The sequence below is a fragment of the Corvus hawaiiensis genome, chromosome 3, assembly GCF_020740725.1.
Source record: "Corvus hawaiiensis isolate bCorHaw1 chromosome 3, bCorHaw1.pri.cur, whole genome shotgun sequence".
NCBI classification, from domain to species: Eukaryota; Metazoa; Chordata; class Aves; order Passeriformes; family Corvidae; genus Corvus; species Corvus hawaiiensis.
The window spans coordinates 10,027,611-10,155,044 of record NC_063215.1 but is presented as its reverse complement, the minus strand read 5'-3'; the positions used below and the strand labels follow the sequence as shown (position 1 = coordinate 10,155,044).

The window sequence follows — 127,434 nt, the reverse complement described above, 5'->3', positions numbered from 1 at the left end:
AATAATAATACTAATAATAATGATGCTGTTAAAAGCCCTCCCTTCCCGTTCCACTGTGGGAAAAGCCCGGGGGCATTCGGCCGTCTCCCCCCGGCGCTGCTCCGGAGAGAGGAGCGGGAGCGCTCTCCGGTGGCCCCGCACCCGGGGCAGCCCTCCCAGCTCCTGGTCACCTCCAGCGGAGGCTTCTCCCCCAGAAAATATGTGTTTAGGGAAGTGAGGTGTCTTCCCTCCTGCCCGCGGGTCCCCGGGGCCGGCCCCACAGCCTCTGCCCGTGCCTCAGCGCACACGTTTTTTCTGCCGCGCGGAACAGGATTTCTGGCCGTGTAAAACGCTGCGAGAGGTTTGCGGCAAAAAATGCTGTTTTGAAAGAAGCGCCCTCCTGCAACTCGCCCCTTTTTTCTGGAGTTAAAAGCGACTTCAGTACTGCTGCGGCTTGGTCTTCGCACGTCCCACCGAGGATGGCAAAAATGAGGCAACAACCATCCCGCAAAAACACACCGCGGGACGAATTGTATCACTGCCACAGGGTCAGGGCTAGAGTTCCTGTTCCAGTCCATTCATTCGCCTTGGTTTATTTTCTCTGTCTGTGCCAGCCCATGTTGAAATGTTTGCTATAAACAATGCAGCTGAATGTGCGTGCAAATATTATTAAAAAAAAAAAAAAAGAGGGAGTTTTTAGGAATTTTTACAGCTGCTGGGAACTGTAGCTGTGCAGCATGGCCATGGGGCAGCTGGATGGATGAGGGATGTGGTTTAGGCTGCAGCCATTGGGCCCTGCTGCCCTGGGGCTGCTTGGGGGAGGGGTAACCAAAAAAGAGCCATAACTGGTGTTTCTTGGCTGCTCTGGAGGCTCTTGGTGGGTGTTGGTCAATCTGCCAGAGCCAGGATCCCTTCCCACAGCTGTGGCCCAAAGGCTTTATAGACCTAATTGGATATTCAATGTGGCTAAAACTGTTGAGATTTTATCACGTCTTTAATTAGCTTGCTTTCTTTCCCTCTCTCTTAAATTACTCATGCAGCTCCTACCACCCCGCCTTTCCCTCAGATGAGCCATGGCCACCATGTTCTTCTCCCTGCCATGTCTTGAACCTCATGCAACCAGAACATTGGAGATGAGACTTGGCGCTGGGCCTGCAGAGGTGCTTGGTGCTGGGCCTGCAAAGCACGAGGCTGAAAACATCACCCAGAATTGGTGGGCAGGTGGCGACATCCAGCTGCATGGTCATCACTGGGAATCAGGAAATGTATGCTGGGCACGGTCAGTCTTCTCAGCAGAATTTGGAGGAGCAGGAGTCTGCTTGGCCAAGGCTACATCTGGCGGACCCTGGCAGCATAGAGGAGAGAGGGAATCCTTCCACAAAGCTGCTCCTGGGAGCAGTGCTGGGGTGCTGCTGGTGTTGAGTGGCGCATGGGTTTCATGCCAACGCGGGCGTGTGTGCATGTTCGATCAAATAGCACTGTGGTGCTTCTTGTTGGATTGGCCAGAAAACGTTTAGAGCTGGATTGGGATGTTCTGGTTGGGATCTGTGAATGGGGTAAGGGAAGAACAATGCTGCGTTTGGAAGCCAAGTATTTTCAGTGACATTCCCGTGCCCTCCGCTTGATCATTGAAGCATGTTAAGTATTGTGGTTTCAGTCAAAAGAGCTCCATGCTGAAAAGCCAGATGAGACTTGTATGGAGAGGAGTTTCTTGGCAGCCTGGAGCTCAGGGGATCATAGGAGCTGGTTGCCTCTGCCCAGTACTGTGGAGCAGTGGGGATTTCCCAGAATTGGATCAAGGGCTTCCAGCAGTGTAGCCCAATTGAACTCAGTCTCCCTGGGGAAAAGGAGCTGGTTTGAACTGTGTGCTGCCATGGGAAGAGGGGAAACAGAGCTGCAGGAGGAATCCAGCCCACTGCTTCCGCCACCACCAGAGGCGAGTGGGGGAGAGGGATGTCAACAGTTGCTTTTGGGCAACCACCAGTCTTCTGCACTGGGTTCTGGACCAGAAGCCATTGTCCTCTACACCTGATGAATGTGAGCATCACGCAGCAGCAGGAGCTGCCTGCCTGGCTTTCCAGGTGTCAGACCTGCCCACAGGAGCGTGTGAGGATGTGCCACCATCACTGAGTGTCCTCCCCTTGCAGCTGCCCACCAGCAGCAGTGCAGCCTGCAGAGCAGATGACCGATGACTCCTGAAGCCTGGTGCCATGTGTCCTTAAATGGTTTATTAATGGACTGTGACCAGGTGGGGTAGGGTTAGAAAAAACTGATTCTGCTCGGAGTTCCTTAACAAGGGCTGGATTGTACCTGCGGCATCAAGCTGGACAGACTCACACATCACATCTCAATGTCTTAATCAGCTGACAAACTTTTTAAAGTATGTTACAGCCTGACATCCTGGGATGGAGAACAGAAGTGTATTTCCTAACACACAGTGGGAGGTTAGAGTATGTGCAAATATTGTGATTTCTCTAAGAGTCCAGGCTGCCTGCCTAGTGGGGTTGACACTCACTGCTCACATGTGCTATTGGTGTTTTGCTTCAGGTAGTTGACTTCCCTGCTAATGATTGCCATTTTCTCCATTGTTGCTTTTGTGATGGAGAAAAAAGTCTGGTTTTCCCCCTGTGTGGTACCTCAGTTGACTAAAGGGAATTTGTAAGAACAGGAAACCCATAGCTTTCATGTGCTTCACTTCTCAGGTACAATGTGTAGGCAAGGCTTTGGGTGAAACCCTGAATTTGTGTGGTGATTGCTGAACAGGACAGAGAGGAAAGAGGGTGCCTCTGGACACATGGAGCAGTTACAGGATGTTAAACATATCTAGTTAAATGCATTCAGATTCAGTCTGCCCTAGAAACTTCTTGGAGTGAGGTAGGAGATGCACCCACAACAAGGGATTGTATCTGGGAGGGCCTTGAAGTACTGTCACTGACAGTCCCTTTGACGTCAGGGTTTTTCCCATGGATGGTGCCTCAGAATGATGAGCTGGCAACAAGAAGCTTTGATCAGTGGGCTAAAACCTGGAGATGGAAGAGGAAGGATTGTCCTGACAGGAGGAGGTTAGGACAGTGTGTCTGGTGGCCTGTTTGGAGACTGCGTAGACCAGGAAGATTTGCAAAGTTTCATTTGCTCCTAGCCTGAATCTTTTCTTCTTCTTCCCCTTTCAAGTTCCTCAGGCCAGTGCCTCTATTATCCATGGCTCACACCACATCCTTCTCTTTCTAACTCCATGCAGTAACAAAGGAGCAATCTGCCCACTCATTAAACCAATTTGAGCATTAAGAACAAGTCTGCAGAGGAAGCAGGCTGGACCTTCAGCCTCGGATTACCAAGAGCTTGTCTGCCAGCAAGCAACATTTGTCATCCAGTCATTGTGCTACCCATCTTCTGGGTCCCCAGGCACAGGGCTCCCCTATTCACAAGGCCACTTCTCTTTTTTCCGGCTGGTGGCACCAAATACACTTAACTCTTCCCAACTCCTTGCATGCCTTGGCAAATCCTGTGCAGTTTGGTTTGGATATCCTTTCCCACTGATGTAGAAATAATTGATTCTGACCCTTTCACATGCAGCTGTGACTTGCAGCAGGATCACCTGAACACACCCAGTTTGCTTGCACAGTGATATCTGATTTTGCTTGTTCTGTCCAGCTGCCTTTGCAGTGAGTCAGACATCTCTGAGCAACTCCATCTGCCTCCTGGCTTTCACTCCCAGGAAGTGGAGACCTAAGGAGACTCCCCTGTGGCCCACCCTAAGGTGTGGAGTGTGAAGTTAGCCCGAGGTGATGTCTGCTCTCATCTCCTTTCTTCTCCCCAGTGTAATGCTCGGATGGAAAGGATGACCTTGCTTATTTGGACAGGAATGAGCCTTTCTTGCTAAAAGTCTGAGGTTGGATTTTTTTCAGTTTAAACAATGCAAAGTGTAATGGTCCAAGTGTCAGGGTAGCTGCAGTGTTGGCTTTATAGTTACCAACTGAATCCACTTGGCTGCCTCCCCCAAGAGTTTGGTGACCTTTTTCTTTCTCCTCTATCCCCTTTCCCTGCTAATGAGAACTTCTGTGTGGACACTGAAAACTATATCTAAATGTGTCTGTGCCACTAACCAAATAATTCTTGACCTAATTAAGCAGAGCTTCCTTTGGCAAAAGCCCAACTGGCAGTGGCATGCCACTTTTGGGATAGTTTTCATAAACAGCTGTAATAAAAGCAGCTGCATTGCTTTGATGCTCTGTGTGAGGGCCTGGTAGAATCCTGCATGCTCATTACAGAGAGCCTCAGAGCTGGATTTCAGGGGCTGGTGCATGAAAATCTACGGAGAGGTTTCCCATTTGCCTGAAGTTACATGGGTGCTGCCCACAAGAAAAGACTGACTTGCTCTCTCTTAACGAGGCCTTTTCCTGTAATACTGGCTGCTGCTTTCACTGTTCAACAATTTTGGCCCACCACTTTCAGAGCTTGTGGGCTGGGCAGGTACTCCTGAAAGCACTCACCTGAACAACCACTTTTTTGTTGTTCTTTCTCTTGCCCAGGGAGACGCTCTGCTGCCTTTCTGTGATGCACTTACCCCTGTGGTCAGCTCAGGGCAGCTCATTCACTGTGACTCATGCTGGCTTGCAGTTCGTGATCCCTCGACCTCCATGACCCTAAACAATCTGAGCACAGAATGGGGTTTACCCTGGCATGAAAATGAGCATGGAGAGAAGGGTATCACGACTCCCAGGAACATATGGGCAGGCGGCTGCTGGGAGCTTTGGAGAAAAAGCAAGCAGTGCAGGGAGGACAGAGCCACCCTGTTTCCACAGCACCCCTGGCTTGGTAGCTGCTGACTTTCCCCCTGGCAGCTGCCCAGCTTCTCCAGGGGAGATGTCCCTGTGGTCTCCCTAGGCACAGGAGCTTTCTTCAGTGCATTCAGTGGGGAAATGCTGAGAAGAAGTTTCGCACATTGGATGTCTGAGTTGCAAACTCTCTGACCACGAGAGAAGCTGGACCCTGCGCAGCTGCCTGCTACCCTGCAAAATAGGAACTGTGATACTTAGTGCCTTTATATACCTCAGTAAGTGCTATGATAATAAAATGTGTATTTTTAATCCTACAGCTGCCTCTGGCAGTGTCACAGAGACCCATTATTTGCCTGGGAGAGATGGAGACTCACGGTCAAATTAGGTATATTCTCTTGTCAAAGGACTCCTGTATATTCTCTGTATTCCATTATTGTCCTGATTTGTGATATGGGCTTACGTTCTGTCTTATGATAGGTTATACTTGAACAACTTGCACAAAACTTTAATAAAGGTTTTCCTTGTGGAATGTGGTCCCTGTTCCTCTCTGACCATACCCGATATACAACGTACTCCTGAAGTTAGTTATCAGTTTTTGCACAAACTAGAGCTGTACTGCTGGTAAAAAAATTCCAGATGAAGGAGAAAATGAAAGAGTTTTAAGCAAAATACAGAAATATTCACTCCACATGAAACCTGTTAACTACTAGTTTCAAGACTGTCACTTTTAAACAGCCGAGTGTCTTGGGTTAGGTGTTTCTGCTACATGGAGAATTTGAGTAAGCACTTCTAACGCCAGGAATTCTGCCAAAGCAGGTTTAATACTCCTACGTATGCAAAAAAGCTGTGGTCTTGGGAGAAACAGATGCTGCAGCAGAGCAGTTGTGAGAGCAGGGCTAGGCTGCATCACAGATTTCAGTTCCATTTCGGTAACAGCTGCTTAGAAAAGATATTTGGAACATTGTAAAAAATGCTGTTGGTTTTTTATGTATTCGTCAAGCTGATGTGATCTGGACCCCAGACTCGCTGAGGGTCTTTGAGGAATGATGGCTCTGGGGCCAGCCACAGGTTTTACCATTTCCTCCTGCTACCAATAGTGACTATGCTGTGAAATTGATACGATGTAACATACAGGTTTTCTTCCTGATTAACCAAATGGATGCATCTTGCTGCAATTATCATCCTTCATTTAGCATTTCAAGGCCACTTACCCCTTTCCGCAGGCACTGACTGTCTGAGGGCTGAGTGCAGTCGCTCCTGGCCGTACCCTCCAGGCAGTGCCAGTGCCTCCCAGCCCTGCCTGTCAGAGCGCTGATTCACTCACCGATCCCACCCATCCTGTCTCACCCCTCACCCTGGCCCTTCTCATGCATTCATGAGGAGAATGCCTTTCCCCGGGTCCTGGGAGTGGGGTTGGGGTAGCCCCTACCCCGGGTAGGTTGGTGCTTGTGTGCTGCAGGGATGGACCTGGTGCAAGGCTGAAGCAGAGACCAAGCTGTGCTCGAATGTCTACCTGTCAGCACCTTCCTGGTGGTGAAGCACCTCCATGGGAGCATCTGCCCGGGTGGGAGGCAGGCATAGGGCCAGGGAGGAGGGCAGGGGCACAATGGGGCACATACATGGGTGAGGAGCTGGAGGAAAGGAGGGGAGCAAGGGCTGTAACCCTGGTTGGGCAGTAGGGCGATTCCTGCAGTGCTGACCTACATGTCTGTGGCGAAGAGAAAGCTGTGGGTTTACCACGGGTTTAAGCTCAGCGTGGCATGTGTGCCTGCCCCACTCTGACAGCACTGACTTTGGCAGGGTGAACACAGATATTTTAATTACTTCATATTTTATGCTCTTTTGTTTCCTTTTTTTTTAGTTTGATTTCTTTTTAGGTGACTGTGAAATTAGCTATACTTCATAGGGAGGCCTGGAATGAAGGTTTTGCAAAGCATAAAGTGTCTTTTTACTATTATTACTATGTTATGTACTTTTTAAAGACACCATTTGGTTTTCAAGGTGCTCCTTCTGCCTTCCCCCTCCCCTTCTCCCATTATTTGTAATCCAAAAGGTCCTTATGGTTGTTTACTACACTGTGGTTACAGTAGCTTTGTGTGTGTGTGTGGATGTAGAGGCTTTGTTTGTCCACCTCTCATCCCATTACATTCTTCAGTATAAAGTTGTTCTCACTCCCACCCCAGCAAACCCTTTGGGCCTAATCTTGCCTTCTCTTCCCTCCCTCCCTCCCCTTTTAACCACTGATTTATAAAATGTTGGTTATTGGTTTCTGGTACATGCTAGGTGAAGAGACCCACTGTGTATATTAGGGTGTCCAGTGCCATCTAAGATGTTCTGCTGGAACAGAAGGTTTGGCTGAGGCAAGCTCCTAGGGAATTGTTCCCCTGCCCTGCCCAGGTGTCTTGGATGCTCAAGGATCCCTCCAATGGCACCAGATGCCTCAGTATGCAACAGGATTTGTTCCCAGCATATGAGTCTACATGAAGTGTCCACACCTAAACAGAGGTGGTTTTAAACCGGGGTGGTGTGTCCCCCATAGCTTCGCTGGTGGGGTGTACCTGTGTGGCCCTTGTGGGGGTATCCCTTCTCCAAGGGGCCAGTGGGGGCCATGCAACACTTCACAGAAATGTGGGGTGGGTCACCTTGAACACCCTCATCAGACCTCTGGACTTTTGGTTCCCTGCATGTGGCAGGGGTGGCACATGGGGTAGGGCTGCACGACAGACCCTTTTCCAGCAGAATGTGAACTTGTATGACTCCCAAACTGGGATGAATAATCAAACTCTTAGTTCTCATGAGACACATGATGTTTCAAGGAAACAGGAGACATCATGTGAATTTTGGAGTACTTAAAATGGTGAGATTTTATACAGAAAGGCTTTTCAAGAGCCAAATGGCCCAGTTGAAAGAGATCAGTGTATAGCTTGGACCTCTGATAGGGGTGAACTCTGCTCCATTCATCCCATCCCTCCATGCAGGGGGTTGGAATTGACTCTGTGATTTGCATTGAGTTTTCCCATCCTCAGCTCCTCAGCCCAGCTTCAGCCCTCTATAATTCTTGCTTATTGAGCAAGTGCTCTGATTGTTGTACCAGCCTCTGGATCCAGTTCACACACAGATGTGGAGCAAGGAAAGCATCTAGGCAGACCCTCCAGACCCGAGCCCAGGCAACTGGGCTGAATACTTCTCCAAGATCCCAGCCTGTATGAACAGATGGCCTCCCAAAATCTCTCCTCCTGAACTGATGCTGTGGGGGGAGAAATGGAAATACTTTCTGATGCTGCATTTCAGATGTCTTAGAGAAAGGGAGATAAGGATTATACTGGGGAGGAAAGAGAGATCTTCATTCCCACCAGGGAACCTCTAAGTTTTGATCCTTCAGTTTAGACAAGGAATAGGGTCCCTATATTTGGGAGAAGAGAATATAGCTATGAATATAGCTGCGAAATGTGCTGTCATCCTCTCCCTTGCTGGCCAGGCTGGCTAGTGCTTTCTGCCACTACCTGTGTGTGTTCCCTTGCCATAACACTTCCCTTCTTACAGTTTCCATTAGCCCTCAGTAAGCAGTTGTATGTCTTTGGGGATCTTACTTTACTTTGGGACCTGACACCTGCAACTGTTCTGCTTCCCTGACACTGAGGAAAGCTCTTTGACAGGAGCAGACAGTGGCCTTGCAGCCTGAGAAGGCACAGCCAACGTCACCTGTAAGGAGAGGGACCTCAGCAGGCTTGGCCAATTCCTCACCAGTCCCCACCAGTGACATTCCTCTGCAGCAGTCAGGCACTGGGGCAGCTCTGTGCTGCTGTGGGTACGATCTGCAGGCAGTACCTGGAGCGAGTGTTTGTGAAACCGAAGCGTGTGAACCTGCCCTGTGATCAGCAGACAAGCAGGCTGCCTTCCCCGCCGCCTCCCCTGCCTGAGCACTGCTGTGCTGGGGAAGGGCTGCCTCCCTCCCCGAGGCTGGGCTGGGAAGAGATCCAGCAGCCAGGCTGAGGAAGGGCTGTGGTGCTGTGCGGCTGCCAGGAAATCTGAACCCTCCAGGCAGGTCTGAAGCTCGAACGAAGCTCGTTAGGGCTCAGCTATGTAAGGGGTTTCTCCCCGTCCGATTGTCTCGTACACCACCTGGGTCACTTGCAATGTGCCCCAGCTCTTGTTTGCAGATCTAGGGAGTTTAGGGTTGGGTAGCAAGCAGAGGAGGAAGAAACAGTGTGTGCCCTGAGTACTGATGCTGGTGAGAGGGTGAACGTTTTATTCCAGCGTTTGTTCTTACTAATAAAAGGAAGAGGGTCTTTAGAATAGGTCTTCCTGCATTTTTATAAAGCCTCTGGAAAGTTTCCAGTCTGATAATGATGGGGGAATGCTGCTCCCAAGATACATTTTGCATTAAGTGAGTCTGGGAGAATAGAAGTGGAGACAAGGATCTCAGGCACAGAACCTACCCACTCCCACCTGCGTGCTTTAGGAGTCATGCTCCATCTTGTGCTCTTTGTGACGCAATGAATGGTTCAAGCTGTGCTAAAAGCTCAGCCCAAATTCAGGAGTAGAAAGTGAACCCGCCCAGCTCCTTGTGGTTAGGAAAATGCCTGTGAAGTGAGGGAGGTAGGTTCAAAACCCTGAGGCTGGTAAAGGAAACTAATTCAAGCATCTCGTTTGCTGGGCAAGCTCCCTAACCACATAGCGAGCCTGCAGAGGGAGCAGGCTCTGTCCAACAGAGAAAACGCTCCTGCACCACCTCACTGAGGAGCACCAACAGTTCTGTTAAATCCCTAAGCTTGGTCTTCCCTACCACTACCTGCCTGGATGCAGGGTGGTCACTCCCCCACACCACAGCCTCTGTGTTCTGCCACCTAATGTGTGATGTTGGGATCTGGTTCATTCTCCTGACTAAAGCAGTCACCTCCTTTCCTGCACCAGCTTGGGAAAGCCCATGTCCTGTACCCGCTCTGGAGGGCTGTCAACACTGGACGGACGTCCTTCCCTCCTTTCAACATGCGACTCTTTCTGTGACAAGTGCTGGTTTTTAACCCCTTCTGATGACGGAGCTGGGGAGGCCTGGGCTGCTCTGCTGCACAGGAGAGCTAACACCCCAGGCTCACTCTGCAGCATCTCACAGATTGTCTCTTCCTGGGTGGCAGGATCTACACTTGCCAAGTTCTCCCATACCTCCAACACCAGGAACCAAGCACAGCCCCAAGAGGGATACATCCCTAACAGGAACCAAGCTTCCTCATTCCCAAGCCACGAGGTGCTTGAATCAGCATCCTTTGGGCACAGATAGTGCTTGTGTATCTGAAACTCTTTGGGCAGAGTAAAGCACTGCCTGTAGCTCATCACAACATCAGTGCTGCCCACAGACTATTGAGACTTCAGGTGGTACCAGCAGCTTGGTACAATGTGAGCCACCACGTTAGCAAATCAACAGCCACTGCTGCCCTGCCGTGGGCTGCGACAGCTCAGATCAGCCAGCTCATGTGCTCCCCTTTCCTTACTCAACAGAGAACTGTGTCACCACGAGGGCAGGATCTGCTGCTCTCAGGACACGCGGTGCCCAGCCACCGCTCCACACAGAATTTCGCACCAGAGCGCTGCGGCTGCCCTGACTGCAGGGGCAAAGTACTGCTCTGTAGTTTACCCTGGGTTTCCCCCCAGGCGCATGACTTACATTTAATCTGCACTTTTAATGACCAGTCACTAGATCTTAAAATGCTTTTGCAATCATTGTCTCAGCTTTACTTCCCCAAATGACATAGTGGAAGTTGTCACCCCAATGTTAAGCCGTTTTCCGAGTTACTGGAATGCTGAGCATCATTCTCATGGAGCCCAACCCCACTGCTGTGTTACTACACATGAGCCATGAGCATCTCTTCAAATGCCTGTTCCTTACAGCAGAGGGAACAGTGCTAAATCGGTTTCTGAATTTCCATCAGCACTTTCAAACATCTAGGCATTATGACCCCAGAACCTCAATTTTCTCCACGTTCTGATGGAAAAGTCAGGGATGGAGGGATGGGCATTATGACTGTTCTGTCCACAGGTGCCCCCTTAGGTATTTCCCACCAGGCTTGCTTCCTGTGCCGGAAGTCCACTCCACACCTTCAGCTAAAAATGGTCTTTTGAAAAAACTGGGCAGTAACAGAAATGAGTGTGGATCCAGGGATGACACAGAGCTAACAATTTCTTGTCTCATTTGAAAGCTAACCCTCTCAAATGCTCCGGAACTCATCCTGGATCCAGGGATGTATGAAGAAACTGTCACAAGGCTGTAGCCTTAACTAGACATCAGTAAAACCTTTTTATAAAACAGGAAGGTTTAGCTGCTCAGAGCCACCCTCTGGAAATTTAATGATCTAATCCAGGGTTCTTCAGTAATTGCCCAATTCCCATCAGATCAAATGAGTGAGCACCTTCCCAAAGCTGAGCTTCACAGATACAGGTAAGTCAGATAACTGAGAATATGGCTGGTTTCCTACAGGAAAAACGCAAGACCAGATATATTTCACACAGTGTTATTCACACATTTTCATTTTGATTTTTACAGTATATACATGTGAACATTACATTATTCAATACGAGCCACCTGGAGTCAAACCTAAACAAACTGGTCCGTAAACAATCTATATCAAAAAGCAATACTTGAGCAAAAAGTCTAGTGGTTCTACCCAAACCCTAAAATAGTTGAAAGGAAATCCAGTGATTTTCATGTTCCTGGATAGAATTTGTGCACAAATGATCTCAGGAGAGCAAGTGGAAGATTATACTCAAGATATTGAAAGCACCAAAGATGACAGTTACAGGACTGCTTAAATTCAACCATGGCATGAGTGCTGCAGGGACAAAGTACTGGGACATTATCAGATTCTGCCTGGACATCCCCGAAAGCCTGACGTACTGTCTTACGTGTTGAAGGAATGTCGGCTCTGTGGATTATAACACACGGCACAGGTACACAGGGTAAAGATAGTCACTGAGGAGAATTGATGTGTCCAAGGAAGTGGCTCAGAAGTCATCCTTTGGGCGACTATGGGAAAGCTCTGGCTCCAATGACAGGGTTGGTACCTCTGCAGAGGAATTTTGTGAACTGCCATGCAAAAACTACTTGGCAATTAGAATTGTGCTTACTCAAAATAACAAGGCCTACTACCTCACTTCATGCAGGCACTGGAAGTAGGCCAGAAGAAACTTTCCCATTTGCCTATTAATGAGTTATCACTACCATTAGAAACGCAGCACCTCAGATGTCTGCTTTAGTAACAGTTATGTAACCCTGGTATCAACAGTAACATGACAGAATTCCTCACACAAGTTTATACCACTACTATTTTCTTTCTCATGATCACACCCCTACCAAAACAGCCTTTTATTTGATCAATGCTCAAGACGTTGTTTCCAAACTATCATGTTGATCAAAACTTTAGGTTAAGCCATCCAAATGAACATTTTACACAAAATACTTACTTCAACAACATACAAAGCACTTTCTTTATCTTTCAGAAACTGAATATACAAAGTAAGCTTTTTCCAAAATATTTCCATAGGCAAAGGATTAAAAAGGATTTTAATTATACACATATGGTCACAATTCTGCCTTAAAAAGATCATTGGGAAATGTACATAAGGCCGCTTGTATATGTACATCATCTTTATGTTACTGTTACAATGTCATATGTCCAGAGAAAAAAATCGACAGTTATCATACATATTTGCTTTACGCTGGGAGAAGGCTATTCAAAAATACAGTACTCTTCTGTACAAAAAAATCATGCCACATTTATTAAGATGGAAGAAGCATTGGTTTCTGTGATAACCAAATATTTCAGTCCACTTCTTACTATGCTTATTTATCCTGATTTAAAATTTGAACAGATTGATTTCCCAAAGTGTCCATATGAACAGAATCAACAGCTATGTTATAAACAAAACATAATGTTTCTCACAATAGATAAAAAGAAAGCCGGTTCATATTTTTGAAACCATATAAAGATAGAATTTTAAAAAAATCACTCTTGATTTGCTGAAATAAATTTACATTATACAACACTATATGCCAGGGGGAAAGAAGGGAATGGGGATATGAATATACACTAAAATGCAAATTTTTGTCCCAAAAAGGAGTAAAACAAATTACATTTACAGCATGAAGGTTTACAAATGTACATCTGTACAACCAAGGTAAGCATCACTACTAAATTAGCAAGGCTTTGTAATAAACATCGAAACGAGAGATTTGTTTTCAAACTGTAAACTTACACCTATTAACTACACGTATACAATGCATATATTTATAGGAAGCAAAAAGCTATCTGAATAGTTAATCAACCATGCTTAAATGTTGAGCTATCAAGTTTACTTTTCAGTGGCCCCTTCTCTTTATCATTACCTATTTTTCGCATCTACAGTGAGAAAGCAAAATAAATGCTCAACACTTTCAAATCCTTACAATTCTATATGCAAAATAAAAAAATACAAATCTCTACTCTTCCTGCGTTGTAAAACTGACTGTAAAGTTAATACAGGCTTTACTCCTTTTCCAACAGAGTACTTTGCTGAATGGAAGTACCACCATCATTTTAATCCCTCTACCTTGTACAACAATTACATATATAAGTATATACAGCACTTTATTTTTAATACATTGCTAGAGAAAACCTTAGGGCATGATTTAAAAAAACCTGTATCCACAGCAAGTGCCAAAACCTAGTATTTTAAAGTTTCCATTGTTTTGTTCTTCCCTACGTGAATTTGCTGTGCCCTTTTTGTTATTTGGATAGGATGTTGTGAACCACCAAAATACAACTTAACTTTTCAACATGTTAAATAATGTTTATGCAGCTGATCAATTTTAATCTGGTATAAAAGACTTCACACAAAGGGGAAAAATAAGGATTAATTCTATATACAACTCTATAAACCTGTTGTGCTATGATGCTGGGTAGACCTACCAGATTGCAAGCCAGTGTATTAAAAGAATACTGTACTTTTTCCCTTTAAAAACTATTTCAGTGACTTTACAAGGTAAAAATTTACAAAATATGTGACAGCTATTTTGATACAATTACATCATATACAGGCATTCTGTGCTTTGCCAGCCATCCAATCTGATAGGTCTCCGGATCAGGGCTGGAGATATTTTTTCTTTGTTTTCTAACAATTCACTCCCCAAAAATATACACAAGAATAAAAATTTTACAAATGGATGAACAAAGTCAATAAATAGATTTAAAAAAATCAGAACATTTAGAGTTAAGTTGTAGGTTTTGATAATTCACAATTTAATTTTTCTTCCATTTCTCTTTGTCTTTTACAGCATCCCATTTGGTGGTCCACCAATTGGCCCCAGATCAGCACTGTTCTTCAGGTAATACTTTTCCAGCTTGGCCAGAATGTGTTTGCCATAGGTGTATTTACGCAGAGTCGTGATGTGGGGTCGAATCTGTAATAAGAAACGTTTGGTTTTGTTAACATCCACAACACTTTCAAGTAGAAGTAACTACACTTTGAAAGAATTATGCAAAAAGATGCCAGAAGACAGAAGTATTTCAAAGTTTGGAAGTTTCTGGAAATATGCAAAACTGGTGATTTTGGCTCATCAAATAACTGATGTTCCTGCTGCAGGAAAAGGGAGGTAGTACTTTTGTGGGAGAGCCCTGTTGGTGACTGGGGGAAGCAGAGCTCCTGCAGGAATATCCTGGGCCCTGTGTTAAATAGCCTTGGGCCATTATGGCAACAACACTTTTCTCCATGTCTGGATATTCTTAAGTAGAAATGTGCTTCTATGCTAGGAAGCGTAGGAATCTCTTTAGGGGGAACTGCAGAATGGATTTATACCCACAACCAGAAAATAAAAAGAGAAACCTGTGTTTCTTCTGTTATATTAACAGTGATGACAGATACATTTTTCTGTTGAAAGTGTTTTCACATAAAAGCTGGCACAAAGACAGGAGATGAAATCCAACTTTTGAAACTTTCCTTTTTTAGCTCAGTGCTCAGAGATCTGAACGTTTTCTGCTTTGCCAAGCTCCACTGAATGCCACGGTTATACATCAAGTTCTAGATTACAGAAGCAGTGAGTCTTATACCTGCAGGGAAAGGTGCTCTGGCAGAAAAGCTTGCACAGATGGTATTTTTGCACCACCACAGCATGCACACACATACCTTGTGCATTATGATCTTCCTCTGGGCGGGCTCGGCCATGTCGATCATCTTCTGCACGACGTAGTTGGCGTACTGGTCCTTCATCATGGTGTATAAGGCACTGTGAGGGCCGTCGTTCTGGCAGCACACCTCGTCGATCAGCAGGGCGCGCTCAGCACGGGACGCGTGGGTCACGCATTTTTCTACCACGTTGCTGAAAAATAAGGCAAGTCCATGATGGGACTGGAGGTGTAACATTCTTTCAGGTAACCATTTTAAACCTATCTGGAAGTTTATCAGTTCTTCAGGGTTCTTAACGCCAGTAAAAAGTGTATTGCAAATGCATCAATTCCTCATTTCCAAATCTCCAGTCCGATGACTGAGGAAGTTACAAGATTATATATCCCTATTATTTCACCCATGTGAAAAGGTTATTTTCTGATACTTATTATTTTGTAGGAGAGACCTTTTCCACTGGACCTACATAGGTATACTGGACTTAAGGCTGCAGATGTGTTCTAGCACATCTATTTTGGTTGTGGGCCCTTTGAAAACACAACAGAGAAAGCCAAATATGTAGATTCCTGCTTTTTGAATAAATGCACTTTCCAGGAGCATGCCGACATCAGAGATTCCATCAAATATTCTTTTGTAGAGCAAGTCCCTAACCTTCCAGAAACTGGAAAGGCCATCAGCAAAATGATCCTGGTCCTAAATTTGTGCTTTAGAAATTAAACAATTAGAGGATTATGAAGAGTTCTATTCAGGAAAAGAAAAATAAAATCCAGATAAACTAGTTTGCTAGCAATTTTTAAAACAAATGCCCCCATAATGTCACAAGGGATTTCTACTTCATTTTGGTGACAAGGCTAGTCTCACTTAATCACCCAGAATGAATTCTGAGGTCTATTTTTCCTTAGCAAAAGGCACATAATCCTTTCAGCAAAAATATTTCAGCAAAAAGCATGGAAGAATAAGTTTTGGGTTCTAAATTCAGCATAGTTCAGGCCTCCTACAGCAGACTTTCAGACTAAGGCAGAAAATCCTTGTTAGACTGAACCACCACTTTTTAAAGCGAGCCTTGTTATACTTGCAAACTGCTAGACTGGATTGAGAGTCAGCAAGTCCCAACTTATCATCATCAGCACATCACCCAAGTTCCAGCAGAGCTTTTCACCTGGCTCTGGGCATCCTCACATGAAAGCTTGAAACCTGTTCCCTGCGCTTGCACGAAGTGAACAAAAGCCATATCCCATAAAGCCACAGAACCTCCTTTGTTTTGTTACATAACATTTGCCTCTTCCCTTCCCCAAACCTAGTATAAAAATATCACTACCATTCATCTCTATAAAAGTACGAAATTTCAGGATGAAAGATACACAATAGAAAAAAAAAAAAAATTGCATCCCTTTTGTAACACATGAAATAAATCCAATACATTTACAAGGTTAATGAATCTTTAACATATGAAAGTTGTCCAGTACCTGGCAAATTTGTGCTGACTCAGAGCTAGAACTTTTCCTCTTATTTCTGAAACAATTTTGCTTTTGTCTTCAGGACGACCATGCTCCAATACATGTTGAATAACGTAATTTCCATACTGATCCTGAAAATAAGATGACTTCAATTTTTTTTTGTGTTCATATCAAGTAATAAATACAGACAGCTTTTGTACATGAGCATTAAGTATGAAATTACTAATTGCATGAATATAAGGAAAATACAATAATGTCAACATTACAGTAGCAAAGTGATGCAAAACATACTTCATCAAGAATTACTTAATGGGCCACAAATTTTACATGAAAAATGTAAATAATCTGTAAATCCAGTGTTTTGCTAGAGTATCTTTTACGCTCTTAAAGAAAGAAGTCCTTAAATTTAAGATCATACTTTTTTAACAGCTGTAACATTCCCCTGAACACCAAGCTACAGTCAAAAGTGTAAGAAAAAGGCTTTTTATATCTTCTTTGCCTCCCAACTTCCAAATTCATTTTCATTAAAACTATGGAAGGAAAGAAAAACAAAAAATCAATGTCTACAAAACTAAAAAGAGGCAAACGCATTTAAACTAGGATACAGGAGTAAATTATGATAACAACAAAAAACTCTACAGTGCATTACAAACGAGTGTACGCGCACTAACCTGCACTAGCTGCTCTGTGTGTTGATGCAGTTCTTCTAAGATTGGCAAAGTCTGCTCAGCAGTGCAGTGCTCCAGAATACGCTGAATTACTCTACAACCATATGGATGAGTTGAAAGTACAAATACCTTGAAAATAGGATTGCAAACTGAAGTTAAACCAACCAAAGCTCACATCTATTGCAATTACTGTGTTCAAACTGGAAGTGAACATACCAACTACTATTAAAAAAGTTTTGTCTGCCAAGACCAGAATTCCATTTCCAGCAAAAGTCAGGAAAAGATGAAAAAGCAGGTTTTTGTGTGTCAAGGACTCCAGAAACCATGTAACTAAGAACCCAACTGTTCATTACAATGTTTCTAGCCTACACAGCTGCAAAGGAAAGCCTGGAAGCACGACCCTTAGTTAAGTGCTGTTCAACTTTCAGGCTTTCCTTTTTACTTAATTTTCAAATTTTAAGACTTTGACACTTATAAAAAGGAATTTGATAATGGTGGCTGATTTTCACCAATTTCATGTTCCAGCATACACAACAGGCTCCCAGTTACAAAGTTTGCAAATAACTACTCAAAACGTACAGCCAAATCTTGCTTATTCCTTCTGCTTGCTTCTCTAGAAGCTAGGTTTGTGGTTTGGGGATTAATTCCAAGAATTTCAGTGTTGGTCAGGACTGAACACAGAATCTTGTATGATTAGGCATCAATTCAAATGATGCAGGCAGGAGAAAATGGTAAGTAGTATCACATAAGTGTATCATTTTTCATTTGCCATTTCATATTAGCTAATATTTTCTATATATAATTACTTGGCGTTCAGGATGGATGTTCAGTAAATAAACACACTCACACTTTAGTCAAGGAGCTCTATTTACAGTTTAAAAAATGCATCTCATGTACCTCATACACACTTTTTGGTGTAAAAAGACACAACCGTAGAAACCTTGGTATGCAATTTAGTACTATGTACAACTATAATTCTGGTATTGCTGTTGTGTAAAATGAGAAAGATATTGTAGATTTTATGAGAAAATGCACTTGGCCATCCATTAAAGTAAAATTTAGTTATATAGCCAAGTTAGTAAGATTTTTACAATTCTTCTCAAGACTATAAAAGTACACGCTTGTCTCAGAGGATTAAAATGTTATTTAGCTGCAGCATATTCACTAGCCTGCAGCACAATATCAATCTTATAGTAATAACTTTTTTTGGAAACAAAACAAAAACCCCGATCTGAAGTAAACAAATATGACACCCCCTTCACTCCACACTAGCCCATATGCAGGGAACAGATTAGTGTATTTCATCACTGCAGTTCCTTAAGGACTGACATTCATTGGGAAACACTGAAAGACACACGTGTAACACAAGCAACAGGAGAGGAAAATGTCATTTTTAACAAAAAATATATGCTAGAGAGCACATACTTTATTACTATATGAAAAATGGCCCTGTCAAGAGTTGTGAAGGAAATGTGAAATGGTGTTATTACAAAACAGAAACACAAAGCCTGGGCACACGAGGTCCTTTGTATGTATTTATATGACACCCACTGTGTGTATTTATAATACATCCAAACAAGTCTTTCTAGAGCCTCCTCTCCCAACAAATTAATCTTTTTACAGCATGTTAACTGTCTCTCCAACAGCTTTTCCATGTCATCATCCCCTTTTTCATTCTACTTAAAATAACAAAGTGCCAAACACTATCTTGTACATGCAAATGATGGACAAAGACCTGCAAATCTTCTTCTGTGAAATCTAAGCATCCTGCAAAGAGGAAATGAACCATTGACACTACCTGTCCTTTGAATGCATCAATGATGAACTGGAGTGACTGGGGCTGAACACACTCAATGCATTTTTGTACAACATGGTTTCCGTTTTGATCTTTCACGCATTTCAGAACATGGCCATCCAGCTCTTTCACCATTTCATTCTGGAAAAACAAAGATTATCCTTGTCTTTACGATGATATTTCCCCCCACTTAAACAAGGAGAAAGTTAATTTCATCCTGACTCCAATCTTCATATTCACTGGTGTTAACTGTGAACCTCAGTATTTTCATTTAAACAACTATTTTAGCCCATAGGATATTTCATGATGAAGGGAATAATCAACAATTTAATCAAGTAAAAAGATAGATACAATAAAAATAAAAAAAATAAAATCAAATCATTGCTCTAACTTACAATTACCTGCTGGTCAGGTGAGATTGACTCGAGTGCTTTCTGGATAACACGACAGCCATACATCTGGAGGGCCAATGGCAGAACATGACCTCGGATGCGTGTTGCCAGGGCTAACTTTTGATCCAGACTTCCAAACTAAAAGAAAATAAATATGCTGTTAACAAATGAAGACATATTGCAGCATGCTGGAATTTACATGTCAGAGTAAGTATTTTCAAGATGTACGTGATCGTAATATTTGAATCATTTTTCACTTCGTTTTTTTGGTGGGTATAATTAGCAGAAGCTTTTCTTTTCTAAATGCAACATTTTGTAATATTCCATATCCAGTCACATACCTGCTATAAATGCATGACCTTGAAAGACAACAGAAGAAATCTATGTAGTTTTCATTTGTCTGTCTGTAGGAATATTTAAGTGCAATGAGCCACTTCTTAAAATAAATTATACCAGGCACATGGATCACAGGTCATTATTAGGTATGAGTCCAAATCAGACTTTTCCTGCTATCTCGAAACTTGTACCGTCAGTGTATCTCACATCTTGTAAGAGAGGACACTGAAGTGACCACTGGGACAATCAGCTGCAGGCACAGCAATACTCCTGCAGCACTGCTGAGAACTGTCAAACTTCACACCTGTAGTCAGCTCTGAAGAAAGCGCGACCAACATCACCTGCCTACTTAAACATTGAACCGAGGTCCCCTTCTACAGGTAAGGCCATGCACGCTTTTTTCTGGACAGCTGTTCTGCAGAATTAAGATGAAAACACTCAACTGACAATGATTAACTGAGTATTCATCCAACTTAACATTATGGAAAAAACAGCAAATAATGACCCTTGAGCAAAATCAAGATCTTCCATATCATCATATGTCAGTGACACTTTTCAGAAGATATTTTGATTGGTTAACAAAAAAAAGTAAAAAAGTGAGCACATTGTTTCATAGATTACTCACTAAAAATGACATTCTTGTTTACAGCAAGTATCTTATTCCTTACTGGACATTTTCCAGCTTCACCTTCTCTCCGCCACTCTTTGATGTGGCCCTTGATTTAAAGTACACTATACTAGATACCCTTTCTACATATAACTTTTCCCAGGACACAGGTATTACTTTTTTCTTCTCTCTGCAAGCCAAATCTTGTAATTTTTTGATAAAGCCTTTTTTTTACCACATATTTTTTAACAGAAAACAAATCTGTTTTAAATACTAGTTGTAGCAATATTGGCTGTATGTTATGATAGATACCCCTTACTCAAAATTCTTCTGCCTCAATATATTTTATGGGAGTTTCCTCATACAGTGCACTGGATAAAGTTCACACAGCTGTTTGAGTGCAAGGGTGTTTTCCAGACCCATTCTGTACCATGATCCAGTAACCAATAAAAAGCATCTTTCAAATATTTAAGTCCCCTGTCATCTCCTGAAAGTCTCTCTAAGTTCTGCTAAAAGGCTTGTGAAGCCTCAATGTGCAGCCTGTGCATTCACCAGTGTTCACCAATACATGCACCACCAGTGTAAGAAGAAACTGTGTCCATTATGACAAAAAGCACTGGATACAGAACAGAAAACATGTATGCAGAGTTACACACTTGGGCTCTGTGGAAGTCATGTAGAATTCTGCTATGGTGTTAAGAAAAAGACCAGTTAAATTTAATCAGATTTACAGCACTTCATTTGCATGTCCATCCATAGACTTAGTGCTATGCTTACCTCAAAGAACTTCTGTATTACATAGTTTCCAAACACATCAGTCATCAATTGATAGGCTGCTTGCAGGATCTCATTAAATACCATCTGGCGCTCAGCTGGAGTAGCTCGCTCCAGCTTCTGCTGTATAAATCTAAGGGCAAAAAAAGGTACATTATGCTTTGCATCAACAACAGGAAAACCTCTCAAACACTGTTTCAATGAGACACCTCAACACTCTAAAGAAAGCATTTATAAAATCTATTAAAATGAAAGTAGTGCCTTTGCATATAAAAGGATACATTTTTGTAAAATTGACTTAAAAACTTTCATTTGAAAAGCATTAAAGATGAAAAGAATAACAGTAACTAAGTACCTGATGATGTACTGACAAAAAATAGTTTTACATTCCAGATGTCACATATTTTGTTTTCTTAATCAACGCCTTTTTTTGATACCTAAATACTAGAGTTTAAAAGTCTAATTATGAGGCTATTTCTACACTGAGAACTTCTACAGGCAGCTAAATTAGTACTACTTTTACAATGAAATTTTCTAGAGAAGGTCAGTGTGTGCTCCAATTAATGGCATGCTTTGAATTAAGATGACAAGCACCTCATTCAAATGTTTGATGTTAATAAAGCAATATCAAAGCAGTGAAGTATTATTAACTAGTCTTATAAGAATTACCTAGAACCATGCTGGTCTTGGGAAAATTCAACAATATGTCCAAGAAGGTCCCTTAGCTGAAGATTAGGGAAACGATTGTTTCTGAAATCCTCTAGCAATCGGCTGCGTCCAGAAGGCATAATGTCAGACCTACTGTAGCGGAGGCGCGAAGGAGGGAAGAGCTGGCTGGTGGAGCTAAAGAGGCTGGAGGTGCTCGCCGCACTGCGATACTTGGCTTCGGCTCCGGGGGCTGCAGAAATATAGCGACCACTACCATTTGTCAGTCCTCCTACAAGGAAGCAGCTCTGTCAGCAACGGCCGTGAGGAAAACGAGCAACAGCAAAACAGCAAGTGCACTAAAACTACGGATACACCCTGGAGCCAAAGAAAACAACAGTGTTGTCTTGCTATTTACATTTACCTCATTATGGTTGCAGGAGTTAGATAGCTTTATCTTGCAATAAATAAAACCATTCTCCTCCTCATTTTTATTTTATGTGAGGGCACCAGGAAAAGAAATGTCATTAGAAGAATATATCAAGGCAGGTAAAGTGAGCACCCACTCAGCCTTACAGAAACTTTAGAACTGAGTGGGCCTTAAGCTTAGTGGGCAGATTTCCACTTCATGAGTCATACTGGCTTATACCCTTGTTAGTAGTCTTGAAGTTAGCCAATTGTGTCAAAATAGACCATGAAATCTGAACTACCCTTCAGTCCCTACTGAGATACCTTTCCAACTTACAGCGTGTTAAGGGCATTTTTGGGGAGGCACGTGTGGTGCCTCTTGTCATGCTGTACCTGTCCTGCAGGTTATTTGATGACTTCAGCATCCCGAGCTTTCAATCTGGTACCTCTTCTAAGCACTAAATACGTCAAATTTCAAACCAGGTAACAAAAATACTCTACTTAATTCTCAAACAACCACAGATATATAAAATTGAAGCTCCTTTCAGAAACATGAAGTCCTTTCCTCACTGCACAAACACTCATCACTCTCACTAACACTTCATCCTTCCTTACTTTTTAAGAACTGAATTGCCTTCCTATGTCAAGGGCCTACTCCTTTTCACTAGTGATTCCACCTACAGCTCTTGTCACCCCCCAGTCCTATGCATTTCTCCTCACACCCGGCACTCTGATCAGTTTGTGTCACTCTGAACTCCTCCAGCAGGCCTCTCCCCTCCACTTTACAACAGGCAGCAATTATCATAAAAAGCATCCAAAGCATCTTTCCCAACTGCTGTATTTTTTTAGAGGGATACCCTTACTATACTATACTATACTATTCGAAGACAATTCCCACACAAAAACCTCAAATCTACTACTAAAACCAAACTAAGCAAAGAAAAAACCAAACATTCCCTAAAAGTATTGACTATGAATTGGAAAAGGAAAGCATTTTGTTTCCCTGTCTAGAAAGTGACATTGTAATTAAAGCCCTTTCAAAATCAACAGAATAAATACCTACATTTGAATTTAAAACAAATTGCAGTATGTGCTGTTTGAATGGTGCTCTATTACAAACTTAATTAAAAAAAAAAAGGCAAAAAAAGAAGAAAAAAAAAGAAAAAAAGAAAAAGAAAAAAGGTGACTGTGCCCCAGCCAAGCCTTCTCTTGGTTCCAAGTATTTATAAGGCCAGGCAACAACACTGTTACAGTGGACTGGCAATGTATTAATGGTAAAGTTATCGTTCTCAAAAGGTCAAATTCCAGTACCAGAACCTGAGATGTTAGTGCTCTGCAAGACACATCAAGCATCACATTGATTGCACTGTATGGTATTATGCCCTAAAATAGAAATAATTAATATTTATTTTATAATTAGTCTTCAAAATTCGGTGACAAGCATCAATAAATACTTTATGCCCCACAATATCTTTTAAAAACCACTAGGTTTTCTTTTAAATTAAAGCCTCTTAATTCTTTACAGACAGGAAAATCAAGTTTTTGTAACTATCAGTTTTAGTTTCCATTGACAAACACTATTTTCAGAAAAGAACTGGCAGCAACATGGTACTAACAAACAAAAGAATAAAAACCCCCCAACATTCTGCAGGTGAAGCAGTATGCAGAGTGATGCTCTGCTGTAATTTCTCCTCTAGGAATGGCCTTCTAAAGAACAAAAAAAGTTATGCAGCTGAAATGATGGCATTTCTCATCTGGACTATGTAAACATATGAGTGCAATCCTGGCTTCCCTGTATCAGCTGTGCAGTAACACTATTTAATATCACGAGAGGGCACCAGAGCCCATCTGAAAGGAAGTTATAGGCTACTCTCCTGTTGCAGCATCTCTATTGCTCCACTGATCGCATGCTCAATTCTGTGCCAGAAACTAACAGGGCAGTTTTGATCATATGCTCACAGTCAACATACACAGTCACAGAATTGCACATGTGAATCAGGAATTGTTTCAGCTTGGTTTTTTTTAACTGAGCCTTCATCTCTATAAATTAAATGCAACAATTTATCCAGAAACTAAAATAGAAATTAAGAAACATGGTAGCTTTTAACAAAAATGCTATATATGTGTAATATACATTTCCTGCTTAGAATTATCAAGCCTTTTTTCAGTCTAATTTGGGAACCATCACTTTTTAAGACTTGTAAGACAACTATGCTGCAACTGGGAGGCTCCTATCTAGCCTGTGAAACTATTTCAGACAGTCACGTTAAGCAGGACAGTAACACAGGAAGGCTGTATTAAGAAAGCACATCCATTGTGCCTGTGATCTCAGAAGCACACAGAAAGCAGAACCTTGTAAAACACTGGACACTATTATAAAAAAGAGTCATTTAATAAGTAATTAGCTTTTATTCTCATTTAATCTTTAATTACAGAAATGTTACGGCTCAGTGGCAACCCTGAGATTTGAAAAATAGTAAAACTCCCAAAATATAAGCATATTGTCTTAGGTACTTATTACATGCAGACATAATTGTGAGTACAATGGCCTATTTTCTACTCCAAACTAGGAAAGTAACAGCCTAGGTCTTGTAAGTTATTTGGGGAACATACCCTACTGAATAAGGCACTGAAAAATTAAAACACTTATTAGACATTAGTATAGCCACATAGTTCCAAACTCTTGGGGAAAGAAGTGTGCATTTCATTCTTCAAATATCAATTAGCTATCACTTCTGATCTCATAAAACAAAGATCTCCAAAGCACTCAGTAGTATGAAGTTGTTCTACAATTTAATTGAACCTAAATCCCTGTGACTAATCCACAGGGAGGAAAAGGCATAGAGATATAAAGGGGATATAGATAATCTAAAACAAAGCCTAAGTTTCAAGGACACAAAGCATGTTAAATTACTGACTCCTTAACATAGGTAGCATATTATTATATGCTACAGAGAACATGAAAAAACATTAAAAACTAGATCTAGGCATATTTATTTTGACAGCATTAGTCTGTATTTATCAAAGCATCTTTTTGATTACTTTTAATAAAGACAGAAAATGTATCTACTGCATAGTAACTTATTTACATGTGTCAGCAGTATTTTCTAGTAAAACACTCGTGTATATAAATGTTTTGAACTTAATTTCTACAGAGTATTTTTTCATCTGTAAAAAAGGAGCTTCATCTCACCCTCAGATAAAAGTTTCATCTTCATATGGAAAATAGAATTATACATATCTATGTATATTTTAGGAATCATTGCAAGTGTTTATTATACCTAGTTTACTGAAGCCCTACAGAGGAGGGACACAGCAGAGGCAATGCAAAGCTCCCCATACTGCCTTGCCAAGGCGCCTTCCTTTTTACTCTTACCCAGAATGACCATCTCTGAAGGTAAAACATCAATCTGAACTGCTAACAAGCTTGGCTCACAACACACAGAAAATAATTACCTCCGAAAGCCCAGATTTTAGAAATCCTACCCTACACCAAAACTCCACTCTTAAAATGCTGCAATGTACCATCAAACAGGGTAAGGATTACCAATCTAAAAGGATTTTTTATGACAATGGAAAAACACTTCCTCCTGCAGTTCCTTGTACTTGGGAGTGAAAGGGTAGTTCAAATTCATGACCTTACTGCTCCAACTGATTACAGTAAAGAAGCAGTTACAGACAACTGACAAATCCCTTCAAATACAGGAAAACTGACACTAGCACAAAGTCATTAGCACATTGCTATTTTAGGATGTTGGAAAAAAGGTGGTGAGAAGAGATAAAAACAGTAAAATATCACAAATTTCTTGTAAAAGGGAAATCGTTCTTTTAAGCTACAAATTGCAGCAGTGTCTGACAAAGGGGTTATAAAACCATGCACCCTTTCCCAGTGTTGTGCTGTAGATTCTGGTGGCTGAAACAGGAGCAACCGAGTTTGATGCCCATTTTAAAACAGGAGTTAAACTTAGCTGAACCTGTTGATACAAGCAGGCAGGACAAGTTTGGAAGGTGGAGGGAGAGCTGCATTTGACAGGCATTATCAAAATACCAATGGAAACTGCATGCAGACATGAACTTACAATGTTCTACTCTGAAAAGTGACTGCATGATAAACATACCCTTCTTAAAATACACTCCCTGTTGATATCAGGTATAACTTCTCATTTGGTGAGAAAGCTTTTATTTTTCATTTTTATTTTTTGTATCTGAGAACAAAACATGCTTCCAAGAGCAGCTGATGAACACACCAGAATAAATATAACAAGACTGACAATTGCAGAAATGGTCTTAAACTCTGAGATGGTGCACTTTGAATGTAACTGTGCAAAAATAAAGCACAGGGCAGAAAGGCTAAAAAACCACTGCATTTTTCTGCATTTTTTGTAAAAGCAAATATCCAGAAGATCTCACTTTCCCAATTTCAGGCTGATTTTGTAATGTAGCAAAACGTTTATCAGTAATCAAGGTCCACTTCACTTGGAAGACAAAGAGGACACAATGGAAGCCAACAAGCTTGTGTCAATTTTCAGAGTACAACTGTATATTCTGGCAGTTACACACTGATCTAGTACATGATTTTAACAAGCTATTAGGCTTAGTTCACACTGCCAAACAGTTCAAAATGGGTCAAAGTCAGTATTTAACAATTTCTGCTGATAGAGGCAATCCTCTATACTGATCACAGTCTATTTTCTTGTAACTGAAAAAAAAAAATCTTTTAACATTTATCAAACATGAAACAAACAAAACTTTGAATGTTTTAAATTTTAGATAATGCCTTCCAAAATTTGATTTAAGAATAGTTTTCAGCAATATGAAAACTATGGTGAGAGTACTTTGAAAAGAAAGAAAGAAAAAGATTTCCATGATAACCCCATTGTCAGATGTTCAGAACTTTCTCAAAAGCCTCCATTTGGGCTGAAACTTTCCATGCTTGGTCTCAGCCCAAAGGTGAACTTTGTAGACCTGAAAAAGGAAAAAAGGTAAGTAAAAAAAATAAAACGTGCTGAAACATCCCCTTGCCCAGTTTTACTTCGGGTATTCAGCACTTAACCTTGAAGGGGATACTGTACTGCAAATGTAATATAATTTAATTATTTAACCTTGTTATACAAATCACTCACACATTTCTCACTTAAGGTGTATGCTGGTAGGCATTTTAATTTTTTTTTTTCCTGTTTTATTTGCACTAAGAGAAGTATAGGAGATTAGGCTGCCTATTGCAAGCATGGGACTGTGCACTGAATAGTTACTGGAGCAACAGGCAACTCAATCTTGAATTACATCCAGTTTCACTGCATGACTTTAGCATCCAAATTAAGTGACTGCAAATATTTGCAGCAGGAAAGAAAAATTTTATTAGGTAACCTCAGGTTAGAGGCATTATCCTCTAAATACACTGTATACTGTGGTGGGGGTTCTTTAGATTTTTTATTTTATTTTAATTTTTTATTTAAAGAAAGGTTGAGCTCCCATGTCATCTAACTAGCCAAAAAAATTTAAGAAATTATTTTCAACATTCCTTAAAAAATACATCTGATAACAGAGAGCCACCACTGACAATGCCTTTGCTACTTCTTTGACAAATGCCTTTTTTTTGTTTTTCCCTTCCACCAGCCTGGTGATAAACTACTGCCTTCCTGGCAAAGTATCTGGGCCATGAGGTTGACTGATTCAAAAATCACCTTTCAGTACGTTTTGCATTGTGAGCACTGCTCACTTTTCTACTTTATCATTAATGAAAGTCACTTCACTGTTGAACACATCACCTAAAATGTCCTTAAAGTGGTAACACAGTGGAGGAGAAACAAAAATAATGCACCTTCGCTTGTCATACTGTGGAAATGTAATAGATAAAGGACCAATAATTCTTACTGGGCGCTCTACTGGGCTTCTGCAAGGGAAGAAAAATCAGTTGTTGGCCCGATACTGCCAAAAGCTGAGTGCCCTCCACTGTCAAATCAATGAGCATCTGAACATGCTCTTCACCTTTCAGGAATAGTCCCTCTTCATTACAAAACTGTTTAACAGCAAAGGTAATGTGACATCTCTTATGCAACATATATTTTACACACAGAAATACATACACACATACAAACAAAAAGTGTTTTTTTGGTTTTTTGTTTTTGTTTTTTTTTTACCTAAATGCAAACTGGATGAGGATCCATGTGATGAAAGTGATGGCGGTGGCGTAAGTGAATGTCCTGGCGTTTGGCTTGGCAGAGGCATGCCTATTGGACTTGGAGAGGAGGAAAATCCCAGACTATTGTAAAATGGCTGCCCTATGGGTGCTAGGCTGCTACTAGATCTTTTGTACAAGTCAGAGCTAGTAGATAGAGAATCTCTCCTTGTGGCACTACTACTTGCAGAACTGCCAACTGAAGAAGAAATAAAAAGACCCTAATTACACAGTGTCAACTGAATAAAACCTATCCCCAACTACAGCTGGGCAACAACAGATGTGATCACAATAATTACAGCAATCGTTATGACAAAGACAATTACTGTGATAACCACACATGCTTTCAAGTAAATCTAAGTGGGTATAAACATACCACTGGCAAGTAATTTCACCAATGTCTTTCAACATTTCACACTAGACTTCTCACAGTAATATTGCAGTACTCTTTTAAATGCCTGGCTTCAGGCTTTGGGACAAATATGGAATTTACAAGATTAGATTACACTGTCACTTTAAAGAATATATGATTCTAAAAATATCTCCACTAAATTATTTGATAAATTTTTTTCCACCAAAAATTATTAGTCAGACAGTGACACTCATTTCAGGAAAAGTCTAGAGGCAATTAGTTGTTGTTTAAGGGTTCACAAAATAATTTATATTGCTGTTCAGCTGTTTCTGAACTTCCTCGCTTGTGAATCCCTCACCTGTAGGAAAAAAATGACTACTTAAAATTCCCTATGAGAATTATGGCTCTCAAAGAAGTGAGAAATGTTTTGAAAAGATATTATAAAGAGGAAATAGGCCAAGAAGAAGATGAGAAGCAGAGCAGAGATAGGAAAATTAGACGAGAAATTAAAAACGTCAGTTTACTGCTATCAGTGTTTCTGAAAGTCAAATTAGACTAGAGGCTTTGGATAACAGTGTATTAGTGAAGGACTGGTTATCCTGCACAGCATCGTTCAGCAAGGCGATGAGTGGTCTAGGACAAATTAGGAGAACAATTAAAAGTTTTTAGAAATGTTAAATTCTGGTATCTGCTGCATACTAGTGAAATATTAAACTAGAATGCCTGTTTTAAACACTGGAACATTATTATACTCATGAACCAAACCAAGATTATGGATATTTTAATAACAAGTATCTTTATTAAGCTGAATTTGAAAAATTGATTATTACTATTGACTACTTCAACTTAAAAAGGAAAGGTCAGAATTTGTACTTCCATAACCTTTATCCTTTTCAAGTACCTTCCTATGAAAGCTGGCAGCATGGCCCAATATAAAGATCACCTAGAACTTCCCATTTTAAGACACTAATTTGTTTTCTCGTTAACAACTTGGCTAATATTTTTCATGGCAGGAACTTGCTTGGACAAAATTTTTAATAGAACTTCTGTCTAAACACTGCCATTTCAGAAATACTGGCAAAGAAAGGTGCTTTATCCTTACCAAAACAATCTAGCTACCTCTTTGAGAAGTTAATGCTTTCACGTACTCAGACTAAATATGCCAGCAAAAGGAGACCTTCATTTCACTTTTGGATTGAACTAAAAATCTTTGCAAAATCACAGTTCATCCAAGTTCAGCACAGATCTGCTACAGACTCACAGCTGAAAACTTAAGCTCCTGACCATACACAGCACATCTGAGATGGCTGATTAAGGTTATGCCTGCAACTGAACTTCAGTGTGCTATGTCAAAAAAGACTCTGAAACTGCTGTCCAAGATTCCACCTTGTGTTGGAAAGGCCCGCGAGGCAATGTGGAAAGGAAGTTTTCTATTTCCAGTGCAGGGGAGACAAAAGCCAAACACAAGTAGTAGACTAGGGAAGGGGGAAAGAGAAAGGAAATCAGGAGGTAGAGAGAAAGGTCAGACAAAGGAGCCAAGAAAGACACTGCAAGAGAAACTGGCAAGCACTTTCAGTGGGACTGAGGATGAGAAGAAAGCAGATCTGAAGAAAAGTTAGGCTGTAGAAGGTGTATGTGACTGTGGGGCAAAAAGGCTGGAATAAGTAAGCTGATGATGGGAACATCACACAGTACAAGTAGAAACAGAAACATACTTAGGAGAGGGAGGGAAGCAGGAGATAAATGTTGCCTGGAAACTGGGAAGGAAGACATACAAGAGGAGAAGCCAGAAGGAAAAGACACTGGACTAACTAGGCAAGGAGATTGAGAATAAGAAACCAGAAGAGCAAATTAAGGCAACAGTTGAAAGAAATCTCAAGCTTTGAGACCAGCTCTACAGGCTCTGGCTCAGTGAACTATATAAACGTTAATACAATGCTACACGATGGATTGTTTTTTCCATCTTTCAGGGTTTCTTACTCAGCTAAATTACTGCAGCTTAACAAGTTACCATGAACCAGCTGAACTGCATTTTCACACACAAGCCAAGCTCACAAACCCCAGAAGATAATTTGTGTTAGCTTACTCCTCTTTCCCCCACTTTAAGATAATCCAATTCCCTTACAGTTGTTACAAGCCAGAAAGAAGGCATCTGGAAAGCTGCCATAGTTGATCTAATTCTTGGCTACCTGTTAAGCTGCAGTAACTTATCACCATGTACCTAAACCTTTAAAATGGAGTATGAATAACTTTATTATAAAAGAACAGAGACTGTAAGTACATACAGTCATTTATATGGTATGTTCGCTGCTTTCAGTTGTTACTTTTTTCAGGCATTCAAGCTAGAACATGCTCACCTTTGCATTTTTGCAGCTATTTTTGTTCCCTGCAAAAACTGAAAATATAAGGGCAAAATGTGTCCTGCCATCTATCAGTCTTCATGGCTATATTTTAACTGAAATTCAACCTTTTCAACATACTGACGGGAGTTACAAAGAAGCTGAAGCCTTGGCACATAAAAAATTAAACTTGTTTTCAATTTGCCTCGATATGCATGAATACCATTTGTTTAAGTGCTTATCTGTGTAATTCAATTCATATATACATAGAGGTCAGAACTCTAAAAAAATAAATAAATAACCAGGAGGAATTTTTTAAGTGGCTATTAGGGCAAGTACAATTCATACTTAGCAGAAGGGCACTTTCAATATACTTTTATTCTAATAATACTAAAAATAGTTCAGGTTTAGATAGCACCTTTCACCAGCACTTCTCAAACTGCAAAAGCATAGGGGTTCCTGCTTCCCTGTGCAAACCACCATGCTAATTAAATCACCCTGGATACTGCTGCAAGACTTCAGCATGTGCTCTCTGTGCTGAGGGCTTTGGACAAAGCTCTGGAACTGACCTTTGCTACAAGAAAAAGGCTTAATCTCCTGTGCCAGAAAAAGCTATGCTGATTTTTCTTAAGCAGATATGCAACTAAAATTTGTGTTCTATGGAGGTTCTTCAGATAATGCAGGATAAAAACTTTTATGACTTAAATCTATTCTATCTAGAGACCTTAAATAGTTCCACTGTATTAAATATATGTCTTTATTATCACTATCTACCAGTGTAACGAAATTGTACCTAGAGTGAAACACAGCTGCTAAGGATACACTGACACCCTACAAGTAGCTCAGGACAAGTTATATTACATAAGACACACTTAGCACATTTTGTAAATAATATTTACTTGCTGTGGCATTAAGGAAAATTAAGAAAACCTACACTACTGAGTAGTCTCAATTTTAATTTTTTTTTTTAATTAAACATGGGATGTTTTGAGTCTCCTCTTTAAAATCAAATATTGGACAGGATCTGTGCAAAATCCTGATTTTGGACTTCCTAGCATTAGTTTTGTTAAAGTAAACAATTTTTCCGATTATTTTATGAAAAACAACACTGAGAAAAACTCTGTGTTGGTATGCAGTATATTTGATGTCACTAGTCACACTTAGTTACCAAATAACAACTACCGTGTCTGAACACTGAAGGGTGTGTTTTTCCTTCTGTTTTTTCTCCCAAATATATTAAGCCATCTTGTAATAATTTTTTTAAAAAATTACTTTCCTTAGGGCTAATTTTCCTAAGTTTTGAAAAGAATACTGTTAGAGTACATACAATTCCCCCAATTTCTACCCATCTGCAAGATACACAAGATTAAACATGCTCCACTGATTTCATTAAAATACTATTAGTAATAAGATGCAATTCAGTGCTGTAAACGTAGAGATTAATAGTAAATGGAAATATTCTTCAAAAAGAATATTTCTCTTGCCTTACTAAAACTGAATCTGAAATACAAGAAAACCTATGTTGCATGTTTAAAAACTATGTGAATAGTTTTTATATATGTGAATATATGAATATATATGTGAATATGAAATTTCTGCTTTAGAGCAGAAACATGAAAAAATATTTTAAATATAAACAAGTCAATAATATTTAGGAGCATCTGTTGAAATAATTAAAGGCCCCAAACATGCACAGACCTATTTAGGCTTAACTATATCTAAGAATAAACATGCTAGAGTTAACAAGGACTATTCTTGGGTATTAAGACTTTTTGTTTTGTAAATCCTTTAAAAATGTTACAGAAACAAGCACTTCAATATTAGATCAAATTTAGAAAGTCATATGCTATTTAATTTGTTTGAAAAAAAATTAGGAATTTTTCTGATATGATAATTACAACAAAAGAATGCATATCTTCAATATCATCAACTGTTATTTTAACCACAGAATGAAGACTTCCTTGAAAACAAAAGCAGCTTACTGAAAAACAGTAACAAACTTCTGGGGCAGAGTACAGTGATCAGTATGGAAAATTTGGAGATACCTGTGACTACAGGATATTGTTCAAAAATGCATCTTGTACACAGAACCCAAGTGAATATTAAAAACCTTTTTTATTCCCCTAAAATTTGTTTAAAACTTCAATAACCTATTTTTCCATTCTTTTTAGAAATGTATGTGTATATACGATGCCTGATACAGATACATTTTTTTGCTTAACACAAAAGTCTCACAGAATGTCCTCACTATATTAACAACCTACCTGATGAGCCAAATCCACCAAGTGCAGAGCCGATAGCTGCTCCTAAAGAGCTGCTACTTCCAAAGCCAAGAGATGTGCTTCCTGGTTGGCCAGGACCATGTGAAAAAAGGGAACTGCTCTGGGAGTTATTGGTCAAAGAGTTACTGCCATAAAATGAATTGGATTGTAGGCTACTATTTGTTTGCTGTTGCTGTTGTTGTGGCTGGGCACCAAGTGGCCGAAAAAGACCGTTCGTGGCTCCCGCGAGATTGTTTGCTGTTCCTCCAGCTGAAGCAGCTGCAGCTGTAAAACACATGTTTTCAATCATAATTACTCTCTCAAACATTTCTGACTGAAAATGGATTATTCAGAACTAAATTGTATTTTCTTGAAGCCCTCTTAAAACAAGCAGAAATTCACATATTAAAGAACAAAGAGACTTAATAGTATTACATAATCTTAATTACTCAAGGAAAAAAGGTGAAGACAGCACATGTTTTAGGCTAATCAAAGCTCCAGGACTGTTAATGTAATTGAGGGAGTTTTCAGTGTAAACATATAAGACATTACTGTTTACTGAACTTCTTATATCCAAAGTTGCAGTAGCAGAGTTGCAGCTACGAGTCATTCAAAGACATCTTCAGCTACTGTCAGTAACAAGTTCTGACTAAAGAAAGAAGCTGATAGATTAACTTAAAATCTAATTTTCTGAACAAATTAAGTTAATTAATCCAGGGTTAATATTCTGGATTTTAATTTAACATGCAATAAATGGTTCAGTAATACTAGATCTTACAACTGGTAAAAAAGAAGAAGAAACTAGAGACTTTTGATATAACTAATTCTCCTCTTTTGCTTTCCATTCTATACACAGCTTTTTCCTTGTCACACTCTTCAGGAGAAAATACTTTCATGAGAAAAGCATAGCAAGGCTCTAGAGCAATCCATCTTCTGCCAGGCCGAAGCAATGAAATGATGCTTCCTAGAGGACACCATTTAGGGGACTGATGAGAAATGCATGTTATAATGCATGGGGAGAGGAAGGAGAAAATGTTCCTATCTGACAAGTAACATTTGCAGAAACATGCTTGTGTATGTATGGGAAGAGGACTGTAAATTCCAATTAAATATTGAAAACCCATCTCTGAGAAACAGCATTCTCAGAGAACAGGAGGAGAGTGAATAATAAAGCAAGCATGCACAGTATATCCTTCAAAACTAGAAAACTTCACAGATGCATAGAAAACAGTAATATCAAATACTAATCAACATTACTGTTAAGGCTCAGTAGAGAAGTGAAAGAAACCTCTGTGCAGGGCAAAATATTTACCTGCTTGTGCTGCTGCAGAACTGATTAGAACAGGAGTTGAGGCAACCAATCTGACTGGTGCGCCAAGGCCAGTTCTCGCTCCAGGGCCTACTACTAAGGCACCAGTCTGATCATAATAGGCAGTGGGAGCCAGCACTTGGTAGCCTACACAACACAGGAGACAAGGATTAGTAGTACAGATAGTCTCATACAGTCAGCATTTCCTCTCTCCTTGAAATACTCTTAACCACAAACTACAAACCAGCATTTCTGCCACACTGTCTTTGAACATCAACTGGACGACAAAGAAAAAGCAGTAAACATCATAAAACACTGGAACAAAATCAGATGTAGAAAAGCTTCAAGAGATTTTTTACAACTAAAATAACTACTAAAATTAGTTGTCTTAAGTTGAACTTACGGTCAAGGTTAAAGTTTCTAATACCATAGGAGAAGGTACAGGTACAATCCAACTGACTGTATTAGGATCATTAACAAATCAATTTCTTTCAGCAGTTTAAAATACTTTACATTTCTCTTGTACTCATTTGTACATGGAAAAGCTATTGAAATGTGCACAATTAAAGAGCTGAGCTAAACGCAAGTCTGGCAATTCCATACATTACCTAGCCACACTTAAAAGACCATCTGCAAAAACACATTAGGAAATGAATGCTGTGTGTGCAGAAATACCTTGGAGCAGTCAGTTACACAGGAATAAAAGACTGTAATCCAAGCATAACATTTCATTCCGTTGACATTGAAGAATCGGAATTGATGAAGAAAAGGAGGAGGAGTTGAAAAAGGAGAAAAGCAAGCAGTAGGAAGGAGTACAGGATACAATATATGAATGAAGAAAAGCAAGAGAGACAAAAGAAAGCCAAGCAAAAAACCTTTATTTAGGACAAGAGCAAGAGAGTTAATTTTAAAGCTCTTGACATTTAATAGTGAAGTAGATGAATTGGAGTAAGAATCCCTAAAATCTGGAAGACAAGCTACAATAATCTAAGAAAGGGTGCTGACATTTAAAATGCAACAGTTTCTAATTGTTAGGTCGACATTCTTATAAAGCAATAAACCAAAACTCAACGGAATTTCAATATTCCTCCCATGTTCAAATATATACTAGCACTATCAAGAAAAAAGTCAAGATTGCAAAAGTCGTGCGTCTGGTTTTGTACATGCAAGAACAAAGATTCTGCATTCCATTTTAAGTAAGCTGTTCACATCAGTTGCCTTGTACACTCAGAACTAGGTCTAGCAGAGCTCTTTCTGAAATACATAATGACCTAAACATACCTCATTTCAGGTAAGTACCACAATCACCAGCCTTCTAAGTCATATTTTCTCCTCCTCAATTTCTAAAACATCTCTGTAATCTCTTCTGCCTAGACATGCTCCAAAAAAAGGAGCTGGAAACATCTGCCTTCTGGCCTGGTGCTTACAGTGCTCTGCAGGAAAGCTGGATACACAGGTCCAAATTCTCACACATTAAGAAAATCTGAAGATATGAAGAAGACTCAGGTAGTACTGAACAGGAGAGGAGCAATGAAAATCCTGATCTTTAGGTTCAATTCACAGTTCTGGAGGTGAATGCATTATACTGGCTACGAAAAATTGTCATTGCTATCATTCTATACCTGTTTGTTCTCACTGCTCACTAGTTGCTTTGCATTTCAGGCACATCTACCTCCTCTTTCCCACCAACAGTGCAAGAAGACAGTTGTCCTCCACATTGTTTGTTTGAAAATTTGGCTAGTTAAAGCCAACCAAAACAGGTTCTTACATCTGAACTGGTTAAAAAACCTTTGCTAGAGGTGCCGTTGCCTCTTCCACCTACAAAAATCTGCCCTGCTGCTCTACCGCTTCACCACCAAGAAAGGTTTCCCAAGGTAGGGGAAGGTGAGAAACTGTTGTCTGTTTTACCGTAGTTCTGTAGAGAACACAAAATATTAGTGACAGAATAGGAAAACTCTTTATAAAGACGTGTTCCTGCACACATCAGCAATGTTTAATTACTAGTACCTATATAATCTCTGCCTTTACTCACAGCAGGTTCAACTGATAATACCATGTTGGTTCTGCTCTTTCTGCTGTATCATAAAACCACTTTTTCAGAACTCAGAATTGGCTAATACTTATCAGTATTTACTCTGTCCACCTACCCTCTTCAAATGCACAAACCCATGGATAATGCTGTAACTGTGTAAGTATAACTGTATAAAAAACCCACTGCTTTTATGTTTACACCCTTCCGCTCATCTGAAACTAATATACAGCTTTTTATATGACTTCAGACCCACGACATAAAGAAGCTTATTTTCCAATACAAAATACTTGGAAGGGGGGCAGGGGAGATAACTTACACTTTGCATAAATTAAAGTTCCTGAAATTAATACTAATGCAGTTTAATACATTAATACTAGATTTTCTAAAATAATTTACTTGTATGACTGGTAAATGAAAAAATGGAAGCAACCTGCCCATGCTCTTTACACTACAAGATGCCCAAGCCCTCCTGATACTTCCCTGATATTATCTGAACCTGTAATCCACCCACAGACAGTACATTTAAAATACGTAATGACAAGCTAGGTCAATAGCATCCAGATATTGTCTGTCACAGAAGGTTAAAGTATGAGAACTGATGGGTTCATCTCTGTTTCCAGTCTCTGAAACACATTCGGAACCAAAATAGGCCTCAGCTTTCTACTTAATTCTACTACAACAAAGCAACATAGGACTATTTGTGAAACTGCTAAAACCTTGCTAAGCGCATCTGCAGCCTCAAAGGTATAACATTTTTTGCTTTGATGTCAAAAATAAAATTTCAGGGAGACCATCTCAGATCAGATTAAATAACTGAAAAACAGCTCTCACAGCAAAACTTAGATCTTCTCCTTTCCCTTCCTTTGCACTATTCCAAAAACTGTGCCTCATCCCAGAAAAGTGAACACAAAGCTGGAAGCTTCCCCCGCCTTCTCTCTTATCAAAGATAAGGTGGTGACTTGGCAGATCTCTCTAATTCCCTCTCCTCCAGTTTCAGTTTTTATTACCTTTTTCACATCATCTTCTCTCCCTGTAGCTGTGCAATTTCCCCTCCAAATTAACAATTATCAAAGCTCACTTCAGTGCCTTCACATTCAAGTTCACTGTGGTGTTCCCATGCAGTCAGAAAACTAAAACATACTGTTTCCTAATCAGTTCCTAATCACACCTTTTATTTTAGAGTTCAATTGCTCTATCTACATTTACTGTCTCTGTATCAGCAGGGAATGTGAAAGCAAACAATCTAGTTTATCAATGTGGTGTTTTGCTGAAATGATTTCTAAATAGCTCCAGAAACTGGACTCTGAAAAGCTTTCTGATTCTTATCACACAAACCTTGAATATACGTAAATAACAAGAGGAAATCTGTTCTCTTGGCTTATGCAGCTCATCCTTAGTGTTGCCCTTATCCACCCAGTAATGCAACTTCCCTCAGTGATGACATCTAAATGTATGTCAGTTTGTCACTTCTCTCTACACAATGTAAGTTAGCAGATGTTACACTTCTTACTGCCAACACTATTATCTGCCCTTTTAAAAATGCCATCCTCTCCCCTCCCCAGCTCTCCTTCTCTAAAACCTGAACCCCTATAAGCTTTTGCTTGTTCTGATGAAGACATGCACAGCCTTATCTCTGCACATACTCTCACAAATCAAATACAGAACTTACTATCCAGCCAGTAAAATATTTATACTTTCTATAACCACTGTAACTTTGCCTATACTGTAACTCCCTGTATACCTGCCATAATGAAATTTTGACTTCTGTTTCATACTACCCACTGCAATGTCACACTTCAAATTCCTGTCGGTAATAAAACCAAAAAAAGCTATGCCAGTGGATAGAAATTGATGATTTTAATGCTTTATACATGGGGATTTTTTTCCAGACTACTCATTTTACATGCTCACCTTCAAGCCAGATGAACCATGACAGCTTTACTGTGTCAGCTCCATAAAACTAAATTGTATCTGACCTAGTCAGTGCAGTCAATGGCATCTCTGGAGGGATTTGGCTGACCAGCTGTTACAGACATCTCTTTCAGGGTAAGCTGAGCAGCTCTGCAGCCTCTGTACAGCAACTGCACAAGGGAGATCTCCACTGAGCACAGTGACTCCTTAGACAGCTGAGGTCACAAGTACATTCCTGACTTTGGATGATTCAGCCAAGTCCACATGTTGCCTGTGATGAGGACTGGTTTTACTCTTAAGCAGTTTATTAATACTCAATGTATACTGATTGTACTATGAAATTGGGAATACCCTCTGACTCTCTCTTACACATATATTCAAGCAGAAACACTCTGTTTTTAAAGAATCTTTATTACTGAATGACTTGCTCAATTAGGACAGGAACAATTTTAAATGGAATTGCATAACTCCAATACAAAACGGATTTCACATTTAATGCTTTTAAAAAAGATCCTGAAGTTTTACCTTTTATCAGCCTTCCAGTACCCAGAGGGGCCTACAGGAAGGCTGGAGACTTTTTACAACAGCATGAAGTGATAGAACAAGGGGGAATGGCTTTCAACTGAAAGAGTGTACCTTTGCATTGGATATGAGGAACAAATTCTTTACTATGAGGGCGGTGGGGAACAGGTTGCCCAGAGAGGTTGTTGACACCTCACCCCTGGAGGTGTTCAAGACCAGGGTGGATGAGGCTCTGAGAAACCTGGTCTAGTGGAAGGCTCCCCATCCATGGCAAGGGGTTGGAATGAGATGATCTTTACGGCCCCTTCCAACCCAAACCATTCTATCACTCTATGATTTTCTGAAAGGAGACTTAACAGCAACATTATGTGAAAAGTAACCTAGATTTCAGACACTTTCTGCACGTAGAATGAGAAAAGTATCTTAAGTGATACAGGAACACACCTTCCTAAATAATTACTAAAAAGCACTTGAAATATCAAATTTGAAAAAAAAAATCAGATAATTTGGATAACATGAATTTCATCCAACACGAAGGCTGTGACAAGGAGAAAGCAGCTCAAATAATTTAAGGACAGCAGCATGGACAAGCTTAACAATATACTCTCACTTACTAGCTCACAGTGAAGCCAAAGTACAACTGTTCTCTCTGTAAAGAATATTCAAAAGCTTGAAACTCAATTTGGACCTTCACTTTCTTGTAAAACATCTCAGTGCACTGAAACACTTCTTAATCTTGCTTATGACATTGCATGTGTTGCTCAGGGGTTACTATCTGGGATTCACTGAATCACATTTTGGTATCTAGATATTATTCACTCATCTTGACTCAATTTTAGAGTAAGGTAATAGAAAAAGGTATCTCTGGAGCAAAACTCACTTTATCCTAAATCACGAAACTAAAACAGAGGCAGACAAATCAAGAGTAAAAGTTCCTATTTCTCTTTGCTTGCTATAAATGCAAGCACCTCTCTCAAATACAGACACCAAACCCAGTAACAAGATTCTCACATAAAAAGGCTTGTATCTGTATTCATTTCCTCATCCTATATCCTTCTTACCCTAAAAAGAGGAATCACCAGCACTGCCTATGACTCACTACGAACCCATCTGATGATGACTGAAAAAATAAATGTCTTTGTTTATATTTTGAGCTCTATTCCCTGTAACAGTGTGGTTGGTAAGGCTGAAATCAGTTGCACACAATTCCTATTATAGAACAGTCCGAAATATATTCACAAGAATAAAGTTCTAATCTGGCCATCCAGGCTTGCAGCATCAGATGGGATAAGGCAGCAACCTACAATGGAAACTGAATAAAAAGGCTCCTACCCTCACAGAAGACCTTTTGGAGCTTGTGGAAGAGGAAAAAAGGTCTTCAAGTACCTTCTTCAAAGGACAGGCTCTTGCACTACTGCGATTAACTATTTGACCACTCAGTATTACTTTCAATCATCCACCTGGAGTGGGGGCCTTTTTATGGGTTCTAAGAGCTACTCCTGAGTTAAGATACCACTCCAGATCCAAAGTAAAAACTAAAAAGTAATTATAAACAAACATACACCCTACCCCCTCTCAAAAAAAAAAAAAGTTACAGCTAAGCCTTTGAGGCTTGTGCAAAGATGCTTCTAATATCTCTCACATGCCTCATTGTTTGCAGGCCTTATCCACTGCTTTGGTGAAGTGCAGAGGTACCACTTGGCAGGTGCTAGGACAGCACTTTGCTGATTCCTCATTTTAGGGGAAAGATGCTAAAAGCTGAAGATAACTACTACATGAGAAGAAATAGAAATTGCACTTCTAGAAGAAAATAGATGAGAAAAACACAACAGCCACTCAGTTCTGCAGCTGGAATATAAAATGTGCTCATGGGAGGCCAAGTGCACAGTGCAGCCCCAGAGCAGGCAGCAAACCACTCTTGACTTCTCCAGGCTACAGGACATCTCAGAGTGGTGCCATCCAAGTAGAGAACCTTGGTTCTTGGTACACGTCAAAGGAATGCATCAACATTATCTAACTTAACTATGTAAAAACCTTAGCTTTCATACTGAAGAATAGCCAAGTACACTGAAATTGCTCTTGCTCAGGTAACTGTACCAAACACTTAGAATTGATGCTGAACTTCAAGCTAACCACTCCCCAACACATGAACCATTCCTTAGGAAGTCAGAAGCCAAGAACACTAAAAGGATCTGAGGCTACACCCTTTGGAGTGTTCCCAAGTGTTTTGTGATCTTTAGATAAGATCAAGCAATAACTTTCTTTTAAATTTCTTAATTTTGAATTTTGAATTTTAGATATTATTATTATGTCCCAAATAAAAGTTCTAGCAAAACTTAATACCTCCTGTTGCAGAGGAACCAGAGAACACATGACTTTTTAAGACAGCATATAGTTGCTTCATTATATATGAAATTATCTTGCAAAAATCTAAGATATTCCTTGTGCACACATTTGTAACAGCAAACACAAAGAAAATGCTTCAAATAACAAATGCTAGAGGAGTTTCTTGTCCTCTAAAAATACTGTGCCAGTATTTTAAACCAACTGAAAACCATAAAACTGTAAAATTCAATTCATAAGTATAACAGGACTTTGTTAATATGTTACCTAGTAACACCAGTATCACAGAATCACAGAGTGAACTAGGTTGGAAAAGACCTTTAAGATCATCTAGTCCAACCTATGACCTAACACCTCCTCATCAACTAAACCATGGCACTGACTGCTATGTCCAGTCTTTTTTTAAAGACATCCAGGGACGGTGACTCCACCACCTCCCTGGGCAGACGATTCCAGCGCACAATCACTCTTTCAATGAAGAATTTTTTTCTAACGTCTAACCTTGGTACAGCTTATGACTGTGTCCTCTTGTTCTGTCAGTTGTTGCCTGGGAAAAGAGACCAACCCCCACCTGACTACAATCACCTTTCAGGAAGTTGTAGAGAGTGATAAGGTCACCCCTGAGTCTCCTTTTTTCCAGGCTAAACACCCCCAGCTCCCTCAGCTGTTCCTCATAAGGCTTGTGTTCCAAGCCCTTCACCAGCCTTGTTGCCCTTCTCTGGACATGTTCAAGCATCTCAATCTCCTTCCTGAACTGAGGGGCCCAGACCTGGACACAGTACTCACACTGGTGGGTACAGCCTCACCAGTGCCGAGTACAGGGGAAGAATGACTTCCCTGGTCCTGCTGGCCACACTATTCCTGATACAGGCCAGGATGCCATTGGCCTTTTTGGCCACCTGGGCACACTGCTGGCTCATTTTCAGTCAGCTGTCAACCAGTACCCCCAGGTCCCTTTCCACCTGGGCACTGTCCAGCCACTCTGTCTCCAGCCTGTAGCACTGTGGGGGGTTATTGTGGCCAAAATGCAGGACTTGGCACTTGGAACTCGTTAAACTTCATCTTATTGGACTCTGCCCATCTATCCAACCATTCCAGGTCTCTCTGAAGAGCCCTCCTACCTTCCAACAGAGCGACACACGCTTCCAGCTTAGTGCCATCTGCAAATTTACTGATGGTGGACTCAATCCCCTCATCCAGGTCATCAATGAAGGTATTAAACAGGACTGGCCCCAGCACAGATTCCTGAGGGACACCACTACTGACTGGCCGCCAACTGGATGCAGCACCGTTCACCAGCACTGTCTGGGCCTGGCCATCCAGCCAGTTCTTAACCCAGCAAAGAGTGCACCTGTCCAAGCTGTGGGCTGACAGCCTTTCCAGGAGTTTACTGTGGACAGTATTAAAGGCCTTGCTGAAGTCCAAATAGCCAACACCCACAGCCTTTCCCGCATTCGCCAGGTGGGTCACCTGGTTATAAAAGGAGATGAGGTTGGTCAAGCAAGGACCTACCCCTCCTAAACTCGTGCTGGCTGGGTCTGATACCCTGGCGATCCTGTAGGTGCCATGTGACGGCACTCAAGATGATCTGTTCCATAACGTTGCCAGGTACCGCAGTCAGGCTGACTGGCCTGGAGTTTCCTGGATCCTACTTCTGGCCCTTCTTGTGGATGGGCATCACATTGGCCAGCTTCCAGTCATCTGGGACCTCCCCAGTGAGCCAGGACTGATGATAATGACGGAGAGCAGCTTCACACGCTCATCTGCCAGCTCCCTCATCACCCTGGGATGGATCCCTTCTGATACCATAAATTTAGGAGCATCTAAGTGGCTCAGCAGGTCTTTGACTGCTTATCTGAGGCAGAATGACTGGAGAAGAGCGGTGTGTTGGTTTAACACAGCCTGGTTTTTGGTGGGGGTGGGAGAAAAGCTGCTCGAAACTTCTACGTCTGGCACAGAGCCAATCACTGTAGGCTCTGACAATGGGCAGGTTACTAGCCCAATTAGACAAGTATGTAACACCTCTGTGATGACATATTTAAGAAAGGAAAAACTGCGGGAAGCTCTCTCTTCTCTTCTCCCGAGGGATGGTGAGGCAGCTGCCATGACCTATCCCCGTGGGGGCCGCCGGGGCCCATCCCAGCGGGGGCTGCCAGGGGCCATACAGCCGGGGCCGTCCTGAGGCTGGGACTGCCCACGTGGTGCTGGTGAAGACCATGCAGTCGGGGCCAGCTGTGCAGTGCCAGCAGGGACCACGTGGCCAGCAGCGAGAGACATGGTGAGCAATTCCCCGATGTGGGGCCCAGAGGAGATCAAGCTCTCAACTGCAACTTACAGACACCAACTTTCTTCCAAGTCAGAGGAAAAGGAAAAGTGAGGATACGTGAGAAAAACCAACATGGCGGCACCAAGGTCAGTGAAAAAAAGAAGGAGGAAGTGCTCCAAACACCGGAGCTGAGATTCTCCTGCAAGCTGTGGTGAGGACTCTAATACAACAAACTGTTTCCCTATAATTCATGAGGTGCGTGGGGGGGTGCAGAGACCCACACGCAGCCCGTGAAGAAGAGTACTCATGCTGGAGCATGTGGATGCTGAAAAGCTGTAATCTAGTGAGGAACTCAAACACACAGATGACCCTTGCTTTTAAGAGATAGAAGAAGAAAGCCTTCACTTCCAAACTAGAACAGCTCATCCTTAAAAGACTAAACACCATGAACTAAAATGACCCACACTAGGCAGTTGTGGGAAGACTGCTTGGCCCATGGGAGGGACTCACATTGCAGCAGGTTCAGGCAGGACTGCTGCTTGTGGAAGTTAAAACCATGCTAGAAAAGTTTGCAGAGAACTATCTCCCGTGGGAAGGATCCCATGGTACAGCAGAAGAAACTCTTTTCCTTAAGCATACTGAAGAAAGATTTTTAAGAAGCGAAATACTGACCAAAACCTCATGTTTTGTTTCCTTGCGCAGTCGGTGGAAAGAGGGAGGGACTGGGAAAGAAAGGTGTTCTGAAGGTTTGCTTTGGTTGTCATTACCCTTTTTACTTTTAATTCTGTTAATAATAAATGCTCTTCATACTGCTTAAGTTTTGAACCTGTTTTGCCTTGAAGTTTTCAATTCCCCCTCCTCTGTTCAGCTATAGCAGAGGAAAATAAGTAGATGGTGTTTTTTTGTGAGTGCCTGGCATTAAGACAGCGTCAAACCACAACAGCAGGTGACTGGCCTGTTGGAATGAAAAATATCGGAAATACGTATTGGTTTAGTGCTGTTATACTGTCTCTCTTTCAGTTGTCAGAACTCTGAAGGCTGGTCCTTGGGTACTCCCTCCCACAGAATGTGCTTGAAAGTTGGCGTCGTCACATTGGAAAAAGAAATACTGTGTTCATGCAAGAATTTCAGTGTCTGTTTGCATTAATGCTGGGGAGGGGGTGTAAGTTCGTAGACCCTTCTGCAGCACTGAAACTCTTGAGGGACATGTTTAGAACTGCTAAACAACCACAGCAAGACGTGAGTGAATTTACACACAAACTACTGGACTGGCTGGAGGATGCATTCCAGTTCACCGTGAATGCCATGAACCTTGGGGACTAATTCGAAAACCCAATGGTGCAGTTCTTCTACAGGACTTTCCTGACTGAGAGTGTCCATGAGGGCAACATTTTTTCCAAGATTGAGACCTGTTGGGGTTTTAGGAGTTCTCCTTTTGTTTTTTGGGTTTTTTTCTTCTTTTTCCTCTTCAGGAATTTTCCCCTATATGTGTAGCTATGAGACAGTAACGACTGGATACTTAAGGGAGACAGAAGATACAGCCACAGCTCAGGGGAGGGGTCCAGCTGGCCACTCTCTTTTACCTGGGGTTTTCTCATGTAGGGCAGAGATGCCTCGAAATTTGGACTGGGAAAAGGGGGTTGGGTGAAGTCCCTAGCCCTCTTGTTCTCTTGGCATTCAAAGGGGAGAGAGGCTGCGGTCTCTGTGCGGAAAATTCATCACCACTGCAGGGTTCTGCCTCCTGCTGCCTTTCTGCCACCATGAGTGGAGCTCTGCTCGGGGGAGCGGTCGTTGCACTGGGACCTTATTAACACCCTACCTCACTAAAAGAGGGACTTTTCACCATCTGCTGGGGTGCCTCAAGGGAAAAATCCCGGGACCCTGAGCCCACTTTGCCCTGCTGGGAGCCAGGGCGTGGCTGCCCTGCTCCTGCTGTTCCTTTGCCACTGCTCTGAGCCTTTGCTACACTGTAGCTCCACACCCCCTGCCTACCAAGACCTCCCGAGGTTCCCGCTGCAGCTGTGGAGTTTGCTGTATCTCCTACACTTTCCTGCTGTTCCAGCTTGCTGCTTCCAAGATTGGCTGAGATACCCGGACTGGCTCCCCAGGGGGTTTGCGAAGCTTTTCTTCCATCCCTTCCCGGGATCCCAGGCCACCAGTGCCGCGTGCTCCCCGAGCTCGCTCCGGAGCGCCCCCTGCAGCCGCGGGGGAACCATCGCACCTGCCCTGCTCACCGGGAGCCGCCAGCGCCCCTGCCGGCTGCGAGCGGAACTGCACCCGAGGGGAAAGGGCCTGACAGCCGAGAAGGCTGGGACTGGGTTTGTGGTTCTGTTTGCTGTTACTGCCATAGTTATTGTTGTTTGTTTGACTTGTTTTATATATATACACACATATATATATGTAAAAAACTGTTATTCCTATTTCTCATATCTTTGCCTAAAAGTCTCCTTAATTCCAAAATTATAATTTGGAGGAAAGGGGGTTACATTTTCCATTCCAAAGGAGGCTTCTGACTTCCTTAGCAGACACCTGTCTTTCAAACGAAGACAGACCTTTGCTCAGTATCCCCTTCAGGTAAATGGTTACCAGAACTTGAATGAGTGCTTAGAAGGAGCCATGGTGGAGGGAGAGATGGATGAAGCAACAGAATCTCTCAGTCAGTGAAATACGGACACAAGCACTGGTTTACAAAACTCCCACCAGTTTTGATCTTTGAACTCTCCCGATTTAAGTTCAGTCAGTCACTAGGACAGCCAGAGAAAATTCACACCAAGCTAGAGTTTCCCCAGACTATATATATGGACAGGTACCGCTACTGCAATAAAGATCTTATTCAGACGAAAAGAGAGGAAATTAAGAGATTGAAGGAGAAAATGGTGACTCTGCAACAGGAACTGGAAAGGTACATGGAATATGGCTCTGGCCCAGCCTGCTTTCCAGTGCCTGACATGCTGCAGTACATGCTCGAGTTCATTGCTACAAAACCAGCTGTGGCTGTTTCCTCTGCTCAGAGCTCTCAACACTCCTGCACTCCCAAGCCAAGCCTCATGTTTTGGACGTGCTTTCACAGCCAAACGGCATACAAGAAAGGACCGATACTAGGATTGAAGATGAAGCATTCTTTGTGGCAAATTCTTCGCAGCAGCAAAACTCCAGTATGGAGGTCCAGCCTCCTGTTTCACCAGCAGAACTGTCTGAACGTCCAGCTCCTCACGTGGTCTCCGACGAAGAGCTGAACCTGGTTCAGATGTGTCTGCAGTGATGGAGAAATGAGATTGAACAAGACATGCAAGATCTGAAGGGAGTCTATTGCCAGAATCAACCTGTCCATCGAACAAATGTACTGTGACCCTCTCCTCCAACAGGTTCCCTATCGCTTGCACGCAGTCCCGGTCCATGAAGGGCAAGCAAATGCCAGGCACTACTGGGCCTTCATATATGACCAGCCTCGGAAAAAGATGGCTCAAGTACAAATACAATATTGTTACCTTCAGTGAGTCTTGTAATCCACTCATAACATACATACCTGGCATGCCTGTAGCAAGACCCTGACCAAAAGCCAAAGCTGGATTTGCTGCTGCAGCTGCTGCAAGTGACTCTGCCTGCTGCCCTTGCTGCCCCTGGTTGGGAGTGAGCGGGCGCTGAGTTGCTCCAGCTCGCAGGACCTGCAAAAGGCCGACACAACACCCCTTCCTTAAAAGGTAAGGAAGCCAATCTATTATGTGCTAACAAAGGTCTAGAACAGTTGCTTTGAGTATTTGATGCCTCATAGCCCCGATTTTCATTTCGGGAATACTACACCTTGCTGGTTTCAAGGATATACACATACAAAGAATAAAAGGTATATACTATTTTGCTGACAAATGTGACCATAAAGTACCTGCCCTGCTCTGGACAGCAGGACTCCTTTGTTCCATCAATGGTAATGAGTATAAAGAAAGGAAGAAAATCTGTAAGAGTGATACATTTTACAACCTACATTATTTATTAACTGAACACCTGACCTTCCTTGATAAACACATTTGCTTACATTACTTCCAGGCAGTTGAATTATGTAAATCTGAGTGTTTCAGCACTTGTAGTAACTTGCCTAAATAACTAACACTCCACTGCCAACAGTGCTGTAAATAATGCACCCACTAAGTTTTAAACATTCACATAACACTCCATCACCATGCAACAGAGGCATATTTTACTATGTTCTGAGAACGAATCTCCGGGAATCTGATTGAAAAGCAATCTAAATTCTTGCAACTACTCTATTTCTCTTGGTTAAAATCAACTTTATCAGGTCCAAAATAAGGAAGAAATACAATTCACAATATACTCCCACACAGAATTGCGTATGTAATCTGCATAAATCGGATATTAATTTTATAGAGAAAACAAAAAGACACTGCAGAGACGATATACATTCAGTTACCAATGCAGGTCACTGATAAAAACAATCAGTAGGAAGAAATATCCACCTGAATATAAAAACAGTGATGAAACCTCTGGACTTACATGGTAACTCAGACCTTTTGTATTACATTTCTAAGAATGGCATTGAAACTAACCATATTGCTGGTAAAAGATTTGAAATATTTACATTAATTCAAGTGTAAAGTTATTGTAAAATTTGGTGTTTTCCTTTGTCAAAATTGCCATTTACTTATACTGAAAGATCATAAAATAGTTTAAAAATGCATCCAGAGTAACAATAGAAAATTATCATTTTTTTAAAATTACTTAAAGAAATGGAAATTTCAACAAGTTCTTGTAACAATTGCTCACTCTTGCTTTACCAAAGCAAAAATACCATATGGCACATGGTGATGCGGCAATACAATTAATGTCACAGAAAAATAAACTGGGCAATCCTTCCTCCCTATGAAGCAACAAAACTACTGATAATAGCTTTATTTCCTTACTTTTTTCCCTAATTTTTGAAGAGATAAAAATGTGTAACATTCAATTTTCCAGCTAATTTATAAAAACACAATCAATTTCTTCCCAAGCTTAAAAGAAACAGTATCCTCCTAAAATTACCAATTATCTTTCCATTCCCATATGTCAGTTTTCTAGATTAAACTTTACAATAATTTAGTACACAGGAAGCATTACCTACACACACACACAACAGCAGAGCAACCTGAATGAAAGGAACCATTTTTAATGCTTATTGCTTTAAGAAACGAGACTGTAAAATAACTTTAACATGGTGTAAGACAGTGTCAATCACTAAGAAAATTGAGAGTTTTTAATATTCATTTATTATATGATAAAATGCAACATCTGAATGACGTAAAATTTTCTAGCAGCTGACCCTTACACACTGAAATGTTAAGGTAAGGCACCTCTGCTTTTCATGCTGTACGTACCGGCTGCTGTCCCTGCTGTGCCTGGGAAGCTGCTTGCTGATTTGCTGTGGTATTTGCTGCTGCAGCTTGCTGCTGGAATAAATTGGCTGGATACACTCCCCACGGAACACCATAATACTGAGGAGGAACCACAGCAGGACCTAAAACCAGAAAGCATGATTATTCCATCTAGTGCAGCTGCTTAAAATACTGTTTGCAGCATCCCTCATTGATCCATCTTCTCAGTGTCAGAAGAGAAATCAGTTAAAAAGAAAGAATTCCCATACTAGCTAAAATGAAACATGAATACATACGGGTTAATTTTAAAAATTCACACCAAGTCATATCTCCTCTATGAAAAAATGAGTACCCTTGTGAGACTCGGATGACAAAGAAAAACCATAAAGCATTCAGAGTCTGTGTACCAAAGAACACTCAAAATCAGTTTTCATGGCTGGAAGAAAAGATAATTTCAGAACATCACAGAATGAACAAAATTTATCCTCCTGATAGTGATGTACTGAGACTTCGATCATCTGTGATTCCTCCTTTCTGTATGATGCCCTTGCTTAATAAACACAACTATTGCCTTTGCCTCCCTGCACATACATGACGCCCTTCAAAGTGGGTGCACTTAGCTCTTCCAGTCTATTGATGAAGAACCTGTAGAAGAATAATCTCTCTGTATCATGGCATTGCACCTCTAACACATTAGGTGCATGTCTTTTAGTTTTTTCTACTGCCTTCCCTGTGAAACCAAGAGGTGGAAACAAAAGGGGTTTTTTTAAATGTTATGCTCAAGTCTGAGCACTAGCTGGGACTTGAATACTCAGTCATGTTTTTTCACAGTGATATCTAAGAGCTTTTTAAAGAGTTTTTACTGGGCTTGGAGTTTCTCTGTTGGCTGGGCCTTTTAGCATGCTGGAGACCATCTTTATTCTCATGCCCACTGGGAATGAGAAAACCTGGAATTAGAAAATTAATGCACTGAATAAAAAACATACAAGGAAAGGTTAGCTGTCTCATCTTTCGAAAATAATACATACTATCAATGTCAGGTGCACCTTTTCAAGGATAAACACTTTTAGAACAGAAAAAAAGCTCTAATTTTTGTATATGAAAGTCCAGTAGCAACAGAAACTCAGAATCCATATATAACAAACTGAAATTCTTTCTATTTTAGTAAAAACTTTCAAAATGGCAATATTCATTTTCCCGCAAGTCTCTCCTTACTAGAACTACATTTGCAGAGAATAAACAGGACAGATTTAACTTTTTTTCTCTTTTCATTCAGTTGAATTATCAAGACAGACACTTTCTAGTGTCCAGTTACCTGCTAGGGTAGCTGCTGCAGCTAATCCAGCTGCGGTGTACGGGTCAGTCCCTGGAGGAGCAGCGCTGATAATATATGGGTTTGGCACAAAAGCAGCTGGGGCCAAGCCTGCGGAGAATACGCCTGCTGCAGTAACAAACAGAGTTTCATTACAGCCAACATTCTTAGCAAGCACCATCATATTCACACCACCCAAATCACATAGCCTATCTGTTAAAATCAGAACTGCTTGTACTTTGGAAGCTTTTAACAGTAGGTGCATAATTACAGAAACAAACACTTCTATGTCTTCTCACCAGTTCTTTCTTAGTAATCCCAAGGCCTAACAGCTTTGTTTTGTTGGATCTACAGACTCCAAGGAGATTTATCTCATATGTGTCTATCCACCCTTATACAGAAGGGATTATTCAAAGTGGAATTTAACTTGCCCAACTCCTAACTATCTGAAAGTTACACTAATCTTGCAACAACATCTGCAGCAGACAAGTCATCCAGTGTCTGAAGTGAATCAGCCAGATGAAATGAACCACCTGCTAGAGACAAAAGCCTCTCTTCACTGACAATTAAGAAAAAATTCAACCAGCTAGTTTAAGTCTGATACCTAGCTTTTAAAAAGCCACTTATGAGATACTAATTTTACTTCCAAGAATCCTAATTTGATAGAGGAATTGTAATGGAAAGAGCCAACTGCAGAAACTCAGGCAAACAAAGCATCGCTATCCAGAGTTTCCCCCATCAGTCGGGTTCACTTACTTTATCCAACACTGAGTCAGCAACTGCTGCAGCAAGCAATGCACATCAAACTATATCCCTCCTTCCAAATATTTCTTGATAAATTTCTATTAATATGCACATCAGAAGAGTCTGCATTTTAAAGAGGAAAAATTCAGCTGACTACTCAGTCAGCACTTCACACGAAGTAGAGGCTTCTCTGCAGTTTAGAAGTCAAAGACAGGACCTGTGGACTCACACAAACAGCTCTCAGCCTGTACTCATCAGCTACGTAACAGTGATGAGCTCCCACTTTTCAGTCCCAGCTACGGGTTGCTGATCCCTGTCTGAGCGGCCCTGATGACCTACCTAAACAAGCTGGTGGGAAAACTTATTAGCAGGAGAGCACGGACACAAGCCACTGGAGATGCTTCCGACTTCTGCCTGCCCTTCTGATCCTGAGAACCCTTTTTTTCTCACAGAAGAAAGAGATTAGTGCACACATGTCAATAGCCCAGTGGAACTGGAGAGGGTGGAAATCTTTAAACCCTATCTCCCTTCCTTAAACAAGGAATTGCTTCCATGTGTGTTCCAACCTCCCTCCCCTAAACACCGATAGCTTCCCCACAGCGGAAGATAAAATTGTTGTCACGAAATAAAGCCTCCTTGTTGAGTTGCAGCACACGAGGAACTTTATTCATTTAACTAACTCATTGAACTAAACGGACTGAAAAAATGCCTGCTAAAGAATTAGCTCTATCACAAAGGTACCTGCAAGAAGAAAGAGCTGCTTAAATGGTGCCATTAACAAGGAAAAATTAAAACTTAATCAACACAACAGTATGATTTCAAAATTCTACTCTACAGTGGTTTTTAACTGGATTACTAAAAATACTAAACTGCAATAGAATCTTAGAATTGCATATTGGTTTTTAGTATATAAAGCTAGTGTTTCTATTACTGCTTATAGCAGTAAACATTTTTAACTTTTACTCCCATCAAAATTCAACTACTATGCTACAGAAACAAATATAAGTTTTATTTCTTTGTATAAAAGAAATAAAACTGCTCAAAGGGGAAAATTTACAACAGAAAACCTCCTCTAAGGACAGTACAGTCATAGGCAGCCTTTCTGAGCAGTTTTCATGAGAACCACTACAACGGGCCAAGTGATCAGTACCTATCTGAGTGAGAAGACTGTGGGTAAATGGATAGGATTCTATCAAAGCAACACACCCCCTTTTGCCAGGGACACTTGCTGTACTGTACAGAAACCTCACCTATGTGCGGCTGCTGAGCTGCAGCCAGCGCATATTGCTGCTGCTGGGCTGCTGTCAACTGCTGAACAGTCAGAGCATTAGTCCTCTGGAAAAGCTGTTGGAAAAAAAACCCAAAAACAAAGGCATTTCAGTTTTCAAAAGTCAGGGCTATAATATACTTGGATTTGTTTACCAAAAAAAAAAAAAAAATTTCAAACTAAGCTTCTGTAATAGCAAGTTACTAAACTAGAAAATTATGCAACAATATTCTTCTAGATTAATTATACAGTTATTTGCCCTTGACTAAGTCACAGACAAAATAATATTCAATGCACTGTATGTTGAAATGACTGATTATCAAAAGGATAATCAACAACTTAAAGGATCAGTTTGCCACAGTCCATTACTAACCTGCTGCTGAGAATTGTAGTCAAAAAGTCCTACAGTAGCTCCTGAAGAGTCCATTTGTACCTGATTGCCAGGATAGTCAAACTGTAGAGAATCAAGACCAACTTGTTCCATGGCATCTAGATTCTGATTTTCTGGATTTGAAAATTCTTCTACCAAAGGCTTGTGGGCTGTAGGATTGGGAAGTGGACCTAACCCTTCTGTGGTGCTGGGATTGGGGCCCAGGCGTTCAGCTACTTCTGTTGGAGAGGCTTGTCGACTTCCAGGGGTACGACTGTTGAAAACAAATTTAACATACACTCTTCAGTCTTAAATAAAGCTGTCCATGGACAGAGTACAGCATTTCTACTTTAAAAGCAGCTCTGAACTCAAGCGACTTTACAAAGGGAAGTGACAGACTCATTTTAACATTTTCAACCAGCATGCATTGATGGCTCAAGGAAAAGGATGCATTTAACTCTAAAGCTTTTTTTTTTTTAATGTTTAAGACTGACTATGCAGCTCTTCAAATCACTTGTGAGAAAAACAAACTCATCTGTGAGGCTGTTTTGAGTCAAACGGAGTGAATTGTGGTCACCTGTGAATTCTGAGATGTCTATTGTATTTTGGGAGTGATGTGAAACGTACTGAAGAGAAATTAAAAAAAAAAAAAAGAAATGGCTAAGGACATTTCATGCCAAAGAACAAAAAGACACAGCAAAATTTCAACTGGAAAGGACAAACATACAATATAGTAACCATTTTTCACATCTGAAAAGCAAACAATATATTTTTACCTTGAGTAAAATGAACTAATAACCACCTCGTTTAGCACGTGAGTAAAACATTTAATTTCCTACACAACTCATTTAATAGACTATACTACAGTGATGATTGGTGGGGAAAAAAGTGTTTCTAATATAATCCTGAATAGAATATACAATATCATAGAGACATTATTACATATAAAAGCTGAATTGCTCTCTCATCTGACTGGTAGTATTAACCATATTCCCACTGAATACAGGGGACTTTTTGTGCACCTATAAACACCTACATGCGAACACATGAAGTCAGATATCAACAGTGTCACATCCTAAAGAGATTCCCAACACTGTATTTGGTTAGATTTAGGTTACCTTAATTTGGTGTGGTACCCCACCTTCTGTGGGAGGCCATACTGTTTAGGCTATCGAGTTTTACTGGCAAAAATGTAAGTTAATTACTAAGAAAGAGTTGTGTGAGAAAATCTACAATCCTCTAACATTATTGTGTTGGCAGAACTTTATGATTATATATTGTTTATCAGGAAATGTAAAACTTCTAATTAAGTTTGCTTTACTTGTGAAAACTGGGCTCAAATACCAAAGGAAGAACCTTATGTTTATTCCAGCAGTACAGTGCCAGACCAGTTCACTGTAATTCTACGTCAGAGACACAGACTCAGTACTACCTGTTCTCCTTCCTCTTCGGGGCTCCAAAGCCAAAGTATCTGTTCCTCACTGAAGCACACGACTAATGCAAAGAAATCTACTAGTACTTACGTAATGGCTGATACCAACACTTAGGTCTGTACACCTAGAAATCAGCCTTTTAGGGAGTTTATTGCAGCAACACTGTATGATTTATTACTCTGGACAAAATATTTCAAAGAAAGTAGGAGTTTTTTGACTAGAGGTTTTTTTAATGTAACAAGCAACCTCATGACAATTGTCTGTAACATACTGGCTTACCATCTAAGCATCCTAGCAAGCAAATATGTCTTGCTCCAAAACTTGAGTTTAAAGCCAGTTAATATTTCCTATTTTTCCCAAGTTAAATACAGCATCAACAAAGTGAAGAACAAAAGGAAAAAAGGCAGTTATTTCAGTACATACTTTAGTTTAAAAACGCTACAAGTACAATAAAAATACAAGGAGGAGGACAGGATGAAGTTTGTTTGTTAATACTTATGATTAACTAATACAGGTTGCTCCTTATATTGGTGCTGTTCTGTTGCTATAGTTAAAGTTGTGTCAATACTTCAATTATAAACCTCTGTTTGGAGGGATCTATACCACCACTTTATATGGCCCATTTCATTTAGAAGGCCTTATTTTTTTTTTTGAGAGGTTTACTGGCTTTGGATGCTTTTTTGCATTTGTGTATTTTTTAGTAACTTCTCTCTTTAAATAATACAGAAGGTACTTTACAAACACCTATTTCAAAATTGAAATAGATACTGGTGAAGAAAAGCAGGACACAAGTTATTCTGTACTTTTGATGTGTAACATTGAAGGGAACTCAGTTTATTGTGTGTATTGCAGCAATCATCTGAAAGGAGCCAATGAGAGCTCTCTGGTATGCTTGGTATTACATTATTTTCAATGATACCTCTTGAAAAACAGACTTGAAGAATCCCTCCTTACCCTCAGGTAAATACATTTTTTAAAGGGTAGGAAACACTTGCGTATGGGATTCAAACATGCATTTTAATATACTTGTTCAGTAATGAACTAAGGAAACCACAACTATCTGGTCATGTTTATCACATTAATACAAATTTATGAGCAGCACTCTAGTTCTCTATGTTTTTAATTCTTCTATATGACATTTACAAATGCATCACAGTTATTCAAAAAAGAAAGATTAGCCCTTAAAAAATACCCAATTTAAAATGCAGTTTAGTATTAAAAAAAAAAAAAAAACCAGATTGGCTGTGCTGTCATGTTAGAGTTCACTGTTCAAAAGCTTGAGCTTGGTCCAGTCTTTTTATCCCTACGACACACAACCAAACCACAACACCATTCCATAGGTGACATTTAACTATATGAACAGGAAAATACATTGTTCCACCTTAGTCAAAGATATGGTTTCTATAAAGACTTATGGGGAAATGATTAGTTGTGTTAGGCTGTGGCATCCACTAGCAAAATCCGAAGGAAAAGTTAAAATTCTGTAGGACTTATTCTCTACAAGAACACTCAGATGCAAAAGTTAGAGTATTAAAAAGAAGCGGAGAGAGAAAGAAATTTAGTGTGACATAAAAAGGGTTAAAGTTTTCATCCCTCTTTAATTCACAACATTCAGAAGGCACCCGTTTACTTTTAATAATTAGTATGTTCAGATGAATTTGTCTCATGAGAAGTGACACACACAATAATGACATCCTAAGAAACATGTGGCACGGTGGGAAAGGGAGGACTTGAGGGGGGAAGAATCAGTCTGCTGCTGGGTAATGTTTAAAGCTGACACACAAACCAGAATTGTAATAATGCCCTTAAGAGACATGCTCGTCTTCTTGAGAAACAGTTAAAAGCTTACTTAAAATCTTTGCAATCGGCATCCATTCCATTTGGCAAACCTCTGCCATTTATTTTAGTAACATCCTCATCATCTCCTTGTTTAAGATCTCTGTTTTTGTCCTCCTCAAATGGAGAAGCCTTGCCTTTCTGATCTCCTTTCTCAGGTCCATCTGTTTCAGCATCTCTAGTGCCCTGAGGAAAAAGAATCTGTTTGATTCTGAATATTGAACAGAACACAATAGGAGCACCACAAGGTGACCTAATTCTACACTACAGTGCACATAAACAATACAAACGGTTTGTTGTCAATGAAATTGCATTTGGTGGGTAACTTGGTCATCAAGTTTCAACCACATGCAATTAATAACTGCCAAAATGTGAAAAGGAATGCCAAGATTTATAATGGAAGAGCTAACTCAACCTTAACTATAGCGGTGCTGTTAAAGCAGTAACACTTTGAGTTAGACAGAAGTTTATTTTATACAGTTAAAACATCCACTTACAAAACAAACCCGCATGAAAACATAGAACAGGAAGATCTAGAATAAATCTCATCACACATTTTAAATTAAGCCATTTGCAGTCTTTTTCCTACCTTTAAATAAAGTTTTTAGGAAAGCACTTTAAGACACCTATATATAGTTACGATTCCCAAACCACTTCCCTCTTCCACCCCCTTGAACCAAGGAAGACAGATAGAAACTAGACACTTCCTTCTAAAAAAAAAGTGTTAAAAAAGAAAAACAGACAAAGAGAATAGAAAATATAACCATGTTACCACGACCACAGGAGGTAACTAGACAAGCTTAACACACTGCATTACTTACAAAAGCTCCTTTCCTAAACCGGGAATCCAATTTATCAGCTGGAGAGGAACTTAACACATATTCTACCATGCTCACTCCAAGGCCACCACTTTCTGATCGCGGAGACAATACAGCATTTACTTCACTGTTTCCATGAAAACCCTGTCCAGGCTTTCTCTGAACCATAATAGGTTGGGACATAGAATGGTCTGTTAAAAACAAATAAGTAAATAAAACTATTGTATTTTATTAAATACAACTTGTAATGTTTTTGCATTTCATTACAACAGCAATATGAAGACAAAAAATTAAATTAAATAAAAAAATCCAAATCACAGTCTCAAAAAGTGTTATTGAAACGCAATCAGCATGCAGGATACATTTTCACAACTAAAAGGAAAATAAAATTTAATACACAGTTACATTTTGGATAATAATTTGCTTTGAAATAACACTGAGTAATTACGACTGATTTTTCACTACATATAAAACAGTCACTTACGAGGAGTTCCCCATGCAGTCTCTCTCCACTCATCACCAAGGAATATCCCTTTCTGTCCATCTTTTGCTGAATCATCAGGTTCCCAAAACTTTTTGGCAGGTAAAAGCTGTTAAGAAGAGAAGATGGTTTTATTTCAATATGCTTGTAAATGGGAAAAACCAGCAATACTATTAAGAGGATGATCAAGTAATTAGCCTTAGATCATGGAATCATAGAATGATTTGGGTTGAAAGGGATCTTATCATCTAATTCCAAGTCTCCTGCCATGGGCAGGATTGCCACTTTTTGAGCAGGTTCCTCAGGGCCCCATCCAACCTGGTTTTGAACACTTCCACGGATGGGACAGCCACAGCTTTTCTGTACAACCTGTTCCAGTGCCCCACCACCCCATACAGTAAAGAATTTCTTCCTTATATCTAATCAAAAATCTCTCCTCTTTTAATTTAAAACCACTCCCCCTCATTCTACCACTATCTGCCCTTTTAAAAATTTGCTCTGCCTCTTTTTTTGTAAGTTCCTTTCAAGTATTGTAAGGCTGCAATGAGCTTTCCTGGGAGCCTTCTCTTCTCCAAGCTGAACCACCCCAGCTCTCTCAGCCTGCCTCCATAGCAGCAGCAGAGGTGTTCCAGCCCTCTGACCTTTGTGGCCTCCTCTGGACCCACTCTAACAAGTCCATGTCTCTCCTGTGCTGAGGACTGATATAAAAGTCAGCTTTCACTAAAGCAATACATATTGCTGAGGAAATCCTAACACTTGAAATCTACTTCCCATTACTGAAGCTAATGCTGTAAAAAAGGAATTCCTAAAATGACCCCAACAGGATTGAGATTCTGAAGTTACAAGGAAGAAATAGAGAATATAGAAGCAGTTGTGAAAAAAAGCAAATCAAATTAATCCCTGTGTTAAATCAAGACAATCCTCTCAGAAGCTTTAACTAACAGTGACTTCTTTCTAAAGACTCAGAAGCTTGGCTGTTAACTAATACTGTGATAATCAGAAAGAGCAGCAGTTCATTGTGACGTTCTCTTCACTTGGAAATGCATCATGTTCCAAATTTTAGAAAGTGACTAATACACATGGTACCAAGTCAGCTCCTTTAGACCACAGGGCTGTTAAGAATCTGTGACATTCATATGTGAAGTTCCACATACCAGCACTGTCATTTAGATGTATGGGTTTTTTCATTCCTTGTAAAACAGAAAGTGTCATGTTAGATCAGGATCATTTCTTGTACTGTCTTCAAGGACAGAAGGACTTAGCGTGACATGACAGAAGCACCACACAAACAAGAATATCTCAAATATTAGCATCCTTTTCGCTTTGATTTTACTACTTTATTCCTCTACCTTTTCCCATCAGTAACAGTACAACTGCCAAACTCTACATGTCATATTTTCTCTACATGTAATTAAAAAACTGTATTCTCAGACTACATATTAGGTACTTTACAAGGTACATCAACAGAGACAAAAATGAAAGCAACTTGCAAAAATTACAGGGAACAAGAAAGCTGCACAATCCATCACATTCACCAGATTCTGTACAATGTAATGCTGTATTTAGAATTTTAAATTTTGTGAAATTAGAAAAAAACCAAATGTAATCTTATGAAACTGTTTGCAACACAGAAGTACGTTCTGGAAATTTGCTTCTCCTGCAACTTAAGTGACTAAAAAAAAACCCTTCTGAACTTCACAGCTGCTTAGTATGAGTCTTGATGAAATTAACAGAGTTAGGATATAATATAGATATTTCTTAGTGTAACACTGAAAGCACTTGTGAAAACAGCTTCAAGAAGAGGTGGATAAGATTGCCACTTGCAGGCCCCAGTATTAACACTGCAACAGAGGTGACAAGCACTACTCTGGACTAACTTAAGGATTGATGTTTTTCTGTGCTGTCCAGAGCTCTTACCAGAAATGAAGGGGTTTGACTAGTTAACCTCAAATCCCTGGACTCCTTACAGAAATTCACTGACACAGAAGGATTCGGGTAGGACGATGATAAACTGCTAAAGCTCAACAAAACTACAAGAGAGTGTTACACTTACTAGAGGTGCTATACTGTCGTGATCTGCCCTGACAGAGATGCCCACTCTCAAATGCATTATAGAATCACCATCAGATGTCAACCAAACATACTTTGTGAGCAGCAAGATACTAAGTTTACCCCAAATTTAAGGGATGAAATTAGCCATCAGATGAAAGAGAAATAGATTAATGGAATCTTATTACTGCTTTTCAACTAAAAGCAGATGATTACAAGATCCAGATCTGCCTGTGTGATCTACACATTGTTTTTAGCTTTATATTTGTAACAGGTTTGCAATACTACTTAATTTTCATTTTGTAGGAGAGTAGTAGAACAGAAAGCAAGCATTTAATGTTACCTACGCAACCTTGGTTTTGGGAATCACATTTTATTTTAAATGCAGTCTAAGCCAATTTCAAGTATGTGTCCAGCTGAGAGCTTTGAAACACATAAGAGAAGGTATCACCACCTAACACAACCTTGTCAGAATAAAACAGATCTAGTATTATCTTGGATGCCATAAAATAAGAATTACCTGAAGTATGCTTACCCTTGAATTAGTAATTTCTACTATCAGACAGACAGGTATGTTAAGACAACTCAGTGTAAGAACAATAAACAAATTTAGATCAGAACATACTGAAATACTGGTTTTGATATCAGCACTCATTCATAGGATTTGGATCAGAGGGAAAACACAGAAAGAAGCAATAATCTTCACTGCAAAAGTACAGGTTGTTTCAGGGGGGATTTTGCTGCTGTTGAGAGGATTTTTTTAGGGTTGGTTTTTTTTTTTTTCTTTTTGAGGTTTGCCTTTTTTTTTTAACTACTTACTCCCAAATTCCAAACAGATAAATTCAACTGCTTTCAGTCTTCATGTACTTTGGTACACAAAGAATATAAAGTATCTTTACCACAAAACATAATACATCATCCATACTGAGAGGCTAAATTTAAACTACTAAAGATTAAACAGATTTACAGAATTGATTTTCATTAAAATTTCTACACAACAAAGAAGTCTCTCAAATATTTAAATAAATGCAATCTTACAAAGTTAACAATACTGCAACTCCCTGAGAGCCACTGATTTAGATTTATTGACAGATGGATATGACATACACTGCGCTCTTTTTAAATGGATGCTTTAGCTATTGGATTGTCAAATAAGCAGCCTTAGCAGTTGTCAATTATTTTAATTGTGGAATTAAAACAAAAGAAGTACTTTTCAAAAAAACCAAGTGTATTCCTCTTCGACAAGAGGAAAATGTCTTGATTAGTTCTACTGAAAAAGACTTAATCTAGAAGTTATCACAAATGAATACAGGCATTTAAAATCATTGTGCTTTACTCTTTGATAGCATGTGTTTTCCTCAACATTTTATGCATTTAGTGCAATAAAACACAAATTTTATGAAGATATATCAAATTCTAAGTAAAAATAATGGAGAAGGTTGTTTCTATTTCTTTCTAAACTCTCCCAAAAGTACAGTAAATATGTCTTTTTCAGTATCAGCACTGATCCCTGTTAGGTGTCTCCCAGCTGAACAATGCCCTTTACCACACACAAATAATAACAACCAGTTAGGCTAAAGCTGCCTCTTAACCAGCTCTCTGATATGAAACTGCACAGTCTCCATTACTGTCTCTTGCATTAAGGATTTTCAATATTTTTTAAAATTTATTTTTAAGATCAGAAGCTATTCCTACAGAGCTGAATGAACACCTCAGCTGAATTTCTCTGAATGAAGTTTTGACAATAGAAATGAATACTTTGGTCCTAAAATGAACTGTGTGTGCTTCCACCCTGTAAGTTAAACCAACAGACATTATCAAAAGATGATTTATTTTTCTGTTCTGTTTGGCAGTGAGTTTTGTGTGTGCCTGTAGTGGGTCACACTAAAGGTCCTGAAGCCCACTCTGCTTGCCCTGATAGAGCAAACAGATGCCTAGAGAGAAACAGCACCATGTGTTCTTATTTCTTCAGAATACTAACATGATCTTACAGGTCACCATAGATTTTGAGAGCTGAAGCCAGAAGCATCATCTGTGTATAACCAATCTAACATTTTAACCAAGCTAAAATTTTAAGAGACATTCAGAAAAGATGTCTGCAAAACAGACTTCACAGCCTCCTAATGCCAAGTATTGATACCCAGTTGTGCAAAAAAGTATCAATGAGGATTAGAATTATAAAAAAGAAATTAATTTCAGTTCAGAGAAAAATCTTGGCAAACAGAGAAAATGAGGAGGAACATAACTTTCCAATAGCTAGAAACAGTTCAGTTGACATGACCTTTCATACGTTTCAAAGCATATGGAAGATAGCATGTAGAAGCCTACAACTACCAATTCTAGTTTACTTTATAAGGACATTTCCTTTAGTATTTTACAAGGTTATAATCAAAAAACAAGATTAAAACAGCCACGGAATCTATCCCAGAGCTACTTTATTGTTGTGCAATACCTTAAGAAAATTACTGAGTAAGTCAACCTAGCTACGTGAGCCTGTATTACCTTAAGATACCTGGAAGACACCATTGAAATGGAAGACAGAACAACCTGGTTAAGTGCAGGATCACAATATAGTATCAGTTTCTGATGCTGTAGTACTGTATCGAAACTCTGACTCTTTATGTGTGTTTTTTTTAAACATCTTAACAGATCCACTGAATGTCATGAAAACAAACCAACAGAATCCTAATCATGCAGAAATACATCCCTCCATCTGAGATAACCTAAAATGAAGATTCGCATGAACAGTCATATATACTGTAATTTAATTCCCAGGCATTTGTGCCATCCTGCACTTTCGCTGCTTTCAATCTTTTTAGGGTACTTTGTGGGTGTCAAAAGACCAACCACCACCACGAATTTTACCCATCCACTTTACCACACTGCTGGTACTATCAAAGATACTTCACTAACACTTTTACTTCTCAAAAGCAGTTTTAAGAACTGGGAGGGGAGCAGTGTGGCTAGTCAGGTGTCTAAAGAACAGGGTTTCATCTACTATTGATTTTTCAAATGGGAGATGGTTCAAAGTCAGCACTGGATGATGCAAAAATTGCTGAAAAGCCAAGTGATTGCTTAAATGCTTCATTAAAATAAAAAAAATCAAGTAGGAATGGCCATGTGTCAGCTCAGAAACATTCAGCAACTAGAACACAGCACTTATTTTTCATCATTAAGTTATGGTTTCACAAAGACTTCTATCATCATTTTAAGAAAGTTGGGCTGCAATGTTGTCACTTGTTCAATTATCAACTGAATTAGGTAAATATCCAGCAAGACAAAAGGATCTGTATTTGAAATCTTAGTTCAACACGAAAATTTCTTTACCATGTCCTGTCAGGGCAAATAACCCTAACACTTGTCAATTACTTTCTAAACAGTTCAGGCAACTGCTTTTGAAGGAGCCAAGTGATCCTCCATGTTCTTAAATTCCTTCCTCCAACCCCAAAGTACACTGACTTAAAAAAACCCAAACAAATCAAATCAGTCAAAAGAAATAGTCCTTCTTCCCTCCAGCTAAGAATTACGTAACAGCACTCTTCAGTCTGGTTAAAATCTTTTAAGGAGTAATTACCAGTGAAAAAGTAGTAAATTATCACACACTTCTGCTGGGTATGCCAGTTTACTTTTTCTGGAGCCAAACCTTTTTTTCAAATCCCAGTCTCCTTGGCTTCTCTGGAGCAGAAAGAAATTGTTCCACTAGCTTAGATAGAGTGAGACTGAAAACATGCCTCCTTTCATAGAACGGTACACTCTTACAAAATACTACCCTTTCACTTCCCTAAAACTACCCATCCTCTAACAAGAATGGCACAGACACAGCAGAACCAGTCAACAACCATCCCAAAGTTCTTTTAGAGTACGTCGTTTCTCTTCACCTTACAGAGAAATAATCAACTTGTTCTTAAGAGAAGCTCTTTGCTTCATGCTGTATTATCTAGACTTCTTAAACTGTATCAGTATTTCCAAACCACCAACTGGATTTTCAGCACGCAATAATTACCTCTCCCATTCCCCGAGATTCTAGGGCAAGAGCTTGAAACTCATGATTCATCTCATCCACAGATCGAACCTGTAGAGGGAAAACCAAAAGAAAAATCCATTAGTCAAATATCATTTCAAAATTAAGAGTTTTCAATACTCCAGAAGATTTCTGAGTATTTAAAGCACACACAAAATATGCTTCCCAATTTAGTCTGAACATGAGTCTAGACTTCATGAACAGATACAGTTAGCAGCCAATTTAATGTACCCTGCTAATATAATAACATACAAGAAATTCCAAGACACTTTAACAGTTTAATCTCCACATATCTGTACAGATATTGCTCACTACAGAAACGGTGGCCAACATTAGAATGTGAAAAAAAAAGTGAAATTAAATATTTGGGCATATAAAATCCTTTAGAAAGGGGAGGAGCTGTTGCACACTGTGTTACTCAGTACACCTGGCAGCAAACAAAGAAAACCTCACAAGGCAGGCCACAAAATCTACTAGTAAAAGTGTTGCTTTCTACATCTAGTAACTGACTGCATTATCACAACTCCTCCTGTTTTCTTCCAGGAAATAGCATTTTTCTTTCTCTGCAGGTTGTTCTTTTTTCTGTTTGCTGTAAATATGAAAGGTATTTTACTAAAGTAAGAGTTGCTGCTGCAACAAACCACCACCTTTCTCCATTGCACAGACAAGGCACTGGGCTGATTCTTTTCTGAAAAAATGGTTTCCATAAAGACTTTTCAAAGCCAGGATAAGCTTAGAAAAAAAAAATAAATAAAAAAAGGAAATTCAGAGTTGTTTCTTTCCCTTTCCTTCTCTCCCAGCAGTGACATGTACCAGATAACATTATTCAAGTTCAAAGTAAAATTAGTTTCCCTCCCAACACCAGTCTCTCTTGACAAGTTACTTTCACCAGTAAATCCATCTGTTTACACCAGCCAATAAACCAAACTGAAATTACTCCACACAGCTGATAACACATTACTAACACTTTTCAATAGATCCTCAAATACTAGGCAAAGAAACAATCTGGTGCTTTCAACATTCTGGAGCAAACAACTCTTTCTTAGCATTGCAGAAGTGGCCAACAGATGCTCCATTCTCAAAATTCTACTCCCGAACTATTGTTATTGCCTCAATCACTCTAAGCCATTAACTTCTGAGGTTGAGTGTCTCTGTGCTTTTCACAAAGAAATTTCACAGCTCAAAGAAATAGTCCCTCAAGAAGATCAATATTTTAGTTAAGATGGAGTCTGAAACCACTTCCCAACAATTTCAGTGAGATACTGAAGGGCAAATTTCGTTTCAGACTGAACTATGGGGTAGGCGCATCAGCACACTGGCCTTATTCCAGTAATGCTGACACTTAAGTTAATGAGGTTGATTTTATTCTTTCAAAAACTGAAAGCAGATTTTAACACATCCTTAGAAAAACTAAAGACATTTTTCTTCCAATGAATCAAAAAACAGATTCATGTTTTATGCAAAACTTTTATTAGCGCCAAGGGATAATCAAATATTTGTGCGTGCTCATAGAAAATAAAACTGTAGAAGAGCAATTACTTAAAAAGAAAAATCAGAAACTCAAACCTTGAGGACTTCTGAATTTGAATATTACAGTTTCTGAAAACATAATTTCTTCTACAGATTGCTGAGAGAGTCAATTATCTTACCTTGGCCACTGCTCATGCTGAGGTCATGCACTTTAGTTTCAGTTACAAACCAAGATTAATTTAGGTACTTCTGTCTCAATATGTAGGTTTTGATCTAATGATCTCTAAGCAAAATTTGCAGGTAGAGCTGGCCAAACTATATTTACCATAAACACTACCCAAATCACTGTTAGATAACAAGCAACCAAGCTTGAAAGACACATACTTTTTTTTGGTTGTGATGGTTTTTGGGGGGTTTGTTTGGGTTTGTTGTTTGTTTTTTTGTTGGTTTTGTTTTGTTTTAACTTTCAGTGGTGGTGGTTTTATTTGTTTGTGTTTTTTGGTGTTGCAAGACCCTAATACTAAATGCTCATTTTTCACAATTCAGCAAAGTCCAAAACCATGGCCACACACCCTTCCATGTCTCTAAGAAATGACAATCCAAGAATCAGGGTAAGAGCACAGCTAACTCCTTTCTTCTTCTAAGCAGTTCAGAGACCTTATAAGAAACTGAAGTTTTATAAAACTGTAAATACATTTTAGCATACTGAACATTAATTTTGCTCACTGGCTTCTTTCTTAAAAAATATAAACTTTAAGTTAGTGTTATCTATTGCTACCAGCAGCAAGAGAAAAAATAGTCCTTTTGCCCATCAAAAACAACAGCCCACAAGATCCTGTCCCATATCATAAATTTGTGTTTCACAGATCGTTTACAAATTGGAGAAAACACAGGCAGTACCAGTATCTCATGCCTTTCTTCAACACTAACCCAGTCCTATCATTATAACAAAAGAAGGAAACATCCAGAATGATACCCAGCTGGATCTCCTAAATATAAAGACACACCCTTTCCCCAAAGGAGAAACTTTGGTTGGGATTATCCATATTACCAACAAGTTTTATTTTCTCTAATTCAATACCAGCATTAACCTAATTCATAGGTTCCAGAAATAAATATTTTAACACTTTTTTAAACACAAATTCAGAACATAAACAAAATCCCCTTTTGCTATTTTTATTCATACCCTGTCATCCAGAATAATTCATAAGTCAAAAAGAGGCCTATGGAACATACTGCTCAACATTCACAAGGTTTTTTCTGGTTTTGTTTGATTATATCACTGCCTCATCCCTGGAACTGCTCAAGGCCAGGCTGGATGGGGCTCTGAGCAACCCGGTCTAATGGAGGGTGTCCCTGCTTATGGCAGGGGGTTGGACAATGGTTTCAAACTTCTAATACACATCAGATCATTCCACAGGGGCCCCAAATAATGCACAAACAGATATTACACACCAGAGCCGTCTGTAGGCAAAACAGTTCCTCACATGATGCTGTTAAATAGACAGAATGTCTTAAGCATATTCATTATTTTTTCCCCCTTAACACACCAACAGAAAATTCTCATCTTCTTCCCCTTCCACAGTCTCTAGATACAACATACCAGCATGTTTTAGTCCATTTTTCATCGCAGCATTAGGAATGAGATTTTAACACAAAATTTCCATTTAAAAGCAAAATTATGTTTTAGTAGACTCTTTCTTCCTAAAGTTTACACTTTCTCTCTCTCCATGAAATTTAAAAATAATTTATTAAAAATCTCGAGGCCTACGCAAAACCCTTCCTTTACTCTGTTGAGACTCTCCAGTCCTGCCACCCTTCACCCAAGAGCTTTTACCACTCCACTTGAATGAGCTTCGTAACGATAGAGGTAACATTTGATTCAGAAGGGATTTTTTTGTTCCTTTTCCATGCATGCATGAGAATTTCACCAGATCACCCAGGTGAACTGGCTGAAATGCCACAGGGACAAGCCCACGACATTTGACTTAGGGAGAGCAAGAAGGAGAACCTGGTGCGGAGCAAGGTGGGATAGGAGTATCCACTCAGTGCTGGCTACATGGCAACTCAACTGGTAACATGAAGCCCTGTCCTTGGTAACTCAAGGCAAAATTCAGAAATCAGACTCTTGACTGGAAGTCATCTAGGATTACCACAAGAAACACTGCTTACAGAAACATCCATTTCTGGAATCCAGGCATCCAGATCTTGGGACAACTACTCTCTCAACCCTGAATCTTGCCAGAAATAAGCTTGTAATCATTTTCTTGCAAAAGCGAAGAACAGCCACTTCTTGGAAAAAAGGCCTGTGGAAAATAGTAACAAAAAAATACAGTATCAAAGGATATGACTTTATTTTCTATATCAAAAGTGGTTAAACCAGCTGACCAGAAAGTAGGAAAACCACTTTTTCTGCATCAAGAAATTCCAAATTCCACCCCTCCCCTCTCAGGTGAATACCCTAATCACTGTGACAAAGACATGAAGACACAGCAGCTGTACCTGTGTCCTAGGCCAGAAATTCAACACAAAACACCCAGTAATTACAGCACTGGGACTGGAAAGAAAGAGAAGCTGCTGTTTACATGGCAAACGCTTCTACTTTTTTCTTAATTTTACTGAATTACTTCAATGCAAAATACCCTTCCAGCTGCTTTCCACAGGGATGGCTCTTCTGTAGCATTTAACTTATGTAAGATACATCCTTATGGAAGAGACTTAATACTATGAGCCACTTAAACTATTTTGAAAACCCAATACATAGCAATTCTGCCAGTCCTCCATGAAGTTAAACACTGTAAGTCATGTCAGACACTTGACTAGACATTTTAAAAAACTCCCAAAAAGACAACCCACCAAAAACCTTTCAGATAGGTGGCCAACTTGAAATTACTAAATAAAAATAATATTTTTAACAAAAATATTAGACAGAAATCTGGAAGAGATTCATAACAAAGGACAAGAAAGGAAAACAACCAGCCTAAAGTGCACATCTCCTAACCTGTTACTGCAGTAAAGGGCTGTATATAGAGATTTCTACTACATAATATTTTTGCCAAAATTACCTAGAGGCCAACCCACAATGCATCCAGATAACAAGAGCTGTTGAGCAGCTGAACAGGCAACTACTAGAAGCACAACTGAACTGTTTTGTACACTAAACACCAACTATTTTCTGTAACATTAAGGAAAACAAGACATTTGTTTGATTCAGCAAAGTCCAAAACCATGACTTTTTAGCAGATATATCTTCTCATACCTCTTTGAAGCATCAGGGAACCAAGGGTTCACTTACTACCAAACTGGCTAATGAAAGTTGCTGCTCCCAAGTAATTCAAAGTCAACAGGTGCCATGTTTTGATAAGAGGCAACATTTTCTGAGGGCCACATGGAACAGTAACACAACTGAAAACTTCACTAAATACTCCAAAATGTCCAGGCTCCTTAAGCAGTCCAAATAAAAGAGGTGTTTGGCACTGTTAGGTACTTCTGACAAAAGACTTAGGGAACCAATTTTAAGTTCTAACAAATATTTCTATGGTTACAAGCCCAGAAGTATAACATCTTCCTCCAGTAAGCACTTAACAATTTTAATTTTCACTGTGTTAAAATAGTGTTCTAAAATCAACTACAACTTTTGCAGGCAAGTGAACAATTCTTCAATTGCAGTATTTTTGGCTTCTTAACTCATTCTCAAGACTGAGTTGTACTATACTTCTGCACTCTATGACCCTTAGTACATCCAAATAGTCTAACAAAACTAAATTTCTCAATTTAGTTGGCTTGGCTCAGCAATCACTCTGGATCTTAATGTTCTTGTGCTTTATTTCCTTGTGAACTTTGTATTGTAGTTTGAGAAGCAATCCTAGCAGCACTGAGAACGTTGACAATGACAGAAATGAAAAGAGCAAATTTTCAGGTGGGGTTTTCTGCAGCCCATTAAAGGGGCAAAGGAATATACTCAGCAAGAGCACAGTCTAGCCTGCTGAAAAAGCCAACTCACAAAGCAGCAAGGTGATCCAAAGAGCCGACCAAATTCTTTGCTTGTTTTCAATAGGAGTATCAAGAATCTCGAAGCCTACACAGAGGAGAAATAAATTACCTAGATTTTTATCAACAGCATGTATAAATATGCATATATATGTATATGTTATATCTATGTCAAAGTATGCTGGACAGTATCTCAAAAGTCACCATCAAGTCTGGAAAATACTGATTTACTAGCATAGTCTTCTGCCAACAGACGATACAGAGAAATTATTATTATATCATCACTATCCACCAAGAAAAGCACAAGAAAATGATGGACATCTTGCCCCCTGTTTCAGAACTACACGATGGTTCATTGGCCTAAAAAGCCAGCTGTGGACTCCAAGAAGTTGCTCCCCCTAAAAATGAACTCTTCTATCATGTAAGAAACTTGCCTCTTCATTGCACAGGCTTTCATGATTCTCTTTCCCACCCAACGAGTTCAATCTTTGCCCTAAGACCGGCAGAATGGTTTGTACAGGTTTTCCTAAACTACTGTCAAACGTCCTCAAGCTCAGGATTTTAATCTGTGCAACCAAATACTGGCAGAGCTACCAGGCTCACATAAATTAATAATGTGTCTGTATCAAAACCTGATTTCATAACTATTTATAACAGTTACACAGTTTGCTCCATTTGAAAAGCTGAAGTCATATATTCCTACATAAATAGGGCATATAGTTTATACTAAATAACCTTAGCAGGTTTCTCAGTTTTTTAATTGTGTAAGAAATTATCCATTCAAAACAGTTTCTAAGAAATGTACAGCATAGGAGGGAAGGTAACAGACATTTGCAAAACAAAAATCTAGAAACATGGTAAAAAGTATATAATTTTACAAAATGGAAGAAAAAAATCCCATAAAAACTTGTCCAGTAAAAGCTTCTGTAAACAGGAAATTATTTACAAAATTTAATTAGAACAATTGATTAAAATAATATTTCCCATACACTGCTTAGCTTATTATTTAAATGAGCTACAAGAAAAAGTAATTCTTTAAAAAAAGGGAGCTGACTGGTCCTTTACTGCTCGGAAATCAAACTGAAGAATTATTTTTATACAAGAAAATGTATAGGTTTAATCTTCAATATGAAATAGTTTAGGTATAAATCCCATGTAGTTTGGTCAGACTCTTCACACCCTCCTCTGCTGCACACATTATTCTGCGACTCTCACTCCAATGTTCCTTCATAAATACACCAGAAACAAAAAAAGAAGGCAATAAATATATCCAGAAGTTTGAAAACAAAGCTGCGAAATGAAATTTGAGTTGCAGTTTCTGTCTAAACATGCTTAATTTAATTGGTGCTGATTACTTATATGCACATGACTAAACTCTTTTTTTCCAAATTTTTAAAATCTACACTTCTTGTTAAGCTGGTTAGTCAGCATCACCTTTCTGGTAGCAGTAGAAAGTGCTAGAGGTGGTGTAACAGAAGTTTAGAAGCATTTACGAGCCAAATTTCTAACCACTATTATTCTGTTCTGACAGAAAGGCTCTGCCAGTGAGTAATAACTGCACAGCTACTTCTATACCGAAGCATGACATTAATTTGATGTGCTGCTGCTTTGAGACGTCACCCTTCATTACTTCATCATTTGCTCTCATTCAAAAGCTTTATTTAGCAAATAAAAAAACTTTTAAAAATCTTCAAGTGCTCTCTAAGCAATATGCTACAAAAAAAGGCTTAAAACTTTGCCTTTTCTGAAGGCAAATCTGAAGATGAAAACTCTGTATAAACCCTAAAGATATCTACACACAAGCAGGAACTAGGGACAGTTTATCTCAATGTATTTTGTAATGATTAATGAAACATAACTTTCATTCTAATAGAGTCAACAAGCTTTTCTTAAAAGTGTTAACAAGAACTGGAAGACTGGAATCCACAGGCCTTGAATCAAGTAAAAATTTCCATAAATTCATTTTCTATATTGTAATCAATACTCTCTCTGCTCATGTGCTTTCTTTAGAAATCTCAACTATCTTCACTTTTCTGTTTACTACCAAGGAATCTGAAACAGAACATCTCCCCCACACAAATGTCTGAAAAGTAAAAAAAAAAAAAAAACCCAAACTTTAATTTCTGTTTGATGATGGGGCTTTAAGACCACCTTAAAAAGAACGTGATCTTAAGGAATCCCATGGAGCATAATACATTTATACACAATATAGTTTATATGAAGAAAAACATTTTGTATGTACGTATATACACACGGACCCCACCCCCATTAAGAGTGGGGCTGAGGAAATTCCAGAAGTCACTCTGACAGCATTTCCAGGAAACAGTTTTATTTTGTTATTGTACAGCTGATATCACAAGCACTCCTCCCACCCCCTGTTGGAGTCCCTCCCCCCTGTCATGTGGCCCTGGGAGAGGGGCCCTGGGGGGAGACACGGCATTTCCCTGCCCCTGCTCAGCCTCATTCCCCATTGGTTGTTTTGTGTTCCCCTGCGCGGGCAAGGACCCTCGGGTCCCGGGATTGAGCAGTTCCTCGGCAGAGCCCCGGCCATGCGGCTGGAGAAATAAACATCTCTGAAACATCTATCAAGAATCCATCCATATATATTTCCTTTCCACGGGCCTCGTTGTCTGATACATCGTGTTACAGTATCCCCGCTGTAACAAATGGTAGAGAATTGCGGGCAAGACACCGATCCCTAAGGACAGAAAATTCGTGAGTAAAAACCACTCTAGATCTCTCTCTTCTCACCTTGGTTTGGATATTCTCTCTGGACTATGGAAGAATTGTGGGAAATGTAGCTCTCTGAACCACAGAAAGAAATGTATCTAGAAGTTAAAGGAATCCTTGAACAACAAAACAGGAAAGTACTTGTTCCAGGAGATCTAGAACAATTTTTTAAATGGTTTTTCAAAAATTTCTTTTATATTTCTCGAGACTTACTTTTTGATATTGAACCTCCTGGAACTATTTACTGGTGTTTTTGGTACAAGATCTGGGATGAGATAAAGGATCAAACAGAGCATGCACTAGTGATAGAACCTCTCTGTGCACCCCTTGTAATCAGCGAAGCTCTTGAGAAGCATTTGTACGGTCCCATTACCCCTATGGCAGAGGATGGCTGTAATCTCGTGGCCGAGGCCGCGCAGCCGCCATCCCAGGAGCGCGGGACTGCAGCCGTGCCAGCAGAGGTGCCTGTGCTGGAAGTGCCCGGCCCCCTCAAGAGCGCGTGCCTTATCGTGGACCCCATCCCTGTCTCGGGGTCCCCTGCCGCATGACTGCGAGTGGGGGAGCGACGCCGCAGACGCCGCGGGTGCCATGGGCCACGTGCAGCAGAGAGGCGGCCCCCACGAGCAGCCAGGAACCGGGGGTTGGCGTGGAAACCCGCTCTGAGCACATGGCTCAGAGAGTCCTGTAGAGCCAGAAGCAGCGGCTTCCATAGCGACACGAGAAGCCACGCAGCGCCGAGCTGAAACGAGGCCGCTCTCAAAGCAGCGTGGAGCTGGCAGAGCGGAACTGCTCGCAGGGCGCGGGGCTGGCGGCGGTGGCAGCGCGGGGCAGCGCAGAGCCCAGACACACACCGGAGCAGCGCCGCTCGGAGGGCGCGGAGCAGCCGCAACGCGGGGGCCCGGCGGAGACATCGGTGAGGCAGCAGCCACGAGGGACAAGCAGCCACAACAAACACGCAAGCACGTGATAGGAGAAGTTGTAGCAACAAAAGTCACAGGAACTGTGAAATGGTACAATGTCAAAAACAACTACGGATTTATAACACAAGATGATACAGGGGAAGATTCATCCACAGAACTACCATTAAAAGCAATAATCCTAAAAATTACCTGGAAAGTGCAGGAGATGGGGAAGTTATACAATTTGATATAGTGCAAGGAAAGAAGGGTTTACAAGCAGCAAATGTTACTGGGCCTGGAGGTATTCCAGTCAAAGGCAGCCGTTATGCACAAAATTATAAACAATATCCATCCCAGCAGTTTCCCTGCCCACAGCCTACTTTCCCCTTTTACCCTATACCCAATATGAACCTTTTCCTAAGTTTACCCCATCTCCAATTTACCCCTAATCCATTTTTCACCCCATGGCTTCCCTATACAATTCCCTTTCCCTGCAACTCCTCCCCGATGCCGAGGGGGGGATGAAGAGGGGGAGGGAAGAAACTAACTATTTTTGTTTAGCGTTCCAACAGGTACAAATGGAAGAAACCCTCTCCTGCCTCAGTTTCCCCACAAAGCATGCTCAGAGAGTCCTGTCTCCCTTCTGTCAGCCTTAAGATGTTCCAGAGAATCTGTTTGGACATTTAAAGACTCAGGAGGGTGGCTTGTTTTGCTTCGAAACTGTTCTTGTTATGTTTATCCAGTTGTTTTCAATGTTAAGTTCTAAATACCTTTTTTTAAAAAATAAAGTGGTGAAATGTTGGGGTCCCTCCCCCCTGTCATGTGGTCCTGGGAGAGGGGCCCTGGTGGGAGGCACGGCGTTTCCCTGCCCCTGCTCAGCCTCGTTCCCCATTGGTTGTTTTGTGTTCCCCTGCGCGGGCAAGGACCCTCGGGTCCCGGGATTGAGCAGTTCCTCGGCAGAGCCCCGGCCATGCGGCTGGAGAAATAAACATCTCTGAAACATCTATCAGGAATCAGTCCTTACATTTCTTTTCCACGAGCCTCACTGATTGATACACGTGTTGCAACATCCCCATTGGAACAACCCCCAACAACTGATACATAACAATCCCCTTCTTCAGAGCATTTACTTCCATTTTGTTCACTCCTGAATACAGCAGACACCATATAAAATATTAATTTCTCAAGGATACAGTTTTCAGTAACACTACATGGAAAAACTAAAGTTCTCCCAGTAATTCTCCTGCTCAGAAGTTTCTAGCATCATGAATTATTCTCCCTCATGATCCAGTACCATTTGAGAAAGCTCTACTGGCCTTTTGGTTTTGCTTCCCCCCCAGCCCCAGCAGGCAAGAAGAAACTAAGGAATACCAACACAGTCTGATCTCCTCAAAGTGGGTGCTACAACCAGAGATGATGTCATGAAACTAACTAGTTCTTATGCAATGAATTGAACAGCAGATAGTATATATATATATATATATATATATATATATATATAAAGAAAAAAAAAAGAAAACCCACAACCAAAAAAAAACCAACCAACCAACAACCCCAGAATTTTTAGACTCCTCATTTCATTATGAATAAGCAGCTTTTGCAAAGAAAGGTACTGACATAACTTCTCTGTATCCCCAGCATAAAATAACAGTGAAAAACCCCAAGGTTTCAAATATATGTCAGTCTGCTTCAAAATCCACCTTGAATTTTTTTGAGCCTTTGAACTCTGCATAACCTCAAGGAGAGCCAAGGAATGGTTAAATGTGTTTCTTTTAGCATATTTTTTTAGTGCCTCCCTTGCTATAGGGAAGTATGTATGTTTTCTACTTATCTGTATATAGCAGGTGAACGGACATTTAAAGAAACTGCTGTTATCAATTATTTCAGCTGTTTTCTAAGGATGTTCTCTTTGGACAACATGTATTTAAACTACCATAGATTTCCACAATTGCCCAAAAGCTGAAAAGATCCAACTGTAGAAAAAACAACTAGAGACTCCTCCTAATTCAGTAAGCCTCACTTCTAATTCAATAAGAGCTGCAGCCTACCTTTGGACATTAATATCTCATTAAATGCTGGCTAGCACAGTCCTTCAAAGGAAGTAAAAGAGTCTGAAATAACACCAAAGACTTTATACCAATGTCAGTAAACAAAAATAAAAAATAAAATCAGGTAGGCTATTTAGAATTCAAATTGAAGTGACAAAAGCTTTGTAACAAAAATTAGTTCAAAGATTGGTATTGATACACCTGTGCTTCGATGGATTTAAAGCCAAATAGTTAAAACTTTTTAATTTAAGAAGCCAAAAATTTAAGAGCAGTTATTTATAAAAGCTGCTATCAGCACACAAACAGGCACAGTCTGTAGGGCACAGTATGTAGGGCAAGCAACAGCAGTAATTGTGGATAAAAACAAATCACATTTGAATGATCATCTAACAAAATATCACATGGCGATTTTATAAGCAAAATCTCTGGTTAGGTGTCTAAATTCCAGGTTATTCATCCTCACACAAAATAAAGTATTCCCTGAAATCATTTACCCAACTACATGATTCTCACCTGCTCCTCTCCTCTATTTATCCGCTTTGCTTCTCCCTTTGTCTTTACACTGAAGAGAAAAAAGCTTTCACATAACTCTTTAGAAAGACACACAAGGGTCTTCTTCACCCTGACTTTAATGTAATTGGTACCAAATCAAGGTAGTTCAGAAAGCTAAATGCAGCTCCTCCATGCAATACAGAAGTGTCATATTTTCAAAACCACCAATTTTGAATCACATAAAAAAAGGGAAAACATCATTCTAAACCCACAGATAAGAACTTAGATTAAGCAAAAGAACTAACACTAACCCATATTTTTATTTTCTTGACACCATGAATAATGTAAGGAAATAAATAAGAACGTATCAAGAAATTTGCTGCAAATGAAAAAGCTTGAATGCCTATATGCAGTCATTTTTAGCCAAGTTTACTGGCTCCCACCACCTGGATGTCATGCAGAACTCTCTCAGAATGCCTAAAACAAGTTTTAACTTTAGGACAAAACTCCACAACCACACAATAACCATGTTTAGAACAAGGCCTCACTCACAATCTCACCTAAAACCTGGAGCACATAGGAATGAATGCAAAAAACCTTCAGCTGGCTTCATATGCCACCAGCTCAGGTCTGTGGTTCCCACTCTTGTGCTCCAAGGCTGCTCCCAGCCCACATTCCCTCTGGAAGCAGCACTGCTGTTCCGGTTTATGCTGCTGTCAGTAATTCCTCACAGACCTGAATCGATTCTGTGCAGAGCCACTGCTGCACAAGCACACAGCATAGTTTATCTATATGTAAATCCAAGACAATGCACAGTTGACCACACGCCGTTTGTTTGCTGTAATATCAAACCAGGCTCTCCCTAGTCTAATTACTGAATAAGCACTAAAGTATGAAGGACTCTGCTTTAAAGAACTCTTAATTGTAAGACGTATTACAAAGACTGATACAACAAGAAACCAAATTGGTAAAGTGAGAATAAAGCAGTCATTCACTTGAAGATGTTCAACAATGCATGCCAAGTATTTGGAGACATCAGGGTGGTGTAAATACAAAAGAGTGTGTTGGAAAGCACAGGGACACTTGTGAAGATACTTAATAAAGATACAAGTAAGACTAAGTCCATGTGCAGGAGGTAGCAGTTCACCATGTGACACTACACAAGACAATATGCAGTGGGAGCGAACTGGTCAAGTTCACCAGCTGAAACCACCACCTGCAGTTTGAAATGTCGGTGAAAAGGTCAGAAACTGTGCAGATGGCACAGAAATACCAAATGGGATTGGAAGGAGTAATTAAGAAAAAAGTCTCTAAAGAATAGAAGTCACACAGAACAAACTTGTTTTCACAGTCAGGTGACTGCAATTACTCTTCCTGCCCTGATGACAGTTCACATTTAGCTGTGAAAATACTAAAAATACAAACCAAGTACCTGCAAAATTCAATGTTGTAATTTTCTTCCCCCTAGCTAGGGAAGTACTTTAAAGTATATCACAAAATTTCTCCATGCTTTTTTTTCAGTTCAATTACATGAAACCACGTTGCAATACATCACAAAATACTCCTTTTTTTAGCTACTTCAAATCAAAGAGAGGGGAAAGACAGACACCTCCTCTTTCCAGCTATGTCTGCTATCAGAACTGAGAGTCACAAGTGAACAACAAGGCAATATCTCACTATGCAGGTTGCAAGACATTTAACTTTTTTTAACAGAAAGAAAGGCCCAACCTTATAATTCACTCAAAAAACTTTCAGTATTTGCCCCATATCATACAGCACTAGTATGACAGAAAAATCTCACCAGGAACTTATTAAACAAGATACTTTAACAAGGCATAAATTTTCCCAAACAGGAATCAAATGCCCCTCCCCTTTGCTCCCCTCTAACCATGATGCAAAATCCCTTCAGTCTAAGATTTCTTTTCCTAGTTTGTGATGCTTGAAAAGTTTCACTCATTTGCAAATTTGAGAACCATAATCTGGGTTTCTTGTTTGGTGGAGCTAAATGCTACTGGAACTAATGATGACAATGGCAAACTCTAAATTAAACCAGAGCAAACCTAAGCACAGAAAGATAATACAAAAAAGTTGTTAGAGAACCTGTTGCTTGCACAAACAGAAATTAATGATCTTCAGAACAGCTTCAGAGGGATGTTAACTTTACAGGGACAACAGCCCATCAATCAGCTAAGATAAAACTTGAGCTTTTACAATGAAAAACTAGCAATTATTTATATGTTGCACAGTTGATTAACACTTGGAAAAGTTTTAAACAATCTGTTTATGAAAATTATTTTGAAATCACCTTAAAATAGTTATTTTTCACAATTATACTTCACTCAAACTCAAGTAAAAGTTGCAAACAGAGTAGGAAATTAAAAAAATGGACTGCAAGCATATTTAGATTTCTAGGGACAATTTTAAGTAAAATCTATAAAAGGAAGAACTAATGATTGAGGAAATGCAATTCCCACTGTAAGGTCAGGAAACAGATTATGTTGTTCTCAATTTGAATGAAGAGATTATGTTCATTGTTTCAAGGGGTGGCTACATGACTGTGAGGTCTCATATGGAAAAACGATTTCCCAATTTCTATTGCACAAACATATTAGTCTTATTTGAACAACAAACAAAATAATCATATTAAAACCAAGGCAAAATTTTTGCTAATTGTCGTCCGTTTCGTCCTGGTAAGTATTTGCACATTTTATTAGTTTAATAGCATCTATACATTTTCTCATGGCTATTATTAGCTCTAGTAGACCCCCACGGAAGTCATGACGGATACTTGCAAAAACCGGTACGTACAGCTTCTCCTCCAGACCACAAAAGTGTTGAAAAGCTCTTGAACTCAGTAAGACTCTTCCCTTTGTTCTCTCCTCTTCCCCTCCAAGGAAGGGTTTTTCTTTGTTACAGCAGCTACTCACAAAACTTCGAGATGTTTGTCAACTCTAACACAAATGATTTGCTGCAACTGCAGCTCAACTGAAACTTTGTGTAAAGACACAATTTACGTTCTTTTGTTTATAGCACCACTACCCTTTGGATTTTTGGAAAAGACTGCTACAGCCAAAGCTTTTCTCTGTCAGTCTTGTTTCTCAACTCTTGCTTGTTCAAAACCAAGAAAAAAAGACACACACAGGTCATGTTAAAATTCACAACCCTAAGTATTTTGATTAAACTAATGAAGTGTTTAACTACCTTCAACATCACGGAGGAAAGTAGATGGAGCCGAACAAGGAAAAGACAGGACAAGTAGCTTGGGCAGCACCACGCTGCTGTAGCTCTTTGCTTCACTATGTGGGAAGAACATCCGCAAGTAGTCTGACATCCTAGAAAAAAATATATCCTGAAAAGCTTCCTCTCTGTAACTCCAAATATTACATACTGATTGATGATCTCCAAGCCTTTGTATCCTCGACAATTCTTCATTTCTGAAATCATGTGAATTAATGACAAACAGATCACTACCCTATCTGCAGCTCCATGAGGATGTGAGCAAAAGGATGATGCCACAGCACACAGTGGTTTCCCTCAAATACTCTGCTGGTAAAGAGACTGAAATGTTTTCTTGGTCTTGAGGGAAAGAAAAAAAGTCAAAACCTCAAGTGAAATAGTTTTTATACTTAGTTCATTATCCTTTATATCTCTTTTCACTATTAAATATTTTAAAGAAAGACTAGTGGAAGTCAGGGATGATTATCTCTAGATTAAGGAGTTTATACTTAACTTTGTCAGTGACTGGATGGTCACTACTGTTTTGATATGGAAGGTGACAGTGGTGGTGTCCTGACTCAAATTAACAGTTCTGGCTTTGACATCTTGCACTGAGGGGTTGTGCATGTGTCCATTGAGCCGAGTGTCCAAAAATTTTTGGCTATCACCTCTCATGCAAATGCATGCTGCTCTAGCCTCTGCCCTCTTCTATGCTGCCAATTATTGCATAGAGCGTCCCTCTCTGCCTGCAAAGTAGTTCAAGTCTCTGAAGGGTTGGCCATTAGTAACTCTTGTCCACCACTTCAATTTTTGTTGCTACAGCTGAAGCAGCCATGAAAGAACGCAACAGACTGAAAATGTTTACAATTTGCATGTTTCTGTGCCTCTTACACCGAAATATTTTCTAAGACAATGATGTTAGTTCCGAGTCAGTGGTTGGTTAATGTGGACACCAATGTGTACACTTAGCAAAAGGAATTTTCCATTTCAACCAAGTCTGGAATCCCATTCGACAGAGGTGTGTTTTGAGTTTCCCGCTCTTCTCTTAAATGTGTGTGCCACCTGGAGTTCTTCCATTAATCTTGAAAATTTCCAAATCAGCATGCATTAAACCTCAATACTGCCATGGATCTCCACGATAACCCACTTGATCTTTCCCTGTGCTATCAAAGGCCTCTAATGCTACTGTGCATCAACACAGAATATTTCAGCTGGAAGGAATCTTCTAATCCAACTACGTGATCACTTGATCACTGACCAAAAGTTCAAGTATCTTATTAATGGCACAAACTGCCTTCCAACTATTGACACTTCAGTGATAATTCACATAGTTCACTCCTCAATAACCCCTTACAAGGGACACTGACAAGCAATTACTCAGTCTTTCAAACACAGTAAAAATTAAATATCCCACTAATCAAATAATTATCTTTACAAAAAGATATTGTCTTGCCTTGTATTCACTTCTTTTGAAGATATTTCAGATGGCTTTCAGAAGACCAAGATAATGTTTCCCTAGTCTTCCCAGAAATCATTTCTTGCAATTAATGAAGTACATTTATCAACTTCTTATTCTCTTACTGAGCTTCTTTAGCACTTTAACTAATTTGAAGATTCTTCACAATCCATCAGTGACTCCAACCAAGCTGATCTGTTCCTCTTACTGCTCCCAACAACCACTCTTTCAATTTGCTTCTATGTATCACCCAGTGTCAGTCAAAAAGTATCATCCTGGTATGAAAGTGGGTACAAGGTTCTTCCACATTCTGTATTTACTTTAATCCACAAGTTAAGGCCTCAGGTTCATGCGACTTACTTGACAGAAGGCTATTCCTAGAAGACTGGATCAAGCACAGTGCTGGGGAGAAGTTCTTGGGGTTTTGGTGGAGAGCTGGGGTTGTTCAGCCTGGAGAAGAGAAGGCTCCCAGAAGACCTTAGTGAACCTTCCAGTACTGAGAGGTTACAGGAAAGCTGAACCAAAGCATGGAGGGATTGGGCAAGGATAAATGGGGTAAATGGTTTTAAACTGACCGAGGGCAGGTTTACAGCAGGTATTTGGAAGAAATTCTTTACCGTGAGGTTGGTGAGGCATGGCATAGGCTTCCCAGAGAAGCTGTGGATACCCTATCCTGAGAAGTGTTCAAGGCCAGGCTGGACGGGGCTTTGAGCAACCTGATCCAGGGGAAGCTGTCCCTGCCCATGGCGGGGGTGCTTGGAACTGGATGATCTTTAAGGTCACTTCCAACCCAGACCATTCAGTGATTCTTTGAACGTCAGACATTACAAGATGTTTATCTACTATATTTGCTTCTACTAGTTTTCTTTCAGTCTTTGGTTTTTTTTTTTGAATGCATAAAAAAATTCTACCTTTAATATTTTAACCTACACAGTCTGTAGCAGACACAGAACATAATCCCAGCTAAACTCCTTCCACTGTTCGCATAAATACAGATTTTAGAAAACACACTTCTTTAGTACTTCTAACTTACAGTTTTCTGTTCTTCAAAAAACAAACAAACAATCCCCAAACAAAATCCAATACACCCCCAACAAAACAGCAACTTCTATCTTAACTAAATCCCAAACAACACTGGTACACAGAACTCAAATCAAAGAATTGAAATGGAGAAGTCCCCATACCTGTCCTTGATTTCTGCCAGTTTATATTGCTAAGGAAGAATGAGAGCAAATGAGTCAAAAAATGGCACAACAGTAAGGATGATGATTACAGTAAGCTGGAAACTACTATTCCCACATGGATAATGCACAGCAAAGAGTAGTTTCCCCCTCACCAAACCTTCATTCTGCACAGAACCACTGAAGCACTTCAAAATTTAAGAGTAGCTCCTCTGCATCCCCCATTCAAGTGACCAGAAAACACATATGAGGTTCATGACATTCACCTGCAAGAGGAATCCTGAAGTATTTGGATGGACCTAACTGAACAAAACAAAGCTGCTGATAAAGGCACAGCTCTGATCACTGGGGATGGAAAGCAGGTGGCAGAAGGGAGAAGCAACTGTTATTCAGCATTTACTGATCTGTGAATAATTTTACCTACCCAACATATCAGCCTTGAGAAATGCTAGTGAAAATCAGCACCATTACCTGTGCAGCTACCACTAGCAAGGAAAAACTCATCATTTTCATTCTCAGCAAGTGTATCCAAATGGACAAATAGAATATTGTAGAATTTTAGATTTACAAAACTGCTTTATGGTTTCTGTACAAGTAATAAAGAATGTGATACAGCATGAAGCAGGATGTCAGGTAAAAGGTTTTTTATTTTGCTATGTCAGTATAAGAGGAAGGAAATAGTAAAAGGCTAAAGCCAGAAACAAAATGACAAAAGAAATTAAAGAGTGAAAGAACACATGAAGAAAAAGATTAATCCACAACAAGCATTCCTGCTTGTAAGGTCAGCAAATTTTGTTTATTTACATTTGCTCCTATACTTACTACATTTTTTTGAATACAATTCATAAGTCCTTGGGCTTGGGAAGGTGCAAAAAGTTCCTTGTGGACTTAAACTGTGGCACACTACAAGAATCCTGGGGGAGAAAGTAATTTCTACCTTCAAATCCAAACAAAGTTTTTAAAAGAAACTTAGGAAGCTGTATCAATCAAATATTTGAAGGTAAAAGGCTTAAAAATGGCATTTTTTTTCCTTCTGGAGAGTTACATTTTAATCTACACTTAATTCTACTTCTATTTCACCTGAATAAAACATTTTTATCTCTAAGTGTAACAACTAAGACTCAGTACGAAATACATATTACTTCTCATAAAACCTATGAGGAGTGTGTATGTACCTTTTCAAACTGAACCAACTGCTTTGCATAAATTCAAAACTAATTATTTTACCATATTCTGATAAAAAACAGGTACTGAGAGAAACACAAAATGCTCATGCAAGTTAAACAAATGGTTTCAACTGAACATTTCAAAATTATTTTATGCAGTTTCACTTATAACTGCTTTAACAAAATTAACGGCAAGTTTTAGAGTTTAGATTATTACAGCCTTGAAAAAGCAGCTTAATTCACACATACTGTTCTTAAAGATGTGGATTTGACACACAACACCAGCAACTGTTCCAATGAAAAACAAATCCACGACCTACTGCATGACCTACGTGAATGCCAACTCCTGTGGGCCAGCAGTGTTTGCTGGACACACAGCTGTCCTCCAGCCTGCTGCTGGAAGAAATTCCAACTGTGGCATGGAGAACATCCACTGAGAGGTACCTGGATACTGGAAGCATCTGACACCACAGTTACAAGGATGGTGTGAGGAGTGTTTCCACCGGAACTAGGCCCTGAGGTTACTGCAGCTACTGTTCCAGCTGGGGCAACCCCTATTCCAACCCCACTGGCTTCCTGACCAAGGTTCACATGCATCATTCCTCTGATCTTCTGCCAGGACACTTCATTCATGACTAGGAGGACACAAGGAATGCTCATTCCTCATAGAAAGAGGAATTCCTCATAAAAAGAAAAACTCTTGATAACATAAAAGGTTTTCCTACGTATCTTTAAATAAGTAGCTCTTATAATTAGGATTGGGGAAAAAAAAAAGTCTAAGCAATACAAGAACAATATTTACCAGTAAGTATGTTTACTGACTTAAACCTTAAATACCACTGCTAAACTAAGACTCTAAAAGAAAAGAAGTACCACAGAGTGTTTTACAAAACAATATATTAAAGTGGTAGTGCTTCATACATTATAAATGCTTGCCCACGTATTTCCTTGCTAAAACAATCAAAATATAATTTTTGATCACAAAGGCAGCAGCTTCTTTTACATTATTACTCAGCATGATGTGTAAAACCACTAATTCTGTTCTACTGCAATGTCTGATTCTATAATTAGTAATGTAACAAAATAGCACAGAAAACTAACTTCTCTATCTGAACTACATCTCACTCTTACACCCCAGCCTCAGTTGTTCTTTCAAATGTGTTGAGTCACATAACATTCTAACACAGCAATTGATATTAAACATCTCTAACCCAAACAACAGTACATTTGGGGGTCTTCACAAAATAAAGATTTCAGGCTCAGATTAAAATTAAATTTGTCAGCTCACTTGTGAAACATTTAAGACTTGGCTTAAAACAACTATAAATGACAACAGCAAAACACTCTGGTATCGACAAAATCCTCTCAGGAAAAAATACCTGTCCCTGCCTGAACACCCACACTTAATGACCTCCACACATTCTTAATCTACCATAACTGATGTATTATCAACTTTTTAGTATGTGAATGGACATAAATAAAACCCAAAACACCACCTACAATCTAAAACAAGTACCTTAGAAAAAAATTTCAAGTCCAAGAAATGTCTTATTTTTCATGCTAAAGGAAAGCATTAAGTCCAATTAAAATCTAACATATGTGGATAGATATTTAATCAGAATACAACACTTAGATCTCAAATACAGACAAAATAAGCCAGTCCTTTAATCCCTCTACACAATTCTACCTTATTCACTGAGTCTTACAGACCACCAAATGTCACATCTTTAAGGAAATATGTAATATATAGACAGTTACATGGTGGCAGTATTTTTTTATAATCTTGAACAATGTTGGTTTTGTGAGTAATGCAAGATCTAAAGCTACTTGGTCTTATCAGTACTTTTACAGTAGATATTTGCTTATTGTCAAAATACTGTAGTAAAATGAGTTCTGCAACTTCTTCAGACTACATTATTAAGTCATCGTTGTACCATGTCAGAACTTAAATTTAAGCAAGATATATCATAATGGAGATAAACAGAAAATACTTGAAAAATATGAGTCAAGCCTTATTTTTAGGTCAACTACACAAAGTCATTTCCAGCAAGTCTAGCTTTGTGTTTAATCAATACACACACGTGAAGAGTTATGGAACTTAATGCAGCTTTTAAAAACTCACTTCCTCTTTGAAGAGATTTATGACCAAATTCTACATGAAACTTCATATCAGCCATGCGAAATGTATATGACTAGATCAATCCATCACACAAAACTCTTCCTGAGAAAACATGGATGAAATCTAAGAGCAAAGTTATGAGCATAGGTCTGACACAACTCTACTTATTTCCACTAGGATTTACATACTGAAAGCATTATATGGAGAGACAGACAACCAGACATATTACTTGTAACTGAGACCTTTGCCAATACCTTAATGAAGCAAGAGGTAACCTATCCTGGCATTGTATGAAAAATTGAAGTAATCATAACTATAAACCATACACCAGATTACTTAGACCAATGTACATAAATATTTGTTGTCAAAAAATAAGCCTGCCTAGAAAGGCTGTAGATGTGTTTTTAGCACAGCCTGCAGAGGACAGAGGATCATATCACCACTCTAGCTTAGTGCAAATAGATGCATATGCAGAGCTGGCAAAGAAGTCAAATGTAGATTATTACTGAGATACTTTTGCTACAAAGTTCTGCATTTCCTTCTCAACTCCTAAGATGGTCGTCATAACCTCCTCAGATGTATTTCCTCACATACCTACAACTGCTCTTAAATAACCATGTTTAGAAAAAAAAAATCTGTCAAGCAATAATGAAATATAATCTTCAGAGATAAACAGTCTTTATTTGTAAGCTAAACATTTCACATACCAGCTCTTGCCTACTATTCTAAAAGCCACAGCAGGTATTCTGAGTGAGATCCAAACTAAATCTTGCTTTAAAGTTTCCGCATGCAAGATATAAATTTTATACAACTTGTTTGAAATGACACTGAAGCAGCTAGAACCGAATCCTTTACAGGTTTTCATGTAATTTAAAATGCTTTTCCACTACATGACTGTGAAGTGCCTCCAACTTTATTACTAGCAACACTACAAAATTGGTATTATTTGTTATAGGAGCTTTCAAACAAAAGATTTCTTGCCCTGTTTCCAAGACAAATGCCTGGGCACTGGCTTTATGGCAACACTAGAATTGTTGCATTATGAGGAACAAGCAAGACAACAGTTATGTTATGGGTGGGGAAATCCCAATTAAGTGAGGCAAACATCTGCACCTGAATTATCTGAAGAGAAAGAAGATTGATAACTCTCTTACATACCTACACTTTTGACACAATGAAGCATTTATACATCATGTCTACTATCTTATGTTGGTTCCTCTGTAGAGTTTCTATCAAGCTTTTTTTAAAGAAAATACAATGCATTAATGCTTGTTTTACAGGAAATTCTCAACACAGAATTTAACATTCAGGAGAATTTAGGTTTCTTTTTAGAGCAATATACAGTTAATTTTTATATATTCCACATTCAAAAAAAAAGCAGGAAGACATACAAGCAGGAATTCAAACCCTCTACTGGCTTACTTGCTTCTGTGTATAAAAACTTGGTCTAATAATTTTAGGGTTTTGGAAACCACTGTACAAAGAAAAAGATGAAATTATCAAGGAGAATGCTTCTACACATGTTGATTATTCAGTGCACACTCACATATTAAATCAAGGGGAGGGGCAATACCTAAAAGTGAACCAGAAAGGGCTGTTTAAAAATCAGATCTAGTTCACAGGATTCAGCAAGCTGATGTTTTGTTCATGTACTTGCCCTACACATCTGCAACATCTGGCCCACCAAGAACATTGCAGAGAAACACCCAAGGAAAACAGCTACATAAAGCCTTCAGTGTACTTCACAATCCAGTGTAACACTTAATACATACTGTCATAACAAGAGGCATCTTCTCATAAAAAGGCAAGCCCAGCTCTTAGAGCCAACTGCTTGCACTATTAGCTCAGTTACGATGCCAGATACAATTACAGTTGCCTCAGCAGTGTGCCAACACCCTTAACACAGAAGAAAAAGATTCAGTACAGAGTGATACTACATGGAAAAAAAACCCAAACAAACCATTCTTACTAATGCACAGAAAATACTATTCAAATAACATGGCCTTTCATATGTGCAGCAATCACATAATAAACTGCAGAATGTGCATTATCAAGCAGTTTCTCACATGCGTTTGCCTACTAACCATTCTGCTGGGCCAAATTCCAAATTTTCAACTCTTTGAACACTTCAGAAAACTGTCAGGTGATTTGCTGTCATTTCCACACATATAACCCAAACTACACCACCACTAAATTAGCATTTCCCTTTTTATTCGAGTTTCCTTCTCCCACTTCCCTAGAGTATTTATATTCGCATTGACACAGTTGTTGAGCAAAGTAGGCAACATTTCCCTCAGCTTCCCAACAAAACTGCGACTGTTGTTAACATCTGGTTTTAAACCTAGACATGACTAAATGTAACAAAATGCTATGCAAAACTATGTTTTACATGTAAAAATGGTAACGTGGCATAGTAATTATATTTCGAATGCATTCATATCCCACATACCTGAAGAGCAACACCATCAGCTTACTGCAACTACGAAGGCCTGATCTCTCAGTGGAGATGCAACAAAGAGAAAGTAAAATGAACCTCAAAGTACTTTGCTAACATGTGGACTATAAGTGAATATTAGGCGATTTAAAAAGTTTTACCGATTCTAATTGCTCAGAAAAAATCATCCCGAAATCAGGTGGTAAAAACCTCTTTATCACATCTCAAACACGCTGCACATTTTGGTATTAAGCCATCTTGCTACAAACTGTAAACCAGAAGAATAGAAACCGTCCCAAATATATTAATTTTCTCTCAAGGAAATAGGAGTCTGACCTTAGGAAATACACGAAAGAAAACAATGCCAAAACAAAACCCAAAAATCTTTGCACAATAACTGCCACGGAGATTAACCCCAAACTGTTCGCTGTACGCACGACCCACTCAGGACAGGAGGCATTTTCCTCAACTTTTTGTTATTGTGGTCTGCACAGGCACGTTTGAAGCAGAATCAAACCCTACCGCTTCATTGTGTGCTACCAGCTACCGAAGGCATTTGGCCTTCTCGCTGCACTCTCAGGAAGCGGTTATTATCTTTAAGAGCACTAAAAAAAATAACACAAGTTTTTCGTACGTTCGAACAAAGCCCGTGTGATCCCAGCCACGCAATGGCCCGTGGGGTCCGAGCGCCGCCCCCGTCTCCGCTCCCCGCGAGCCGGAGCCCATTGTAGCCCCAGCGCTGCGTCCGCCCCCGTCTGCCCCGGGCCCCCGGCGCTCTCCCGGGCACCAACCCGGCCCCGCACACGCCGCCGGGCCGGGGGCGGCTCCCCCCGAGCCCCTCCGAGAGCACAATGCCGCCCCTCCCTCCCTCCCTCCCTCCCTCCCTCGCTCCCCCGGCGCCGCCGCCCCTCACGGCGCTCGCTCCGTCCCCACCTCGGCGCCGCTCCCGGGCGGACACAAAGGCGGCAAGGCCGCCGCGCAGGCCCCGCGCCGCCCGGTGACCTGCCACAACATGGCCCCCTCCCTCCTCCTCCTCCTCCTCCTCCTCCTCCTCCCTCTCCTCCTCCCTCCCTCCCTCTCCCCTCCCTCGGCGCGCAGCCGAGCCCGCAGACAAAAGGGGGCTGGAGGAAGGGGGGCCCGCCCGCCCGCTCCGTCCGCCCGCGGCCTTCCCAGTGCGGCGCCGGCCCCCCAGGGGTACTCACGGGCTGGCTGGCGGCGATGGAGCCGGAGCGGCCGCTGGGACACGCCTGCTCGCCCGCCGGCCCCTTCCTCCTCCTGCCGCTCCCGCTGGGCACCGCTCCTTCCTGCCTCCCCTCCCGCCCGCCCGGGGCTCACAACAACATGGCGCGGAGGGACAGGGACAGCGAGAGCGCGGCTGAACCTCCCCGGCCGCTCCCCCCGGCCGCCGCCGCCGCCGCTCGGCCCCGCCGCCCCTGCCCGCCCCGGCCCCGCCGCGCCTGCGCGCCCCGGCCCGGCCCGCGGGGAGGCGGAGGGAGGAGGCGGCGGCCCCCGGCCCCTTCCGCCGCGCATGCGCCGCCCGCCGCCCCTCAGCGCGGGCACCGCTGGAAGGCGATGTCCTCGTCCGTGTGCATGTCCTTCCCGCCACGAGACAGGGCTAGCGTTTGTCTGTGTGTGTTTGTGCTCACTTTCATTTGCTGTGTCCAGTTCTGGGCTCCTCAGTGCAAGAAAGACAAGGAGCTACTGGAGAGGGTCCAGCAGAGGCCGCAAAGATGATGTGGGGTCGGGAGCATCACCTGTATGAGAGGACACTGCGGGAGCTGGGCCTGTTCAGTCAAGGGAAAACAGAGAGGGGATCTCATTAATGCATATAAGAATCTCAAAGGCAGGTGCCAAGAGGATCACAGAATCATAGAATATGCTGAGTTGGAAGGGACCCATCAGGGTCATCAAGTCCAACTCCTGGCGCTGTACAGGACATCCCAAGAGTCACACCATGTGCCTTAAAACATTGTCCAAATGCTTCTTGTACTCTCTTAGGCTTGGTGCTGTGACCACTGCCCTGGGGAGCCTGTTCCAGTGCCCAACCAACCTCTGGGCGAAAAACCTTTTCCTGAGGTGTAATCTAAACATCCCCCAACTCAGCTTCAAGCCATTCCCTTGGATCCTGTCACTGGTCACCAGAGAGAAGAGACTTGCCCCTCCACTTCCCCTCATGAGGATGTTGAAGACTGAAATGAGATGTCCCCTCAGTCTCCTCCAGCCTGAAGTGCCTGGCACCTGGATGGTACCAGACTTTTAAGGGGTGCCCAGTGACAGGAGCAGTGGCCATGAACTAAAACACAAGAAGCTCCAGCTCAGCACGAGGAAGAACTTTACATTGAGGGTGGCAGAACACTGGAAAAGGCTGCCCAGGGAGGTCGTAGAATCCTCCTCTCCGGAGACATTCAAAACCCACCTGGATACGTTCCTGTGACCCTGCCTTGGCAGGGGCTGGACTAGATGATTGGCAGAAGTCCCTTCCAACTCTAACAATTCTGTGATTTTAGGCCTTTCAGGTGTGGTGATGGGAGGCAGTGCCCACCTGAGGGCTGGGGAGACAAAGGGAAGGCGAGGCTTGTTTGAGCGTTCCCCAGTGGTCCCTGGTGGCTCCAGAGGTCCCCACACACAGCACCACCTGTGGGATGTGTGTTTGCATGTGTGTGTTACATTAAACAAAAACACATCTCAGCAGTTACTAATTTATTAGTTAACTGCTGTGCTGATAGTTACTGTGTGGTGATTTTGGGCAACGAGCCAATTATTCCTTTCCCATGAGAGAATTAAAGATGGGATTGCTGGTACAGCGGGGCAGTGCTGTCTGTAAATATGGTTCTGTGCTGGTAGACACTGCTAGCGATGGGTCTTGATAATGTTACTCAGTATGAGCATAAATTCTGCATATTCAGCAGCCCCTAAAAATTAGAGGGATCTCTGCATGTCAGTGACATTTTAAAATACGCATTTCACAAGAAAATCCCCTATTTTGCTTTTTTACCCATTCTTCAAGAGCCTGGTTAGAGAGTGCTCCATTTCAGGAAACAGTGACAGATGCCATCCACAGATCAAACCTTCAGACAAAACCTGGCTCTCGGTCCTGTGGGCGCTGCACAGTCGCTGCTGCCGACCCCTTGTTGTGTAGGCAGGGAGGAGTCAGGCCCTGCCTGTCGCAGTGGCTCCAGGCGAGCTGGGCTGCAGGAATAGCACCTGTACTGGTGCTACTGCTGGCGCAGCAGTTGTGTGGATGAGATGTCTGTGACTACCAACTGTGTTCTTAAAAATAGAGATGTCTCAAAGGAGAAAATCCTCACTGTTTTCAGTATTTATAGACATGGATAAGAACATAAAAGTTCCCAGCTCCTGATAAAGATAGAAACATTCCTGCAAGAAATGAAAATGATTTCTTGCGCCTAATACTAGTCAGCTAAATACCCAGATGTCTGCAGCCTGCTGCCACTCGCATGGCTAATCTCTGTGATCCCCAGTGTCCTGTCCCACTGCCACCTGGGGCTGTCTCTAGGGAGGCTGCAGGGCTGAAAAACCAATTCCTGTGTTTACTGAGGAGGGGAGGCCTCTATGTCACAGCCTCCAAGCCAGCTCTTCCCTTCATGCAGACCAGCTGGGACTGAAGGAAACCCTGTTATGCTCTTGGCATCCTGAACACTTACAGCAGCTGGTCTACATTACACCAGCTCTCCAGCTCTGACCCTTCTGGGGACCGTGTTTGTCCTCAATAATTCTAATCAGTGTTTGTATAAAGCACCAAATCTTCACAAAGAGCTCAACATGCATTCGAGAAGCATAATGATTGAATGATCTGAATGATTCCCACATCAGTGTGCTTCTCAGTACTGAAAAACCCAACCTGATCATGAAACAGAAAAATGTTTAAGTGCAATCAGTTTGGGATTTGATCTGATTATTTGGTTATTTTCTGAAGTATTTTTCAAAAAAAAAAGAATAAAACAAAACGATTCCACCACCACGCACCTCACAATTTAATAATGGCACTAAAGTTTTTGACTCATGCTAAAATATTAAATGCCCTTCTCTCTTACCTTTGTTCCAAGTGGAAACTTTAAAAGTACTTAATACTTTAGATCGTTTTACTTGATATCACTCCATTATAAAATGCTTTTCCTAGCTATTCCTCTTTTAAAGGATGTGTTAACAGCTGGCTGGGCTCTGCTTACACTCCAGACATTTCAGATTAACTCCTCTAACACAGTTATGCATTGTTTTTTCTGTGAATAAGTATCCTCAATGAAAACTACTAAACAAATACACAGTCTACAGTTTAAGAAAGTAGCCAAGGATACGGAAAGCCTGGATGCCTTTGCCTTCCTCCACAGTCTTCCTCTGAGACCTTGGGTAAGGCACTTAACTGAGGAGCACCCACAGAAACTGAAAGCTGCAGCCCTAACCACCCCCACTCAGCTGCCTAATCATGAAGAGGCCTACATTTTCTAAAGCCACAAACTTCAGGACCTAAAACCCTGTACATGAATAGAATTTATCCTGCTGTGCCATGACTTTCACGTCCCCCAGCAGTTTTGACAACCTGTTAGATCTAGCAGGGTAGCAAATAATTAACCTGTATTAATTAAAAGTAAGATATTCCTCCATGAAAATGAAACAACTAGATGTGGTAGACACTCTCAAACCATCTCCACAAAAAAACGCAGGTCCCTGCAAAAGCTTGCATCCTTTTAAAAGAAAGTGTGCGACATCCTTCACTCCCAGGACTGGGGAGTACCCAGATTTGATTCCTTTGCTCAAGATTTGCAGGCATGGCTTTCTTGGAGAGAGTCCCCAAAATCAGCAGCCTACTTCGGCTGCCCTCTGCTGCAGATGGGCTGTTCTGCAGGGAAGAAGTCAATACCTTGTCTCAAATCTTCTGCTTAATGGCCTTGCTGGCCTTTCAGTCAGAGAAGCATAGAGTTGTTTGGGTTGGAAGGGATTTAATGACCCTCTTGTCCAAACCCCAAGCCTAACCATCCCCGGTCTAATCCCCAGCCTAGCTGTCATCTTACAGTTTAAGAGGGGCAGTCATGGATCTGTGAGCCTCTGAGTTCTCTGAAACAACAGCTGCAGTTAACTACCTACACCCTCACTGAAGGACAGCCCTGCCGCTCGGAAACCATTGGACCTATCTGTCCATGTTTCAGAGTAGGGCCATGGAATGCTGGTTTATATCCTTAGCATGTCCCTTGTGAGCTGTATCTTGGTAAAATATGCTGATCTGGATGCACATTTCATGCATTTGCAGGAGCAGATCCCATTCTGAAGTTAACTTTCCCACATCATACCATCACTGCATACCAAATCTAGGCACCCAAAGCATTGGGTTCTGCATTCCATTTTGTTAGCAGACATACAATTAATTAATAAAAATCAATGAGTCTGAAATGCTGCAATCACTAGACATGCTGCTAGATGCATTGCTGTAGGAATTTGTTTGTATTTCATGTTTTAGACCAACAGTGACCATAATACAGAGGAGGGTTTACTGCGATAAGAACTCTGTCCCAGTGAGCCAAGCCTCCCCATTGGGTCATCTGTTCCCAGAGCCTCAGAGAAACAGGCTTAGCAGCCGAAGACTCTTTGCAGAGCGGGATTTTCCCATTCATGCATCCTTTTACCCCACCATTGCTTCACAAGCACAGCCTTTCCCTGCTGCAGCCATTCATGTGCTAAGTCAGGGCTGATCTTCTGTCCTATTGCATTTGACCACTTAACCTGTTCATTAACTCAGCCTCTGCTGCTTCTTGTGGTACTGATACTGTTGTTTGAATTCCTGTCTGAATTCCATCAATCTTCACAGCCTCTACTGCTTCTTGTGGTACTGATACTGTTGTCTGAATTCCTGTCTGAATTCCATCAATCTTCACATCCTCTTTCTGTCTGCACCCTCTCTTCTGATACGGAAACATTTGACCCACGTTATGCAACTGCATCCAGTTTTAATGTTTAAAACTACGTGTTTTAAGCATTTTATCCCATGTGTGGGAAGAACTCTTCTGAGTTAGTTATCATCCTTCAAATTTCCCATTTAACACAAAAACTGGTACAAAAAGGCCTTCTCCTAGTATTATTCCCATAAACCCATTTGACAACAGCCAGGCTCACAGTATGCTGAAAAGGCCAGTCTGCTCTATTTCTCAAACTTGTGGTATTATTTATATTTATTTCCCCCTACCTGTATGTGCAACTGTAAGTTTCTTCAAGGAAGGCCATGTATTCTGAGTTTTTTAGGGACTAGATAGTAACTGGCAAAACATACTGAGCTAGTGCACATGAGAACACTTCAGTTTAGCACCAACAGAAAATTCACAGTTGTATTATAGTAAATTTTGTCACTAATCCCATTTTTTGAATGACTCATTACTATATACTGTTCTAAAATGCTGACTTGCCATTCAGTTACACGTGGTCATTGCTGCTGTAGACATTATCAGCCAGATAATAAGTCTGTGAGGACAAGAAAAAGAGGTTTAAAGGAGATGCATGAGAGGAGGTGTCAGTGAGCGGAGTGTGCAGCCCTGCAGCACAGATCACCATGAACTTGTCCCAAGAAATAAATATCTCTCTTGGAAATGCTTTGCTAAGTAAGTCTATGCTATAATGGCTGAGGAGGTGTCAGCTGAAGACTCGTTTCTCCTGCAGAACAGCTTTGGTCCCCGAGTAGTTCACCCCCTCATAATTGGCTGAGGTCTGAACAAACTTCATATACATACCTCAGAGTCACAGCCACCAGAGACAGCCATTGTAACACAACAAGAGTCACTAATGGCATCACCTCACGTACATGAATGAATGTGAATAGCTGTGGAGTGGCAAAGCCAGAGATAACATCTGCTGGTTTTCATACTCACATTCACTTCATTCACAACAGACTGGCATCAATGCTTATCTTAAAAAAAAAGCTTCCGTGTCTCAATAGAAGTATATTTTTCTTTCCAGTGGAGAATTAAGTTCCAGGAACTCTTCATGATAGAGGCAGACTGTGGCTTTTAGAGCTGAAGATCACATATGATATTCAGTATAAAGAATGAAACCTCAGAGTTGAGCATCAAATTAATTGTCACTCATTTCATATATTAAGCAGTAATGACTAAACATTCTAATTTCTAAAAAGGGGAAGAAAGTTCAAAGAAATATCCAAGGCAATGGAAGCAAGCACAAGAGTTCTGAATAATGGGGAGCATTTTTTTTGCACACCTAGGATGACATAATTCAGCCATATCAGAACAAGGAAGAGAGGGAAGAATGCATTTTTTTTTATCTCCTGGGGAAATACATTATAAGAACTCTAAGAGCATATCCAGAAATTTTGATTTTTTTGCATAAAGTTTCACCAACTTAACTTGCATGAACTAGAACTTCTCTGTATCTTCAAAAATGAGAAGCCATAGAGCAAAGGATAAACTAGAAGAAAGATCTGCAACAGTGCTTTGACTTACATAATTTCATGTCTTTTGTTCATTAACATCCTTCTACCTCTTGCCATATCATATACTGATCCTCCCAACTCCCAAAGGTTCTTCTGACAGGGCTCTGAACCAGCAGCCTGACACCAAGAGGACTTTGCTTAGGGTAACATTTGGACATTTGCAGTCATCTCTGCTCTTTTGGTGTAATCACTAGGCTATAATTTTTTTGTAATCTTAACTGCACCTGAAGCTCCCCAGAATTTCCTGTTCTTATAGAGTGTCAAGGGGGCCCAACCGCAAGCAACAAGAGGAGTGGACACATCATTTAAATACCAAAATGGAGCACAGGTGTATTAGCTCAGAGGTAGTTCAGACCTCTGTTCTGACTCATCATATAGCATGAAGACTTGCCCACTGGCCCCCATTTCCATGCAGAGAACCCAAACCTTATTGTGTGCCAAACATGCCTTCAGAGCAGCAAGGCACAGCACAGTGAATACAGAATGCCAGACACAGACTGAGGAAGGGAAATTCCATCTTGCTTCCTGAGCATAAACGAAGTGGTTGGGCACTGTAATACTGAAAAGTAGGTGCCAATGTTATGCACATATTACATAAATAATAGCAGCAGTGTATTCATAACTCAGTGGGCTTACCTTTAATTATATCTGCAGGTTTTACAGACTTCCAAGTACCTCTCTTGTTTCTGATGCATCCCTCTTCCTAGGCAGTTAGTCAAACACAGAACAAAACAAGAAATTCATTGAGCTGAAACAACACGTTTTTAAATATGGCAAAATTCAAGCTCTTTTTGTGAGTCAGCTCTTCCTCTCTTGCAGTACAGAACCCTTGTCTTCAGCTAATCTGCTATCAGGCCCCAACAGCCGTTTGTGCATCCGCACCCCCACTGCTGGGGTGGGGACCCAAGGGTGAGCCGGCATCTGGAGCAGAAAATGGAAAGGGCAGGGTGAGAGGGAAGAGAAGCACTTTGTTTTCCTGAGGGAGCTTTTGGGGGGAGGAAGCCACCACCCAGCCAGCTATACCTTTTCTGTCTCTGTGACACAGGGAGCAAAGAGCTTTGCAAGTGGGAAGTAGAGATTAGCTCTTCAAATGGGAATAATCAATTCCCATTTCCTTGGCACAGGAAAAGTAGGCACGAGACCACACCCTGCAGCCTGTGGCTTGCTTTGCCTACTGGCTTGAGCTGGCTCCAGACGGAAATCCAGTTTGGCTGGAAAACTTTGTCCCTTGTAATACATTCTGTTAGTGGATTGCAAATCAGGAAGTTTATACGTGTAAATAAGAGTGCCTTTCCACTCATTTTGGCTGAGGGCTAAGAATTAGAGGACAATATCTGTAGATGCATCCAATTTTCATTCAAGAGAACAATACTACTTAAGAGCGATTCCTGTACATCCATGTTACATCATGCTGACTGCATCACTGACAAGGGCAATTAGGGACCTATGATCTCGAGACCAGAAAGAGTCCTCCAAACCTTTAAGCATAGTTCTTTTCTTCATACAATCTCAAATGCAAATTTACCAAATGGAATTAAAACCTGATCCCTATCTCCCACACATACTTCTCCTGGAAGGCCAAGAAAAGATTCTTAATCCATTTCATCCTTCCTTTTATTCATATCTATTTTTAGCTTTAACCAAAGCATATGGATGGGAGGAATTACAGTCTCAACACATCACTATCTTTCCAAGATCATTAGTTTTTCTGTTGGTAAAAATGCACAAAATGAAGCATTAGCTGGAAAATACGTTCGTTGCAACTTCATAAAGCACCAGCCGGAGATGTAGAAGAGTGTCATAACTTATGTAACTTTTCCAGGCAAACATTGGTTTTTCCTTTATATTTGACAGAGTCTAAGTGATGTTATAATTAAACAGCATTAAAATTAACCCCTTGTCTTAGCTCTTTGAGAAGCTAGGTAGTAACTGGCATGGAGACTGGCTGAGCCCCCTTGACCCTGGCTAAGCTTATTCCAGGAGATCAACTTCACAGGGCTGGGAGCATGGCCCAGAGCCCATCGTACAGCTTATAGCCACTCCACAAGTGAAATGTTTTGGGCACATAGGGGCAAACCCTGCCCTCACTCTGGCCCTGACTGCGAGCTGAAGCACATCCCACCCCTGCGTGGGGGGAGAGCAGTGGAAGGGTGATCTGCCTCACACGTGTTGGCAGCAGCAGTGCCAGGCAAGGATAAGACACCCGGCCCCACCCTGTGCTCCCGACTGTGGCCCAGGGAAAGCAAACAGGTGGAGGCAGCTCACAAAACTTTCACCAGCTGCTGCAAGCAACATTACCATGTTTTCCTTCCTGGGTGATGTTTACCATGTGCTTTTCCTAGTCCCCTAGTAGTGGGGCAGGTCCTCTGCTGTGCCACACTACCAAAGCTGGTGCTTCCCCCACTTTTGTGATTAAGGAGAAGAAAAGAGGCAGGGGGCAAACAGCCCTTCAGTCCTAGGGGTTATTGGGAGGAAGACATTGGGGCAGCAGTGGGGCAGGCTGGGGAAGAGAGCTGCCTTCTGTGGGCCTGAAATGTCACTTCTGGTACAGGGTTTTATTCAAAATAGGGAACAGTTTTCATGAATTTTTTAGGAATTCAGTTTAGTACCTGAAGTTACTATGTCTCCTTTTCACCTAAGAAAAACTTGAATTATTTGGGTCAATGTTATTATATTTCTGACAGGAATTGTACAGAGAAAACTATTTTATTGTAGAATGCTACTTAACAGAGTGAATATAGATTTACAGGTAAAGCTCTAAGTGTGTGTTGTAAAAGTTTGTTTTAAAAATAATAAAACTATTTTGTGTTAGTGATAGAATTTTGGCATGTTTAAATTCTATTTTTAATCTTGTTTGGTAGAAAGTTTTCATGAAAATGTTTATTTGTATTCTGGTAATGACAGCATTCATTTGATTATGATTCTGAAAACCAGACTTTGTACAGGACAAGATAATATAATCTTGAATTAAACTTAATAAATAAATGAAAACTTAATTCCAACAATTAAAAGGAGTTCTTGAGAGTACAAGCAAGTGCAAATACATCATTAAGGCTAATATAAGGTATTGCTAGGAAAAGAAAACAGGACAGATTGTGTGTGTGTGTGTATATATAGATATTACATATATATATATACACACATACACACACACACACACATTGTATACATATATAGCTATAAATCCAGGAAATACAGAATGAAGGAAGAAATTAGTATAATTTCCCTCAGTTGGTGAAAGAAAAAGTAGCAATAGCACTTGATAAAGTAACTTGACCTGTGCATGCAGTGGTGGGATCAGTACTTTTGCAAGTTGTAATTATTTCTTTTCAGCTGTGGTTCTCATTTCATCAGTGTTTCAGCTTATTCCATCAGTATCTTCTAGAGCAGCTAGTATCATAGAATCATTAAGATTGGACCTCCAAGACCATCAAGTCCAACCTTTGACCAAATACCACCATGCCAACTAAGCCCTAGCACTAAGTGCCACAACCAGTCGTTTCTTAAACACCACCAGGGACGGTGACTCGGCCACTTCCCTCTCCAGCCTATTCTAATCCTTAACCACCTTTTCAAAAAAAGGGTGAAAAAATTCTTCCTGATGTCCAACTTGAACCTCCCCTAATGCAGCTTGAGGCCATTTCCTCTCATCCTCAACCCTCTTCATTATCTTTCACAGTAGTGGCTAGATTGAGTTCTAGATGAGCTTTCACCTTTCTAATTTTCTCTCTACATGACCTAATGACATCCTTGTATTCTTCCTGAGTTGCCTGCCCCTTCTTTTTTTTTTTTTTTTCTCTGAGTTCCAGCAAAACCTCCCTATTCAGTCAGGCTGGCTTTCTTTCCCACTGACTAATCTTTTGGCATATAGGCACAGCCTGCTCCTGAGACTTTGAGATTTCCTTCTACCTGGACCCCTTTGTTTTTAACTGGTGCAGTATGACACTAGCAGCTTCCTTTTGAACACAGTAAGATAACTAGACAAAATATTCAGTGTCTGATTGGGAACATGGGATAACAAATACACTTTAATAAAGAATGTCTGTAAAACAGAAGCAAGTCTTCAAAAGTTTAATAGTTGTGGAACCAGAATATGCTGAGCCCTTGCTGAGCAGGAACACGGAGGCTCAAGCTCAGCTGCAGGCTGTCTGCAGACCCAGACATGGAGCACTAGCTCAGCTCATGGTAAATTATTGGGTTTAAGATTCACTCTTAACCCCCTGACTTCAGATCCGCTACTGTAAAATGACAGGGAAAACCAGTTACTCTAAATATAAACTAGCTCAGTTTTAGTTATGATTCTCATTGTGAAGCCTAGGGCTGTCCTGCATCCTCAGAAATGTCATTTCCACCCCACCATCCCAGTAGCCCAAGCTGTTTTTTTGTTTTGCTAGCTGCAGCTCACATTGGCATTTTTAAAATCCCAGCCAGAGCTTTGCTGCACAAGGAGCCCTGTTTTCCATGCCAGGGGCACTCTTGCCTTGGGAGCAACCACACACTGCTGGCCCCTGGGCACTACATGAAAGGAGCTGGTGGGACCAGTCCATCTCCAGTGGGGTGGAGGCCCAAAGTTGCACTCTTTCCAGGCTCAGATGTGAGAAGAGCCAGGATGCACTGGGCACGTAGAGCCTTAGAGTTAAACATATTTGACTCCCGTTCCCCGGCAGATACCTCTCAATGAGTCCTCTTTCCTTTGTTTTCACACAGGACATCTGGGGTGTGTTGTCTGTCTGCCCCAATTTTTCTTCTGGTCTCAAGATGTATTTCAGAGCTCCACTTTCCTGGCCTTTATTTCCTCTCTGTTTTTAGTCAGGCATCTCTACTTATATGGCAAGCACAGGCACCAAAATCTGCCTACGGCTGCAGTTCACATCTTGCATTTTGGAGGTGAGAGTCTTCAAATTTGATTTGTGGGTTTCCATGTTCTTAAATAGAGAAGGCCATCAAACCCACACCTTATGTCCTAGATGAATTCTCTAATCTTTAGTACCTCTCATACAACTTGGTGTTTGTTGTTTGGGGTTCTTTTTAATAAAAAAAAAAAAGAAAATATTGATCCATTTTATAAGTATAACACAATTTTATAAGTATAACATTGGTGTCTACCTCCGAAGAACCTTATGGGTAATGGTTTTGGCCACTCCACCCTCAGATTACAGGTTATTTTTAATCCCACACGGAGATTTGTAACTCTTTTCCAAGCATGGGACAGGGAAACCAAGCCCATAACTCTGTTCCAAATACCACTCCTCAGACCTGAAATTAAATATTGCAAAATATTTGCCCACATGTTTTGCCTAGTTTTTACCAGACGTTGGCCTTTAAATTAGTTTTCTCTAGTCCTCAGAGTGACTCCTGAGATAAAAACAGCCGTAAGGACATTAAGGAGAGTTTTCACTCACACCTCAAATATAGCCTATTTGTGCTTCCTTAAGGCTGAAGATGTAATACTTAAGATAGGCTTTCTTCTCAGTCAGGAATGCAAAATACCAATCCCAAATGTGGACTGAGCCATGTCGCATTATTGCTCGGGACCAGTAGATGGCAACCACCCATTGCAGTGTCAAAGGTAAGTGAGATTCAGGTAGGGGATTTATTAGGTGACAGCTTGAGCAACAAAGCTCTGCTACTCCACGCGAGGAGAAAGCAGAACTTGTATTTTTCACTCCTTCTTATACCTCTCCCTTTTGGAAGGGAGCAGTGAGTTGTCCTTTTACATAGTCAGTTTTGACAAATTATAATTGTGACAATTCATTTGACTAAAATATCTTATGGTTGCTCCTTACTGCTCATATCAGTCAAAAAAAAAAAAAAAAAAAAAAAAGACAATGGAAAAAAAAATCCAAAACAAACAGACTGCCTTAGCTTCCACAGGAATAGCCTCAAGTTCTTACCATTATTAATTAGATTCCTTATTACTTTAGGTGGAAGCAGTTAGAACTGAGTAACAATGAATCTGAGATTGGAAGTAGACTTCCCTCTAGGAATTGACTAAGGCTATTGACATACCAGTTAATTAATTCTGGTTATATGAGTGGCCTCACAGAAATTTTTTTGACATGATCAAGTTTGAAGAAATTCTAATTTTTTTTCCTACAACTTTAGATTAAAAATTATTCATTTCTAGGAGCAAGAACAGTAAAGATTTGAAAAAATACCCTTACAGAACCTTGCATTTACACTTCAGAAAAGAAGTTCCTTCATTAAAAACAGGAGAAGAGTTAGAGAAATATATCTATAACCTTACTAGAAGGATACTTAACTGCCTGTAGTCATATTAAGTTTTCCTTTAGCATTGATTTAACCATATTTTGTGCCTTTGTTTTCAATAAGGATTAGTATACATTATACATGTATTGATGCACACAGAAGTAGAGTCTCTGTAGTGCAGGAAAAAAACAGACCTTTAGACCTCTGAAGGATTCCAGCATCACCTTACAGTGTCATTTGCAATTTAAAAAAGAGTACACTTCAACTAGCTAAACCAGGCAAGAAGAGCACTGGCACTTAGTAAAAGCAAACCAAAGTACTTTGCATTACTGGCATGCCTCCTTCCCAGTTCTCAACCACTTTGCAAACCATTAACTTGAAATGCATTAATTTGCACCCTTGCAGTACAAGGTGTATGTTTATTCTTAGAACTCACACCTTTGCTAGGAAGGCTTAAAAGGCCGACTTGACAGATAAAGTATAACCTTTGCTTTTGTTACAGCTACCGCTTGATCAGCTGTGAATTTCTGTAAGTGACAGTGACTTTGAAATTAGGAGAAAACCAGCTGGCATCCATGTCCTAGTGAATACTAGAGAGGTGATATTAGGAATAGCTTCTGAAATCCTTTATGAAACCCATCAAACTTTTCTCATTATTTCCTTAATCTCATAATAACATTTATACTCTAAAACTCCCTACTTTTTAATGAGATTTGAGAGGTTTTTTTCCTCTTTAGAGAACTTAAAGGGCTTCAACCCGATTATAAAATTTGAGGAACTTTATTTGCCTTAGCATGCAAAATTATGCAACTTGTATATGTTGTTTTTCTTGTGGACCCATGAGTTTTGTTAAGGGTCCAAGAGTTATCTTGGATTCTTCTTGCAGAGAACTGCAAAGCTAGTTAGATTTTTGGTGGGTTTTTTTTACAGAATGGCAAAGAAAGAAAAGTCTGAGTGATTTAGAAGGAATTTTTAGACAAACAATAAAAATACTGCTCTGTTCATAGTCATGCTTTTTTAAGTTCAAATGTTTGAGAAGGACAGATAGTTTTAAAGATTCAAGGTCTGTCGTTGGCATGAAGGGCAGAGAAAGGTCTCATTTCTGGTATTTATCACAACAGAAGTTTGCAAGAGACCTCCAAGGACAGTAACTCTCCAGTAAAGTTTAGTTCATGTTCAAGGGAATCCATGTGGAAATTCCCTTCCACTCAATACTTCATACACATCACTGATCACAAAATACACCCTCATGCAATGTAATAATCATAGCAGGACCTGCCTCAAGGTCTGGAATTCTATGTGTTAGATATCTAAGTAAGGGTCAGAGGTATCTTCAAAAGCTTGTGCCGCGTTTCTCTCGTGTGCATTGAAATGTGTGCACAATGAGCTGTGACAAAGTGCTCTGAAGATCATAGTCTGGTAAAAGTGTGCACACCTCATGTACAATGGTAAAAAGGCCCTGGAAAAATGTAACTGTAGCCTTTTCACTCTTCTGCACTTTCTAAAATTGGAAAAAGCCCCTATTGTCCCCTACTACTGTGCAGAAAAAGAATCTCTGGACTGTTTTTAGCAAAACATATCTGTTTCTTTGATTGAGACACTGGAAATGTTCCTTGTTGAGCAAAGCCATAGCATGTTGGCTGGCAGACTTGTTTGTTGGATCATGTTACAGTGAAGAATGAAAATATGATTGAGCACTGAAGCGAGTGCTTGAACATTGACTTTTAAACAAAGAATAAAGTACAGATTTGCATGGGGACTTTGCTTACCTGATCCTTATTTCAGATGCTGTTTGAAGCGTAATTTGAAGGAGAGATAACCAGGATCACAGTCCAGTAATGCTGAGTGATTCTGAGGTGGTGCTGGATACTATCCATTACCATTGCTTGCAGCGAGATTCAGGGATAATCAAACTTGGCATAATAAATCACCAAGATAAGATGGGTAATGAAAGAATGTGAAATGCAGAAGATAAGTTTGTGTTTCTCAGCAGTGTTCAGCAGTGACTTTTGTAATTATTGACTAAACCTTAAAGCCTGAGGTAGTCCTTATTCAAATGCCTTAATCTTTTTTCACATTCTCTCCTTACAACATCTCCTCACATTTCCACAATGAGGGAAAGGAAGATGACAGATCCACTTCATTCGTCCACAGATCTGAGTGAAGGGAAGGAGAAGTTAAGACTGAAAGAAGAGGTTGGCCTGATTAGTGGCGTGTCATTTATTGCAGGCACCATGATAGGCTCGGGGATCTTTATGTCCCCTGAGTGGGTACTACATCACATGGGGAACCCTGCCAGCAGCCTGCTGATCTGGGCAGCATGTGGTCTCCTGGCCACGTTTGGAGCCTTGTCGTACGCTGAGCTTGGAACAATAATTAAGGAGTCTGGAGGAGAATATATTTACATTTTGAGGATTTTTGGTTCTTTTCCTGCTTTCCTTTTTGCCTACACTTCTGTCATCCTGGTGAGACCAGCTGGCTTGGCAGCTGTCTGTCTGAGCTTTGCTGAGTACGCCATCGCGCCGTTCTACCCAGGATGCTCATCTCCACAGGTTGCCATCAAATGTACAGCTGCTGCCTGCATCTTGATTTTAACTATCATCAACTGTCTCAACGTGAGGCTGGCAACATCTGTTATGAACATTTTTACAGCTGCCAAGCTCTTGGCTTTGTTGGTGATCGTGGTGGGTGGGTTGGTGCTGCTTGCCAAGGGACAAACTCAGAGTTTTCAGAATGGTTTTCAAGGCACGACTGCAGGTATTGGCACAGTTGGAGTGGCATTTTACCAGGGACTCTGGTCCTATGATGGATGGAACAACCTAAATTATGTAACTGAGGAACTGAAGAAGCCTGAGGTGAGTGAATGAGTGTGTGAGTGAGCTGAGTTTTACTTAATCCTGCTGTTAATATGTTTGATTCTATCTGTGATTGTGTTACAAAAGGTGATCAAGGGGTTTACAGTGAGGGTGGTGAGACACTGACACAAGCTGTGGATGCCCCATCCCCAGAAGTGTTCAAGGCCAGTTTGTGTGGGGCTTTGACCTACCTGGTGTAGTGGAAGAAACCCCTGCTCATGGCATGGGGGTTAGAACTAGGTAATATTTAAGGTCCCTTCCAATCCAAATCATTTGTGATCCTATGAAAGTCCTAAAATACTCCATTGATCGGAAAAAAATTATTAGGCAGCACTTGGATGCTTTGGGGATGAAGTTTTATCTCAGTATTTAGAGGATCTCGCTGTAGACACCTAGATTTGTTCAGAAAAGCACTCACTGCTATAATCCATAAAGGATTCTTAACACCACATGTTCCCTTAAAGATTTGATCCATAATCTATGCATCAGAAAACTCAGAAAACTACTTTATCTCTCCCTGTTGCATGGAGGGGCAATTTAAGAGCAAACTAAGCCTCACTGAAAAAGGAGTCTAACTCTCTGAATGATCCCTATCTTTAAACATCTACATTTTAGCATTGTGCTATAGGCACTGAAGTAGCTCACCTGCATCTCACATCAGCCTTCTCTGCACCATATTACCCATTTTCACAGATCAAACACTGCAGCAGTGAACAACTCTTACTTTGCAAGAGTTGCGTGAGTGCAGAGTTTATAGAGTGTGATTTCTACCAGTGCAGCACACAAGATCCTGAAGATTAAAGGGAAATACAGAGTTAAATATTAACCTGAATGGCAGCAAAGATTCCAGGGCCACTCTCTCCCACAGGATTGTGAGCACTGATATTCAGGCCCTTCCAGAGTGGAGACAACAACATTAGGAATTGCTGTATCTTGTCCTGTGTTGAGAATGGGGAATGCAAAAATTGGTATTTCAGGTTCTCAGTTGCCATTTCCCAGTATTTTCAGTTGCGTAAGACACTGTTGATTTTATTGAGTCTTATAATGATCCTGTGGTGTTCTAAGACATCTAAGACACAATCCTGCCATTAAGAAAAAAGAAATATTTCCTTCCTAGAGCAAATCCCCTTTGAGATTTTGGTATCAAACCCCTGTTCTGATTTAAACTGTAGAGAAGTTAAATGTGATGCAGCACACACTGGAACTTTGTCCATGGCAGTGAGATGTTTATGGGAAGATGCAGCACACCAGGAGACATAACACACTAGTAATGAATAAATCAGTGTTAAAGTAATCAAGAAGTATGCAAAAGACATCTTGGGCAGCTATGAATCAAAATCTTTTTAATAAGGTTTGGTGGGTCCTTTTTGTTTGATTTATTTCTTTGGTTGGTTGTGGGGTTTTTCAGACTAACTTTGGAACTGTACAACCTCACCATTTGCCTGACATCTTTGGGAGACTGGTGTGAAAACTGCCATGTGAATCTGGATCTATGTCTTGTTCTGAGGAAAAGCTTAGGGAGCGGAGGAATTTGAATGAGAGACGTGGGTGGTGGCAAAAACAAAACAAACAAAAAAAGCACAGTGCAGGCATAAATGTGCTGCACCTAACGCTGCTGTCATCCCTTTTCCAGGTGACCCTTCCCAGAGCTCTGATGATTGCCATTCCTTTGGTTACATGCCTGTATTTGCTGGTAAACGTGAGCTACTTGGCAGCCATGACTCCCTCTGAGCTGCTGTCTTCAGGAGCTGTGGCCGTCACTTGGGGGTGAGCTCTGCGTGGGGCAACACAGGCAATGCAGTCCCATGAAATACTGGTTCTCTCCTGAGTTTCAGGAGATTTAAATGTTATTCCCAGAGGGAATGGCAGCACTGCATTGATCAGGCCAGGAAGACCTGTCAGGCCATGTTACAGAGAAGAAGAGGGTGACAAAGATACTCAGAGGGCTGAAGCACACTACTGTCTGAGAGTGCTGGGACTGTTCAGCTTGGAGGAGAGAAAGCTCCAGGGAGACATTATAGCATGTTCCAGTGCCTGAAGAGGCTACAAGAGAGCTGGAAAGGAAGTCTTTACAAGGGCCTGTAGAGGTAGGACAAGCTGGAATGGCTTCAAATTGAAAGAGAATGGGTTTAGATTAGACATAAGGAAGAAATTCTTTCCTGTGAGGGTGGTGAGGCACTGGCACAGGTTTCCCAGAGAAGCTGTGGATGCCCCATCCCTGGAAACATTCAAGGTCAGGTTGGAGGGGGCCTTGAGCAACCTGGTCTAGTGAAAGATGTCCCTGCTCATCGCAGGGGCTTGGAACAGGATAATCTTCAAGGTCCGTTTCAACCCAAACTGTTCTATGATTCTATAATTCTGTGGTTCTGTGAGGCCAAGCCTGACCAGCTTCATCTGGCCACGGTCTCCAAGGTGCATCTAGGCTGCCAAGATGGCCCATCCTTTACTCCCCATTCTCATTCATTTACACTGGGAACCTGTAGCTCCCCCCCCACTCATGTTTTACCTCATGGAAAGTGTCCATAAAGGAGAGGTGAAGGTCACACCAGGAGCATCTCCCCACAGGCACTGGGAATGCAGCAAGGGTACATATCCAGACCGGGGGACTGAGAAATGACCCACATTTTAGATATTTCCAAATATCTAAATGAAATGGAGAGGGCAATGTGCTGCCCTGCTAATGCAGAAGTGGGAGGTTGGGAATGAGACAAGAGCCAACTGTGTGAATCCTGTCCACTTGGTACCTGGAATTTAGAGCAGACCAGAGTCTTTTGGCTCGGTTTCTCCATCTGGGGGGGAAATGGAAAATGACACTGATCTCAACAACACCTTTGAGAGGTGTTATACACAGGTTGGGTAGCCTTTGGTAACTGTAACTTCAATTGGCTTGTGCTTTTCCAGAGCTACAGAGAAACAGTTTCTACGTCTCATCAACCTGAAGTGTTTGATGATATTAAATAGTTTCTGTGCAAGACAAGGAATTTAGGAGGAAGAGACCATCAGGAGAGGTGTAGACACCATCAATGATCTTCCACCAGAACACCCAGCCTTTGTCTAAATATTTCCAAAGACACAGAATCCCTGATAGCCCTTAATGAGTTGTCTGGCAGAAATGATGACATGGTATATCCACGGATTATGTGCTGCTCATCCTCTTCCTAAAAAGTCAGCAGCAGCTTTGCTTCTGTGTGCATTTCACAAGATCTCCCATTTGAAGACCTGACCGAGCTCTTGCTGGATGTGTTCCCTAATAGCCTTTCACCGTCATTATGAGTAGGAGCTTTTAAAGGTCTAGTGCTTTGTTTGAGCATGTCACAAAGCCTCACTAGCCTGCAGTGTCATGAACTTTCCCTGCACTTCCTTTCCCATCATTCCTAATTAACAAGTTATTCCTGAGCTTCCTCCTTTGTAACACATCTCCTTTTCCTGCCTGATTAACCTTTTCACCCAAGAGTGCAATTCAGGAAGAAATACTGAACTAGTGACAGGAAAGCTGGGCACTCAAAGGCTGAGGACAGGTAGGAAGCCAGACTCTGAGGAGGGGGTGATGTCTGTGGCTCACAAGCAAGAGATGCAGTTATTCAGGCCATTAAGAAAGAATGGGAGGAGTATAAAGAAGCCAGAGGAGGACTTGTCACACTTAAATGCATTTATTCCCCATATGAGAGGAAAACTGCCCGAAAGAAACATTGTTCAGTGGTGAGAGGTGCAGCCACAAAAGGAGCTCAGGAAGCTCTTAGCAGTGTTTCTTTGATGACAGTGATTTAACAGCAACTGCAGGTTTCAGTTTGCTAGTAAATAAAGTGATCTAAAAAGCATCTGAGTTTTGAATTTTTGCCAATTAGATAAACAGAGTGTTTGTGTATGTGACAATTACCCCAAACACCAGCACTTATTACTCAATTAGTACTCTTAATGCTGCTTCATTTCAGAAGACAATCTTCACTTTTAGGTGAGAAGATTATCATTCCTTCCAAATGTTTACCTTGAACTCTGTTTGTAACTCTGCTACTTCTTCTGTTAAGGAGAAAGCAAACCAGAAATGTCTGAACATGCTTTAGAACCAAACATCTGGAATTCAAACCATTGCTTTGGCTTAAGCCTGTGTTCCGGTTTGGCCAAATTTAGAAATATATATATACTCTGAGAGAAGGCACAACCACCCCTCCCCCCACCAGGTTCGGGAAAAAAAATAAATTTTCCTCAAAGGAAAGTGAAGAAGATAAAACTATTTATTTAACAAGCACACGGGAAAGGAAAATAATGTTAAATGGTAAAATCTTTCGCTGTAGAGGAAAAACCTGGGAAAGTGTTCGAGTCCTCCCTTTGGTCTCCTCGGAGCTGGGGCTTGGCCCAGGGCCAGGCCCTCTGTGCCCGGTGGAAAGTCCTCCCGATGTGCTCTGATGTTACAGCAATCAGGCAGTCCAGTAGAAAAGGGAGAAAATCCGAAATTCCAGAGAAGGAAAAGTTCAGCTCTCAGCCTCTCTCCAGAGAACAAGGAACTGGCAAAAAACTGGCCAAAAGCTGACTGGAAAAGCTGCCAGCCGGGTGCTTCCTCGCTCCCCCTGCCCCAGCTGGAAAAAAAACCTGCTATCTTTATGTGACCTTGAACAAGTTTCAAACTGCTTTGAGAAAGTTTTGCTCAGTTTTTTCTTCCCCCTCTCAGGCTCAGTTCAGAGGCATAGAAAGGCCAATAATTAATTTCTGGGCATAGGCAGCGATATGGGATACACATCATAAGGTCACCCCAAGACAGCCTGATTCACAGAATAGCAGTAATAGGTGCATGTGGGATTAAAGGGTTAAAATATTATGCATAGTGAAGAAGAGGTTATAACACAGAATATTTCTTCCAGTGTGACAGGAACAGTTTTTCTGTGATTTCCAAGCTAATATTGTTGGTTGTGATAGCAGTATCTTCAGGCTTTTTGCCACAGCATCAGTACACAAAAAAGGTGGTTTTGCCTGTGGTGACAGCTTTGTACACCACTGCAGTGTGGATAGAAGTAGATCTAAATACACCAAGGAGGAAGAAAAGCTGTCAGACAAGACATACTTACTAGTTGCTAAATATTATGGGAATTGCAAGAAGACTTTAAATCATTAGAAAGACTTTGGGAAAAAATCCCTTGTAATACAAGAATAATGGAGGGAAGAAACCTGTCTGGTTCTAGAGTGAGTATTCAATACATCTGTGAACTGCATCTCATGCTGTGTACTCTTTGCCACCTCAGGGACAAAGTCCTGGGCAGCTGGGCATGGCTCATCTCCCTGTCGGTGGCCCTGTCTACGTTTGGTTCATCGAATGGCACGTTCTTCAGCGGAGGCCGCGTGTGCTACGTTGCTGCCAGGGAGGGCCATATGGTAAGCACAAAAAAAGGGTCTGGTTTGCTTTGAGCAACTTCACCTTCTCGTGACACTACAGCAGAGAGGAAAACACTGTGTGTGTTCAACTGGCAGAGCAATAGCTCTTCAAGGGCTTTGTTCCTTGCTCAAAGACTTTAATCCCCATCTCCTTCCTGTTGTCTCTGGGCTTTCTTCTTCAGTCAGGTACTTTCAAAAAGGTACATATTCACATCTGGCCTGAATTTTAAGAACACCTTTGAAATGAACCACTCAAATACTGCTGCACTGGGGCACCAGGCACAGGTTGTGGGGTGACCCAGTCAATGTACCTGCCAGGGAAGGGGAACCTGGCCATGCTTGTGTGTGGTAAGGCACCTTTGCTTGCACTGGGAAGGTAGCCCAGCACCAGCCAGCTGCCTTCACATGTTATACTGACTACACAGGTTGGTCTCAGGGGTGTTCCAGCCTTCTCATGGGTAGTGCAGCTTAGATGCAGCATAGGATATCTCTGCTCTTCAAGCCTCATAGCAATTACAAGGTGACACCAAGCCTCACATCCCTCCTGGCTTGGGTTTATCATTGGTTTTGTTAGGTGGGCCAAATCTGGTAGCCCACTGGAGGTCAGGCTGCTGCAGCTCCCTCCTCCCTGGTCCAACCAGTAAGTCCAGCATGTATTCCCAGTAGCCACACACACGCAAACACAGGTATGAAACACATTTATACACACACACACATACATGTATAGCTGTATATGTACATACACAGACAGCAGGGCACATAAAGCTGCACATACAGACACACCTGGGGCTCACACAAACATCAGCACTAACAGCACCAAGGGCGTTTGTTACCCTCTCTGGCTGATCAGGGGTCTATTCGTGGGAAATACATATAGAAATATGTGTACACTGTAGGTCCCTCCAGCGGCTGGGCTGACATTCAGCCCCTGGATCCCAGTCTCCCCATTTGCTGGTACCTGGGCATACAAGCCTCTCAGGTTGCTGCCCATCCCAGCTGCTGATACAGACCCCCTCACTCACAGGTACAGCCCCCAAACACAGTTAACCACACTGCTCCACAAAGAAGAGAAAAAAGGCTGAGCTGAATTTGTCTTCCTCTGTTTTGAGCAGGCCTCTTGTGTTCCTCCTGAACCTCTCTGCTTTTTTTGGTCCTTCCCACCCATAGCATCTGGCATTCCTGTTCTCAGGTGCAAAGGCACTGGAATAGGTTGCACAGAGAGGCTGTGGATGCCCCGTCCCTGGAAGTTCAAGGCCAGGTTGGATGGAGCTTTGAGCAGCCCGGTCCAGTGAAAGGTGTCCCTGCCTACAGCAGGGATGTTGGAACTAGATGATCTTTAGGGTCCCTTCCAACCCAAATTATTCTATGAAACTATGATTCCATCCCAGCTCCACTCCTGGTTCACAGCAGAGAATCTTTTATGCATATGAATGACCAGGTTGGTGGAAATGATTGGACAGGTGGTTGCTGGTTTTGGTGGTTCCTGGTTTCAGTGGTTACTGGTTCCTCAACTTCTCTCTCTAAGGAGAGTGCCTGCTGTATCATGGCAAGTTCTGTGCTGAGAAGTGCACAGATGGTCTGAATTTGACCATACCAGACTATGAGCTGAACGTTTATGCCATTTCTCAGACACTCAATATTTTGGTTGGGAATTAAAAAAAAAAAAAAAAAAGAAAAAAAAAGAAAAAAAAATAAAGTAGCATTTCTCATTAAACTTTCCCAATGAAACAAACCATAAAGAGGCTACTAAGCCTCTCTATGTTCTGAAACAAATCCTGGTTTAATTTGTAGTTATGTAAATGTTTCAGGGTTACTCCTTGGCTCATTTTCCAGTCATCCCAAGAGAAGTCAAGTCCCAGAGAGATGTGACAGAGGGCAGAAGAGTTGCTCCATGGCAAAAGGTCCTCATGGTGGTCAGGAAAGCTCTAATTTGACTCAGTCTGTCACATCAGTAGTTTGAAAACCTCATTTTGTCTGCTCAAATTGATAATATTTGATATGAAACCAGTGAGACACAATAAAAATACCCTTGAAGGAGTTTTCTGTATTTACACTCCTCAGAGTTGGTCTGGTTTTATATGCTGCTTATTTGCTGATTACGAGTGGCTCTGGCTGCAGGCAAAGCTCCCACCAGCAGCTGAGGGGGATGATTGAGGACCTCTGGGTTCATGATATGATGATACAGTGTTTTGCTTTGTTTTTCAGCCAGCTATTCTGTCCATGGCTCACGTGCGATGCCTCACACCCTTCCCTGCTCTACTGTTCACGTCTGCGATGTCTTTAATAATGATAATTTCAGGAACCTTCACCAGTATCGTGAACTTCTTCAGGTATGTGTGTGTAGGGTTTCTGTTTACATCGCCTGTGCTCCTGGGTTTATAAGTATTTATAACATTATATAACATTGTTTATAAGTATTTTCTCGCAATATCTTTTTGAGGCTGGGCTATTGCTTTCTAACCAATACTGGGGAGAGGAGGAGGGAAGAAAGAAAAGAAAGAGCTTGGGAACCAGCACCTTTGCAATGCATGAATGCTTCTGTCACTGTAGACTTAACTGAATATGATTCATCCTAATTGAAATGTATCTGTAATATTCAGATAATTTTAAAGTTCTCATTGTTTGTGCTAGAAAGGTAATGAATGGAAGAACTACTAAATTTATATCAATATTCACCTTTTTAATTTAAGATATGAACATCTGGGATCTGCAAGGCAGGCCTGACATTCCTGGATGATCTCAACCCAAGTTTAATGCGGTCCAATTTTTTTCCTTTTCTTCCAGTTTTATGGCATGGCTTTTCTATGGCATGACTATTTCTGGGCTCCTGTATTTAAAAATCAAGAAACCAGAACTGCCAAGATCTTACAAGGTAAAGTAATAACATAAAACACTCACATATTTTCATATCTTGTTCAAATGACTAAGAGAACATTAAGAGAAAAGAGTGAGCACTGGTGGCTTATAGATTTAAAGTGGTTGTCCTTCCTTTTTTAATTTCAAGTTTTGTCTCAGCAAAGTCAACAAGGGGTGAGATAGTGTGAATATACAGGCATCGGTCAAGGTCGAATTCTCTGTCTTGATAAGGTAATAATGCCCTGCCTCCTCGCTATGGAAAATGTATCTACCATATCCTCTTTTTTTCTAAAAGATTTAAGTGGTAAATGAAATATGATCCTGATCAACAATATAATCACCTGTTTATGCTCGCAGACCTTAGGCAAACCCCTTGGAGGGTAGGCCAGGCATAAGAACCTTGCAGAGGAAAAAAACTCAGGTGGGGTGCCCCAAGTCCTTTGAGATGACATGGGGACAGGTTTGTTCCCCAAAAAACAGATAAAAGGAAGGAAATCAGGAGTCACGTGTTCTTCCCCTGATGCTATGAGCGAGCTGATCTGCAGTGCTTCCTCAGTGACTGAGGATTATTAGTGAATGCACAAGGCACCCTCCTTTGAGGAAGGGTGGCTTCAAATTGAAGTTTAAATGCTTTCTGACCAGGCTTACAGAAATTGCCTCCAAGATTGCCTGTCCACCTGTCTGTCAACACATGAATAAACCTTTCTGTGCAATGGTGCTAAGCTGATTTGTATACAATTACTCTGTGTTTTGTCTACAGCTTGGCTTTTAGATGCAAGATAGTAGGGAGAGCCAGAACAGATGTGGTACAAAAGCCAGTAGTTTGCATCTTTAGGTCTAGGAGGGCAGGAAAGACCAGGGATTAAGGTGTGATATGGTGGTGTAGCTCTTGCAGGGGTGTTCAGCCTTTGAGTGGGGGCAGGCTGGGAAACAGGATTGCTGAATTAATTGGTATTTCTAGGTAATACTCCAGGTTGCAGAAAGGTTTCCAGAGTTGTCCAAACCCACAGTGGCCCAGAATTACATGAGTCTTTATGCTGATGTTTTCCTTTCACAGGTCCCAATTATCATCCCCATAATCGTGCTGATGGCAGCTGTGTACCTGGTGTTAGCTCCCATCATTGATCAACCCCAAATAGAGATCCTCTACATTGTCCTGTTCATTTTCAGTGGTGTCATTTTTTATTTCCCACTGGTTCGCTTCAAGTACCACCCTCGCTTCTTAGAGAGAGTCACTTTACACCTCCAGTTGTTGCTGGAAGTTGCTCCAACTACCAAGGATGCAAACTGAGATAACATCTGCCCTTCACATGGCTGCCTGCACCTCATGGTTTATCCCAGCACCTCGGTTTTCAAGGCTCAGAAAATATTCTTCTGTAAGGAGGAATAAGTAGAATGAGAGTGACAATAAGTGTCTAGGTGAGAGGGACTACAGCTATGACTCCTCATGTTTCCTTAAAATTTTGGGGACATGTCTTTCCCCTTTTCAGCTCTGCCTTGGCAAATGACATATATATTCCAAAGGAATATGTGCTTTTATACTTTTCGTCCCAAGAAGGGCTGTTTCTCAGAATCTCAGATGTTATATTTCAAGGTAAAAGGCAGCAAAAGACAGACAATGAAATATTATTCCAATAGCAGGCTGGATCCCTAAGCCATTCCTGGCAATGCCTTTAATTATTTACAGCCAGTTTTGCCCACTGTGACTGCAGAGCTTCTCAAATCAATAAAGCAATGGCTCATCATGCCCACAACAAATAAAACCTTTTCCACTCTGGTGTTTACTCTGGGAAGACCTTGCTTCTTCCAGTCCCAGCTGCACAGTAGCGACAATTCTTTCTCTGTCTCAAAAATCATCCCACATCTCCCACAGAGAAACCTCTGACACAAGGCAAGAAATGCTTTAAAGCTCTGTCAGTTTACTCAGTTGAGAATGCACTTCTCATCTGGGATCCATCCATTCATGATGAGGACACAAGCAACATCACTCAGGTACCAACAGTCACCCAGCATGCTTCCCATAATTCCCCTGGAGACAAATAACTTATTTTGTGACAAAGTGAGAAAAAAAATACAAAAACATAGCTCCAACCAAAAATCCCAAGAGCATTTGTGCCAGCAAGATACTCTCGTTGGGAATTAAAGAAACCACGTACTGGGCTACTCTGGGAGAAGTGTGGCCAGCAGATCAAGGAAATACTCCATGTCTCTTTGGACTCAACACCTGAAATCATGCATCCAGTGTTGGGCCCTGCTGTTCAAGGTGGAGTTATAAAGAGCACCTGGGCCCTTCTTTGTAATGGCAACTCAGAGCAACTGTCACAAGCTGTGACTTGAGATGTTCAGGCTAAACTTGAGGAAAATGTCTTCACCATGAGGGCAGTGCAGCCTTGGAGAAGTGCGCAGGAAGATGGTGAGATCTCAGTTCTCTTACATTTTGCACCATAGCCATTTCCACTGATCTCTATGATTCTAAAGGCACAGCATAAAAGTCATGGGCTGTGCTTTCACCCTCACCTAACACACTGAAGTCACTGTTGTTTCCCATTATCCTGAGGCGCAACTGTTTTTATCCTGTTCCAGGGGAAGGAGAGGTATTATATGCTGTTTTCTTCCCATTTTTCTAGATTGTTCCAGAATGAGACCTGTCCTGTCATAGACTAAAATGGTCTAGGAGTTAGTCCCTAAAATGCTTTGTTAGATCTTAAAGTACTAGAAGTTTTTCAGGTCAGAAAGTTTTCTGTCAGCATTCTTCTACAGAACCCGCTACAACCCTGCTACCTTTTACCTAATGTGCTACGATCCTAGAAGAGGGTCACTTGATCCTCCAGGCCTCTTCCAGCCCATCTCAGAGTTGTGTATCTGATTACAATCTCATTCTGCAATGCCACCCCCTCTGTTCCCTTGAGTGGTGATACCAGCAGTTACAGGATGAACCAACAGTCTGCTTTTCCAAGTGTTAGGTATGATAATGGGATAGGCCAGTTGCCTCTCATCTAAATCCTTCAATTAAACAGTGTTAGGAGGATTTCCTTCCACTGATTTTCACTGGAGTTGCCAACAAAGGCCAATGAAGGAACAGGTTTTCCTCCTGAATCCCTTGACAATGTAAAATTCTTGGGATGCCTCTCTTAAAGGAGGAGATTTACTTAGAAGGACTGATGAGGTTAGGAGCTCTAGGTTACCTTCCCCCCCACTGCCCCAGTCTCTTCACCTGGTGTCAGGGAAACTTCTTAACCGAGCTGCATCTCAGCTACTTATCTAAAAATTAGGATAATACAATTTCTCTGATTATAATTTTTTTGAAACAATCTCTTTTTCTTACACGTATTTATGAAGCCTATCACATGGGGCTGTGCTCTAATAAAGAACAGGAAAAGACTTAGCACTTTGAATAAATAGCCTTTATATGTTATTGGTTTGTGTATGGGTATAGGGGAGCTGGAAAGCTGCAATTATCATACTTTGCGCCAATCTCATTTTCTATAGATATTACTGTAACAAGATTTTATTTATGTTGCCTGGGATTTGCAGGTGTTTATAATGCCAAAACAAGATCTGAAAGCTTAGAGAATTGCAAGTTAATTACAATAAAATGGGCTTAATTACAATTAAGTGAGTTCATGTGTCTGTTTCTGTTTTTCATCCAAGAAAGACAATTCCATAGAAATTTTACTGCATGATCATAAACAATCAGCACCAGGCTTATCTCTCCTTGGTCAGAAGGTTTAACAACATGCGTGGGTGCTCATATGTGCATACACTCATTTTTCAGAATGATTGCTTATCTATTCAACCCCAGCATATGTAAATTGGAATCTCTTTTTCTTTCATGAGACGTTTACAATAGAAGTGCCAGGAAGAGGCAGCAAGTCCTTACCATTCATTCCTGCAGCACAGTGAAACTCTGACAGTGGATTGAGCTCTGTAGCTGCCACTGGTACAGGTTGTACTACAAGATCTTATTGGTCCTGTCTGTTTCCAAAGCTCCAGATCCCTGTGACCTGTGCTTAGACCCTTTCTTCACAGGCTCAGAAGAAAAATGGACTATCAGCATTGACCTCAAAATAATCATAAGATCTCTACTTCACCTCAAGACTGTGAGTATAATTGAATCCCATCCTTCAGCCAGCAACCTACGACAACCAGTTGGGTGTTTTACCTTGGTACACAAAGCTGAATGCATTCCGGGCTTTTTCCTGACTTCCTCGGAAGCCTCAGAGATGGGCTACACCTGGAGACAGTAAAAGACAGTCCAGTGTGTGAGAGAGCACAGAAAATCCTCCTTTGGTGATTTTCTAGTCAGACATGCTCATATGCCCAAGTTCAAGTTTCCGCTTGGGTGGGACAGAGCAGAATTCATGATGACTTTAATTTTCCTCTGTTCAAGGAACACAGTTCACTCACTTAGATGTGACTGGGTTTATCTGAACAGTTCTCAGACAGTGCAGAGGATTTGGTGTTTAGTCTCTGCTGCTCTTTCCTGGGATGTAGGGAATAAACAAGGCCTCACTGGACCCTCTCAGCAGTGTTAACTTGCTCTCCAGGTCATCACACTTAGGGGATTGTAGATCTTCCCTCTTCAGAGATGAAATAAACACAGCCAGCTCTGGGAATTACAGACCATTCCAGTGTGGGTTGGAACTGACCTCTGGAGGTCTCTTGTCCAACTTCTTTCTTGAAGCAGGACTATTATCATGCTTAAGTAGGTTACCTGTGCCTCTGTCTCTTCATGTTTTGGCAAACACTGAGGATGGAGAGCCCACCATCTCTCTGCACTGCTCTCTGAATAAAGAAATTTTGCTGAAGTTCAATCTGAACATCTTGAGCTGTAGCTTGTGGGTGTTGCCCTTCCCTGTATCATCTTCTACTGCCAAAGAGGCTGGCTCCAGCTTTTTTGTAACTCTCTTTCATGGAGGTGTAGGTTGCTGTTATGTTGCCTCTTTTTCTTTTTGCTAGACTCAACAAGCTTATTCATGTAGGCAAAGTACTCTGGACCTTGTCTTGGGAGCTCTTGGCTGAACTCTTCCCAGTTCCTCTGCTTTCCTTTTGAACTGGGAAGGGGCCAGAAAATTGAATGAAATATTCCAAGTGTGCCCTCACAGGTGTCAAGTCTACAGAGACCCTGACATCCCTTGGACTGCTTAGTTACCTTTCCTAATGCAGGCGACTATGTGTAACCCTTTCAGTCAGTCACTTCTAAGAGCTCCAGCTGACTTAGTTGAAGGGAATGAAAAACCCTTGTTTTGTACAGTTGGTGCTCTTACTAGAAACTTTGTCTAGGTTGTGATAAATCCAGCATCAGGATGACTCAGACTAGCAGTGCAGGGGGATCTGCATCTTGCACTTTAACATTTATTGATTAGTTAGTTGAATACTGTCAGGATCTTTGTGTATGTGACTCATTCCTCATGAAGGAGTGATTTTTGTTAAAAAAGGATACACCCCCACAATCATAAAATAAATGTGTGGTCTTAGGTTTGTGAATTTGCAGTGAACCCTATGGCTTGAGTGTCTGGCAGATAAATGATCATCTTTTCCTTCTAAAGGCCGGACATCAGTCCTTACTGCTTAATTTCATGGACTATACCCTGGTTTCCATGCATTGACATGAAAGGCAGCAGGGGAGCTGAGAACAGGGAAAATGAGAAGTAACTTGAAAGAGAATTACTGTACATACAAGCCTTGGCTTGTCTGTTTGAATTACCTATGTAAAATCCAGACATGGACAACACCCAAACAGCAAAGACGTCTGCCCAGAAGTTCTGAAATGACAGAATAAGTTATTTTTTGTGGAGCAGGAATTGATTTCCTTTCTGTTTGTACCTTCTGGGCCTGTTCTTCAGTTCACAACCTATTTTTCCCACAGCATAAGTGTGTCATTAACAAAGCAGAGCAACAGTTTGGTATTTTGCCTTTTTCAATTGCTCAGTCTGTGGTTGCCAAACATCATCAGCAGGTCATGGTTCCTTTGAAGAGATGGCACCAGAATGCACACAGATTTCCAGGAGAAGGTACAAGCCCTGGCGCAAGGAGCACCACCACAGCCCCAAGCAGTTCCTGAATCAGGAATCCAGAGCTGCCCTCAGGATTTCTCCGAGTATTGGTCCTGCTGTCCTCCTCCCTTTGCTGTGGCCTTACTTCAGGGCTCTGAGTGCTCAGTTTTCTACTCACATCCCACCTGGTTTAAAATTGGGTTAATGAGACTTCAGCCTGGGTGAGTTGCTGTGAAGCTTAGTTCATTCATGTTTGTAAATAAAGGAAATAATCTCATCTCGCTGAAGAGGAAGCAGGAGAATCAAATGTTGCCAACAGTCTTCTTTCTCCCTAGGCCAAGCAGTCCCTCTTACCTATACTTTTACAATCTCTATTATGTGTACAGAATCTGCAGAAAATATGGAGGGTTTCCTTCCGGCTGAAGGGCCACTCTGGTAAGTTGTACCAGCTGAGCCACCCTTTTGGTGTCCTTGGATGGCTCCCAGTCCACTGGGGCCATGTGGGTACTCTGCAGGCAGGAGCCATGCCTCATGCACAGCAAGAAAGTGCAGAGGAGCTTGGACGTATTTGAGCACACCCAGGTGATGCTGCAAACTATCCCAAGGACCAGGGACCCTGGGATCCCCAAAACCTGCAGAGAGCTATGCCCCTTGGAGCAAGACAAAAAGCTTGGACCAGATCCTGCTGTGGGTTCCTACCAGGGTTCTCATGCACCAGGTGTACGCATGGGCAAAGAAGCATATGGTGACTTTTCATCCCCTTGGAGCTGCCTGGACTCCAGGCCACTGTGGAAGCAGAAATGGTCCTTAAAAATCCCCTGCAGTCGTCGCCATCTTCCCAAAGGGTCCTCTCTCTCAAGGTCCCCTAGCATCAAACTTTCCTGCTCCTCCTGCCCCAAGGGCTGTGCTGCCAACCTGCCCAGCAAACCCCTGCCTGCACTCTCATTTACTTTACTTTGTGCTGAAAGTAGCATCCCTCAGGTTTACAATGCAAAATACCCCTCAGACAGCACCAAAATACTTTATTCAGGAGTCCTGAATATGGGCAAAGGACAGGGATTGGGGGATTTGGAATAGCCATTGGCACAGGTGGGGATGATGGGGAGGGCATTGCACAGCTGTGGGCTGAAACCTCAGCTTAACATTGGCTTCCTTAAAATCACAGAATCATTTAGGTAGGAAAAGACCTCAAAGATCGAGGCCATCCATTAACCCAGCATGGCCAAGCCACCACTAAACCATGTCCCTAAGTACCCCATCTACACTTGCTAAAAATCCCTCCAGGGATGGTGATTCCACCACATCCCTGCGCAACCTGTTTCAATGCTTGATAACCCTTTCAGTGAAGAAATATTTCCTCATATCTGACTAAACCTTTGCTAGAGCAACTTGAGGCCATCTCCTATCATCCTGTCACTTGTTACTTGAAAGAAGAGACTCACACCTCATTACAACTCCTCTCAGGTGGTTGTAGAGAACAATAAGATCTCCCCTAAGCTCAGACAAGTTCCCATGTCTGCTGTCCCCAAGGCAGGTGAGAGGGTCCTGGGAGCCGAGGGGCAGGGAGGTGACATCGCAGCGGACAGCGGGGCTGGCAGGTGTCAGTGGCAGTCAGGTGATGAAGAGCTCGGCAGCATCAGCCTTTCCCTCCCCTGCGCTGGGCAGGACAAAGAGCTGGGACCGATGAATGGGGTCTGCCGTGCCCAGGGAGTCGTTTCACTGTGCTGCCACGGACAGCTGCATGCAGCCCCTGCCCACCCATAGCCAGTTTCCTCCACTGACATCACAGAAAATCTCCTTTTGGGGCAGGAGAGTGAGATCAAACAGCTCTGGTCGTAGTCAGACAGACGCCAGCTCTGGAGCAAGGGAGAGGGCAGTCCTGTGGCTGGAAGTGAAAGGATAAAAGGGAACAAGTCCTGCCCTCTGCAGTAGTGGCCTCCTGGTTGCTGTGTCCATCTGTCCCTGTGTCTGTACCCCAGGCTCACACGATACAGCACCACCAGAGCCACCTGCTGAACAGCATCGGGGACACTTCTCTTGGGCTGCAGCAACGGCCCTGGGACAGGGGATTCTCTCAAGGGCCATGGCTTTTTTTGCTTGAAGCAGTAGAAAGGAAGGCAGATTTCAGGCTGAAATCGGGATGAGTCCTTGTGAAGTCAGGCAAATTCATGAAAACTAAATTATTCATCGCTGTATTCAAAACATATCCATCCCCCTGCCATTTTGGAAATCCAGATGAAATGCTTTTGTGCTGGAGTTGGATACCCCCAGAGGTACTTTTGTAGTGCATTTTAAAAACCTGGCTCTTTGTCTTGTCTTGAGATCAAAGCTGGTTGGGAAGCAGGAGCTGCCTCCCGGAGCAGGCAGGACCTTGCCCAGCTGAGCTCAGGGTTTGCTGGAAACCCACAGAGTAAAACTCAAGGCTCAAGTTACGTAACTGAGCACAAAGTGAATCTGACTCTTTCATTATGCAAGGTGAGTGCAAACAGATAAACACAGGGGATAATGGTGAAGGGTTGATTGCATATATTTCTTCTGCAGATGGAGTTTTGGTGGAAGAAAGTTACCATTTATTGAAGATGTGTTGGTTCCTAACACAAAGAAGCTGTAGCTGGGGGTTAGGACCTGCATTTTGCTGTACACATGCAGAAGCCCCCTCAAATATTAAACCATTTGCCAGAGACTATCTCAGCACAGCTGTGCCATGCAATGCCTGAACTGTGCAGAAGAAACACATTCATGTTTTCAGTAGATGCAGTTTACACCCTGGAGCCCCAATTACTGTGCAGTTCAACGGGCTTTGCAAACTGTGACCCATGGAAATGCTTTGTGGGACAGTGCTCCTTCCAGGATTGTTTTCTCGCAAGAGATGGGACTGGCAAACAAATCCAGTTTTCCTTTTCCAGCATTTCCTCAGGTAGGACAGCAGGGGAGCACATTCCTCATGGGGCAGAAGAAAAACAGAGCTATCTGTCCACCAGCTGGGCTTGTCCACAAGGATGCATCTCCTTCCCTTGCATCCTCTGTAGGGAATACTTGGATGCATGCTCATGACATGTCAGCAGCCACAGAGATGTTTTCTATGGCTTTAAGCGGAAATGGAGATATCTATCCCATATCATAAATCTTGCATAGCAAAGAATACATGTAAAGCATTACACCTGCTCTAGTTTGTAAGAGGTTATAGAAAATAAAGTTCAGAAGGGCAAAAACTTTGACTGATGGCTCTGACAATGTCCCAGGCAGATGTAGTCAGTCACAAAGGGCATCAGCAACAGCTAATTAATCCCTAAAAGCACTTCGAATATTAGCAGGTGCTTCAACCATTGTCTCTTTGTTACAACTTGGAGCAGCAAATTCTCCAGGGTTATTTTATGTTGCATTATCTGGCTTTTTTCAAACCAATGTCCTGGGACCCATGTTGCCCCTGAGATATTGACCATCCTTTCCGTGGGAGGATCCACACTGTCCAGGACACTATCTTAGCATTTTGTGGGGATGGCTTTGGCTTAGACTTGCTGGGGGGTGTAGGGAAGGAACAGGCTCAACTATTGCTGTCCCTGCCTGGCTCTGTGGGGTGCCGCGTGCCCCCACAGACGCACGGGTGGGTTCAGTGCTACAGTCGGTAGCAAAGAGTTGAGAAGGGCATTTGTGTGCGTTCTGGCAGGAGCATTTATTGCTGCTACGCTGTCGAAGGGTGCAGAGGCAAATACCAATATGATCCCAAAGCTCAGAGTTTTATCCTTGAGCAGGGAAAAGGCAGGACCAGGGAACGGGGGCCAGTGGGGAACTCTGGGGGAGTGACAAGGGGTAGAGGCTGACAGCCAACCGGGGAATCCAAACTGGGACAGATTAACATAACAGAACAAGCATCCTGGGAGAAGCCTTTCTGGTCACCCTAGCATGAAGTGGTTCTTGTGGTACTAGGGACTTGTCTTACTGAAAACTCGCTGTCCCTTGTAATGTGTGTTCATCGGCTACCACACTCAACCACCAGTAAAGCAAGAAAATCAAACCTGATATAAAACCTGCATCATTAATCACAAAGCCTGAAAATCAGCCCCCCTCTGCTGCAGCAGTGCTATATTGGGGGCAGACGTGGCCAAACTGCCCCTCACTTCCTGCTGAGGTTCTCCCAAAGCCCAGTGCAAGACACACAGGTCTCTCTGAATTTCTTCCCGCAAGTGAATTGCAGCCCCTGGTCACATCCCAGACTTTAATCTATGAAAACACAGCCAGATCCAGCTCCTGTCTCTCACAGGCTGGGTGGGTCACAAGGAGCTTTCAAACAGTCTGATGCATCTCCAGAGAAGACAGAAAACAAATGGGATCCAGATGTGTCCTGCAGCACAAGGCCCTTCTTTTGGAAGGAATTTCCCCAGATCTTTCCCCAGATTTTGCTGTCGGGGTTTCTTTCATAACATACAGTTGTCTGGCTTCCCTCCAGCTCCCAGTCATCAGCACTGGCATCCCAGCAGTGAAGGCATCATCAAAATTTTGCCCACTCCTTTCCATTGCCACAGTCTGCTGCCTGTCCATCCCCTACACCCAGGGAGTGGAGCACCCTGAGCTGTCCTGAACACCCCATTTCAGAAAGCCAGCCACATCCAGGGCTGCATCGAAAGCTGCATGGACAGCAGGCCTAAGGAGGGGATTCTGCCCCTCTGCTCCGCTCTGGTGAGATCCCACCCACAGTCCTGCATCCAGCTCTGGGGTCTCCAGCACAGGAAGGACATCAACCTGTTGCAGTGAGGCCAGAAGATGTCACAAAAATAATCAGAGGGCTCAAACACCTCTCCTGGCTGAGAGAGTTGGGGTTGTTCAGCCTGGAGAAGAGAAGGTTCCAGGGAGACCTTATAGCAACCTCCAGTACCTAAAGAGTAGTGGAAGATGGGGACAGACTTTTTAGTAGGGGCTCGTTGCAGTGGGACAAGGGGCAATGGTTTCAAACTGAAAGAGGATCGATTCAGCTATAAGGAAGGAAGTTTTTACAATAAGGATGTTAAGAAACACAGGCATAGGTTCCCCAGAGAGGTGGTAGGTGCCCTATCCCTGGAAACACTCAAGGTTAGGTTGAACAGCAACTGTTGCTCTGAGCAACCTGATCTAGTTGGAAGGTGTCCCTGCTCATGGCAGGGGGGCTGGACTAGATGGCTTTTGAAGGTTCCTTCCAGCCCAAAGTACTCTGATTCTGATTCTTCTGTGGGAGTCCACAGCACACAGCCTGCATTTTGTGAAGAACACAGGGCACTGAGTCCTGCTGTATTGACCTGAAACAAAGCTTAAAGCTCACAGAGAGCAGATAGTGGAGCCAAGAACTGAGCCTGGGCTCCTTACAGCCTCCCTGCACCAGAAATGATGATGAAACATTTATTGATTGCAATGAAGCATTGCTGCACTGAGAGAGCTAAGGCAGGAGTCCATATGGCTCAGTGTTTCAAATCCTTTGCCTTGATATTTTTCCGGCTACAAAAATGTATGTATTTTTTTCTTGCAGGCAGACATTTGGCAGCAGAGTTAAGTGAACTCTAAGGGCTGTTATAACTTAGACCCATCTTTGGGAGCCCAGTGACGCATGAGAAAGAGCTCTGTCTTTACAAACTCCTAAAAGCACATATGACTACTGCATACTGCTTTTCCATTGAGACTTACAGACAACTTCCAGCAGGATCACAGGTTAGGTTGTGGGCAGCCTAACATCAGTGCTGTGTCATCTTGTCTGTTTATTTGGTGAATTCTGATTTTCATAATTAATGCAGTAGAGAAATTCAACAGAGAATTCACTTGGGGAAGGAAATATGTCTGGGACTCTGAGGTTGAGGAATTTAAAACAAACTCTCTTTCAATAAAAGCAACCCATTAAGAGCCTCTTGATTATGTATTTGAATATTTCAATTTAAAATGCTAGTTTAAAAAAGTAAATAAAATATGCTTCAGTTCTGCAAATTAAATTTATCCTCAGTTAAAGTCCATTGAGAGACACCCCCAGGGTGAATTTTCCCTACATCTCATTTCTGCCCTGGGGTGTTTTCATAGCAGTCTGAGTCATCCAAAGCTCCCAAGCTGAATTAATTTCTGAATCTCATAGCTGATATCCCACAGACAAAGCTACGTCTGTGATTCAGAAAAGCGCTGATTAATGCGGAGCGAGAGGAAGCCGGGCACTGCCGTTTGCCCCTGCCCGTTTCCCCAGCCTGCTGGGCCCAGCCTGGCTTTCTGCAGGTCCCACACGATGCTGGCACTGGGTGAACGCAGAGCTCGGGCAGATGGGATGGGGGGGCCACGTGCGTTGGTGTGAGGGTCCTGCCCCGTCCCTTCCCCATCCCAGCAGCCGGGCAGCAGCTGCACTTTGAGCACATCTCCAGAGGCAGCAGCCAGGACTTCTGCAATGCCCCTGTGAGCCTGGCCAGTGCTCCTTTGCTCGTGCTACAGATTGTCATCAGATCCATCCTTTCCTGGAGTTCAACTCCAGCCTCTCCAGCCTGTCCTGGCCCTGGACAGAAGGTTCTCCCACAGCTTCTTGCTCCTGTCTGCTGGAGCAGCACTGAGCTGGGTTAGGAGGAGGAGGAGCAGAGACCCTTCCTCGCAGGGCAGGTGGGGCACTCACACCAGAGCCTCATAGTGACAGTCCATAACCAGTGAGCTCTGCCATAGGATTTCTCCATCCTCTGCATGTTGATGAGGCTCTGAGGAGCTGCACACACCAGCAGTGCTGCCTCAGGCATCTGGAATTTTCAGCATTTTTGACTCCTCTGTTTTTCCTGTGAACATTCAGCCAGTTTTGGGCACCAGGCAGAGGCACTGCCCCAGACATGGAGCAGAAATAGCTATGGAAACATGGCAAAGCCCTCCCTGAGCTCTGCACTCCCAGTCCCCAGATCCTCCTATACCTTCAGCTGGGCTTGGTTCAAATGCAGTGAGAGGTGCAAACCCAGCTGTGCCAGGCCTCTGCAGCCACTGAGAGGATCTGTGGCTGGGCCCTCAGGCGGGGTGGTTCTCCTGCTGCAGTTTGGTAGATGGGCAGATGGTGCCATCAGGACGATTAACAGCACCAAAGCCAGTTTGCCAAGAGCCTATTGATTTTCCAGAAGGGTAACAAATCTTCTCCTCATGTACCAACACTGAGACTGAAGTAATCTGCTTACAGCAGGAGAGAAGTCAGCTTTCAGCATGATTTAGGGAGGGCTGGGTTGCATCCAGACACACACCAATATGATCTTTCCTGAGTGCTGTTACACATTGCCTTAATAATTAGAGATAAATAACATTTATGTTTAACACTAATTTGTAGCTGAGATAAGGCAGCAGACTGAGTGCCAAGACCAGATCCTGCACTGGGTGGATGGTTTCCCAATGAGTCAAAGTGAGTAAGGATTGTCCCTGGGCTCTTTCTTTCCCCAGGGGTCTTGGATGACCACGTAGGGAAGCCACTGTGGGGCTGGCAGTGCATTAATGTCTTTTCCTGACAGATTGAGAATCTGGGGAGATCTCTGGTTAACAGAGTTTATTGGACATGATGATTTGCCATGGTCTTCAAGCAACTGGGTTGTGGCCAGACAGAAGCAAGGGATGTCACAAAACATTGTCACCAGCAGGAGCACCTCCCTCTCCTCTGGGGTGGTACAGCCCCTGATGTTTGGCACCGTATGAACACATAACAAAAAGATAGTGCTGAGTTTGCAAACTCCTCTCTTGATCCATATGGCACATCATAATAGTGTGTCAAAAAAGACTGATAGGTGTTACCACGATGCTTTTCTTTATCTGTCTAATTATAATGGGAATCCAACTGTCTGGGTTGTAGTGGAAGAAAATAACAAACTTGTTTTTGTGATGTTGGATCCTGCTCATTCCATTCTCTCGCCCTTCCCTCTGTGGTTCCTGCATGAGGCTGAAGTGTTGGTTTAGTGAGGGGGACCACGCTGATGCTCTGACAACCATGGCAGAGGCTGACCAAGTCCTGTGGGTTTTGATCTCCAGTTGTTGGGAAAGAAGCCAGTGTGCTCTTTCCGACGAGACTTGAATGAAGACTAGAAGAAGTCTGAGCTGCCTCCCTCGTATTTCCAGAGCATCATCATCTGTTGGCAATTTACTACTGATGCAGTGTGTACCAGGTTTACAGCAGGTCACTGGAAATGTACCTGGGCCCATTCATCGTTTTTAAAAGCAAAGCAATGTTTAAGTGCAACATTAATTTAAATTTACCTTCCTGCAGAAAATTGGTGGACAGGGAGCCTTCCAAAAGATGCATTTTTATTATCTCTCTCTTCTACCTTTGGCCATTGATAAATATTTATTTAGGCTTTAACCTGCCAAAGGCTTTAAGCACAGCTACATTTCACTTCCCTCCAGGGTAAGTGTTGGCAGGCAGCTGTCCATGATGGGCAGAGCCTGAGCCAGACCCAAAAGTGCCTTCCCATGGTGGCTGGGGAGTGTGACTAAAGCCTGGCTGCAGGAAAAGGTGGGTCAGAGGTGGGGGGGAGAACCCCAGAAACCCCCAGCAGGGGACATGAGCCCCAGTGCAGCCCCTCCCAGGGCTGTCCTGGGGATCCTCAGCCTGGGGCTAAAGGGAAAGGCTCTATGGACTGAGAGGGGTAAGGGGTACAGGACACAGTTGGGACACAGAGGAGGAGCATCTTGGAATTGCATAAGACTTACTATGGGATGTTTAGAGGAGGAACAAACCACGGGGAAAGGGAGGGATCTTGGTGGTTTGGGAAGGAATAAGGGTGGGAAAACACAATGACAAGGGGATAAAAGAGGCCAGTGGCATGTCAAGCGTTGGCTGGCTGTTTTGTCTGTCTGTCCATGCCCTGCACCTGCTCAGAAGGGCCTGGCTTCTCATTGAACTCCACTTCGGAGGCTTTTCATGGGTGAGGGACTCTCTACTCTGTGTACACATGTGTGTTGGGGGTGAATCACTGGTGAATGTCAAGCTGGACTAACTGGTCAGTAGGATAAAAGGCTTTAGGAGACAGATATCAAAGCAACCATAAGCCTGGTTTGGATGCTGGAGGCACCAGAGATCTGTATGTTGGCTACTGGAGGGACCAGGGGGTCCTGGCCTGCTACTGGGGTTATTGTGGAGTCTGGAAGTCAGCTGAGAGACCCGACTGTGTGTGTCTGTGCAAGAGCCAACTGGAGATGAGAGGGTTCAGGGACCAGCTACTGTGTAGACTTGAGTGTCTCAGGATAGTGGCTAGAGGCATACACATTGTATAGATGTCCATATAAATATATACATATATATAAAATATATATCAACATATTTTTACAAAAATAGGTATTCTATTAATGGGCTTCCATCATGATCTGCCAGAGAGCAGAACAGGATGAGGCCCTTGGAGCTGATTGTGTTGTGTGTGTGTGCTGAGTGTTCCTGTGGACCTGCAGCTGCAGCCAGGGACCTGCAGCAGCCTTGCCTCTACTGGGCCACTGGATTGGTCAGCCTGTGATAGTGACCTGTGCACTTGGGCCTGCAGCTGGGTTGGAGCCAAGGATAGCCTCTGCCAAAGCTATCCAACTGCCTGAGCAGAAGGATTGAAAGACAGAAAATGGTCCTTTTAATGCCTTTAAGCTTACAAACTCCCTTTCAGTCAAAGCAGGATGATGACAGGCAGCTAAATCCCCCATTCCCAGCACCCAGGCATATCCACCTTGCAACACTGCTTGGCTCAGCCACACCTGAGCTGACAAAGTTGCTCCCAATGGCATTGAACTGCTCAGAAACCAGTCATGGATGTGATTCATGAACTGGATGTTTCTCTACCAATCTGTCCCCTCAACAGGCACAGCCTGAGGGGTGTGCTGAGACAAGTCCTCTCCAAAAGCTGTGTCACCCTGACACAGGAGGTAGCTGGCATAAAGCACATGTTGGGCAATTGAGCAGATTGAAATGTGAACACATCAACAGTGCAGAGATATCTTCAGTGATGGGCAAGTCCACTAGCAGAGATGTTTTCAAGGCCTTAGGGACACATAAAATTTATTTTTGGCAAATAACTTGCAGTCTTTCTTCCTTTTCACATGCTACTCAGAGTTGCTGTGGAGGAAAACCATGATCCAGCCCTGTATCTCCATCAAACTATAATAACAAATTACAGGCTCTTATATCACTCTGACACTCTCTGAGTGATTGCAGAGGTACAAAATGATGAATTATTTAAAACAGATGCAGTACATTTCACAAAATGAATTTAAGTGGCAAGACATTATGAAGAAAACTGAGACAAAAGCCTAGGAGAATCTATTTTCATAAAATGTAACATGCTTCCTGTCTGAAGATAATTTTGAGTAAACGGATGAATTAG

At 41.5% G+C, this 127,434-nt stretch overlaps 2 protein-coding genes across 9 annotated transcripts; one reads left to right on the top strand and one right to left on the bottom strand.

The window, feature by feature from the left end:
* Window positions 1-11,247: 11,247 nt before the first annotated feature.
* PUM2 (pumilio RNA binding family member 2) lies at window positions 11,248-87,706 on the bottom strand. Of its 8 annotated transcripts, none has more exons than XM_048299890.1 (22): window positions 87,596-87,706; window positions 66,835-66,968; window positions 63,175-63,243; window positions 57,126-57,231; window positions 56,645-56,832; window positions 55,837-56,009; window positions 52,558-52,828; window positions 52,168-52,261; window positions 50,177-50,302; window positions 48,865-49,004; window positions 47,028-47,166; window positions 34,431-34,574; window positions 33,122-33,403; window positions 28,129-28,365; window positions 21,605-21,872; window positions 20,939-21,068; window positions 19,222-19,356; window positions 18,830-18,967; window positions 17,035-17,160; window positions 16,373-16,494; window positions 14,910-15,102; window positions 11,248-14,187 (listed from the first exon to the last, which is right to left on the bottom strand). In XM_048299890.1, the coding sequence occupies exons 2-22, from the start codon at window positions 66,844-66,846 to the stop codon at window positions 14,056-14,058; spliced, it is 3,225 nt and encodes a 1,074-aa protein (XP_048155847.1). In that variant the 5' UTR covers window positions 66,847-66,968; window positions 87,596-87,706; the 3' UTR covers window positions 11,248-14,055. The 8 variants fall into 8 exon arrangements, with proteins under 8 accessions (XP_048155847.1, XP_048155848.1, XP_048155849.1 ...); XM_048299891.1 differs by having other exon boundaries at window positions 50,177-50,299; XM_048299892.1 differs by having other exon boundaries at window positions 19,228-19,356; window positions 87,596-87,705.
* Window positions 87,707-102,158: 14,452 nt separating this feature from the next.
* Window positions 102,159-112,550, top strand: LOC125323591 (b(0,+)-type amino acid transporter 1-like). The gene is made up of 6 exons (XM_048298711.1): window positions 102,159-102,908; window positions 104,542-104,675; window positions 108,143-108,272; window positions 110,478-110,602; window positions 111,057-111,144; window positions 112,186-112,550. The coding sequence occupies exons 1-6, from the start codon at window positions 102,165-102,167 to the stop codon at window positions 112,417-112,419; spliced, it is 1,455 nt and encodes a 484-aa protein (XP_048154668.1). The 5' UTR covers window positions 102,159-102,164; the 3' UTR covers window positions 112,420-112,550.
* The last annotated feature ends 14,884 nt before the right edge of the window (window positions 112,551-127,434 follow it).

What these genes read in the sequence shown, in the direction of transcription:
- PUM2 (XM_048299890.1), bottom strand. An exon ending in ACTACAATTCTCAGCAGCAG is followed by an intron (nt 52,262 to 52,557) that starts GTTAGTAATGGA and finishes TTTTTCCAACAG; the next exon opens with CTTTTCCAGAGGACTAATGC. An exon ending in GGAAGATCATAATGCACAAG is followed by an intron (nt 14,188 to 14,909) that starts GTATGTGTGTGC and finishes TTCTTATTACAG; the next exon opens with ATTCGACCCCACATCACGAC.
- LOC125323591 (XM_048298711.1), top strand. Translation starts at nt 102,165, where the DNA reads ATGAGGGAAAGGAAGATGACAGATCCACTTCATTCGTCCACAGATCTG. An exon ending in AGGAACTGAAGAAGCCTGAG is followed by an intron (nt 102,909 to 104,541) that starts GTGAGTGAATGA and finishes TCCCTTTTCCAG; the next exon opens with GTGACCCTTCCCAGAGCTCT. An exon ending in AACTGCCAAGATCTTACAAG is followed by an intron (nt 111,145 to 112,185) that starts GTAAAGTAATAA and finishes TTCCTTTCACAG; the next exon opens with GTCCCAATTATCATCCCCAT.